At 44.2% G+C, this 137,747-nt stretch overlaps 2 protein-coding genes across 2 annotated transcripts; one reads left to right on the top strand and one right to left on the bottom strand.

The window, feature by feature from the left end:
• The first annotated feature begins 16,858 nt into the window (after positions 1-16,858).
• Positions 16,859-107,292, top strand: LOC147428531 (putative glycosyltransferase). Its single transcript, XM_086496401.1, has 16 exons — positions 16,859-17,043; positions 50,512-50,622; positions 53,261-53,313; positions 53,402-53,544; positions 53,710-53,907; positions 89,161-89,360; positions 89,483-89,582; positions 89,663-90,145; positions 90,310-90,432; positions 90,534-90,617; positions 104,865-105,181; positions 105,253-105,510; positions 105,584-105,659; positions 105,767-105,956; positions 106,046-106,208; positions 106,899-107,292. The coding sequence occupies exons 1-16, from the start codon at positions 16,916-16,918 to the stop codon at positions 107,047-107,049; spliced, it is 2,778 nt and encodes a 925-aa protein (XP_086352527.1). The 5' UTR covers positions 16,859-16,915; the 3' UTR covers positions 107,050-107,292.
• A 1,814-nt stretch (positions 107,293-109,106) lies between these two features.
• On the bottom strand, positions 109,107-116,464 carry LOC147428530 (GDSL esterase/lipase At5g33370-like). The gene is made up of 5 exons (XM_086497058.1): positions 116,070-116,464; positions 114,381-114,499; positions 114,037-114,285; positions 110,134-110,392; positions 109,107-109,685 (listed from the first exon to the last, which is right to left on the bottom strand). The coding sequence occupies exons 1-5, from the start codon at positions 116,368-116,370 to the stop codon at positions 109,462-109,464; spliced, it is 1,152 nt and encodes a 383-aa protein (XP_086353184.1). The 5' UTR covers positions 116,371-116,464; the 3' UTR covers positions 109,107-109,461.
• Between the last annotated feature and the right edge of the window lie 21,283 nt (positions 116,465-137,747).

Genomic DNA, 137,747 nt, shown 5'->3' with positions numbered 1-137,747 from the left:
AAGCTATTGAGTTGAAGCTCGTTGGTCGAGGTGGAAGAGCATTTGAGATGAATGTCCTTAGCCTTCTTCAGTCACTGCAAAATCAAACAACATTGCACAGTAATTGCATTCTCATAAGTGATTAAAAAGCATATGCAATTTTAGGCAGACAATTGATTGGTAACAGAATTTTAAACAATTTGTCAGCAATAAGCATTAAATTGCAATGTAATCAAATGCATAAACAGATGTAAAGGTAAAAAATTAAACAAGTCTGGGGTCGCTAATTTAACGGTCGAAAGGCACTAGAGATCGACTATTAATACCATGGGTAAGCTTCTTAATTTTCTCTAGTTAATTAAGTTGTTTAATCGCGAGAGCCAAGTATTTCATGTTCGAGGGCTGACTAGAGGCTATACCTAGAGGACCTTGTAGTTAAGCTACGATAAAAGGAATTTCTCATGAAATCATCGCCTAATTGATTACCTTTGCTTTGACCCCCCAAAGTCTTTTCACAGTGATTCAATTTTGATGTGTGTGCTTATTTTGTATGCCTTGGGTTTTTTGCTTTTCAAGGAAAAGCGCCCACACTGGGAACCTCTAGGGCTCTAGTACCATAGGCAATACATGTGAGTGAAGTACCAAATCAAGCTGAGATTTCTCTTCCAGCTTAAGATTTTACATTGTGGCACTTTGATTTTTTGTTTGTTCATTTTCAGCATTTTTATTTTGTAACTTTGGGGGGTCATATAACACTGATACACCTCCCCAGGCTCATCACACTAGTAAACTCCCTTTATAATACTTAAGCTAAAGGTCAATAGGGTCAAGCCCACTAGAAAGCCCTAGTACATTTCACACAATGCTGCCTAAATCGGATTAAGAACCTAAGTAACCATTGATTATTAGGAAGGCATTCCCCATGGTATTAAGAGAAGATCTCTAACACCTAACTTGGTCAAACTATCTTAGTCGGACTGGTTGATTTTTAAACCTAGACAAGTGATTATGACAAAAAATTACATCGAATTAAATGTTTGTTACTAAGCAAATGTGCTGGATATTATCCTACCAATCACGATCAAAGCAGACAATCATAGATGCAAAAAAGATAAGGGGCAATGCTAATGGACAAGAAACACCTGTTTGTGTCTATGGTCGCGCTTGATTTGAAGAGTGAGTCGAGATAAAGATTCCATGAAGGTCCAAATCCTATCAATACTAACACGCTCCTGTACACACTAGGAAACAAAAGGAATACCTCCAGGAGGCACATTAGTGGGAAAAGGTACCAACACTTATTGAACACAACAAAAAACATAAGGAACCCTAACCTAATTATTTGCACTCCCCCTAGAGAGTCAAGGGAATAGGATATTGTAGAGGTTAGGGGGAAACTCTAAGGCTAAACCCCTATCCTCGTCGTCGAGATAAACAAAGTCATCATCCACGAGACCATATGTGCCATCCGTGTAGTCCTGTAAATTTTCTTCTTCATCATAGGTGCCCATGTTTACTAAGAAGGTCACTACACGCCTATAGTCATCTTGGTCAAAAGGGTAGGCTTGTGCAATGGGAGAAACGCTCTCTACTAAGTATGGATCAGACGTGGTCAAGAGACGTACCAGCCATTCTAACTCCTCAAAATTCCTCTCACATGCTAGCGTACCTATCAAATCCCATTCACATGCAAGCACTGGAAAGACCATGTGAAATATTTGTGAAAAGTAACAAGGGTACCTCTCACCCAAGGCAGGAGTGGATGACTCTAGCGTACTAGCCATATCTGTACACGCAAATAGATGATGGTTAGAGTGCAAATATTACAAGGGTCGTGTTCTTGTGCATAATTTGTTTTAATGATTTTGTGTTATGGCTCTTGCTCTTTTACTTTTTTATCTTGTTTTTGTGAGTATAAGGCTTTATATATACATTCCCTAAGATTGGAGATTAAGGGTCAGGGAGAAAGGTTGAGAGGGAAGCAAGTGAATAATGGATGTCCACAAACACTCCCCCCTTCCTTGGGTAGATCATACCGTTTGAAATGATGTCGTCACCCTTTGAAACCAGTTGTTCCAAGTTGTTATAGGTGAAGATTTTTGCCAGTAGTTTTCTATTACCTTAGGTACCTCGTCGAGTTGCAAGGGTGGTAAGGTACTCTCCCAGGATCAAACTTGAAGTGGTTCATCAGGTGATTCTTGAACACTGGAAGGTGTGGATTCCTTTGTAGGTTCATGGAGGTCCACTATTGTAGGTGGAGGCTGTGTAGAAGCTTTTACCTCTATGGATGTATTACATGAGGAGCTAGAAGCTTCATGGAACTCCCCCCTTCCTGAGCTAGGTGGAATAAATTGGTTTTGCCTTGGAGCCCAAACTAGCTATCGACTAGGTGTGTAGCATTCTGTGATCTTTCCCTTCCCACGGTCTGCCATTGGCTTTAGCGTTACACTGTTTGACTCATATGGGTTTGTTGTCGATAGGGAAGGACACATTTTACGTTTAGGTACCCAAATTTGCTCATTTCCATCATAGTAGCCTTGGGCTTCTAATAGTCATTTTGGAATCCATCGTGATTTGGTCTTGACTCTCCTAGAGCGCGCTCTTGGTTTTCCAAGGAAATTTTTTCTTGGAATGGATGGGAGGGTTGAGGTAGTTGGAAGTAAGGCCTTGGGGACCCATTGATATGTACTCTTAGGTCGTGCAAGTTGAGTACTTGCAATATTACTGCTTGCTGCAACTACAAGTGTTGAAGTGCTAGGGTCATGGGTAGCCGGCAAAGACGAGTTAACCACCTTGGCTTGTGAATGTTGGCTATCCTTCAACTTTGCTAGAGTTTGCAACGTAGGTGACTTTGCTTGAATGATAGGGGTAAGAGTCGGTGGTCGCGTCGTGACACTACCAATATCCCAATCAATAGTGCATTTGGTTGCCAACATCCACGTGCATCCCACGTTTACGTTGCCTTCCATAGCTCCAGCGGGCATGACTAGAAACCTCTGCACTATGCTTCCATTGTCATAGACAACAGGGGTCTGAAGGACTCCAAGAATAGCAGTTTTCTTTTTATTAATGCCCTTGACTTGCATCGTACTCGGGGATAGGGTCGGTTTCCCTAATTGACACCAAACTCCATAGGATAACAAATTGTGTTTAGCTCCCGTATCTAATAAGGCATTGTATAGTACTTTCCTATAAGGGCTATTTAGCTCAATTGGGTATCGTAGGGGTGGCTCAGATTCTAATGAGTCGTCATCTGTGTCCTCGAAAAATGCTTGCGTGATTCCCAGATTAGCCTCTCGTTGGCGTCTAAGACGTTGTTGTCATTCTCGAGCCTCAACTCTTGCTTGGATTTTTCTAAGCTCTGCTTGTTCCTTGGCAGCCTTCTTTTGATGGATGGCTTACAACTCTTCCTGGCTTAGAGGATCATAATATCTTTTGAATTTACTCCCATTAAAGAATCCAATGGTTTCAACTCCATCTAGAGTCTCCACACGAATGGTACCTTGCGGGGTAATTTCACACACTCGATATGGTCCCTTATCAGCGTATTTCAATTTCTTCTTTTCATTACGTACCCCGTACATAAGAACTTTATCACCAACCTTGATGTCTTTATCCTTTAAATGGCTATCAAACCACTTCTTTCTCCTATCCTTCTCCACTAGAGCATTTCGCACAGCTAATTGCCTTTCTTCATCTAGCCTTTCCAGGATATATAATCGCTCCTCTAAGGGGTTACCATCCCAACCTTCTTGAGAAGCTACTCGAAGACTAGGAATGACAAACTCCCATGGCATAACTGCTTCTTGGCCATACACCATCTTAAACGGTGTGCAATTAATAGCAACTTTATACGCAGTACGATAAGCCCATAAAGCTGATGTAAGCTTTAGGTCCCAATCAGTGCGATGAGCCTCCACTGTCTTTGTCAAAATGGAGATGAGAGTTTTGTTGGTACTCTCAGCTTGGCCATTTGCTTGGGGATAATAGGGTGTAGACTTGTGGTGAGATATCATGAAGTTTGATGTGAGTTCTTTTATTACTTCATTTATAAAATGAGTTCCATTGTCACTCACAAGTTCAAAGGGGCATCCAAAACGTGTGATAATGTTCTCAAAGAGGAACTTAGCTGTTGTTTTTGCATGCGCCTTTCGTGCGACTTTTGCTTCAGCCCATTTGGTTACATAGTCGGTAGCCACAATGATATATCGTGATTGTGTGTTACGTGCAGCCGGACTAATCGGTCCTACAAAGTCTAAGCCCCACTTTTCAAATGGTTGGGTTACCTTGATAGGATGTAGAGGCATCCTATCCCTTCTTTGTGGCTTCTTGAAGCGTTGGAATTCATCACATCCCTTTGCAAAAAGTGATGCATCCTTAAACAGAGTGGGCCACCAATAGCCTGACTATAAGATCTTTCGGGCAGTCAACTTTCCTGAAAAGTGACCACCAGCTACGCCCATGTGTGCCTCTTGTAGAATATATAAATACTCATCCTCGCGAGCACAACGTCTAAGAACATCATCTTTTCCTCTCTTATAGAGAGTTCCAGCCAGTAAGCAATAGGGTTCGCATTCCTTGATTAATTTTTGAGCTATATCTTTTCGCAGCTCTTTGGGTGGAAAACCATTAACTAAGAAGTTAACAATCTTTTCACTCCATTCAGGCATTGTCTCAACAATGAACAAAGGAGTATCAGGCAATTCATCATCAACCCCCATAGGAGCTTCGCCATTAGGGATACGAGATAAATGATCCGCCATGACATGTTTCCTCCCAGGCCTCACAACAACGGTGAAGTCAAACTCAAGAAGAATTAACAACCATCGTGTAATTCGACCTGTGGAACACGGCTTGTTTACCAAATATAGCAATGCTTGATGATCAACATAAAACACAAACTTGGTAGCAAGAAGGTAATAGCGAAATTTCTTTACTGCGTAAATCATAGCTAGACCTTCGCGCTCTGTAGTAGTGTAGTTCATCTCCGCATCATTTAATTGGCGACTTGTAAAGCTAATAGGGTAGTCCAATTTATGTTCTCCTGGTTGAGTTAGAACACGCCCAATAGCAAAGTTTGATGCATCAATATGCACATGAAAAGGTACATTCCAATCAGGTGTTCGCATGATTGGAGCATTTGTTAGGGCCTTCTTTAATAACTCATAAGATTGATGACATTCTTCCGTCCAATGAAACTCGATAAGAAGCTTGTACAATGGACGCGCTATCTCGGCAAAGTCTTGGAACTGTAAGTAGACGTGGTTTTTGGACCAGTCATGCACCATTTTTTCTTCCCTCATGAATGGACGTCCTAAGATCATCTCAAATGACATAGGATGCTTGGAAAAATCCATAACAATGAAAGTCTGCCTTACCTTGTGTCCCAAGACCTTCATCCTGAGATCCTTTAGCATTCCAATAGGCGTAACAATAGATCCATTAGCCATTTTTACCACTACGCTTGTGGCTTCAAGGTGAGGTCTCCCCATAGACTCCCAACAACTCTTTGTCACCATGGTGACTCCCACACCACCGTCAAGGACCCCCTTTACAGTTAATCCTTTAGTAGTGATTGGTAGAGTAGCATTAGATTCATCACCTTCAAAGTATTGCCCCAACTTGTTAACGGGTATTTCAATTACAGATTCATGTCCCACTAGGTCAGATGGTGGTGCTAAATGTTCCTCATCATTCATTACCGAGTCAGGTTTGTTCATATGTGCAAACTGTGGTAATCCAGCCTGTAATTCTCCATTGAGGAAGGCTCGAAGAGCTGAGACTAGCTCGGGGTCTTTATATAGTTTGGACATGATGGTGGTTCTAACTTTTGAAGACATGAAATCCATCAATTTGGCAATGTTTAACGGCACCTTTTGGCCTTGAGTCCCTTGAAGTGGGGAAGATGGGATCTCCATTTCTTCGATAGGATCAGGTAGTCCCTCTGTAAACATTCTTTCCATCAAGAAGTGAGTACGCCCACTTTCCCATGACTTTAAGTCACTTTCTTCTTGGATGACACTAGGTATGTCCAAGGGTCTATGGACTTGGTGAGGTTGTTGTTGTGTAGGGAACACGGTGTCTGTAATCTGGATCTTCCTAGGTGCTGGTTCTAGATCCCTTTGGGTATCTTCTACCAAACTCCTTAAATGCTTGACTCGCTCAATCTCCTCTGTAGGGTTTGGGTAAGTTCCTATCTTCTTTTTGGATCCTGGCCATTGTGGCTCATGAAGATCTTCCTTGTTGGTTTCTATGTTAGTGGTCGTTTTGGTCTCCATGGTTTCACCTGAATCAGAATCTTCTTCAGCGTCGTTCATATATACAGGGTCATCACCAGTCCCTATGTTGGTCTTTGAGCTGGGGTCTGACTTCGCTGCTTTTTGCGATCTCTTTCTTCGTGTTTTCTTCTTTTTCTGAGATTGGGCAATTGATATCGTGTCTCTTTCCTCAAGAATATAATTTTGTTTTTGGAGCATCGATCATGTGAGTGCGTTTACTGGTACTATGTTTAGAGTTGGTGGTGTCCCATCAACAATCTCTATTAAGTTTAATGGTGTGATTTTCGGTGTGTTTGGATTGTTAGGACACTGTGCGATCAAATGATCTATGCCACAACGATTACAAGTGAGTATTGGCATTGCCAATGCACTCCCTTGACTTGTTTGCATTAGTGCAACATTCTTTTGCATTCTAATGGGGCACTCAGCTACTCGATGTGGTCCACCACATTCGTAGCACTGAAGAGGTGGTCTCCTGGCAAAAATATTAATGTTTTGGCCTCTTGATGCTAGCGCAGTAGCTTGATATACCGGTTTGATTTGTCCCCAATGGTCTTCCATATAGTACATGGGACACTCCTCAAGCATGTCGACTCCATAGGTGATACTAGAGTCTATGTCCTCTTCGCAATCTACATAAGTACTAGATGACTCGCAACCTATTTGGTTCATAGGTGTAACTCTTGGATGAGGGGGTTGCGGTCCTAGCACTGGAGGTGGAAACGGTGTGGTTTGGACCACATTTTGGGTTCTAGGGACCATGTGCTGTAATGGCAAGTGTTGCTCCATGGGTGGGGTAGGCATCAATACAGGAACTCGAGGTGAGTCTGCCCAAGCTATAGGCGTCTATTTTCCATGATGCGTTTAAGCATTAGGCAATCCTTCGCTTGATGGCCATACCTACCACACGCGTTACAAGTCCCATTAAACTTTACTCTGAAAGTAGGGTATTCACTCGTAGTATGTGGGCCCAAGCAAATTGAGCACCATTGTTGCTCCCTTCTTGGATACATATGAGTGTTTTGTGGAGCACAATTACCCCTAAGGCTTTCTTGGATGGCCTTGGTGAGATCTGCCAAAGTCATCTCAGATATTGTTTGCTCTTTCACGATTGGCTTTATCTTCATTGGCTCATGCCCTGACGCTTGCGAGCTACTAGACTTCGGCTCGGCAGACACTCTTTCTCCTGCAATCATTAAATTATCCTCCAATTGGATTGCATTCATGGTGACTGCTTCCCAAGTAGTGATACCTCTAATGACTAGGCCATTATAGATACTTTCATGTCGTAGTCCCCTAATGAATCTATCGAGCAATTGGTTGTTGTTGAATCGCTCGTTTGGATTGCATCGAGAATTCAAATTCTTTAGGCGACTAATGAAGTCTCTCACGGATTCACCTTCTTCTCGTTGGGCTTTCTGGAGCTGAGAGGCTACACCCCAAAGTACTCCCTCTCGTATGTGCTCTTTCAAGAACAATCTCCTAAGAGTAGAGTAGATCGTTTTCTCTTCTACTCTTAAGGTTCTATACCAATCTCCAGCCTTTCCGCTTAGGGTCAAACTCAAAGCCTTACACTTATGTAGCTCATTGTGCTCTTCCAAGGAATCGCACACATGTTCAAAGACTTCCATATGATTTCTAGCATCTTCGTCTCCACTGAATTTCTGTGTGAGCTTAGCTACTTGAACTGCCTTGCTCCTAGGCTCTCTATCAGGTGCACTACGCATGTTTTCCGCAATAGAGCGACCGATAGTTTGAGCAAATGCTGCCAAATCTCCTATTTGAGCAGGTATAATGGGTGTATGTGCTCCTGGAACCACATGTGAGATGGGAGTTGGCCTTGGCCTTAGCATACGCGCGGCTCTTGGGTCCCATATTTCGTATGGTGGTGTACCAGACGGTGGTCCAAAGTTTACAGGCGTGGCCCTAGGCATAGGGGGTGCCTGATATGGCATGTTATTATTAAATGGCATGGCTCCACTTGTATAAGAGCTTGGATAATGCCATTGTGAATTGTAAGCTCTTGGAATAATCGGAGGTGTAGGAGCTACATGAGGCTGAGGTACGACAGGTGCACATGATTGATACATACATGTAGGTATAGTTGGGGGCACTGTGCTACTAGGCATCGGCGCAGTATTAACAAATGAACTCCATGGTGTACTTCTTGTCATGCTCACCACTGGGATATGCATGGTAGCCGTAGTGTCATTAAGAGAAAGATGAGCTAGATCTGGGAAGGTAAAGCTACCACTTGTGGGCTCAGATTGTAATGAGGCTCCTGGCGAAACAACATATGGAGGATCAATGGGGCTCACTGAGGGAGTCTCCATTTGTGATAGGGTTGATTGGTTGGCCTTTCCCGTATCCAAGAATCTCATTAGGCCTGTTGAAGGCATGTTGATCCCTGTGTTCTGTCTTTCTAACTCGACAATCCTATGGAGGACATCACAGACTTTCTGTTGTTGCTCATCTATGCTAGTAGCACCCGATGTGGATTGTAGAACATCTAACCAACCCACATGATAGGTGTGTCTTGTGTACCGATCAGTTAAAGCTTTTGCTTGTAGGTCATACTCCCAATTTTCGTTTAGGAATATCCCATCTAGGCCTGGCGTGCTGGAGGTTTCCCTCGAAGTGGAAGCATTATTGCTCCCCATCGCTTGCCCCTGCGTGACTGCTACCTTGGGAGCACTCGGTTGCTCGGCTGGCATGATTGTTGTCATAGGAGCCTTTTTTTCAGGTCTCGACTTTGTTCTAGCCTTCGTAGGTTCTCAATTTTCCTGTCCCTTGTTGCTTGCATATAGCGTTCAATCTCTTGTACTTCGGCAAGACTCCTACCATCGGGTAGTAAAACCTCAGAGGGAGATAGTCCTAAAGGATCAGGAGGTGCAATGGATGGAACATTCACATGCACACTCTCAAGAAGCATAGGGTCTATTTTTGGCATGAATGACGAATTTACTTCCCCACTCCCTTCATTTATTTCATTAACCGCATGTTCGAAGCGAGTAGCTCTACTAAGGGTCTCTTTTAAGCGGCTAAACACGCTGGACCCGGGCCGTGGGCCCATGGCATGCATGTCTTGACTTGAACTATCAGGGTTTGGTGTAGGATACCCCTCCATGACTTCGTAGTCAGAGGAAGAATCACTAGAGGCGATATGAGGATCTTGGGTCGCGCTACCTTGAGTCCCGGTCGTGAGTCCCGGTCGAAGGCCCAGAACCTAGGGTGGAGGAATAATGGGTGCCCGCGTAAATGGAGGCACTACCAATATGCTCGTGCTCTAACACTCGTCCAGAGCGTAGGTTCATATGACTTGGATCCCCTAGAAGTGTCAATGAGTGCCCGTGAAGGCTGCTCACCTAGTATTTTTGGGTGTTTTGCAACCCAAGTCTTTTATTTTTATTTTTTTTGATTTTTTGGTCCTTTTTTTCTGACCCAGCTATAGAATAGAACGTATGATAGCTCAAAACGAGCGTCTCGGTCAGAGGGACATGCCGTGCTTTACAGCCCTCCGTTTGGTCACTTTATGCCATCGGAATCCCTAAAACCGTCAATTTCTAGTAGGGAACTAGGTGTGCGAGCCACAGACGGCTCCAAGCACACAACTAGCTTAACTAGTAAGCTCAAAAGAGGGCAATGGTGTGTCACTCACCGCTCTATGCTCCTGTCGTGGAGGATTCCTCGCCGCGAAGAAGAAGGAGACGCCGCTACGTCGCGCTCAACCGCTTCACCGCCGTCATGCCGTCGCAATGCTCGATCGCACTCTCTCTCTCTCTCTCTCTCACACACACACACACACACACACACACACACACACAAGGAGGCGAAGAAGAATATGGAGATGGAGATGGAGCAAGAGCACTCTTCTATTGCACAAATGAGAGAATGAGTGAATTTTAGGTTTAGTTGACTTTTATATGAGCTCACCCCATTCACACTTGGGCGCCCATGCTTAGCCAACTAATCCCTTGAATGTCCCAGTTAGAGTGCGCCTCTCATCGGCGATCACTCTTACCCTTTTCCTATTGGACCGACAAGCCCGGTACCTGACTCTACCAAATAAATAATACAATGTCCACTGTAGGTTACAACGTCCGTCTCGTAGGTGATAGGGTGTCCGTGAGCCATGAGGGTTAACAGAAGTCGATGCAAAGGGCTACGTTGTGTCTTACGCATGTACTCCACAACCCTTTGCATGCCCAAGACCTCAATGGGAAGCGATCCGGACTCAAGAAGTAAGAGCATGTAGGGTGTTTGTGTCTTGACTTGGAGAAAGTTGGTGAGAAAATGCTTTTGAACATTCTCAAACTCTTTCCAAGTAGACTTCCCGATGCTTCCACCCCACACCTCCACTCCATAAAGAAGCACCAGTGTCACCAATGTGTCAAAGAGGTACTTTTTGAGAGCCCGACACTTGATCTCTCTAGCATTGCACATGTTCTCAAATGCATAATAAGCCCTCTTTCCAGCTTCCAAGCGACGCATTGCACAATCCTTCCATTTATGATTGGATGGAACCTCAAGGCCAAGGTACTTGAAGTGATCTATCACTTCAAGTTGCTCATTGTTGTATACAATGCATGGATTTTTGTCATTGAGGGTCTTTACAAGCATAACCATGGTTTTGGATCCATTCACGATCAGCCCGCTATGTAGGCAAAAGCGTTCCAAGACGCTCATAAGATTTTGTGCATCTTCTAAGGTATGTGCGAAGAGCACTACATCATCGGCATAAAGCAAAAGCATGATCACCGCATTTCCGATCTTAACCTCTTCTATGCCTTCTTGCTGCATAAAATCAAGAACCATGCATTCCAATTCATTAATGAGTAGCCCAAAGAGGGTTGGGGAAAGTGGGCATCCTTGTTTGACACCAATGGTGCTTGCAAAAAAATTTGAAATTCCATCTCCCATACGTAATCGACATATCACTTTTTGGTAGATGCGAAAGACTGCATGCATAAATTCGCTCGGCACTTGAAGGCTTTGCATACGTCTCCAAAGATTTCCTGGTGGTACCATGTCAAAAGCTTTCTTGAAATCCACAAAGCAACAATACAACTTTTTTCCTTTCAATCGAGACACTTCCATAAGAACTCGAAGAGTGACAAGGTGATCAATAGTGCTATGATGCTTTCGATAACCTACTTGGCCAAGCGCACGCTTGCCATTCTTTTCAGCCCATTCACTTATCTTCATCTCCATGATACATCCAAATAACTTTGCCATCAAAGAACCAACCATTATAGTGCGATAGTTGTTCACATTGTTTACATCTCCTCCTTTGTGCAAATGTTTGATCCAATTTGCACTCCAATCATGAGGCATGCCATATTGAAGTGCAAGGTTAAACATATCGCATATCCAATATCGTGTTTTCTTGCTTGTCCATTTAATCATTTCAGCCTTGACACCTTGAAGGTCACTTGCCTTGCGAGTAGCAAGTTTCTCAAGCGCGCGGCATACATCTTCAATGGTAAAGAAGGGAGACATAAACAGAAGGGAGCTACAACACTCCATCTTATCAACATTGGGTTGCTCATAGAGGTTCTTGCAATGCATATACATATCCTCAAGAGTCAAGTCACCAAAGCTCTCAACGCTCTTGCCTTTTAGATTTTGCCAAAACTTGCCACATGCATGTGATTTCTCTTGTGCTAAAAGAAGTTGTTTTTTGACTTCCCACCTTCTCCTCTTCTTTTGAACAAGTTCTTTGTATGTGTGTGAACATTCCAAGTAAACTTCCTTGTCTTTGATTGCATCCAATCTTAGCAAGTGTTTTCAGGCTTGACTACATTCCATGTCAAACCATTTCTTCTTGGTGCTACCCTTCTTAGACCTTTTGCAAGACATGTGTTTCACTGAAAAGCATTCCTTCGCACAAGAGCAAATTACTTCTTTGAAAACTTTCCACTTGCATTCTAACATTGGGCTCTCTTGATGCTCTATCATGCTTAACATTTGGTCCACCATATCAGCATATATAAGTGCTCGTTTGAAGTGTAGACGTAGGTACAAATGATTCACATCATGATTGGAGGCTACATGCTCGGGCCATTTACCACACTTGAGGTCAATACATAACATCCTATGATCCGATTCTGGATTCCATCCACCAAGTGTAAAGCTTTGTATGCATTCTAGAGTGGCTTCCGAGAACAACATGTAGTTAATCACGCTATTACCATTGTGCTTTCTACATGTAAAGTCATTGGTGCCTTGCCATAGAGATACACCATTTGCAATGAGCATTCCAGTACTATTGCACATATATAGAAGTGACTTTTCATAGTGATCCAGTTCTTTTGCATCATTAGAACTTCGATTATACATGTATGAGTCATCCATTCTTCTTGAGACATGTGGCATGTCGACTTGTTGTGTGTCGTGTTGTAACATATTTGTGCAAGCATTCATGTCTCCAAAAACAATGACTTCACCTTGATCCTTATAATGAGAAATGTCTTCCTTTAGTTCAACAAAGCGCTGATCTCTATCCATATTCAAGAGAGCATAAAAGTTGGAGTCATAGTGAGGAATGTAGCAACCAGCCACAAACATGACTTGACCATTTGGTGGGATGATTTCCAGCCATAAGTAGTGTTTATACTTATCTTCTTTGACAATGGAAACATCTTTCAAACCCTTTTTGGTCATACATGCTACGCCTCCTTGGCCTCTTCATTGCTTTGCATTTTTGGCCCACATCAAAGAATGCACATCGTATTTGTCAAATCCAAGAATTCGTTGCGCATAATGCTCCCATGTTTCGACAAGAAGTATCTCATCGGAGTCATTGGTAAGCTCATCAATGCCAATTTCCGCATTCCATGGATACCCGTTACAATTCCAAAAGCTTATTCGCAAGCGTGAGTTGGTCTCATAGATCATGTGTCCCTATTTGTTGGGTGGACTTGCATCCTCCTCTAGTGGCTTTTCTTCTTGAGATGATACCTTAACCTTCTTGCTTCTTTCCTCATATGCTTTGCGACATACATTTTGTTGCATAAGAGTGCGATCCTCATATACATTACAACCCGTTCCTTTGAGGTAGATCCAACCATTGTCAAGGATGATCTTTCTCTTTACCTCATCAGCCATGGTACATACAATAGATCTTTCTCCCGAGCGAGGGACTCCTTGTTTTCCAACTCAATGTGCACCATAAGCCATGATTCCTGACATGCCAAAGTGTGTAGCAAAAAACTCTTCAATAGCAACCGCAAAAGATTGGGGTGTTTCCATGCTTTCCTCCTTGATTCCACGAATGACGATGTTCTTTGAGCATTTTTTTCATTCTTGCAATTCTTGAGTGTCCACATTCTCTACATTCTTTGCTTGGACAACGACTTGTGTGATAGGAGATGTAGAAACCACATTATCCTTACATATATCAGCCCATGATTTGGATGCATTTCTCATCTCACATACATCATGTCGTATTGTATCTATCGTTTCCTCTTTCAATACATGATCACTCTCAACTTTGCTCAAGCGCTCTTTCAATACATTGATGTCAACAAGAGAGCGTTTACATTCTTGAACTTCATTCTCAAGATGCATCAAGCGTGTTGTTTGCATTTCAAGAACTTTCTTGAGGTGCTCATTCTCCACAACAAGAACTCTTAAAGTGCCATTCTCCGTTGTAAGTGCGCGTAACTCTTCACCTTGTTTGTTGACGGTTTCTTGTAATGAGATCAAGTAAGCCATGATCATTGCTTCCGTTGTTGTAGATGATGTGGTTGGATTAGCATCCAAATTCCTTGGAGATTTTGCATCATTCTCCATGGCGAGTGTGGATTTTTCACCCTTGCGAGTTTTGTCTGACATTGCCTTCAAGTCGACAACAAAAACGAAAAGTTTTGACAGTTTTTTCAGTTTTGAGATGCTGTTACAAAAAAGCATTCCATTACACAAAAAAATTATGTCTTTACATCAATGCGTAGAGGGCTTTGTGCTCTTCGATTGAGGCTATAGATTACCTAAATCGGAGTTCGAATGAGCAAGTTATGGTCAAAAGAGTGAACTGTTGTTTAGTAGGTCAAAAAACGGCTGTGTGTGTGTGTGTGTGTGTGTGTGTGTGTGAGAGAGAGAGAGAGAGAGAGAGAGAGAGAGAGATGCTTCTCCTGAGGTGTCCGTGCTGATTCCGTTACAGACTAGAATTTGACTATTAAGTAGGCTCTCGAGATTAATTGCTTTCATTATTTTTAGACATAATATTCACTCTTTTTTGCATTCTAAGCACTCAAAACCGGATCTTAATTGTCAATAAAAAAAGGAATATATATATATATATATATATATATATATATATATATATATATATATATATATATATATAGAGAGAGAGAGAGAGAGAGAGAAGAGAGAGAGAGAGAGAGAGAGAGAGAGTGTCGTCGCCTATTGGCATGTGGCCTTTGTAGCCTCATTCAACCAGCGTGGCCTGAGTGAAACTATACAATCATAGTGCCCACGTGCTGCAGAACCACCTTCAACGGGCTGAGTGCTGAGACTAATGAGAGAGAGAGAGAGAGAGAGAGAGAGAGAGAGAGAGAGAGAGAGAGAGAGAGAGAGAGAGAGAGAGAGAGAGAGAGAGAGACTCAAGTCTCTAGCCCTGCCAGTGTTCGGGAAAAATCATTTTTCCAAACATACAAAATTTCTTTCCTTGAATTTGCCAAGAGGAAATTTAAAAAAATTAGGTTTATTTTTCGGGGTTTCAAACTATTTTTCTCTTTTACGAGGTGGGGTTTCTCCTTTTTCCCTTGCCCTCAAGTGGCATTTTTGAAATTGAAAACGGCTCAGATTTTGGAAGTTGATTGACGTTGTCGGGTGTGATTGAGAGAGAGAGAGAGAGAGCGAGAGAGAGAGAGAGAGAGAGAGAGAGAGAGAGAGAGAGAGAGAGAGAGAGAGAGAGAGAGAGAGAGAGAGAGAGAGAGAGAGAGATTGAATCATCGTCCGCAGAGGTCAGATATGACCCATGGGACCGAAATCAAAACATTACAAAAGAGTTCTTCTAAGCAGGAGGATCGTGAGATACATCTTAGTTAAGGATTGAGGGTCCAAAGAGGTGTCAAAAGGAAAGTTAAAATAAACAAAACTAAGAAGGGGAAGGTGAGGAGGGAGCCGGCTTGGGAGTTCGAAACTCTTGGATGATGGCTTTACCTCCTCGATAGACTGCCCATTTCCCTGTTGTGTGTGCTTCTCGCATCTTCTAGAGTTCTGCCTTTTTTTGTTTGAGTTGGGCGGGTGTGAGATCTTCTTCAAACCAAATTTTAGTATCTTTGAGAAGCCTTGATTGCTCAAGGAGTTCGATTCGATCCGCCTTGGTCTTGAAAGTGAGGATTGCATGATTGGTGCGATGCTCATGTGTAAGAAAGGTGATTGTTGTTGGATCCCATTGTACCAAGGGGGTTACTGCTTGGATACGGGCAAAGCACTAGTGAAACTTGTGATCTCCCTCCCCTTTCCAATCACTTGGGAGCCCGCCGATACGAACATTGAGGGAGATGTCCTGTTGTCGTTGTCGCTTGTGTAGCGTGAATGCCACACGGTCTTCGACTTTGTTGGAGATAACCTCTTGCACTTGATTCTTGATCGCCTTTGTAAGGGTCTTCTATCTCTGCCGTTGTTTTGTTGAGTTTGGCTTCCATATGCTCTATCTCCTCTTTCTTGCCGTTTTCCATTGTGTTGAGTTGAGTTTCGATGGCAGCGATTCTCTGTTTCAGCTCGTCGTTCTCTTTGCGAAGTCTTTCGACTTCATTTTGGAGACGGGCAGTGCTGTCCATTTTTTGGGGGTGTTGCCACGACCCCGGCGAAAGTGAGTTTGCCACGGGACGAAGCCCTTATAGCCATGCTTGTGTGTTTTTTTCCTGTGGTGGGAAAAGAAAAGCCAATCGATTGGGGTTGTTGAGAGTAGAAGCGAGCAAGTCGAAGGCAAGTAAGCCAGTCGACTGGTCGCTCTAAGTCACCACCGAGCAGGTTGACGGGGTGTGTGTGTGTGTGTGTGTGTGAGAGAGAGAGAGAGAGAGAGAGAGAGAGAGAGAGAGAGAGAGAGAGAGAGAGAGAGAGAGAGAGTTGCAGATAGAAAGTGCACCAGACAGGCTACACACACACACACACACACACACACACACACACAGAGAGAGAGAGAGAGAGAGAGAGAGAGAGAGAGAGAGAGAGAGAGAGAGAGAGAGAGAGAGAGGGAGAGCGAGACAACGAGCTAGAGAGAGAGAGAGAGAGAGAGAGAGAGAGAGAGAGAGAGAGAGAGAGAGAGAGAGAAACAAAGCCCGAAGGTGGGGAGGAATTCCGGTCCCTCCCTTGACCACGTGTTGGAAACAACTTGATATGGTCAGATGCCTCAAATAGTTTGATCCGGTTGTGTTTCCTGTAGCCTAGGTGACAAGCGGATAGCGCATGCACACACAGAGAGAGAGAGAGAGAGAGAGAGAGAGAGAGAGAGAGAGAGAGAGGCTGCCGAAGGCGACCAACCATACTAGTAAAAATAAAGTAATCGATAACTATGCCTCGCGTGACCGTTGCTTGAGATAATGCATCATGGTTCCCATGTAAAAGGTTGACCCACGTCCTACCCATTTTTGTTGGAATATAGCGCATTTCTTTGACCGCAGGCCTCCGCTCTCAGCAGCGTCGCAATGGAACGGATAGAGGATTGCAGGGCTGCAGGTTTGGGCAGTTTTGATGTGCTTTCGGATGAGCTCATTTGCCGTCTCCTGGAGCTTCTCGCAGCTGAAGACCTTGCAAAGCTTTCCTCTGTCAGCAGGTTGGAAATCTGTATTTGTCATTTCCATCGTCTTCTCTATGCGTAGATTGGAATCTCTCCTTGCTTTGATTTATTACATTGTGTGTGTATGTGTGTGTGTGTGTGAGAGAGAGAGAGAGAGAGAGAGAGAGAGAGAGAGAGAGAGAGAGAGAGAGCATGCACCTGCCGCTTTCGAATGTAGCGCTGCACACTGCCCCCCTTCTACAGTCGCCCATGCTGCCACCTTCCTTGCACTCTGCCCTATCCCATGCCATCGTTCTTCGTTATCGGACATATAATTCCTTAGTAGCCTCGGTTGTGCCATTCTTTGGACAGCTTGGAGATTTTGGCATGTGGTATATGAGCGGAGGTGTAGATTTCCGACTCTTTCCTCGAGGGTGGAGCACTTCAGAGTTGGGAAATGATCCGGATACGCGCAATTTATGCCTTTATTCTCAGTATTGATGCATTCTCTTGGAGGGGTCAGCAGCAGTACCTTTTGTAGATGCTGATTGTGCGACTTGTGAGTCGGTTGGCTAGAGGAGATTCTTGATAGAGCTGGATTTACTTTCGACGGACAACATGTTACTTCTCGGTCTTTCGGGGGTAGTGGTTGGATGATACTATGGTGCCTTGTATTGTTCAACCTGGGAGTTTTATAACAGATATCTTCGTCCACGAAACCCTCTCTTCACAGTTGCAAATTGCTCACTCTAGCTTCCTTGTCCAACTTCCTCTGCAGGAGTTGAGAGGGGGTGTTAGAGTTTAGGCATCTCTCTTGGTTCGTTCAGTCGGTCCCAGTTTCTCCCAGGGGCAAGTGCTAGGGAGTGAGGATTGTTTTGTGGCTGTGCCCGGCTAGTGTGAGGTAGGTTTTTCATGTCGGGTTGTGTCTAGCCATGTTTAGCCTTGGGTTTTGGCTTGGTTCCATGGCCATTTGTGCTCCTGCAGGCTGGGAATACTATTCCCTTGCCTTGTCGTATTTTTTCCCTTGTGCCCTTCTTAGGCATCTCGTGCCCCTTTCCACTGTTTTCCTATTTTCCCCATTTATTCAGGGTCATGGTTGGTGGACTGTAACAAATTTGGACACTCCAAGTTAAGATTCTACCGCGACACAACAGAGATTCACTTCAAAACAGTTCACAATTCACACTTGATTGGACATGGCCTAGCGTAGTTCCGTGCCTAGAGATATTGGCCCCAAAGATTGGCACCCCTTTCGGTATTTCTTTTTGTATGAATCTGTGCTCAAAGTACAAGAGAATGGGAGGGTGCTCACTCTCAGACTCTGCGTCTAGATGCTCTGAGAAGTGAGGGCCCTGCCCACTTATTTATAGGTTACAAGGGATACCTAAAAGTATAGCGCCAAAAGCACTAATCAAAAGCTTCTAAAATTAAAGCATCAAGTTCCAAAAGCTACTAAACGTCAAAATCTGCAAAAAGCCATCAACGCAATTTCAGGCAATTCTGTACGGCAGTCAGCGCGTTTTGCGAAGATCCGTATAGCCAGCGTGATCTGCGGAAATCCATACGCCAGCCACATCAGCATTTTCTTTATTTTAATTTCTTGTGTCCCCGGGGTCCCCTCGTCACTTGGCCATAAGTGGGACAACTTATAGGGTTGCCATGTCACCGGTTCCCCCTCTTGAAAGTATTGTAATCGCCCTCGATTACGCCTGCAAAACAGATAGAAGCTATAAACTGTCTTAGCAGACACTGATTGTTAGTACCAACGCACTAGGAACAACACATCTAGCACATGTACCAATCAACAGTCACATCACAGGACATCACATGACAAATCACATTCAAAATATGATTCCAAATCTCAGACCATGATTAATCGGCAACGTATTTAGCAATCGCATCTAGATCCAATCGGGACCTCACAGATGCCCGATTAACTAATCCATATTGCAATCATGTCTATAGAGATTTATGAGACCGAAATGCTGCAGTCATTTCGTCTATCAGTTCCTGCACTCAAACAAGTCAAGTACAAATCAATCAGTATCATTTTCATTATTGGGAATCCTAGTTAATAAGTCATGTATCAGAATACTGTCAGCTCAGCAGTATCTCTGAAACCCGAAGGGACATCAATGACTCTATATAAAATCAAAGTATCGAGGCAATCTGTCGACAAAGGAGTGGAGTGACTCCCCTCTTGTGCATACCCGCTGCACTAGATTCGCCCATGCTGAAATTGGGGTTCCATCGGAGCTGACTATGCTAAACCGAATGCTTCAAGGTAAAGTTTCACAATCTGAGGAGTATCTGCTAGGTCCTCCTCCTCCATCCACTTCGCATCCAATGTGGGATAGTTCTTGAATTTAATCAAGAACCGCCTTATCACTTTACCTTTAGTCTTTCTATCTTTATGTGCCAGTATCTGTTCTGGAACGAGTATCTCCTCGCTTTCCTCCACTTCGGGTTGCTCATCTGGCTCCCCATCATCGGGCGCATCGCCTTTAAAAGGCTTTAAGAGACTCACATGAAAAGCATTGTGAATTCTCCGAGTATAGGGCAGCTTCAGTCTAAAGGAGACATCATTTATCTTTTCTTTTATATGGAAAGGTCCATAGTATCTCATGCTAAGCTTGGGAAAAAGCCGCTCCTTTGCCTTTTTCTTTCTTAGGCGTGCCTTCTCAAAACGTAAGAGCACCCAATCGTCTTCCTTTAATTTCAAATGGCGACGGTGTCGATCTGCTGCCTTCTTGTGTCTTTCCTGAGATTTCTTTAAAGCCTCTCGGACTTGGCAAAAGCAGTGTCCAAGTCCCTCGTGTATTGGTCGGCTTCAAAAATCTAATCTTTTGTGCTTAGGAAGGGCGGAACCTTCTGAGAAACTTCAATAATCTCAAATGGCGCCCTGTCGAAGAGTGAATCGTGTTATTGTAGGCAAATTCCACCAAAGGCAAAAACTTTTCCCATTGAGTCTTTTGATCCGAAATGTAAGACTTCAATAAATCCAGTACGATTGAATTTGCAATCTCAGATTGCCCATCTGTGTGCGGGTGGAAAGATGACGAGAACTGCAACCGAGTGCCAATGTTTTCCCAAATAGCCTTTCAAAACAAACTCGTGAATCGGGGATCTCTGTCAGAGACATTGTCTCTGGCATGCCATGTAATCTGAATATCTGGGCAATGAATAGTCTCGCTAAATGATCTGGCCTGACTATTTTCTTCACTGGAATGAAACGAGCTTGCTTGCTAATCTGTCAATAACAGTCCAGATACCATCGTGTCCACTTTGTGTCTTCAGGAGATCAAAAATGAAATCCATAGCAATACTTTCCCAGGGGCCGGTGGGAATGGGTAAAGGCTGTAACAATCCTTGTGCTTTATGTGTAACAGACTTGGACACTCCAAGTCAAGAATCAACCGCGACAGCACCAAATAACCACTTCAAAACAGTTGACACTGGCCCGACGGAGTTCCGTGCCTAGAGATATTGGCCCCAAAGACTGGCGCCCCTTTCGGTATTTCTTTTTGTATTAATCAAAGTTAAGTACAAGAGTGGTTGGGTCTCACTCTCAGACTCTGCGTCCAGATGCTCCGCAGAGTGGGAGCCCAAATCACTTATTTATTTGTTTACAAGGGATGCCAAAAGCAGAGCCCCAAAAGCTCAAAATTAAAAGCCTAAAAATAAAGCAGAGGCTCTTTCTCTCTCACAAGCTCTCTCTTGAGCTTTATTCAAAAATAAAGCAAAAGACTCTCTCTCTCTCTCTCTCTCTCTCTCTCTCTCTCTCTCTCTCTTTGCTTAGAAAAAGCATCAGCGTAAATCACGCCGCAAAAAGCGGGATTCTGCCGTACGGTGCCACGTCATCATGTCTCCGCAGAGTTCAGGATCTCCCCTGTTTCCATTAGGGTTAGGGTTAGGGTTTCTACAGTGTTAGGGTTTTTGGCAGGTTTTAGGGTTTCCACAGTTAGGGTTTCTGCTCTCGGTCAACCACGTCATCACTTTGTGACATACCTCTCTCCTGAAAGCATTGTAATCGCCCTCGATTACGCCTGCAAAACAGACAGAGGCCATAAACCGTCGTAGCAGACACTGATTGTTAGTACCTACGCACTAGGAACAGACATCTAGCACATGTACCAATCGACAGTCACATCACACGACATCACAGGACATCTCACAGGACATCACATGACATTCAACATTCATTCGGATCTTAGACCATGATTTATCGGCAATATAGCTAGCAATCGCATCTAGATCCAGTTGGGACCTCATCGATGTCCAATTGACTAACCCCTATTGGAACCATGTCTATTTGAGATCAAGTAGACCAAAATGGTGCAGTCATTTCATCTATCAGTTCTTGCCCTTAAAAAAAAGTCAAGAACAAATCAGTATCATATTCAGGAATTCCATTTTATAAAGTCATACAGTAGAATATTGTCAGCTCTCAGTATCTCTGAAGCTCAAAGAGACATCAGTGACTCTAGTATCAAAATCGAGGCATCTGTTGACAAAGGAGCGGAGTAACTCCCCTCTTGTGCATCCCACTGCACCAGATCTCCGGCCAAGCTTAATTCTGGGTTCCATTTGGAGTAGACTATGCTAAACCAAAAGCCTCGAGGTAAAGTTTCACAATCTGAGGAGTATCTGCTAGGTCCTCCTCCTCCATCCACTTCGCATCCAATGCTGGATAGTTCTTGAACTTAACCAAGAACCGCCTTCGGACTTTACCTTTATTCTTCGTATCCTTATGTGCCAAAATCTGTTCAAGAACAAGGATCTCCTCGTTTTCTTCCATTTCGGGTTGCTCATCAGGCTCCCCATCGTCAGGCACATCACCTTTAAAAGGTTTCAAGAGACTCACATGAAATGCATTGTGAATCCTCCAAGTATCAGGCAGTTTCAGTCGGAAGGAGACATCATTTATCTTTTCAGAGATCAGGAAAGGTCCGTAGTATCACATACTAATCTTTGGAAAAAGCCTCTCCTTTCCCTTTTTCTTTCTCAGGCGTGCCTTCTCAAAACGTAAGAGCACTTAATTATCCTTTTTCAATTTCAAGTCGCAACGATGGCGATCCGCTGCCTTTTTTTTGTCGTTCTTGAGATTTCTGCAAAGCCTCCTGAACCTTGGCAAAAGCCGTGTCTAAGTCTTGCGTATACTCATCCGCTTCAAGAATCTTATCTTTCGTGCTTAGGAAGGGTGGAACCTTCGCAACACCTTCAACAATCTCAAATGGCGCCTTCCCTATCGAAGAGTGTCTCGTGTTATTGTAGGCAAATTCCACCAAGGGTAGGTACTTTTCCCATTGAGTCTTCTGATCCGAGATATAAGACTTCAATAAATCTAGAACCACTGAATTGGCAATCTCAGATTGCCTGTCAGTCTGCGGGTGGAACGATGACGAGAACTGCAACCGTGTGCCAATGTTCTCCCAAATTGCCTTCCAAAACAAACTCGTAAATGTGGGGTCCCTGTTGGAGACAATCGTCTCAGGCATGCCATGTAATCTGAAGATCTGGGCCACAAACAGTCTCGCTAAGTGATCCGGCTTGATTGTTTTCTTCACTGGAATGAAATGAGCCTGTTTGTTAAATCTGTCAATAACAGTCCAGATACCATCGTGACCACTCTGTGTTCTCGGGAGATAAAAAATGAAATCCATTGCAATACTTTCTCCAGGGGCGGGTGGGTATGAGTAAAGGCTGTAACAATCCGTGTGCTTTAGACCTATCAAACTTGACCTTCTGGCATACTAAGCAACTGCGCACAAACTCTTCCACATCCTTCTTGAGTCTCGGCCAAAAGAAGTATTTCTCTACCCCTTTCATGGTGGTAGCAATGCCGCGGTGACCCGTAAAAGGTGGACAGTGGCATTCAGTCATAACCTTTTCCCTCAACGGCTGTATAACGCACATGGTTTTTCTCATCAAGTAGCCATTCCGAATGGAATATTCCGCTACTGTCTCCCCATCCCGTATCCGTGTGAAAACGTCTGCAAAATCTGTATCTGTGGCATACTGGTCGACCATATCCTCGAAGCTCCTATGATGTATCGCGGAAATAGCCAGAACCAACGGCTTCTGAGTCAAAGCATCTGCCACCACATCCCTGCACATGGACAATCTGGAAGTGAACTGTGACAAGATGTTTGCCCACCGCATCTGCTTTTCCGAAAGCTGCTGCCGTGACAAGAAGTAGCGCAAACTCTGATGGTCTGTAAAGACAGTAAAATCCGCTCCGAGTCGGTAAGGCCGCCACTGAGTAAGAGCATGGATAACTGCCAAAAGCTCTTTCTCATAAATCTGTGCTGTCATTTCCGGCCTTGAGAACAATCGGCTCTCGTAAGCAATGACATGGCCTTCTTGCATTAAGACCGCACCCAGACTACGACCACAAGCATCACAATATACTTCAAATGACATCTGCAAGTTTGACAAAGTCAAAATTGGTCCCATAGTCAATTTCTCTTTCAATGTCTGAAAGGCAGTCACCTATGTGGGTCCCCACGAGAAAGGGACTGCTTTCTGTGTCAAGATATGCAAAGGGGAAGCAACCTCTGCAAACTTTCGAATGAACCGCCTGTAGTACGAACACAATCCCAAGAAGCTTCTAACTTCATGGACATTCTTCAAATCGGGCCAATCACGGATAGTCTCTATCTTGGCCGGATCCATTTGCACTCCCGCTGCTGAGACAATGTGTCCCAAAAAGTGTATCTCTGGTAGGAAAAATTCACTTTTCTTTGCATTAATCACTAACTTGTGATCTCGTAATGCCTGAAATACCCTGAAGCAGATGATCTCTGTGTTCTGCCTCATTCTTGGAGAAAACAATGATATCGTCAAAGAATGTGCCAACAAATAGCCTGTACTCTCGAAATGTCCTGTCCGTCATTCGGTTAAATGTCGCAGGAGCATTGGTTAAGCCAAAAGGCATCACCAAAAACTCAAATAACCCAAAAGTTGTCCGAAAAACTGTCTTGTAGACGTCTCCCGGCGCGATTGTGATATGATGATATCCACTCTTCAAATCAATCCTGCTAAAGCACGAGGATCCCTGTAATCTGTCGAGTATATCATCGATCCTAGGAATCGGAAATCTGTTCTTGATGGTGATTTTGTTGAGAGCTCTATAATCGATGCACATTCTCCGAGATCTGTCTTTCTTCAAAACCAACAACACTGGAGAGCAATACGGTGAAGTACTAGGCTGGACAAGACCCTTTTCCAAGAGGTCTTTCACTTGGTTCATAATCTCTTCGTTCTGTGCTCGGCTCACGCGGTAAGGTGGCCGGTTCGGTGGTGTGCTTCCAGGTATCAGATCAATGGTATGATCTTCAGGACGAGCAGGTGGTAGCTCGCCTGGTAGGCCCTCTAAGAAGCAGTCGGCGTGAGAGTGGAGAAAATCTTGGCATTCTTTATCAAGTTTAGACATATTTGTCCTATCCTTATCACTCAATTCTTTCATAAAGATCGAGTAAACAAACAGACTGGATTTCATTAATTAAGAATGGCCGAAGCCGATACAATAGGGATAGACTCGCCTTTCAGTTTAATGTGAAGTACAATGGTTTTGCCCTTCTCTGTAGTCAATGTCGCTTGCCTCGCCCGATAATCGACCACGGCGTTGTTCTTGTGGTACCAAGGAATCCCTAAGGGAACATCACAACCTTCCAAAGGCATTATGAAAAAGTCCTCATGCCCCAAATAACCTTGACAATGCAACCGAAGTTTGCCAATGACAGGTGTAATGGCTACGTCCCTGCCGGGTGCCGCTAGAACAGCCTCCGTAAGTGGTCCCATCCGATCGGGAGTGATCTCGAGCCGCGCCGCCAATTCTGGTGAAATGAAGTTGGCCTTGGCTCCTCCATCAAAGAAGATCAGAGCCTCTTGGTCTTTCACTTTGCCCCAAGCTCGGCAAAGTTATGTACTCTCGTCCATGGTGTTGGGATCGGTACCCACACAATCTGGAACTAGTCCTGTTTTCATCTTGCCTTTTCTTCCACGTTCCTCAGCTGCTCTCGAACTCTCAGGCCTTTCGTCATCCTTGTGATTCTGTTCTTTCTGTGCCTTTTTAGGGCACTTCGCGGAGATATGTCCATGTTTCCCGCATCCAAAGCACTTTCCCTCTCTGATGAAACGAGCTCTCTCCTGAGGAGTAAGCTTGGGTCCTGCATCCTTCTTTTCTGGGTTGCTCTTTCTCTTTCTACTTTCATTCGCTAAAGTTTGTTCAGCTCGTTGTGTCATGACCTCATCGGTGGGGTAGGTCAGACTGCCAGAGTGAATGGCAAAACCCCGCTTCGCATGACTCATCAACTCTTGAATAGAAGCTGACTTCTGTTCCAAGCAGTGATCTCGGATCTCTGTAGGTAGACCCAAGGTAAACTGCTCAATCTATTCTCTGAACGAGATCTTCTTGAATGAAGAGGCGGGTAGAAAAGAGCTCCAGAATCTCTCGCAATAAGCATCCACTGTATCTCTCTTGGTCATCCGAAGATGGTTCCAAGCAGCTCGTATATCGCGTTCATACTCTTGAGTCAGCCAAGAAGAAATAAAAAGCTTCTTAAATTTCAGCCATTTAATTGGCGCAGTCTTGTTTAAAAGAAGCGTGGACCACCAAGTTCGAGCATTCCCCTTAAAATAAGAGGCAGCTCTCCGAATCTTGGAGTGCTCTGAGTAGCGTCCTCCCGCAAAAGCGATATCAAACTGCTGTGTAAAAGACAAAGCCTTCGAAGCATCTTTATATCCTGAAAAAGTGTCAAATTTGATTGACTGTCCACCTTCCTTAAACTCTCGGACTTTCTTGCTTTTATCTTCCAGAAAGTCATACTAGTTGGCTTTATAAAAATTCTTCTTGTTCGCATAAAAGTCGTCGTCGTCAGAGTTTGAACTGTTTGTAGACGAGTCCTCTGTAGAACTGTCACTCATTGGGCGAGATTTAGACTTCTTTGCCTTTTTCTTACCCTTTCCGAAGCGTTGTTTCTTGCTTCGCTTTTTGCCTTTTTTGTCTCCTTCGCTCGAGTCAGAAGAGCTAGAAGAACTGTCAGAAGAAGAAGAAGAAGAAGAAGAAGAACTGGGTACTCCTTCAAATCGAACACTCTTCTTCTGTTTATTTGCCTTATCAAATGTTGACTGACGACCCAAATATCCCGGGAAGTCAGTGCCCTTCTTCTGCTTTCTGCCGTGCTTTTTAGCTTTGTTTTGCGCGTCAAAAAGCTGAGCAATCCATGCATCAACCACCTCTTCTAATTCCTTCTCTGAATATTTCTTGTGAATAGAAGGTGTCTTGAGAGCGAGTTTCGGGGGTGGTTGTGGTTTTCTGCCACTGCTCGTGCTGTCACGTGACACATCCAACCCTGTGTCCGTGGACAAGCTACAACACGATAAGGGTTCAGTCAGTCCAGTCAGTCTAGATTTAGAAGTGATCTGGCACTTTTGTGAGTCTGTTCGCAGACCGTGCATGATCAGTCACTTAGTGTATATGCGTATCCTCTGGTTGCACACAGCATGATCATAAGCAGTCCCATTAGAATCCATCAGAATCCATCAGGGGATCTTTCCAGTGCATTTAGCCTATTTTCCCTATTTTTGACATTTTTCACTTATTATTTATTAAGCGACTTTTGTTGGAAAGTAGGTAGGGCAAATTGAGTAAGTTTGTATATAAGCAAACCTAGGCTAGCACTAAATGGCAGAAGAGGCAACAGGAGCCAAGCTCAGCAGGCAACTTCTCAAGCAAGAACTTGGTGGTCTCCCCTCCAAGCAAGGACTCAGCACCTAGCGTTTCCTCATCAGCATCCACCATTGGCTTTTTCTCGAGCAAGTAGTCTTCGCCATCCAGTCCTTGCCCTAGCGTTTTGCATCAGCAACCCATTGGCAACTTCATGCCTAGCGTTTTTGATCCTTGCCATTGCTAGCAGGCTCTCAAGCCTAGCGTTTTCAGCAGCCTGCAAACACCAGCTTTTTCAGCCCTTGCCATCGCCAGCAGATCCCCCATGCCTAGCATTTTTGGTCCTTGCAAGAATAGCCTCAGATTTCAGCCTTTGGACCATTGCGGCAGGTGATTTTCAGCCATAAAAGACCATCAGTTCTCAGCCTTAAGACCTACAGAATTTCAGCGACAAAGATCAGCAGAATCAGCCCCAAAACCAGCATTTTTGGATTTTTAGCAGATTTCAGCCCATAGCGTTTTTGGACAGTAGATAAAAGACTGCAGATTTCAGCCCTTAGGTCGGTGTCGTCATCCCCGTCGTCAACATAGCCTAGACTTGCATCAGTCACATGCATTCACTTTGTACCAGATTGTGCAATCAATAGTAGACCACTCTCGCCGATGAGAGTGGGGCCTTCGGAGGAGGGTTTTACAACGTCTCGGGTGTCGTATCTCTCTTCTCTCTCTATCTCTCAGTCTCATACACTTGCACGCACAGTGTCCATCCACTTTGTTATGATCATTGCACTCTCTCATTAAGAACGGAAGGCTTTCCCTTCCATAAGAACAAAAAGGAACCTTGAGCACAGTTCGGAGCACTCATCATGAGCAATGCGCAAACATTCATTCGGCTGCACCTTACACGTGCACTTCAAGTCTCGCTCGTATATTTTGCAAATTTTGGGTCTTTCACAAAATTGAGCATCATCTTTGTTGCATCGCCGATCAATTGACGACGCTCCATCTCTCGTCGCTCCGCCTGAGTAGGCTGAGGCGGGCTATACTCCTTGCCGGAATCCTCGTTGTGATCCCTTCTCACATCTCCGGATGTAGAGGGAGTCGATTGATCCTTGCCTGCAGCCATGGGTGCCGCGGAAAAAAAAATTGGGATCGGATTTCCCGTAGAAGAGAAATCGGCCGTGCTCTGATACCACTGTAATAGACTTGGACACTCCAAGTTAAGAATCAATCGCGACAGCACCAAATAACCACTTCAAAACAGTTCACATTTCACAATAGATTGACACTGGCCCGGTGGAGTTCCGTGCCTAGAGATATTGGCCCCAAAGACTAGCGCCCCTTTCCGTATTTCTTTTTGTATTAATCAAAGTTCAAGTACAATAGTGGTTGGGTCTCACTCTTAGACTCTGCGTCCAGATGATCTGCAGAGTGGGAGCCCAAATCACTTATTTATTTGTTTACAAGGGATGCCAAAAGCAGAGCCCTGAAAGCTCAAAATCAAAAGCCTAAAAATAAAGCAGAGGCTCTTTCTCTCTCACAAGCTCGCTCTTGAGCTTTATTCCAAAATAAAAGCAAAAGATTCTCTCTCTCTCTCTCTCTCTCTCTCTCTCTCTCTCTCTCTCTCTCTCTCTCTCTCTCTCTCTCTCTCTCTCTCTTTTTGCGTAGAAAAAGCATCAGCGTAAATCACGCCGCAAAAAGCGGGATTCTGCCGTACGGTGCCGTACGGTGCCACGTCATCATGTCTCCGCAGATTCTGGGATCTCCCCTGCTGCCATTAAGGTTAGGGTTAGGGTTTCTGCAGTTTTAGGGTTTTTGGCAGATTTTAGGGTTTGCAGGTTTTAGGGTTAGGGTTTCCACAGTTAGGGTTTCTGCTCTCGGGCAGCCACGTCATCACTTTGTGACATTATGCCTGTCAAACTTGACCTTCTGACATACCAAGCAACTATGTACAAAATTGTCAACGTCCTTCTTGAGTCTTGACCAAAAGAAGTATCGCTCCACACCTTTCAAGGTGGTGTCAATGCCGTGGTGACCCTTAAATGGTGGACAATGGCATTCGGTTAGAACCTTTTCCCTCAATGGTTGTGTAACGCATAACATCGTTTTCTTCATCAAGTAGTCATCACAAATGGAATATCCCACTACTACCTCCCCATTCTGTATTCGACCGAATACATCTGCAAAATCTGGATCTATGGCGTACTGATCGACCATATCCTGGAAGCTTCTATTATGTATCGCGGAAATAGCGAAGACCAACGGCTTGCGGGACAAAGCATCTGCCACCAAGTTCTTCTGTCCTTGCACATGAACAATCTGGAAGTGAAACTGTGACAAGATGTTCGCCCACCGCATCTGCTTTTCTGATAGCTACTTCTGTGACAAAGAAGTTGCGTTAACTCTGGTGATCTGTGAAGACCGTAAAATCGGCTCCGAGTAGGTAATGTTGCCACTGAGTAAGAGCATGGATAACCGCCAAAAGCTCTTTCTTATATATCTGTGCTGTCAATTCTGGCCTTGAAAACAATCGGCTCTAATAGGCAATGACATGGCCTTCTTGCATTAAGACCGCACCCAGACTACGACCACAAGCATCACAATATACTTTGAAAGACTTCTGCAAATCCGGCAAAGTCAAAACTGGTCCTGTAGCCAATTTCTCTTTCAATGTCTGAAAGGCAGTCACCTTTGTGGGTCCCCACGACTCCTTTCTGTGTCAAAATATGCAAAGGGGAAGCAACCTATGTAAACTTTCTAATGAACCGCCGGTAGTAAGAACATAAGCCTAAGAAGCTTCTAACTTCATGGACATTTTTCAAATCGGGCCAATCGCGTATAGTCTCAATCTTGGCCGGGTCCATCTGCACTCCTGCTGTTGAGACGATGTGTCCCAAAAAGTGTATCTCTGATAAGAAAAATTCACTCTTCTTTGCATTGATCACCAACTTGTGATCCCGCAATGCCTGAAAGACCTGTAGCAGATGTTCTCTATGTTTTGCTTCATCCTTGGAGAAGACAATAATGTCATCAAAGAAAGTGCCAACAAAAGATCTGTACTCTCTGATAGTCCTGTCCATCATTTGGTTAAAGGTCGCTGGAGCATTGGTAAGGCCAAAAGGCATCACCAAAAATTCAAATAAACCGAAGGTCGTCCGAAAAGCTGTCTTGTAGACATCTCCCGGCGCGATTCGGATTTGATGATATCCGCTCTTCAAATCGATTCTGTTGAAACTAGAAGATCCCTGTAGTCGGTCAAGAATATCATCGATCCTGGGAATCGGAAATCTGGTCTTGATGGTGATTTTGTTGAGAGCTCTATAATCAATGCACATTCTCCAAGATCCGTCTTTCTTCAAAACCAACAACACCGGAGAGCAGTAAGGTGAAGTACTCAGCTAGATAAGACCCGTTTCCAGAAGGTCTTTCACTTGGTTCATAATCTCTTCATTCTGGGCTCGGCTCACACGGTAAGGTGGCCGGGTCGGTGGTCTGCTTCCAGGTATCATATCAATGGTATGATCCTCAAGACGAGCTGGTGGTAACTGGCTTGGCAGGCCCTCAGAAAAGCAATCGGGATGAGTGTGGAAAAAATCTTGGCGTTCTTTATCAAGTTCAGACATATTTGTCCTATGTTCATCATTTAACTCTTTCAAAAAGATCGAGTAAACAAACAAACTGGATTTCATGAATTTCGAAACAGCCGAAGCCGATACAATAGGGACAGACTCGCCCTTCAATTTCACATCAAGTACAATGTTTCGGCCGTTTTCAGTAGTCAATGTCGCTTTCTTTGCGCGATAATCGACCATGGCGTTGTTCTTATGGTACCAAGGGACTCGTAGGAGGACATCACAACCTTCCAAGGGCATTATGTAGAAGTCCTCGTGCCCCAAATACCCCTGACAATGCAACCGAAGTTTGCCAATGACAGGTGTAATGGCCACGTCCTTGCCGGGTGCCACTAGAACTGCCTCTGCTTGTGGTCGCATCCGATCGGGTGTAATCTCGAGTCGTGTCGCCAATTCAGGTGAAATGAAGTTGGCCTTGGCTCCTCCATCAAAGAAAATTAGGGCTTCTTGATCTCACTTTGCCCCAAGCTCGACAAAGTTCTGTACTTTCATCAATCGTGCTGGGTCAGTACCCATGCATTCTGGAACTAGTCCTGCTTTCATCTTGCCTTTTCGTCCACGTTCCTCAGCTGCTTTCGAACTCTCTGGCCTTTCTTCATTCTGTTCGTGCTGTGCCTTTTTAGGGCACTTCACGGAGATGTGCCCATGTTCCCCGCATCCAAAACACTCCTCCTCTTTGATGTAGTTGGCCCTCTCTCGAAGAGTGAGCCGGGGTCGTGAATCCTTATCTTTCTTTTCTTGGGGGCTCTTCTTCTTTCTACTTTCATTATTAGAAGTCTGTTCGGTTCTCTGAGTCATGGCCTCATATGTGGGGTAAGTCAGATTGCCTGAATGTATGGCAAAACCCCCATTCGCATGACCCATCAATTCTTGAATAGAATCTGACTTTTGTTCTAAGCAGTGATCTCGGATCTCTGCAGGAAGTCCGCAGCAAAACCGCTCAATCTGTTCTTTAAACGAAATCTCTTAAATGAAGAAGTTGGTAGAAAAGAGTTCCAAAATCTCTCGCAATACGCATCTAGAGAATCTCTCTTGGTCATCCAAAGATGATTCCAAGCAGTTCGTAAATCTCGTTCATACTCCCGAGTCAGTCAAGAAGAAATAAAAAACCTTTTGAATTTCAGCCATTTAACTGGCGCTTCCTTGTTCATTAGAAGGGTGGACCACCATGTTCGAGCATTTCCCTTGAAGAAAGAGAGCCCTCCGAATCTTGGAGTACTTTGAGTAATGCCCTCCAGAGAAAGCTATGTCAAACTGCATCTCGGAATCCAAAAAAAGTGTCAAACTTAATTGACTGTCCACCTTCTTTAAATTCTCTAACTTTCTTGCTTTTATCCTCGAGGAAGTCATACTGGTTGGCTTTATAGAAATGCTTTTTCTTTGTATAAAATCTGCGATCGTCGGAGTCCGAACTATCTGAGGATGAGTCCTCTGTAGAACTGTCAAAAACTGGGCGAGACTTAGGCTTCTTTGCCTTTTTCTTGCCTTTTCCGAAGCTTTGCTGTCACGTGACACATCTATAACCCTATGTGATCGTGGAGAAGCTACTTCATGACAAGGGTTCAGTTTAGTCAGTTAGCCTAGATTAGGAAGTGATCTTGCACTTTTGTGAGTCTGTTCGCAGACCATGCATGTCAAGACACTTAGATTAGGTGCATATCCTCTGGTTCGTAGACCGTGCATGTCCAGACACTTAGATTAGGTGCATATCCTCTGATTGCACACAGCATGATCATCAGATTTCCATCAGAACCCATCAGGAGCATTCTTACAGTGCATAGACCTATTTTCCCTATTTTTGACATTTTTCACTTATTATTTTTAAGTGACTTTTGTTGGAAACTGGGTAGGGCAAATTCACTAAGCAAGTACATAAAGAAACCTAGCGCTAGCACTTTCTGGAAGAAGAGGCAGCAGGAACTCAGTTCAAGAGGCACCTTCTCAGCAGGACCCCTAGCAGGTCTAGCGTTTTGTGCATCAGCAAGAGACCCTAGCGTTTTTGCCATCCACAGACAACCTTGGTGTTTTTGCACTTGCAGATTCCCGACGACATTAGAACAGCAGATCAGCCTAGCGTTTTGCATTGCAAGACAACCGGCAGCAGCAGAAGACAGAATTCAGCCAGCGTTTTTGCATCAACTTGACACCCTCAGCATTTTTGCAGATCTTCGCGACAGAATCAGCCCATAGACCAGCGTTTTCAGTTTTCAGCAGTTAGAACTCGCAGGAGAAGTCCCGAACTTCGTAGATCTCACCTTCCCACAGCAGATCCTCGCCGCACGGCCAGATCTAGCGAAGTTTGCAGTTTCAGCCCGGAAAACGTAGATTTCAGCATCTGTCTTTTCAGCGCGTCGTCATCGCATCATCGCCATCGACATAGAATCAGAATTCAACAGATAAAGATTTGCAGATTTCAGCCATTAGCATTTTCAGATTTCAGCCCGTCTTGTCGTCGTCCTCATCGTTGTCGACATCGTCGGCAAGTCCAAGCATTGTTGAGATTTGTGCAATCATAAGTAGACCACTCTCGCCATAGAGAGTGGGGCCTTCGGAGGAGGGTTTTGACAACATTCTGGTGTCATATTCTTCTCTCTCTATCTCTCATCCTAATCGTGTTTTTGAAGAGTGACAAGAAACCAAAGAAAGAAGGGCTTGTCCAGCCCCCCCTTGTGCCTCTTTTCACTCATTGAGAGCGGACCGTGTACTTAGCGGCCGGCCAATCGACGTGAGGTGGGAAAAAGCAACCTTGGTGTGAGCGCAAGCCCGGCAAGGGGTGCGCCCGTAGGAAAGAGAAGAGCTTGGGTGAAGAGAAGATCCTTCTCTAACACATATTGCAAGCGAAAGAAGAACCTCAAGACCCTCAAGAACCTCAAGAACTCAAGAACCGAAGAACCCAAGACCCACAAGAACCCAAGTTCCTCATGAACTTAAGAACCCAAGACTTCAGTGGATGGTCATCACCCGAAGCGGAATGGATACTTCGCATGAAGGTGGTGAGCATGGGAGTGGCGAAGAAGAGTTTTCCCCACCAAGAGGTTTTTCCGACCCTCCCCCTTCCCCATCTACGCCAAGGGTTGCACTAACTCCTATGGAAGCTTTTGACAAGATGATGATGGATAGGAAGTTAGAACGCGAAGCACGAAAAGTAGAAAGAAAGGCCGACTTTGAGCGTGAGCGCGAGCAAGCGCGCTTGGAGGCCGCAGAAAGAAAAGCAAAAATACAACGTGAACACGAAGAACGAATGGCAGCCATAGAGTATGAGCACAACGAAAGGAAAGCCGCCTTGTTCCGATTCTTTTCTCAAGTGCAGACACAGATGCAAGAGATTCGGGAAAAGGAGGCTCTCTCAGTCTCTTCTTCTCCAAAGCATGACACACAGGATAAGCATGATGGTTTGCTTGATAATGATAAGCATGATGATTTGCATGATCAAGATGTGGGTTTTCACAAGCATGATGATTTGCAGGATAAGGATGTGATTGTTCACAAGGATGATGATTTAGTTGATACTTTTTCTAGCGAAGCTAACCTCGTTGTAGATTCGATAAGTCACGAAGAACTGATCTTGGCTCTCGAGTCGAGGTCCAAAGAACCCCCTTAGGAAGAACCGATCTTGGCTGTCGAGCCTAGGTCCAAAGAACCCCCACAGGAAGTATTATGTGTTCGAATGATTAGTCAGCACGCATTGTTCGAGTGTTTCATTCGTGATGCTTTCCTGGGTTTTAGTCACCGTCCTTATGTGATCCCTTTTTATAGGCATGATATATTGTACGATGAACACGATTCACTCATGAATGAGCACGAATGTATGCGGATTACTCATGAAAAGATGAAATGTTTGCATTCAAGGAATTCACATTCAATGTCTCTTCCTTGGCATGCCACAATATCCGAAAGAGCACAAGAAGGATTGAGCATCAAGCATCAGCATTTCCATTGTGATTTGCCACAGTTGATTGGTTTAGATCAGAAAGACAAGTTTCGATTCCATTTTTTGCGTGTGTTTGATGAATGGTTTGGCACTCCGTCTCTATGTTCATCTACATTGCATGCATAGTCTCTAAAGAAGACTAGAATTTTTCCAGTCACTTTACATGGAAAGGGTATGTTCATGTTTTTGTGTTGGAAGTGGTTTCACGAATTTTCAGCCTTGGAGATTCTTAAAGAAGGTAGACGCATGACTATAGACGAAGTTGAAGCATTGAAGGAGCCACATATGACTTTGTGTCGCTTTCGGTGAGGCCCAAAGAAGCAAGCGTTGCAGACCTTTATGAAGTTCAAGTATCGCATGACCCACGCATCAGAGTGGGCCGGCGAAGAGTCCTTTCCAGGATTTCAGACCCTGTTGGCGATCTCCCTCGATGCCATACAGTTCGGTACCAATACCTCACTTTGAAAAGGAGGGGATGTCACGTGCACATAAGGACAAGTTACTTCATGACAAGGGTTCAGTTCAGTCAGTTAGCCTATATTAGGAAGTGATCTGGCACTATTGTGAGTCTGCTCGCAGACCGTGGATGTCCAGACACTTAGATTAGGTGCATATCCTCTGGTTGCACACAACATGATCATCAAATTTCCATCAGAACCCATCAGGAGCATTTTTACAATGTATAGACCTATTTTCCCTATTTTTGACATTTTTTCACTTATTATTTTTAAGTGACTTTTGTTGGAAACTGGGTAGGGCAAATTCACTAAGCAAGTACATAAAGAAACCTAGCGCTAGCACTTTCTGGCAGAAGAGGCAGCAGGAACTCAGTTCAACAGGCACCTTCTCAGCAGGACCCCAGTAGGCCCAGTGTTTTCTGCATCAGCAAGAGACCCTAGCATTTTTGCATCCACAGACCAGCCTTGGCGTTTTTGCACTTGCAAATTCCCGACGACATTAGAACAGAAGATCAGCCTAGCGTTTTGCATTGCAAGACAACCGGCAGCAGGGCAGAAGACAGAATTCAGCCCAACGTTCTTGCATCAGCCTGACACCCTCAACGTTTTTGCAGATCTTCGCGACAGAATCAGCGAATAGACCAGCGTTTTCAGTTTTCAGCAGTTAGAACTCGCAGAAGAAGTCTCGAACCTCATAGATCTCACCTTCCCGCAACAGATCCTCGCCGCACGGCCAGATCTAGCGAAGTTTGCAGTTTCAGCTCGGGAAACGCAGATTTCAGCATCTGCGTTTTCAGCGCATCGTCATCGCATCGTCGCCATCGACATCGTCATCGACATAGAATCAGAATTCAACAGATAAAGATTTGCAGATTTCAGCCATTAGCATTTTCAGATTTCAGCCCGTCTCGTCGTCATCCTCATTGTCGTCGACATCGTCGGCAAGTCCAAGCATTGTAGAGATTTGTGCAATCATAAGTAGACCACTCTCGCCATAGAGAGTGGGGCCTTCGGAGAAGGGTTTTGACAACATTCTGGTGTCGTATTCTTCTCTCTCTATCTCTCAGTCTCATGCACCTTCATTCACAGTGTTCACCACTTTGTTTGTGTCCATTGCACTCTCTCACTAAAGGAACGGAAGGCTCTCCCTTCCGTAAGTAAAAGGAACCTTGAGCACAGTTCGGAGCACTCATCTTGAGCAAAGTTCAACATTCACTTCCGCTGCACCTTACATTTGTTTTTTGCTTCGCTTTTTCCCTTTCTTGTCTTCTTCGCTCGAATCACAAGAGCTAGAAGAACCATCAGAAGAAGAAGAAGAAGAGGAAGAATTGGATACTCCTTCAAATGGCACACGCTTCTTCTGCTTTCTTGCCGATGCAAAGGTAGATTGACGACCCAAATAACCCGAGAAGTCTGTTCCTTTCTTCTGCTTTTTGTCGTGCTTTTTGGCTGTGTCGTTCGCGTCAAAAAGCTGACTAATCTGTGCATCAACCACCTCTTCCAATTCTTGTTATGTAAACATCCTCAGAGCAGAAGGTTTCTTGAGTGCTAGTTTGATGGGTGGCTCTGTGGCCTTTTGCCACTGGGTGTGCATTTCTTCGAAGGATGTCTGAGTCAAAAATTTTGCAAATTTCGGATCCTTCACAATGTTGATCATCATCTTTGTTGCGTCGTCAACCAATTGTCGACGTTCCATCTCTTCAATCTCTGTCAAAGTAGGCCGAGGTGGGCCGTACTCTTCGTGAGAATCTTCTTCGTGATCTCTTCCCGCATCCCCAGATGCAGAAGAAGTCGATTGTTCTCTGTTGGAATCCACAAGTGTCGCGAGAAAAGGATCGGATTTTCCGGTAGAAGAGAAATCGGCCGCGCTCTGATACCACTGTAACAAACTTGGACACTCCAAGTCAAGATTCTATCGCGATACAACAGAGATTCACTTCAAAACAGTTTTCAATCCACACTTGATTCGACACGGCCCGACGTAGTTCCGTGCCTAGAGATATTGGCCCTGAAGACTGGCGCCCCTTTCGGTATTTCTTTTTGTATTAATCTGTGTTCAAAGTACAAGAGAGTGGGAGGGTGCTCACTCTCAGACTCTGCGTCCAGATGCTCTAAGAAGTGAGGACCTTGCCCACTTATTTATAGGTTACAAGGGATGCCCAAAGCAGAGCCCCAAAAGAAGTAATCAAAAGCTTCTAGAATTAAAGCATCAAGTTCCAAAAGCTACTAGACGTCAAAATCTGCAAAAAGCTGTCAGCGCAATTTCCGGCAGTTCCATACGGCAGTCAGCTCGTTTGGGGGGGTCCATACAGCCAGTGTGATCTGCGGAAATCCGTACGCCAGCCACGTCAGCATTTGCTTTATTTTAATTTCTTGTGTCCCTGGGGTCCCCTCGTCACTTGGCCATAAGTTGGGACATCCTATAGGGTTGCCATGTCACCGGTTTGTGACATGGACAGCTAGCCGATCTATAGAGTTGGGCCTATGTCACCAGAAGGTGTATTTTTCCTGTTGCCTTCTCTAAATATGTACTACATATTTTTGTTTATTTTATTTTTGCTTGTTTTCCCTGAAACCCTTGAAAAGGTGCAAGTGGACATTGCATGGCGAGTGTGAAACGGCTACGGCCGAACAGATTTCTCACATCGGGAGTCTAGGTCGGTCGGTCTGGGACTTGTTTTCGGGCAAGCTAGCACTGAATTCTGATGAGTATGGAAGCTTGTGTGCACCAAAAGGAAATTTGGGCCACTCGGCAAGTCACTTACAACTTTATAAGTTGGTGGGAACTAGGGAATTTAACCAAAGGGGCAAATTGGACACTTGGTAGTAGGAGAGCAACGTGCAGGTCAACATTGAGTCAATCCCAGTTGGGGGTGCCCAAAAGTGAGAGAGGAGGTTGATTTTGGTTCATTGTGACTTACAGTGTGTGTGTGAGTAGTGGGTGCAGATTGACAGCTTTAATGGAAAGCTTGCCTTCTCCTTTGTCTCATGTAGCGCGATGATTTTCCCTTGTGTATCTCTCTCCCCTTTGCACATATGGTAATGCCCTACTAGTTGGGCTACTCAGATGATTATGTACACTTTTGAGGGTTTTATGCGCGTTTGCCAAGGCAAGTCTTCTGAGCAGGAACCGGATTAGCTAATTGTTAATCCCCCACAGGACGCACAATTCCATTGCGAAAGATTGCAAATTTGGAGAGTTTTCTTGCGTGAAAACTCGTCCAATTTACAGGGGAACTGGCCCATTGCTTGCGGGAGCCCTTGGACACACGTAGACGTGTTCGCGCCGCTAAAAACGATCCAAAACAGAAAATTACAGCCTGCTGTGTTTTTCTGTAGGTTTAGGGTTTCGCTCCTAAACTGCAAGAGAACGCTAGGGGAGCCCCAGGAAAGCCTTGGGATGTGTGTACAAGGTTTTGGGCACCTAACAGTGGCAAACAAAGGCACGCTGAAATTCTGTTACAGCTCACGAGAAAGCGTCCTAGAGAGGTACTTTTTGACCTACAGGGGTTCTGGCGTCGTTAGGTTGCGGAAATGAGGTCGGAAACATCTGTTTTCAGCCCTCGCGAGGTTTGGACAGCTGTGTGAGAGTTTGATCTAAGTGTTCGGATCGTCTACTTTCAATTGAATAAAGAAATACTGAAAGGGGTGCTAGTCTTACAGGCTCCTACACAAGATTTACATGCTCCGATACAGGGTTTTCAGGCTCCGACACAGGACATGATTGAGCCGTTGCAGGAAAAGGAGATTTCCAATGCACAGAGGACTCGTGATGCTCGAGGGAAAGCCCATGTGGTTGAGCAACCAGCGGTGTCCATTAATCCCAAGAAATTTGCTTTAGTTGGACAAGAACAGTTTGTGCCACAAGAAAGGGTCCCAGGGTAAACAGCTGCAGCAAAGCCTTCTGTACCTCCCACAAAGAAATCCTCCATTGATGAAGCTGACACGTCCAAGAAGCAGTCTAGATCTACTTTTGGGCGAGGACAAGAATAGAAAAGGCATTTTTTTGGCACATCTTTTGAAGAAAGGAAAGCCCTAAGAGAGGCAAAGAAATGCTACATTTGTGAAGAGGAGGGACATTTTGCTAATGAATGCCTATCACAAACTGGTGACGTGGCATGACCCGACACACTCCCAAAATGGGGCAGCAGAACCGGTGCAGCAGGACAGCCCCGTGAAACGCGGAAATTTTGTTGACGTGGCACTACCGTACGAACCTCTGTGATTTACTGCGCAGAAAGCGGAAAACTAGCCACGTAGCAGTTGTACGGACTTCTGCAATTTGCGGCAGCTTTTGGACATTGCTTTGTTGCTTTATTTACGCAAGGAGATAGAAAGAGAGAGAGCGCTCCTTTGCTTTATTTTGGGGGGCTCAAGAGAGCATGTGAGAGAAAGCTTTTGCTTTAATTTAAAGCTTTTGATTTGACTAGCTTTTGAGGCTCTGCTTTTGGCATCCCTTGTACTCTTTAAATAAGTAGGCAGGGCCTCGTAACTTAGAGCATCTGGACGCAGAGTTTGAGCGTGAGCGCCTGCCCGGACTCTTGTACTTTGAACACAGAATTAATACATATAGAAATACCGAAAGGGGCGCCAATCTTAGGGGCCAATATCTCTAGGCACGGAACTCCGCCGGGCTAGTGTCGAATCAATTGTGAAGTGTGAACTGTTTTGAAGTGGTTATTTGTGCTGTCGTGGTAGAATTCTTGACTTGGAGTGTCCAAGTCTGTTACAGTGGTATCAGAGCACGACCGATTTCTCTTCTACGAGAAATCCGATCCCTAAATTTTTTCCGTGGCACCTATGGCTTCAGGCAAAGATCAGTCGACTCCCTCTGCATCTGGAGATGCGGGAAGGGATCACAATGAAGATTCAGGCAAGGATATGGTCCGCCTCGGCCTACTCAGGCGGAGCGACGAGAGATGGAGCGTCACCGATTGATCGGCGTCGCAACAAAGATGATGCTCAATTTTGCGAAGGATCCAAAATTTGCAAAATATATGAGCGAGACTTCTTTCGAGGAGGTGCACACGCAGTGGTAGAAGACCACAAAACCACTCCAAAAACCCGCTCTCAAGAAACCTCCTACTCCCAAGAAGTATACAGAGAAGGAATTAGAAGAGGTGGTTGATGCACGAATTGCTCAGCTTTTTGACGCGCAAAACAAAGCTAAAAAGCATGACAAAAAGCAGAAGAAAGGCACTGACTTCCCGGGTTATTTGGATCGTCAGTCGACATTTGAAAAGGCTTCTTCTTCTTCTTCTTCTTCTTCTGATAGTTCTTCTAGCTCTTCTGACTCGAGCAAAGAAGATAGAAAAGGCAAAAAGCGAAGCAAAAAGCAACGCTTCGGAAAGGGCAAGAAAAAGGCAAAGAAGTCTAAATCTCGCCCCGTGATTGACAGTTCTACAGAGGACTCGTCTACAGACAGTTCGGACTCCGATGATAGCAACTTTTATGCAAAGAAGAAGAATTTTTACAAAGCCAACTAGTATGACTTTCTGGAAGATAAAAGCAAGAAAGTCCGAGAGTTTAAGGAAGGTGGATAGTCAATCAAATTTGACACGTTTTCTGGATATAGAGATGCTTCGAAGGCTTTGTCTTTTGTACAATAGTTTTGACATCGCTTTCGCGGGAGGGCGTTACTCAGAGCACTCTAAGATTCGGAGAGTTGCCTCTTACTTTAAGGGCAATGCTCAAACTTGGTGGTCCACGCTTCTATTAAACAAGACTGCGCCAGTTAAATGGCTGAAATTCAAGAGGCTTTTTATTTCTTCTTGGCTGACTCGAGAGTATGAATGTGATATACGAACTGCTTGGAACCATCTTCGGATGACCAAGAAGGATACAGTGGACGCTTATTGCGAGAATCTAGTGGATGCTTATTGCGAGAGATTCTGGAGCTCTTTTCTACCCGCCTCTTCATTTAAGAAGATCTCGTTCAAGGAACAGATTGAGCGGTTTACCTTGGGTCTACCTACAGAGATCCGAGATCACTGCTTGGAACAAAAGTCAGCTTCCATTCAGGAGTTGATGAGTCATGCGAAACGGGGTTTTGCCATTCACTCTGGCAGTTTGACCTACCCCATAGATGAGATCATGACGCAAAGAGCCGAACAGACTTCGACAAATGAAAGTAGAAAGAGGAAGAGCAACCGAGAAAAGAAAGATGCACAACCCAAGCTCACTCCTCAGGAGAGAGCTCGCTACATCAGGGAAGGGAAGTGCTTTGGATGCGGGGAAACTGGACATATCCCCGCGAAGTGCCGTAAAAAGGCACAGAAAGAACAGAACGAGAAGGACGACGAAAGGCCTGAGAGTTCGAGAGCAGCTGAGGAACGTGGAAGAAAAGGCAAGATGAAAACAGGACTAGTTCCAGATTGCGTGGGTACCGATCCCAGCACGTTGGACGAGAGTAGAGAACTTTGGCGAGCTTGGGGCAAAGTGAGAGACCAAGAAGCCTTGATCTTCTTTGATGGAGGAGCGAAGGCCAACTTTATTTCATTGGAATTGGCGGCGCGGCTCGAGATCACTCCCGATCGGATGGGACCACTTGCAGAGGCAGTTCTAGCGGCACTTGGCAGGGACGTAGCCATTATACCTGTCATTGGCAAACTTCGGTTGCATTGTCAAGGGTATTTGGGGCATGAGGACTTTTACATAATGCCTTTGGAAGGTTGTGATGTCCTCTTGGGAATTCCCTGGTACCACAAGAACAACGCAGTGGTCGACTATCGGGCGAGGAAAGCGACTTTGACCACAGAGAAGGGCAGAACCATTGTACTTGATATTAAACTTTAGAGCGAGTCTGTCCCTATTGTATTGGCTTTGACCATTACCAAATTAATGAAATCCAGTCTGTTTGTTTACTCGATCTTTTTGAAAGAGTTGAGTGATGAGGATAGGACAAATATGTCTGAACTTGATAAGCCAAGATTTTCTCCACTCTCATGCCGATTGCTTCTCAGAGGGCCTGCCAGACGAGTTACCACCCGCTTGTCCTGAAGATCATACCATTGATCTGATACCTGGAAGCACACCACCGAACCGGCCACCTTATCGTGTGAACCGAGCCCAGAACGAAGAGATTATGAACCAAGTAAAAGACCTCTTGGAAAAGGGTCTTGTCCAGCCTAGTACTTCACCGTATTGCTCTCCAGTGTTGTTGGTTTTGAAGAAAGACGGATCTTGGAGAATGTGCATCGATTATAGAGCTCTCAACAAAATCACCATCAAGAATAGATTTCCGATTCCTAGGATCGATGATATACTTGATAGATTACAAGGATCCTCGTGTTTTTAGCAGGATTGATTTGAAGAGTGGATATCATTAAATCCGAATCGTGCCGGGAGACATCTACAAGACAGTCTTTCGGACGGCTTTTGGGTTATTTGAGTTTTTGGTGATGCCTTTTGGCCTAACCAATTCGCTTGCAACATTTAACCGGATGATGGATAGGATTTTTCGAGAGTACTGGCTATTTGTTGGTACTTTCTTTGACGATATCATTGTTTCTCCAAGAATGAGGCAGAACAAAGAGATCATCTGCTTCAGGTCTTTCAGGCATTACGAGATCACAAGTTAGTGATTAATGCGAAGAAAAGTGAATTTTTCCTACCAGAGATACACTTTTTGGGACACATTTTCCCTCTGCTATGAGATTTTGGGAAGCTCTCAGAAACGAGAGTCTATCTTCCACAAAACTCAACGGAAGCTCTCGAAATGAGAGTTTACCTTCCGCTAACTGTGTCCCTTTATGCATAATCATTTGTAAGGTGCAGCGGAATGAATGTTGAACTTTGCTCAAGACGAGTGCTCCGAACTGTGCTCAAGGGTTCCTTTTACTTACGGAAGGGAGAGCCTTCCGTTCCTTTAGTGAGAGAGTGCAATGGACACAAACAAAGTGAATAGACACTGTGAATGAAGGTGCTGAGACTGAGAGATAGAGAGAGAAGAGAATACGACACCAGAAAGTTGTCAAACCCTCCTCCGAAGGCCCCACTCTCTATGGCGAGAGCGGTCTACTATTGATTGCACAAATCTGTACAATGCTTGGACTTGCCGACGATGTTGACGACGATGAGGATGACGACGAGACGGGCTGAAATCTGAGAAAGCTAAGGGCTGAAATCTGCAAATCTTTATCTGCTGAATTCTGACTCTATGTCGGTGACGATGTCGATGGCGACGATGCGACGACGATGCGCTGAAAACGCAGATGCTGAAATCTGCGTTTTCCGGGCTGAAACTGTAAACTTTGCTGGATCTGACCGTGCGGCGAGGATCTGCTGCGGGAAGGTGAGATCTGCGAGGTTCGGGGGTTCTACTGCGGGTACTGACTGCTGAAAACTGAAAACGCTGATGCAAACTGAGGTCTTGTCGCGAAGATCTGCAAAAACGCTGATGGTCTCAGGTAGATGCAAAAACGCTAGGGGTGCTTGTCATCCTGCGGTGTGAATCTGCTAACGTTGGGGCTGATCAGCTGTGATTCTGTCGCCAGGCTGATGCAGATGCGAAAACATTGGCTGATCTGGGTTCTTGATCCAAAAACGCTAGCCCATCTGCTATGGTGCGAAAACGCTAGAGATCTTGGGGTCCTGCTAAGAAGTTGCCTATGAGCAAGCGCTCCTGCTAAGAAGTTGCTTGTGAGCAAGCGCTCCTGCTGCCTCTTCTGCCAGAAAGTGCTAGCTGTAGGTTTTCTTATATACAAACTTAGCAAAATTGCCCTATCTACTTTCCAATAAAAGTCACTTAAAAATAAAAAGTGAAAAATGTCAAAAAATAGGTTTTAATGCACTGGACAATTCCCCTGATGGATTCTGATGGGAAGGTTGATGATCATGCTGTGTGCAACCGGAGGATATGCATCTAATCTAAGTGACTGGTCATGCACGGTCTGCGAACAGACTCACAAAAGTGCCAGATCACTTCCTATTCTAGACTAACTTGACTGACTGAACCCTGACCGTGCTGTAGCTTGTCCACGGACACATAGGGTTGGATGTGTCACGTGACATCCCCTCCTTTTCAAAGTGAGGTACTGGTACCGAACTCTATGGCGTCGAGGGAGATTGCCAATAGCATCCGGAATCCTCGAAAAGACTCTTCGCCGGCCCACTCTGATGTGTGGGGTGTGCGATACTTGAACTTCATAAAGGTCTGCAAAGTCTTCTTCTTTGGGCCGCGCCGAAAGCGACACAAAGTCATCTGAGTCTTCTTCAATGCTTCAACTTCGTCTATAGTCATGCGTCTACCTTCTTCAAGAATCTCTGAGGCTGAAAATTCCTGAAACCACTTCCAACACAAAAACATGAACATACCCATTCCATGTAAAGTGACTGGAAAAATTCTAGTCTTCTTTAAAGACTGTGCATGCAATGTAGATGAACGTATAGACGGAGTGCCAAACTGTTCATCAAACACACGCAAACAATGGGGTCGAATCTTGACTTTCTGATCTAAATCAATCAACTGTGGCATATCAGAATGGTAATGCCGATGCTTGATGCTCAATCTTTCTTGGATGGGAGAGAGCTTTTTGCAACTCTGCCACCTGCTGTCGAAGGAGAGAGAACTCTATCTCGAGTCTTGTCAAGAGTCGTCAATCCCTTAAGAAAGAGAGATGACCTTGCTTTGATACCACTGTCACAAAAATACGGAAGCGTAAACTGACTTTTAATTGTATTTCAAATATTCAAGAGAATTAGAGAGAGAGAGAAAGGAAAAGCTTGACACTTCATTGGGGACCAGAAGCTGGGCTGGTCTCCCCCCATAAAGAGATTATCTTTATTACTAAGGAAGAATCTTTACAAGCACAGAATGGGGCAATAGCCCGTCCTCTATTCTTTCTTTTCTGCTTATGACTGAGAGTACGAAAGCTACTCTCTACTGAGAGAGTGCGAAAGCTACTCTCTGAATACTGAGAGGATTTTCCCTCTGCTATGAGATTTTGGGAAGCTCTCGAAAATGAGAGTCTATCTTCCACAAAACTCAATGGAAGCTCTCGAAAATGAGAGTCTACCTTCCGCTAACTGTGTCCCTTTATGCATAATCATTCTTGCAACAAAAACAAGGGAGAAACACGCAAAATGCACGCACACATGCTTGTTGTAATTTTCTGTACATAACCTGAAAATGTTACTTGAGCACCTTCCAAAGCCGAAATAGAGACCTTTTTCGCGATGGAATCGCACCAAATTGTGTACGCATAGTGTAGGTAGAGAAGAACTAGATTCTATGTGTATTTTGCTGAAATTCACCCTAAAAGAGATGATTAGGGGTTGAAAACAGAGAATTTACAGCCACCACACTCTATGAAGAGAGTGCCTGCCTGCAACTTCTCGCGAAGAAACTTCCCCAAAAGCTGGCTATGGCTATGAGAACCCTTGTTCTAGACAATGGGAGCACGAGACCACCACATATGTCACAAGGGGCTGCTCTCAAGCTTCCATGGAGGGCTCCAATGCGAAGAGCATACTCATAATAGGGGGGGTAGGAGCACTGCCAACACTGAGAAATGGGGGAGGGGGGGCTCTTATCAAGCCAGGAGGAAGAGGGGGCGCTAGGAAGAGAGAGGGTGAGAGTGTGAGTGAGAGGGTTAGTTTGCATTGGTAAGTGTGCCACTTGGCACACTTACTTAATAACTTAAAAACCCTTCAACTTTCACTTTTAAAAGTTCACAAACTATTATTGAAATGTGCAAATTGAACCACAACTGCACACATAGATGCAATCAATGAAAATGTTAGCTGCTCCCTAGCGCAATGCCGTACCAGCACTGCTCTGGCATTACCTGTTCGTACTTGTCCAACCATTTAGTCCGGCATAATCAATTTAAAAATACTTTAACTGACTTATCCTAAGGCCGTAAAAATAATCCGGGCCTTAGGGTTACTGTTGTTCTAAGGACTACATCTCATTCCTGTGCTCGTACTGACGCACGTATGTTTCTGAGCCTGAAATCTAAGGCTACTATTTACCCCTTCATTGAAGACCCGATTTCCCAATCACTAGGGCTTCATGGTATTTTCTGCTAGGGTCTCCTTGAGGTGCTCTTGGCCCAAACTTGGGCGCACATGAGGCCCCAAAACTACTAGATCTATTTTGATGTGCACACAACTAATTAGATAATTCTTTTCTCGTTTACGAAGTCTGACATGGTCTGACATAGCTACAACTACCTACTCGGAGCGGATTTTACTGTCTTTACAGACCATTAGAGTTTACGCTACTTCTTGTCACAGAAGCAGCTATCGGAAAAGCAGATGCGGTGGGCGAACATCTTGTCACAGTTTCACTTCCAGATTGTCCATGTTCAGGGACAGTAGAATTTGGTGGCAGATGCTTTGTCTTGGAAGCTGTTGGTTCTGGCTATTTCCACGATACATCATAGGAGCTTCGAGGATATGGTCGACCAGTATGCCACAGATCCGGATTTTGCAGACGTTTTCACACGGATACGGGATGGGGAGACAATAGCGGGATATTCCATTCGGGATGGCTACTTGATGAGGAAAACCATGTTGTGCGTTACACAGCCGTTGAGGGAAAAGGTGTAAGGTGCAGCGGAATGAATGTTGTATTTTCTCAAGATTAGTGATCTTTATTGCTCAAGGTTCCTTTTAGTTCTTAGGGAAGGAGAGAGCCTTCCGTCTTGTAGAGTGCTATGATCACGAACAACGTGAGTGGATATTGTGCGTGCAAGTGAATGAGACTAAGAGAAGGAGAGAGAAGAGATACGACACCCGAGAGGTTGTAAAACCCTCCTCCGAAGGCCCCACTCTCATCGGCGAGAGTGGTCTACTTTGATTGCACAAAGGTGTACAATGCGAATGCAATGGGACTATGCCGATGACGACGATGGTGGTGACGACGACGACTTGATGGCTGAAATCTGAGATCTTCTAATTGCTGAATTTCGGGACTGTTTCGGTGGCTGAAAATGACTGTTTTGGCTGTGTTTTTATGGCTGAAAAGGGGGGAACATCTGCAACCATCTTGGGGCTGATCTGCTACTGTCCATAGGGCTGAAGTCGCTATGTAGCTGCTGTAGATGAAGGCTGAAAACAAAAACGCTGACCTGCTGCAAAAATGCTAGCAAAACGCTAGGGCTGATCTAGGAAAAAACGTTGGCAATGCTGGATCTGCTGCAGTTCCCTAGCGTTAGTAAAAACGCTATGGTTGGGCTGATTCTGTCGCGGGAAAAACGCCAAGCAAGAGGTTGTATGGCGATGGCTTGCTATGGAGGAAACGCCAAAGGAAAGGAGTGGATGGCGAGGCTAAGTGCTGGGGGGGGGGGGGGGGTACTGCTGAGAAGTTGCTTGTTGAGCGGGAAGCTCCTGCTGCCTCTTCTGCCAGAAAGTGCTAACTTGGGTTTGCTTATATATTAACTTAGCAAAATTGCCCTACCTACTTTTGTTGGAAAGTCACTTAAAAATAATAAGTGAAAATAACCAAAAATAGGAAAATAGGCTAAATGCACTGGAAAATTCCCCTAACTGACTGATGCTAATGGATTTTGATGGGAATTCTGATGATCGTGCTGTGTGCAACCGGAGGATATGCATCTATGCTAAGTGACTGGGCATACACGGTCTACGAATAGACTCACAAAAGTGCCAGATCACTGCTAATCTAAACTGACTTGACTGACTGAACCCTGCTGTGGTGTAGCTTGTCCACGGACACATAGGGTTGGGATGTGTCACGTGACAAAAGGTTATGATTGAATGCCACTGTCCGCCTTTTACGGGTCACCGTGGCATTGCTACCACCATGAAAGGGGTAGAGAGATACTTCTTTTGGCCGAGACTCAAGAAGGATGTGGATGAATTTGTGCGTAGTTGCTTGGTATGCCAGAAGGTCAAGTTTGACAGGCATAAAGCACAGGGATTGTTATAGCCTTTGCCCATAACCACCTGACCCTGGGAAAGTATTGCAATGGATTTCATTTTTGATATCCGAAGAACACAGAGTGGTCATGATGGTATCTAGACTGTTATTGACAAATTTAACAAGTAGACTCATTTCATGCCAGTGAAGAAAACAGTCAAGCCGGATCACTTAGCGAGACTGTTTGTGGCCCAGATTTTGAGATTACATGGCATGCCCGAGACGATTGTCTCCGACAGGGACTCCAGATTTATGAGTTTGTTTTGGAAGGCAATCTGGGAGAACATTGGCATGCGGTTGTAGTTCTTGTCATCTTTCCACCCGCAGATTGTGACGGGCAATCTGAGATTGCAAATTCAGTGGTTTTAGATTTATTGAAGTCTTATATCCCGGATCAGAAGCCTCAATGGGAAAAGTATCTACCTTTGGTGGAATTTACCTACAACCAACACGATACACTCTTCGATGGGGAAGGCGCCATTTGAGATTATTGAAGGTGCTGCGAAGGTTTTGCCCTTCCTAAGCACAAAAGATAAGATTTCTGAAGCTGATGAGTATACGCGCGACTTAGACATGGCTTTTGCCAAGGTCCGCGAGGCTTTGCAAAAATCTCAGGAAAGACAGAAAAAGGCAGCGGATCGCCATCGTCGCGATTTGAAATTGAAGGAGGATGATTGGGTGCTCTTATGTTTTGAGAAGGCACGCCTGAGAAAAAAAAAGGGAAAGGAGAGGCTTTTTCCAAAGCTTAGTATGCGATACTACGGACCTTTTCAGATCTCTGAAAAGATCAATGATGTCTCCTTTCGACTGAAACTGCCTGACACTTGGAGGATTCACAATGCATTTCATGTGAGTCTCTTGAAACCTTTCAAAGGTGATGTGCCTGAAGATGGAGAGCCCGATGAGCAACTCGAAGTGGAGGAAAACGAGGAGATTCTTGTTCCTGAACAAATTTTGGCACATAAGGACACAAAGAATAAGGGTAAAGTAAGAAGGCGGTTCTTGGTTAAATTCAAGAACTATCCTGCATTGGATGCGAAGTGGATGGAGGAGGAGGACCTAGCAGATACTCCTCAGATTGTGAACCTTTACCTTGAAGCTTTTGGTTTAGCATAGTCTATTCCAAATGGAACCCAGAATTCAGCTTGGCCGCAGATCTGGTGCAGTGGGATGCACAAGAGGGGAGTTACTCCGCTCCTTTGTCAACAAATGCCTCGAAATTTTGAATACTAGAGTCACTGATGTCTCTTTGAGCTTCAGGGATACTGAGAGCTGACAGTATTCTGCTGTACGACTTTATGAAATGGAATTCCTGAATATCAAACTGATTTGTTCTTGACTTGTTTTTAAGTGCAGGAATTGATAGACGAAATGACTGCAGCATTTTGGTCTAAATGATCTCGAATAGACATGGTTGCAATAGGGGTTAGTCAATCGGGCATCTATGAGGTCCTGAGTGGATCTAGATGCGATTACTAACTGCATTGCCGATAAATCATGGTCTAAGATCTGAATGAATGTTGAATGTCTAGTGATGTGACTGTCGATTGGTACATGCGCCAGATGTGTGTTCCTAGTGCGTTGGTACTAACAGTCAGTGTCTGCTAAGGCAGTTTATGGCTTCTGTCTGTTTTGCAGGCGTAATCGAGGTCGATTACAGTGCTTTCAAGAGGGGGGTATGTCACAAACTGGTGACGTGGCATGACCCGACACACTCCCAAAATGGGGCAGCAGAACTGGTGCAGCAGGATAGCCCCGTGAAACGCGGAAATTTTGCTGACGTGGCACTGTCGTACGGATCTCCGTGATTTACGATGCAGAAAGCAGAAAACCATCCACGTAGCAGCTGTACGGACTTCCACAATTTGCGGTAGCTTTTGGACATTGCTTTGCTGCTTTATTTACGCAAGGAGATAGAGATAGAGAGAGAGAGCTCCTTTGCTTTATTTTTGGGGGCTCAAGAGAGCTTGTGAGAGAAAGCTTTTGCTTTATTTTAAAAGCTTTTGATTTGACCAGCTTTTGGGGCTTTGCTTTTGGCATCCCTTGTACTCTTTAAATAAGTAGGCAGGGCCTCATAACTCAGAGCATCTGGACGCAGAGTCTGAGTTTGAGCGCCTGTCCGCACTCTTGTACTTTGAACACATAATTAATACAGAAAGGGGCACCAGTCTTTGGGGCCAATATCTCTAGGCGCGGAACTCCGCCGGGCCAATGTCGAATCAATTGTGAACTGTGAACTGTGAACTATTTTGAAATGGTTATTTGTGCTGTCGCGGTAGAATTCTTGACTTGGAGTGTCCAAGTCTGTTACAATGCCCACAGAAGTCACATGATAATCCAAACAGTTAGCTTTACAGGGGGGCACATCATGCTTCCGGATACATGGCTTCAGCATGGACATAAGTCCATCACAGTTTACTAAGGCATAAACAAGTTTAAATCCTCACAAGAACAGAGCCCTTGGGGTTGGGGCTGTCATCGTTTTCCGGAAGTATTGCAAAATGGTGCAAAAGAGTTCTTGTTCTGAGTACATGCTTCAGCTGTTTGATTAAAATTTGTCGTCAATAGTTATATTATCTTTCCTTCTTGCCCATGTTTAATACTTGAATTTTGGGGATCTTATTGGTTAGATGAGTAGTATTGTGTTTGGGATTAATAAAATGAAGCCAATTCTTAGTTCACTGCAGCAGGTTTGTATTTATATCTCAAATGTTTTACGTTCTTGATGTTGTGATGGAAAGAGAATGCAACCTTTTTAATGCCGATAAATAAGTGTAGTAAGATCTTTTATAATGTCATGAACAGCCATAGATCCATCTTTTATTCCAGATGAATCCATGTCTTTGCAACAAGGTTTCTGAAGTACTTCGTTAGTGGAGGAGTACAATTTTGTCTAAAGCAATGCAAATACCTTTAAAGAAGAATTGCTTTTCATTGTGGTTTTGCAGAGTTTTCTACATATTTTGCAATGAAGAGCCATTATGGATGAAGCTATGTTCGAACAATGTGGATGGTTTGCTCAAGTACGCTGGCACTTGGAGGAAAACTGTTTTGGAGAGGTAGTTCAAGCATTAAGATTTTTTTCTTTATCACAACAGCTAAGTGCCAATTGAAAAATTAGCCTTGCAATTTGTTTGTTACCTTTTTTGAAATTTGTTTGTTATGTTTAGTTAGATTGTAAATAATTGTTTTTCATTATTGTATTGCATATGCTGGGGGTTTTAGGATTTTTCTCAATTTTATTGAACTTTATACAAACCTGCACCTACTCTTGGGCATTGATGATGTGAGGAGGGATGTCATAGCTGTTGTCCAGGCTATGCATGATAAAGGTTATAATCTTATTCTTCCTATTTGGACAAGAAGCGAAGTTAGCATATTCTCAGGTTTTGAACTTTGTACTGCTGTGGTTATGTTTGCCTCTTCTAGGTAGGCTCGTAGTAGTATTCATTTCTTGTATTTAACTTATATTAAGATTTGAGGATTTGTTCCTTTAGACGTTGTTGTGTGGAGTCTGATCTTTGAGTTGTCTTATCCTTGTTAGCTTAAAGTTGAGTACTTGTCTCAAGTTTTAGCCAAGTTTGTTTCTTTAACTTATTTTGCTTATGCCTTCTCTAAAAGCATTTGTAAGTGATCAATGGTTTGTTTCATCTAGTTTTGTTTAGTAACAAATAAAGCAATTTTGTTTTTCCTTTTTCTGTTTTCTTGTGTGTTTTATCCCCTCTTCTAATTCCTAAGTTCATAGACCTTATGAAGGTATTTCTCTCAGTTTTATTGGTTTTCTAACTGCCACATCAATTGTAGGATTGTGCCCCGTGTGTGTGTGTGTGCGTGCGTGCGTATGTGTGTGTGTGTGTGTGTGTCTTTGGGGGGGGGGGGGGGGGGGCGCTCGTGCTAGTGGCTAATGTTCTTCTGAAGGCCTTGTGCAATCGGTTCATCTAGTTTGGAGGGGTGTTCTTTAGCAACCCTCTGTGTCTCACACATAGATACACATGACAATATGGAACTTTGAGGGTCTTTATGGAGACAGCCACAAAGATTGGAGGTGGTGATGGAGGGACAGGACAGTCTTCCTGTCAAGTAATCTTGCAACTCCGCATTATGAATAGACCTCAAATGCTTCAAAAATTTGTCCAATGTTTCATCAAGAGTGTCATCTGCATGAAAACTCTTTGCAACATCCTTCTCTGGTGCCATGATGAAGCCATTCCTGTGTCATAAGAGATTTCTCTGTAAGAAGGCACAAACTGGACTCAAGGGTGCAAGAAACCTCCTGTGAGAAGAGTCTCCAACCTCCTCAACAAGGACATGGCCGAGCTGACAGGTCTAAAAACAACCCCCTCTACTGCACAAAATAATTCTACTGGCTGGCTGAAAATCAGCAAAGGTACCGGGCTGGGTATGGGTACGAACTGCCGCACACAAGCCCCCCTCTTGCCTCCAAAATGCCGCCGCAAGCTCGTCCAGCTCCTTGTTGAAAAACAGCAGCACTCTTTCGTCGTCTACTGGCTGGAAAATGTAGGTTCTCAAGGGTTCTTCATGAGGCAAAGCACCATCTCCCTCCTCTCAATGTAAAAGTGCAGTTTCTTTTTTTCGGTTGTTGGGGGCAAGGGGTGGGGTGGGATGTGTGTGTGTGTGTGTGGGGGGGGGGGTGTGCATCCAGAAGTCACCCTCCTGGTGGCTGAAAATCTGCTGTCCACATAGCCCCTACACGCGCTCCTGATAATAAGGCGGGCGTCTTCAAGCTGTGGCTATAATACTGTGTGTGAGTGCAGTGGAAGGTGTGGTGACACGGGAGCACGACGGGGAGAGGAGTGGAGAGGAGAGGGAAAAACACAAGAGAGAGGAGAGAGAGTGAGATAGACAAGCCCTGCGGGCAATCTTTGCTACATGAGGTGGATACAGAGCACGTGCCAATCTGACCTAAAGGCTGGTAGAGGCTCCCCCCCTCCCTCATATAGGGCCTCACCAAGGCTGCCTGACCCCACATATGTAAAAACTGGGGCTACTCTACAAATGGCCTTTATATTTGGCCAAGCTGCACACAAACTCGGCACTGTCTCAGTCCTCTACACACAGGAAGAGCCCCAGCAGACCGGACACGGCCACAAAGAAGCTCTTTGGCCAAGCTGCACAGAAACTCGGCACTATCTCAGTACTCCACACACAGGAAGAGCCCTACCAGACTGGGCACGGCCACAAAGAAGTCCTTTCTCCACAGGAAACCCAGGAGTTGACCCTCAAAAGTCTTCAACACTTGTATGCACAAATAGACAATAAAACGTGCGACTAGCGGGGGTGTCATCCATGCATAGTGACACTAGTCTTCCACCACATATGCACACTTTATACATGCATACAGATGGGACTCAAGAAACATTACATATATGCTCCCAAACATCAATGTGTGGTCCTCATCATCATCCAAAAACCCATCTATTGGTGATGACGGGTGTATACAGGAACACAAAGCTACATACATTGGATATAATGCATGTCCTCCTAAGGAGAATTCTGATGCGTGTCAACTAAAGTTTTGCCAAAGGAGTGAGCCAGAGTCCTTTGCTGAAGGCACTGTGTCTGCTCTGTTTGAGTAGGTGAATGGCCCAGGAGAAGCCATTTAGTATTGTCTAACACCATGAATTTACTGTGTTTTGATGTTGCCTTATTTGAAATTAAGATGCCGTTTTTGTCCAGACTTGGCAAGAAAAGCAATCATGGATCTAGCAATGCAAAGCTCCATGTTCATGGTATTGTTATTTAAATTGCAAGTTAAAAGAACATTTGATTGTCTCCTGTCCACTACAATTGCTGACCTTCTGGATGTTGACCACACAGGCTTCTCATCTCTCTTTCTGTATAGACGCTGGTATAGGTGCAATGTGAATCTATCATCTTTTGAGATTAACGGCCACATGATAGATCGAAGACATGGCCTTCCATTGGAGGAGTTTGCAGAAAGTTACGATGTGAAGCAGCCGGTGCATTTTTTAACCACATATAGCCTTCTATCTTTGAGTTTAAATGTTTTTTTTTTCATCTCCTGTATGCTGAAGATCTAAATCAGCCATGAAACATTTGTCCAACATTATCCATAATTTGGATGTCTATTCTTTCTCTTGCTGACTATGTATTTTGCATTTCAGCTTCTGTTGTGTGGCTTGGCAGAAAGATGGCCAGCAATGCAGAACTGGAGCATAGACTATCTGGTGGAGCATTATGGGAAGTGTGTGTTCAAAGTTGGACAGAACAGCAACAAAAAAATTCTCATGTGCTTTGAAGATTATGCTTATTACATGAAGCAACAACATGATGAGGAGCCCTTGTATATATTTGATCCAAAGGCAGGTAGACATGAATTTTTGGTATATGCTAACTTCATACATGTGTTGTGTGCGCAGGCACTTGCACACATGCCCCAAACCAATCTATATATTACACCCAAATCACAAAACTACTTTCTAGAGAGAGAGAGAGAGAGAGAGAGAGAGAGAGAGAGAGAGAGAGAGAGAGAGAGAGAGAGAGAGAGAGAGAGAGAGAATGAAATGAAATTAACGTCTTCAAAAGGCCAAAGTGACCTATGAGACCTAAAAGTTACAATGTGGTGGACCTGATACAAAGTCAGAGTAACAAAAGTAACAAAATGGAATGAAAATGACAATATGACAAAATGACAAAATGACTACTATGGAATCCTAAACTGCAAGGTGTGAACTAATCAGTTAGCTGGGATAGCTAAAATCACAAGAGATCCAGCATCGGTCGCTGGCGGATCTCATCAATCTCCTCCATGGTCAATAGTCTGACCGGGCGTCGTGCATGTCGGGCCAAAGTGATCCGAATCCTCTGATGCAGCCTCCATCGGTGCTGTGTAGTCCTCCGTAGTCGCGGGCATCTGGATCTCCCCAGCTCGGTCGCCCGGTCGATCAGTGTGCCTCTGGCGTGAGGCGACGAGCTCTGGTGTGGTAGTAACTCCTCCGGGTGTCCAGTGTCTGCTCTAAAGAAGTCTGTGATCTGTCTCTGAGACTGGCTAGCCTCTCCTCTCATCAGGCTCTCTCTGTGTCTGCGCAGCTCGAGCAAAAACAAACCCAAGCATCTTTGATCCTCGTACCGCATGACTTTGGAGAGTGGTCCAAAGCCCTCTCTGAACAAGTAGTGGAAGCGGCCTCGTATCTCGTAGTAGACGGGGCAGTGGCATGTGTAGTGCAACTCTGTCTCAGGCTCTATGTCACATAGGGGGCATGTCCTGGCCTCTGCTGGTACTCCGCTGTATCTCCCGGTCTCGATCCGCAACTGAGAGAGAGAGAGAGAGAGAGAGAGAGAGAGAGAGAGAGAGAGAGAGAGAGAGAGAGAGAGAGAGAGAGAGAGAGATTTTATTATCGTCCTCGGAGGTCAAATATGACCTATGGGACCAAAGTTACATGTGATGTAGTATGTGTATGGCTGATGAGTGACTCTCGATGCTCCAAAATTGTAGTGATGAGAGTCGCAATGGAGAGCCCACACTTTGGCTGGGAGAGGAAAGTGTGTAGGTCTAAGTTATGGCTGAAAATGTGAGAGAAGCAAGTTCAGATGTGATCAAAAGCTGAGCACTCTAGTAGTGTGTGGTACTCAGACTCTCGAACTTGCAGTGAGCATAATGTGCACAATCGATTTGACTCTTCTCCATGGCCCCAACGCCCTATCTCGCATCGAAGGAAATGGGAGCTAAGCCGAATTGCTGCGATAGTGCGTATCGCGGACAAGGGAATAGGCTCAAGCATGTAAGTGTGAGTACGGTTTCCTCTCTCAGCAAAGAACATGGTTTTGTAGTTGGGGGCAATATAGGTGGTGTAATGTATGAAGCGTGACCCACCAGATTTCTCCCAAGCCGTAATACATTGGCGTTGTAGAAAAGCTTCATTCACTTGAGAGTCAATTGAAGCATCATGTAGCAAGTGTAATGCATCCCATCTCCCAAACCACTTCTTTATGTCTTGCATCCATCCCGTGCTCAAGATCTTGCTTTTATGAGTCTTTTGAACTTTTTTGCTTGCTTCCCATGCAATTGTAGGAAGTCGATGTGAGGGGTTTTGATGCATCTTTATCATGTACTCCACAACCCTTTCCATGCCCATAACCTCAATTGGAAGAGATCCTGACTCAAGAAGTAGGAGCATATATGGTGTTTGTGTCTTAACTTGGAGAAAGTTTGTAAGAAAACGCTTTTGGACATTCTCAAACTCTTTCCAAGTAGACTTTGAGATGCTCCCACCCCACACTTCAACTCCATAAAGAAGAACTGGTGTCACCAATGCATCAAAAAGATACTTCTTGAGAACCCAACACTTGATGTTTCCCGCATTACACATGTTCTCAAATGCATAATATGCTCTCTTTCCCGCTTCCAAACGACGCATAGCACATTCATGCCACTTGTGATTGGATGGAACCTCAAGGCCAAGGTACTTAAAGCTCTCAACAACTTCAAGTGTCTCGTTGTTGTACACAATGCATGGCTTCTCCTTATGGTTGGTTTTCACAAGCATAACCTTTGTTTTGGATTCATTTACAATCAGCCCACTATGCAAGCAAAAGTTCTCAAGGACAACCATAAGCTTTTGTGCATCTTCTAAAGTGTGTGCTAGAAGCACTACATCATCCGCATACAACAAAAGCATGATTACCGCATTGCAAATAGTGACCTCTTCAATGCCTTCTTCTTGCATAAAGTCAAGTACCATTTGTTCCAATTGATCGATGCATAGACCAAAGAGAGTTGGTGACAATGGACATCCTTGTTTAACCCCAATAGTGCTTACAAAAATTTCTGAAATTTCTCTTCCCATGCGCAATTGACAAATCACCTTCTCATAGATTCGAGAAACCGCAAGCATAAACTCACTTGGCACTTGGAGTTCTTCCATCCTTCTCCACAAATTGTTACGTGGAATCATATCAAAGGCTTTCTTAAAGTCCACAAAACAACAATACAATCGCTTGCCTTTCAACCGACTTTCCTCCATGAGAACACGAAGAGTGACAAGATGATCAATGGTGCTATGGCATCGACGAAAACCCGCTTGTCCCTTTGCACGCTTGTCATTCTCTTCAGCCCAATCACTCAATTTCATCTCCATTATGTACCCAAACAACTTTGCCATAAGAGACCCAATCATTATAGTCCGGTAGTTGCTTACATTCTTTACATCCCCTCCTTTATGCAAAGGCTTAACCCAATTAGTACTCCAATCATAAGGCATACCATGTTGAAGTGCAAGGTTGAACATATCACACATCCACTCATGGGTAAAATCTCCCGTCCATTTGATCATCTCCGGCTTGATACCTTGAAGATCTCCCGCTTTGCGAGTGGCCAACTTTTCAAGCCCACCGAATACATCCTCAATAGTAAAAAAAGACGGCATACATGGGAGTGAACATAAAATGGCATTTTTTCAGTATTTTCTTGCTCATATAATTGCCTACAATGTGTGTACATATCCACTAGACTCAAGTTACCAAAATTCTCAACCCGCTTGCCTCTCAAGTTTCTCTAAAATCTTCCACATGCATGTGCCTTTTCTTGGACTTGAAATTCTTGTTGCTTTACTTCCCATCTTCTTCTCTTCTTTTGAATCAATGCCTTGTATGTATGCAAATGATTTTGATAGCTTTCTTTGTCCATAGTTGCATCAAGCTTTATCAAGGACTTTCGAGCATCTTGACATTCTTTATCAAACCACCTTTTGCGTGATCTATCTTTGTTGATACCATGGAGATGCTTTATGGCAAAGCATTCTTCCGCACAAGAACAAATAGCTTTCTTGAAAGCTTCCCATTTAGTTTCCAATGGTGCATCACATTGAAGCTTTGTCACCCATAATTTTTGCTCAACCATTTCAATGTACATTGGTGCCCGTTTGAAATCCATACATAGTGATAACTTCTCTTTCCTTTGGCTGAGATTATCATGCTTAGTTGCTTCTCCACATGAAAGGTCAATACATAAGGTGCGATGGTCGGATTCCGGGGTCCATTGACCAAACATAAAACTCTTTATGCGATACATGATGGCTTCAGAGAGTAGCATATAGTCAATCACACTATCCCCATTATGTTTTCTACATGTAAATCCATTGGTTCCACTCCACAAAGATACACCATTGGCAATGAGCATACCCGTGCTATTACACATGTGTAAAAGTAACTTTCCATAGTGATCCGGCTCTTTCTCATCCATTGAAGTACGATCATACAAGTGAACTTCCTCCAACTCCCTTGAAATGTATGACATATCAAATTGTTGAGTATCATGTTGCAATGTTTTTGTGCGAGCATTCATATCCCCAAATACAATAACATCACCTTCACCTTTGAAATAAGCAATGTCCTCTTCCAAATCAGAAAATGGTTGATCTCTATCCATGCAAGCATAAAAGGGAGAATCATGATGAGGAATGTAGCAACCGGCTACAAAAATGGGTGCTCTTTTTGGTGTCATAATTTTCAGCCATACATAACGTTTGTACTTGTCATCTTTCACAATTGATACAAAATCTTCCAATCCTTTCTTAACCATACATGCCAAACCTCTTTGTCCTCTTCGTTGCTTGAGATTCTTTGACCACATCAATGAATGTACATTGTAATCCTCCAAGCCGTTAATCCTTTGTGTATCATGCTCCCAAGTTTCAACAAGAAGTACAACATCGGCTTTGCTTGTTAGTTCATCAATGCCAACCCCCGCATTCCATGGGTATCCATTACAATTCCAAAAGCATATTTTCAATTGTAACTCGGTCTCATAGGTCACGCATCCCTATTTGCTTGAGAGACTTGCCTCCTCCTTGGGCACATTTTCTTTATGAGAGATTTCCTTGTTTTTATTATTCTTTTCCTCATATGCCTTGCGACGCATATTTTGTTGCTTAATAGTGCGATCTTCACATACAAAAAATTTTGTATCCCTCAAATAGATCCAACTATTATCAAGGATAATCTTTCGCTTGGTCTCATCCGGCATGGTGCATACAATTGGCCGTTCTCCCGAGCGAGGAGCTCCTTGCTTCCCCACTCTATGTGCTCCATAGACCATAACTCCGGACATGCCAAAGTGGGTTTTGAAGAAATCTTCAATAACAATGGAAAGAGAAGGAGGTGTCTCTAACTTCTCTTCGGGAATTTCACGAATAACAATGTTCTTGGAACGTAACTCCCGTTCCTTCAACTCCTCCACATCCACATTCTCAACATTCTTTGTTTGAACCATAGCTTGCATGAGTGAGGAATTAGAAACCACATTGCTACCACATACATCAGCCCAAGACTTGTTTGTGCATACATTTTTCATGTCGCATACATCCCGGCTCATAGTGTCAAATTTCTCCTCTTTCAATACATGGTCATGCTCTACTTTGCTCATCCGCTCCTTCAAAGCATTCAAGTCCACAAGAGAGCGTTTACATTCCTTGACTTCCTCTTCAAGTTGCATCAAACGTGTTGTTTGCATCTCAAGTGTCCTCTTGAGATTCTCATTCTCAACCACAAGTACCCTTAGTGTGCCATTCTCCATTGCAAGTGCTCGTAAGTCTTCGCCTTGTTTGTTTACGGTCTCTTGCAATGATACCAAGTACGCCATGATCATGGTTTCCGATGTCGTTGGTTGGGTGGTTGTGTTGCTATCTCCACACTTAGGAGATTTTGGATCATTTTCCACAATGGTTGTGGACCTTGTTGAAGAAGAAGAACCCTTGCGAGTGCCGGAAGACATTGTATGTAAAATAGGAGATGAGAATCAATTTTGTTGAACCTGTTCACTTCGGAAATGCTGCTACAGAAACGCCTTCCATAGCTCTGAAAATTTATGTCTTTACATCAATGCGTAGAGGACTTCGTGCTCTTCGATTGAGGCTATAGATCACCCAAATCGGAGTTCGGATGAAGAAGTTATGATCAAAAGAGTGGACTGCTGTCTACTAGGTCAAAAAACGGCTGCACTGAGAGAGAGAGAGAGAGAGAGAGAGAGAGAGAGAGAGAATTGAATTGAAATGAAATGTTATATTAACGTCTTCGAAAGGGCAAGGTGACCTATGAGACCAAAACGTTACAATTGGTCAATCTGATATCATGTCCGAGTACGGAAATTACAAAGAACTAACACTAAAAAACTGAGGAAAAAGGAAATAGGAAATGAATGTGAATCTGAAGCTGATTCGGAATTGAGACGAGATATAGGGGGGGGGGAATGGTGGGTTGAAATGAAATCCCTCATCGGTTGCTGTCGAATCTCATCAACCTCCTCCATGGTCAGTACTCTCGTTGGGCGTCGTGCATGTCGAGCTAGAGTGATCTGTATCTTCTGCTGCAGCCTTCGTCGATAGTGGGAGACCCCCCGAGGTCGCGGGTGTCTAGATCTGCCTAGCTCAGTGGCTCGGTCAAGCAACGTACCTCTAGCGTGGGTGGGCTCTGAGATCTGTTGTGATGACTGCTCCTCTGGCTCTCCCCTGGCTGGTGTAAAGAAATCGTCTTTCCCCTGCTGTCCTCAACAAGCTCTCCCTAAGTCTGCGCAGCTCTAGCAGGAACAATCCTAGACATCTCTGATCCTTGTATCTCATGACTCTAGAAAATGGTCCGAAACCTTCTCTAAACAGGCAGTGGAAGCGGCCACGTATCTCATAGTACGCCGGGCAATGACATGTGTAGTGCAGCTCCGTCTCTGGCGCTAAGTTACATAGGTGACATATCCTGGCCCCTGTTGGCACCCCTCGAAATCGGCCAATCTCGATCTGGAGCTGATGTGAGGATGTGCGTATCTGCCCAATAGCGCATCGTATCCCATGAGATAAGTGTGTATCCATGTATGTAGGCCTAGTCACAAAACCGTCCTCCGTGAGTTGGAGAGATGCTCTTTGTAGAAGGCCATCTTGTGTGCCCAACTCTTCTGTTGACTGTATCCATGTGCTCCTGGTATCTAGCTAAATCAGATCTTGGCGTATGAGTCTGGTGATCTCTGTCCGTGTGAGAGACAGGGAGGGTGCATCCAGGGAGTATTGAAACGGCGGCAATCTATCCATGTTGAAACCACGTGACTGAAACCATGTTGTCATCTGTCCATACCAACATGCTGTATCGCTTTGTAGCGCTAGTTGTCGAGATGACTCCAGGGCAAGCCGAGCGTATCTGTCCTTGGAGAGATCCCATAAACCGTGTATAAAGGATACTGATCTAGTCAATGCCTCCACGAGGGGAGGGGAGGGGGGGGGGGGGCAGCTCGGCTCGGATAATCTCATGCGGCACTGAGGCCTTAGCCCGAATCATCCGAGCGATCATAGGGACCAGAGGCCTCTCCATACATCTCCATCCATCTGTGTTGCCAGATCTCCCATGGTGGTCTACTGGGGGTCCCCATACCTGAACTCCATAGAGCATAGCTGAAGTCACTAGAGTATCAAAAAGCCAGAGCTTTGTTTGCAGTTCTTGAAACTGAACCTGCGAACACATCCTCTCCAGTCCTCCCAAGGCTGCATATGCTCTCGTCAATTTAGTCTCTGATGGTCTCCCTAATGAAAACACTGGTCCACCGAAGACTACCCCAAGATAAGTATATGCATCTGTGTACTCCACAGTCTCCTGGCCATACATAAATGTGGGTGCTGACCTTCTGACCCACTGTGGTGTGGTGTTGAACACCATAACCTTGGTTTTCCCTAGGTTGACAGACAAGCCGCTGTCATGAGCAAATGTATGCAAAGCATCTAAATGGCGCTGCATCCCCTCTGGAGAGTCAAAAATCAACAACACAATATCATCAGCATATAGTAACAACGGAATCCATGTTCCTGCTAGCTGAGCCCCTCTGTCTCCCTGACGCTCTACATAGTCCGAAAACTCATCCACATACATCCCAAAAAGAGTCGGAGATAGGGGGCATCCCTGCTTTACTCCAATAGTGGAGTGGACCATGTCAGACATTCCCTCAATAGTGTGTACCTGCCCCATCACTGTCCTATATAAAGCCAGAATACCCCATATCAGCTCTTTAGGCACACCCATGTCCTGTAGTCTGCGTATAAGTCTGGCTCTCGGTATTGTGTCAAAAGCTTTGCGGAAATCCACAAAGCTACAATAGATCCTCTTGCCATGGTGTCTACCCTCCTCAATAATAGCTCTAAGTGTCAGAATCTGGTCAAGAGTGGAGAAACCTCTCCTGAATCCTGCTTGCCCTGGTGCTCGTATGCCCTCTCGCTCTGCCCATCTACTCAGCTCCTGCTCAAGAACGGATGCATACAGCCTAGCTAATGTGTGACCAACCATGATGGTGCGATAACTCCCGGGAATCATGGGATCTCCAGACTTGAAAATAGGCACAATCGTAGACATACTCCAAGTCTCAAGGAAGCCTTCATACATGGCTCGATTAAACATCATAGCAAGGAGCTCTGCAAGCATATCTCTGGCATGGATGAAGTGCTCTGCTACCAGACCATCATGATCATGTGCTCTCCTTGTCTTCATCCTGTCAATGGCTTTCCTTACCCTCTCGGCAGTAAAGAAAGAACATGTCTCCGGGCATGTCTCTAGTGGGTCCGGCAAAGGTGCTTGCCCTGATGTTGTTTAGAGAGATTTGGCATATTCCCCCCATGTCTCTGTGGAGGTGACCGTTGGTGGTGGTGAATGCTCGTGGAGTAGCCTCCATGCTTCGCCCGAGTCTCGACTCATAAATAGCTGATACAAATCCCGCTCTAGCTGAGATAGATAAGCCCTTTTCTTTCGTTGCACTAGGCGGTGAAAGATAATCCGTGATTGTCTATGTGTGGTAATACCCATGAGCACTTCCCTCTGTAATTTGATCCTCGTCTCTACACTCCTCATCATACCACCTGTTCTTGGGCATGCTCCCAGATCGTCTCCGTGTAGGCTGGCTGTGGGGGTATGCCTCTGATGCTGCATCATGGAGCGTCTCTGTCAGTATCTGAATGAGTTCAGCTAGTGGCCGTCCCGGCTCCTGAGTGCATAGCTGCCTGTATATCTCATCCATATACACAGAATCCATCTCCCTCATGAAGGTATACCGAGTGTGCGTGGGGGACCTCTCCTAATGGAGCTGTGCTGAACTGAAACGTCAGGGTGAAAGGCAAGATAACATGATCAACTGCTACTCCAACTGGCCTAATGCCCACCATGAAATCCTGAAAGAATGGAATGAGACCTGGCTGGGCCATAACATAATCCACTGTGCTAGCACCATGTCGGTGTGGAAAGCAAGTAAAACCTCTAGCCGTCGAAAATCTTTGTAGGCCATTCAAAATGGCCAATCTATGTGCAGTTCCCATATCTATCAAGTATCTGCCATACTCTTTGTAACGTCCAGCTCCCTAAACATCTCCTTGGAAGTATCATGAAATATTGTCTAGTGATGGGCAGTCCTAGCATTGAAGTACCCTAGTATGATAATGTCACCATCCTTGGAAAACTCCCATGTCATTATTGTCACAAGACGAGCACCACGTGCCGACAGAAAAGAACAAACTGAACAGACTTTAGCACTTCATTAACAATTGAATTGAGAGAGAGAGACGACACACGACACGGAGTGGCGGAATTCCACCCCAGAGAGTATTGGCCCCAAACCTTGGCGCCCCTTTCGGTATTTCTTTATATTGCATCAACATAGTACAAGCCGGTACTCCAGACTCTGCACCTTCTCTAGGAAGCATGCCATAGAATGAGTCCTAGCCTCATATTTAAAGGCCCTTGGCCTGAAAAGCAGTTACAGTAAAAAGCTTTTAAAACTCAAAAGCTTCTAGTCCAAAAAGCAATGCCAAAAGCTGCTAGCGTAATTTACGAAAATGCGTACAGCCTGCCACGTCATCAGCCAGCGCAAAACGCGGAAATCCGTACAGCTTGCCACGTCATCATACCAACGCAAAACGTGGAAATCCGTACAGCCTGCCACATCATCATGCCAACGCAAATTTTGAAAATCTGCCACGTCATCAGTTTTTGGCGTGTGTCCAAATCCTGCTTTATTTTCTTCCTTTATGTCACTTGGGGCCCCATCGAACGGGGTCCCCATAAGTTGATAGGACTTCTTCTGTTACTTGTTCTTCTTATTTTTTAGGCCCCTCTGCCACATCTGTAAGTTGGCTCCATTCTTTAGGCTTTGACATGTCAGCAGTTTGTTACAATTATCCAAAATAGCAAAGGGGGACTGTCCTCTAGGTGATGCATATACTGACGTACTAGGAGGAAAGTAACAAGAGGTATCTGCCCGTCTATGCCTTGAGCCTCACCCACATGTACCTAGCTTGTTCATCCTTGCGCGCTATATATATCAATGGCTACAACTCCTCCCTTAATAGAACTGCCACTCCCCCTGAACCCCGTCCTCGATGCTCCGATCTGGTCTCTTGTCTGCAGGCTGCCTCCCATCTATATCCGCTCACCTGAGGCATGGATTGCCCAGGGGCTTGATGCGTCTTAGAGTAGAAAATGATCTCTCCCTGTGAAACTATCCTCAAAGGCACCTACATCAAGGCGGAGTGACCCATTACAATTCCAGGTTGCCATCTTTAGTGTGGTCCCATAGGTCTCACATCGTCATGCGGAGCGTCGCTCCAATATCACCACCCTTCCACCCTTGTAAAAAGCAATCTTCCCTTTCTCCCTTGCTGAGAGAGAGAGAGAGAGAGAGAGAGAGAGAGAGAGAGAGAGAGAGAGAGAGAGAGAGAGAGAGAGAGAGAGAGAGAGAGAGAGAGAGAGAGAGAGAGAGAGAGAGAGAGAGAGAGAGAGAGAGAGAGAGAGAGAGATGAAATGAAATGATATATTCACGTCTTCAAAAGGCCAAAATGACCTATGAGACCAAGCTGTTACAACATAGTGAATCTCATACCATGTCCGGAATCAAAAAGGATTGAAACAAAAATACAACTACTACAAACTGGGACTGTATGGATGTGCCAGCTAATACAAAAGGTGCCCAGTACACTGTGTAGTACAATGAGAGAAGGGGGGGGGGGGGGGGGGGGGGGAGAGAGAGAGAGAGATATGGTAGAGATCCATCCTCATCTGCACTCTGGACGTCGAGAAAGTATGGCTCAAATCCTCTGTTGTAGTCTCCGTGTATCCAGTGTAGCTCCTCTCCTCAATCGTGGTCTTCTAGATCTCCCTAGCTCCAATGCTTGGTCTATGAGAATGCCAGTAGTGGTAGTATGAGTGCGCGCAGAGCTCTGCAATGGTGGATGCTCCTCTGGGTGTCCAATATCTAGTGTAAAGAAATCTGTAATTTGTCTTTGGGACGGTCTCTCTCCAGCTCTCCTCAATAAAGTGTCTCTATGCCTGTGTAACTCAAGTAGATACAGTCCAAGACATCTCTGACATAGTTACCAGGAACAGGAAATTGGAACGGGGAACGCGGAACGGCAACTGCCACAAAATGCCATTCTCTGTTATGGGTACTCACGTTCGAAACACGGAACGGGGATTCAGAACGGGAACTTAGAATGGAAACGGGGAATGGAGACCTGAAAACGGCCATTCCCTGTTACTATGATATCTGATCCTCATAACTCATGACCCTAGATAGAGGCCCAAAACCTTCTCTGAATAGACAATGGAAACGGCCTCGTATCTCATGGTACACTGTGCAATGACATGTAACTCTGTCTCTGGCTCTAGATGACATAAGCGACATCCTGCTATCTGTTGGCATCCCTCTGAATCTGCCAGTCTCAATTTCGAGCTGATGTGAGGATGTGCGTATCTGGCCAATGGCACAACGCAAACCATGAGAAAGATGTGTGTCCATATAGCTAGGTCGAATCACAAACCCATCCTCTGTGAGGTGGAGAAGATGCTCTCTATAGAAAGCCATCTTCGTGTCCAACTCCTGTACTGGCTCTATCCATGTCCTCGTCGTGGCCAGCTGGATCAGATCGTGACGAATGAGTCTAGTAATCTCCATCCGTGTCAATGACATCAAGGATGCCTGTAGAGAGTACTGAAAAGGAGGCAGCCTGTCCATGGTGAAGCCATGTGTCTGAAACCATGATGTCATTTGTGCATACCAGCATGATGTATCCCCCTGTAGAGCTAACTGTCTGGAGGACTCTAGGGCCAACCTGGCATATCTATCTCTAGTAGTATCCCATAGGCTGTGTACAAAGGAGACTGATCTAGTAAGCGCCTCAATCTCCATAGGGGGGGGCAGCTAAACTCCGCTCAAATGATATCATGCGGTACGGAGGCCTTGGCTCTAGTCAGCCGAGAGATCATAGATACCAAGGGCCTCTCCACATTTCTCCAGCCTTCCTGGCCTACAGAAGGTCCCCAAACTTGCACCCGATATAGCATAGTAGAGGCAACCAAAGTATCAAAGAGCCATAACTTTGTCCTAGGTTCCTGGAATTGAACTTGCGAACACATCCTCTCCAATCCTCCCAAAGCTGCATAAGCTCTAGTCAGTCTAGTCCTACTGCTCTTCTCAAAGAAAATCTCGGCCCAATAAAGACTACCCCCAGGTAAGTGTATGCATCTGTATACTCTACAATCTCTTGACCATACGTGAAAGTAGGTGCTGATCTCCTGATCCACTGTGGTGTGGTGTTAAACACCATAACCTTGGTTTTACCAAGGTTTACACACAATCCACTATCCTCTGCAAAACTGTAGTGCATCCAAATGTCGCTGCATACCCTCTGGTGAGTCAGATATCAACACAATATCATCAGCATATAACAACAACGGGATCCACGTCCGTGCCAACTGGGCACCTCTGTCACCCTCTCTGTCAATGTAATCAGACACCTCATCAACATACATACCAAATAGAGTAGGAGACAATGGGCAGCCCTGTTTCACCCCAATAGTAGAGTGAACTAAATCAGATATCCCTTCCGTAGTGCGTACATGTCCCATCACTGATCTGTACAAAGTCATAATCCCCCAAATCAACTCTATGGGCTCCCCCATCTTCTGCAGTCTGCGCATCAATCGAGCTCTCGTTACCATGTCAAATGCTTTGCGGAAATCCACAAAGCTACAATAAATCTGCCTCCCATGTGACCTGCCCTCCTCAATGATGGCTCTGAGTGTCAGAATATGATCAAGAGTGGAGAAACCCCTCTTGAAACCTGCTTGACCCTTTGCTCGTACACCCTCACCCTCTGCCCAATCACTCTAAGTGCTGCTCAAGAATGGATGCATACAACCGTGCCAATGTGTGTCCAACCCATAATAGTGCGGTAGTTCCTAGGCTCTGTAGGATCACCTGCCTTGAAGATAGGCACAATAGTAGACAACCTCCAAGTCTCAAGTAACCTCTCACACATGGCACGATTGAACAACACTGCAAGAACCTCCATCAACATATCCCTAGCATGTATGAAGTGCTCCGCTACTAGACCGTCATGATCATATGCCCTCCCGATCCTCATCCTGTCAATGGCCCTCTGTACCATCCGAGTGGTAAAGAAGGTGCTCGTAGATGGGCATGGCTCTGTAGGGTCTGGAAGGGGTTCCGGTCCAGGAACCGTATATAACGATGTCACATATTGGCCCCACACATTAGGTGAAGTAATCCCTAGGGGAGGGGAGTGCTCATGAAAGAGTCGCCATGCCTCTCCTGAGTCCCTACTCAAGAATATCTGATATAAGTCTCGCTCCATTTGATCCAAGTAAGCTCGCTTCTTCCGTCGCACAAGGCACCGGGAAGCAATCCGAGACTGTCTGTAAGTGATGACTCCTAAAAGAAGATCCCTCTGAAGCTGGGATCTCTTCTCTCTGCACTCTTCATCATACCAACTATTATGGGGCATGCTCCCAGAATGTCGTCTCCTGTCCGACTGAGTGTGTGGGTATGCCACTGATGCAGCACCACGCAGTGTGTTAGTCAGAAGAGTGGTGCACTCCTCCACTTAGAGTCTTGTACGAGCTGTGCCTTCCCATAGACGGTCCCATATCTCTCTATAAACGTAATCAGTCTTTGGTGTTAATGTATAACGGGTATGTGACTTGCCTCCTGATATCTGGGTTGTACTATACTGAAATGAAACGGACAGTGTTAAGAGAGCATGATCCACTGCTACGCCCACTGGCTTGGCTCCCACTGTGAAATCGTGAATGCAAGGGACAAAGCTTGGCTGTGTCATAACATAGTCCACTCTACTGGCCCCATGTCTCTGTGAAAAGCATGTGAAACCGGCTGCTCCAGGGAATCGCTGTAAGCCATTAAGTATGGCTAACCCATGTGTAGTCGTCATCTCCATGAGGTATCTTCCATACTCCGTCTGCTCTCTGTCATGTGAGCATCTGTCAAGCCCCAATTCACCTACATCCAACTATCTAAGCATCTCATCTAAAGTGTCGTAGAAGACTGTCTGAGAGTTGCCCGTTCGGGCATTGAAGTCCCCTAGGAGAATGATATCACCATCCCTAGAAAACTCCCATATGTCATCGTCTAGTATAGAGAAAGGGGACTGCCCTTTGGATGTAGCATATACTGATGTATTGCGAGGAAAGTAACATATGGCAATGTATAGAAATTGACCTGTGTCAGCTCTCAGTCTCTGACCCACATGTATCTAGCATACTCATCTCTCCGTACAATATGTAGTGGTGGCTGTAGCTCCTCTCTAAATAGCACTGCTACTCCTCTTGAACCTCTACTTTTATGCCCAGATCTCGTAGCTGTCTCCCATCTATATCCCACCACATGTGGCATCACCTGTTCAGGGGCCTGGTGAGTCTCTGAGAAGAATACAATGTCCCTGTCTCTGAAACTGTCGTCAAATGCACCAAACATCCAACCTCATAGACCGATTACAATTCCAAGTAGCAATCTTTAGAGTGGTCCCATAGGTCTCGCACTGCTCTACAATCACCACTCAACCATATCTGTAGAAGGCTATCTTTCCCTTCTCCCTTGCCGCTGTAATCTCTGGCATTGCCTCTCTCATATGTGGAGCTTTGAGAGAGTAAGGTCATCGCCGAGGAAAATACCTGTCTTCTTGAGAGTAGGCCTCTTCCTCAAGAATTCCTTCTTTTCTTCCAAGGAGGGGAAGCGAAGTATGAGAGCTCTCTCCTTTGAAGACTCTCCCGGGCCATCACTTTTCTTGCCTACTCTCCATGCCTTTGTGTGCAAAGGCTTCTCCACCCCCATCATGGATGTGAGGCTTGTGACCTCTTTCTCCACATTATTTATGTCCTTGAGGCCGGTCACCCTCACATGTAGAGCCCGCATCCCCCTTCTTTGTTTCTCTTCGAGGGTCATGTTATATTAACTTCTTCAAAAGGCGAAGATGACCTATGAGACCAAAAGGTTACATCCATGTGTGACTCTAGTACAGTGTCAAAGACAAAAATAAATGAGGGTACCTAGAGTGGATAGGTATGTAAGCCTAACCTACATCCTCATCATCATCAATGTCCTCATCTCATGAGCTCTCTCATGGGTCTCTGTAGTATGGCCTCGACTGTCACGAGGACGTGGCAACTGTTAACTATGTCACGAGGACGTGGCAATTGCTAACCTTAATTGTTGGTATCTTTCCAATGATTTTTGTTTTATTTTTGAGACCCTCTTTTTGAAGTTGCAAATGGTCGGACATTGTATGGCCAATGTGAACGGTAGTTTCACCCGCAGCTGGGAAGGTGGTCGGCATTGGAATTCGTATAGTAAGAGGATGTCTAGGCTCAGTCCAAGATCATGTGGGTCCCCCCGTCGCACTTAGCAAGTTGGTGGATACTAGGAAGTGAACTCAATAAAGGCATAAAGTCAAGGTGGGATCACCAATAGAAAGTATCCGGCAGTTGGGCCACATTGCACTTTTGGATGCGGTCCCAATGAGGATAGATGGTCAGAAGACCAGTGGGAGCCCAACGAAAGCATCTCCTAAAAATTAGGGAACTACTATTTTGGGCCGTGAAATGTGTTCGCGTCATTACCTTCAGAATGACAAGGGAACATTTTACAACTGTGCCGCGAAGTCAACTGGGCAACCGGTCGGGAGATTTTTTGGCGGCAGCCCCGAAATGGGAAAATGCATGTAATTGTGCTGAGTGGCGCATTTTAGTGTACTTTCCTTATGCAATGAAGAGGTAGCGCTGAATATTAAGCTGGGAGGCCTCATTTTTCATACTGTCACAAGTTAAGAGCTAGTGCTTCTTTTCCACTCTATGTATAGTGTGGTGCTAGGAGTGATGCCTTGAACACTACACACTACTCTCTCTCTCCCCTATGTGCGATGCCCCACAAGAGGGCTCTTCATTTGACTAATGTACAATTATGTGGGTTCATTCGTGATTGCCGAGGCAAGAGCCTCTTGCAGAGGTACTGGATTAGCTAGTTGCTAATCCCCCGTAGGTACAGATGAATTCGGAGAGGTTTTATGTGAGAAATCTCGTCCTATTCGAAGAGCAAGTAGCCCTACAGGTGCGGGAGCTCGAGGACTTGCTACGGATGCGACCGGCTCGCGAAACAGAGCCCAAAACAGGGAATTACAGCCTGCTGTATATTTTTGCAGGTTTAGGGTTTCGGCCCTAAACGGTCCCTAATACCCCTAGGACGTCCGGAGACACGAGGGGACCGCTATAGAGGTGATTTGGCGCATTTTTGGGGCAGAAAACTGAGAATTCAGCGTGCTGCAGACTCTCGCCAGGTTTTGCAAAGTGTTTGTATGCATAGGGAAAGTCATCTATTGCGTGGGGATATTGTCTGTGAAGCGTCCTAGTCAGTTATGTTGCTGAAATCGGGCCAGAACAGGTGGATTTCAGCCCCGATTATGCGGGACAGCTCGTAGGAAATCACAAGTTTTATTCCCTTTGTTAAAGTATAAAGAAATACCGAAAGGGGCGCCAATTTTGGGGCCTACAAGTTGTCGGCGTCTGTTCGGAGCATTCTAGCTTCCGAGCCGTGTGTGCGCTTATGTGTTAATTCCCGTCACAGTTTTCCTTTGCACGTTCTCTCTGTGTGTGTCTAAAGTAAAGAATTTCGGGTGAAAGCCAAAGCCTACCGCCCCACGGGCCGGTTTCATGGTTCCGTTGCCGGGACATCAATCACTTTTTCCTCAAAGAGTGAGCCTCGGTTGTTTTGGGTAAAGACATAGTGTACATGAACGCGGGATTACACTATGGTTGACAAAGGGAAGGGCATTATGGAAGAGGGTTCCTCTCCGAAGGACATGCAGGAAACTCCTGTGGTCTTTGAGATTGACGAGAGCTCACGGCCACGTCAGACTATACCTCCTGTTGATGTAAATGTCCCTCCAGTAGTACAAGGCTTTATGACTGGGCAACTTGAGGATGATGCGTTCAGGACTCAGTTAGTTGCCGCGGTAAACGTCTTTTCGCAATTGGTGCAAAATCCAAGGTTTATGGAGTTCTTCCAAGCGCCATCAGTGCAACAACAAAATAGGCAACCTACACTGCGAACGGAGCTTGTTGAGGCTCAAGCCCAAGTACTTCATGCGTCTCAGCAGGATAGGGAACACTCGCATGTTGTGGAGTCAGGGGCTCCAAAACAGGTTCCTCCCGTCCTTGAACAGGTGGCTAGAATGCCTATTTCATAGGCTATGCCAGTTCAGCCCGCCACCTTTCAGAGCCCACATGCTGTCTTGAATGGACAGGGAACTGGATACCAGGCAATGTACCCAGTTTTTCCACCACCCACGGTACATCCTGGGTATTTCGGGGATGGATCAGTGTTCCAAAATTATGGTTGGTTATGCGCCTGGAACTTGGAAGTCAGCCGTACATGCCAGGAACAGTGTTTGGGGGTATGCAAGGCATGATGCCAAACCCCATGTATGGTACCATCAACATGCAGCAGGGTTTTCAGTGCAACTAGGGCCAGTATGGGGTGCCACAAGGTCATTTTGACATGGCTGGTTTTTCTAGACAGCACCCAGATATCGCACCTCTGACGCAAAATGTTAATGGCCAAGATGTGCCGATCATGCCTACTACAGTGCCCATGTTGCAGACCATTCCTTATGACAACTTGGGGGCACTGGAAAAGCCGAAAGCTTACAAAGAAGGTGGTGTAGCTGTAAAGTTCAACACTTTTAGTGGCTTCGAGGATAAAGTAAAGGCTCTCACTTTCCTCCAACTGTTTGATACAGCTTATGCAGGAGGGAATTTTACAGAGGCCTCTAAAGTAAGAAAAGCTGCCACTTTCTTAAAGGACAATGCGCTTACATGGTGGACGACACTGTTAATGCAAGGACAGGTACTCGCCACTGGGGTCTACTTCAAGCAAATGTTTGCATCTGTCAAATGAATTTGAAGCCGATGTCATGACAGATTGGCACCAGCTTACTTCGGCTACATGCAAGAGCTTGCTGGAGTACAATCGGAGGTTTTCTAGAGTGTTACTCTCAGTGACCTCCTACAGATTTGTGCCATTGACAGAGCATGTCACAAACTGCTAACGTATCAAAGCCTTGAAGAAGGAAGTCAACTTGCAGATGTCGGCCGAGGGGCCTAAACCCTAAGAAGAACAAGTAACAGAAGAAGAAGTTCTACCAACTTATGGGGACCCCGTCCGATGGGGCCTAGTGACATAAAGGGATTAAAATAAAGCAGGACTCACACACATACACTCATTCAAAGCTGATGACGTGGTAGTGGTACGGAAGTTTTGGAAATTACGCTGGCTGATGACGTGGCAGGCTGTACGGATTTTCGTAAATTACGCTGGCAGCTTTTAGCATTGCGTTTGGGACCAGAAGCTTTTGAGTTTTGAAGGCGTTTCAGTGTAACTGCTTTTCAGGCCAAGGGCCTTTAAATATGAGGTTAGGGCTCATTCTCTGGCATGCTTCCTGGAGAAGGTGCAGAGTTTGGAGTACCGGCTTGTACTGTGTTGATACAATATAAAGAAATACCGAAAGGGGCGCCAATGTTTGGGGCCAATACTCTCTGGGGTGGAATTTCGCCACTCCGTGTTGCGTGTCGTCTCTCTCTCTCTCTCTCTCTCTCTCTCTCTCTCTCTCTCTCTCTCTCTCAATTTTGTTTTTATTGAAGTGCTAAAAGTCTGTTCAGTCTGTTCTTTTCTATTGGCACGTGGTGCCCGTCTTGTGACAGAGCAGGTAGAGAAGTACTGTTGTGGGCTGCCTAAAGGGCTTTGCGATTACTGTACCAAGAACAGAGTGGCTACCCTCACTCAGCTTACGGAAGTTGCTAACACTGGTCTTGCCTTGTTGAAAGGAGACGACAGTGGGTTTCCGACCAACGAGAAAGGAGGGCAGCAAAAGAAAAATTCAGCGAAGAAGTCCTTTGTGAAAACGGCTCATGAAGCGTCACATGGGTCAGAAAAGGCCACCAAAGATAAGGATTCAGCTGGAGCGCAGGCAAAGAAATAGAAAAGGAAGCCTTTTGTGCGCAAGTCGCTCGAGGAAAAGAAGGTCCTAATGGCTGAAAATAAATGCTTTATATGCGAGCAGCCTGGTCACTTTGCTACCAATTGTCCACAAAGGAAAAGACCAGCCAACTTAGATGATAAAGAGGACCAGAAAGGCAAGAAACCTAAACCCACGGCAGGTTTGGTTCCAGATATGGTGGGTGATAGGCCCAATACAGATGCCTGTGAGTTATGCAGGGCATGGGGTAAAGTTAGGGATGAGACGGCACTCATCTTCTTTGATCCAGGTGCCAAAGCAAACTTTATCTCACCAGAACTAGCTATGAAGTTGGGCATCAGAGCTCAAGAAATGGGATACACAGCACAATCAGGGTTGGCATGTCCAGGCAACTCAGAGTGTGTTACTCCCATTATTGGAAAGCTGCATCTGCATATTCAGTCATATAAAGACACAAAAGAATTTTATATCATGCCATTGGAAGGGTGCGATGCGCTACTTGGAATTCCGTGGATGTTCAGAGTGCATGGCGTGCTGGATGCCTTCCGACAAGACGATCACCCTTCAGCATAGGGGCAAAACTCATGTTTTGGATGTAAAGCTCAAAGGGAAGTCTGTCCTTATTGTATCTGCTTCTGCTATCACTTCTGTAATAAAAAATCATCTTTCTGTGTACTTGATTTTTGCACGTGATGTCTCAAATAATTATTAGTCAAATTTATCTTTGCTAGATAAAGAAAGGTCAGTATTTTTGCGAGAGTTTAGTGACTGTTTCTCTGATTCATTACCGTCGCAATTGCCGCCAGTGAGACCTGAGGATCATCGGATAGAGTTGGTGCCAGGGTGTAGCCCACCAAATAGACCTCCCTACAGGGTTAGGGCGGCGCAGCAGAAAGAGATTATGGGCTAGGTTGAGGAGTTATTAGAGAAGGGGCTGATTCGGCCTAGTTCTTCACCCTTTTGCTCCCCAGTGCTCCTAGTGCAGAAGAAGGATGGCTCATGGCGCATGCGTATTGATTACCGCGCGTTGAATAAGAATACCATCAAGAATAGGTTTCCTATAGGGTGTAGCCCACCAAATAGACCTCCCTACAGGGTTAGGGCGGCGCAGCAGAAAGAGATTATGGGCTAGGTTGAGGAGTTATTGGAGAAGAGGCTGATTCGGCCTAGTTCTTCACCCTTTTGCTCCCCAGTGCTCCTAGTGCAGAAGAAGGATGGCTCATGGCGCATGCGTATTGATTACCGCGCGTTGAATAAGAATACCATCAAGAATAGGTTTCCTATTCCTAGAATTGATGATATTCTCAATCGTTTAGAGGGTGTTGCAATTTTCAACAGGATAGACCTTAAGAGTGGCTACCATCAGATTCGTATAAGGCCAGAGGATGTGCACAAGAATGTGTTTAGAACGACATTTTGTCTTTATGAGTTTCTAGTGATGCGGTTTGGTCTAACAAATGCTTCTGCCACGTTCAACAGAACGATGGACCGAATTTTCGGCTCGCATCAACAGTTTGCTGGGACGTTCTTCGATGACATGATAGTCTATTTGAAGAATGAAGAGGAGCATAGGCGTCACTTGACCATTGTGTTCGAAGAGCTGCGCAGTCACAGGCTACTTGTCAATCCTAAGAAAAGTGAATTCTTCCTGGAAGATCCACTTTCTTGGCCACATAGTCTCAAAGGATGGTGTCAGAATGGATCCCGCAAAGGTCGAAGCTATTAAGACATGGCCAGACTTGAAGACGGTGCACGATGTCAGAAGCTTCTTGGGATTGTGTTTCTACTATAGAAGGTTTATATGGAATTTTGCAAAGATAGCATCACCTCTTCATGCTTTGCAAAAGAAAGAGGTCACCTTCAGATGGACCCAAAAAGAGATTTCAACTTTTAGTCTCTTAAAGGAAAAGTTGACTTCAGATCTAGTAATTGTTTTGCAGATCTCAGGAAGTCATTTATGGTCCAGTGTGACGCGTGTGGCAGTAGCATCGGAGCAGTGCTAATGCAAGACGGACGGGTAGTAGCTTATGAAAGCCGAATTTTGCAAGGGCCAGAGAAGACTATGCAAGTCTATGAGAAAGAGCTCTTGGCCGTAATTCATGCGCTTTCTAGCTGGAAGCACTACCTCTTAGGTGCTGATTTTGTTGTCCAAACAGACCATCAGACCTTGCGATACTTCTTGACACAGTCAAGTTACCCGAAAAGCATATGCGATGGGCAAACATTCTTTCTATGTTCCACTTCCAGATTATGCATGTGGAAGGCAAGAAGAATGTTGTGGCTGATGCGTTATCAAGGAAGCCACAAATTTCAGCTGTCAATTCCTTATCATCATGAGTTGGATGACATGAAGGAACAGTATGCTACTGATGAAGATTTTGCAAGGATATTTGAACAGTTGCAAGATGTGCAACATCATGAGCACTACCTCCTCAGAGATGGTTTTATGATGATGCATGGCAGACTTTGTGTCACTAGGCCATTGCGACATAAGGTCATGTCCCACCGTATGCAGGGCATCATGGTATTGATGCGACAGCTAAAGCGGTAGAGACATTCTTCTATTGGCCTACCTTGAGGAGAGATGTGGATGCCTTTGTGCGAGCATGCGTGATTTGCCAAAAGGTCAAGTTTGACAGGCAAAAGGCACCAAGGCTGTTACAACCACTGTCCATGGTATGCCACAATCGATTGTCAGTGATCGTGATCCTCACATGACCAGTTTGTTCTGGAGAGGATTGTTTGAGAACATGGGCACTACGCTCAAGTTCTCGTCTTCGTTTCATCCACAAACTGATGGGCAGTCAGAAGAGGCTAATTCTACTGTCTTAGATCTGTTGAAATGCTATATGTCAGATAATAAAGGCAAGTGGGAACAGTATTTGCCTATGCTTGAGTATGCGTATAATAATATGGTGCATTCGTCAACTGGCAAAGCACCTTTCGAGATTGTTGAAGGCGGCAAAAAAGTTCCTCCCATTTTGCATACAAAGGACAAGATCTTTGAGGCAGATCGATATGTTGAGAATATGGATGAAATGTATAAGAAAATTAAAGTTGCCTTGGAGAAGACTCGGGCAAAGTAGAAAAAGGCTGCTGATCGTCATCGTCGTGAATTGTTGTTACCACCTGGTGATTGGGTTCTGTTAAGGTTCGAAAAGGCAAGGTTAAAGAAGATGAAGGGCAAGGAACGACTGTTTCCTAAGCTCAGTGTGCGTTACTATGGGCCTTTCCAAGTGCTTGACAAGATCAGTGATGTGGCTTACAGGCTGAAATTGCCTGATGCGTAGAAGATTCATAATGCGTTTCATGTGAGTCTTCTAAGACCCTTCGTGGGTGATGTGCCAGAAGATATGCCAGATGAGGATCAGCGAGAAGTTGAGGAACTTGATGAGATCCTCGTACCTGATCAAGTTTTGGCACATAAGGATAGAAAAGTTAAAGGACAGGTTGCAAGACGCTACTTGGTGAAGTTCAAGAACTATCCGCCTATGGACGCAAAGTGGATGGAAGAGCATGAACTATCAAAGTCACCAAATGTATTGGAGCTTTACCTTGAAGCCTTGGATTACAACCTACTTATGCCCCAACCCAACGTGTGCAAAGGAGGGGTAATGATAGGGCTACCACATCAAATGTACATATGAATTCAGTGTAATAGATGGAAATGACAAAAGTATGAAGGTCTCATTAAGTCATTTGTATCTATGTGTTACGACCTTTCTTGCGTATACATGCGATGATAAAAGAGTGCTAACAACACAAGATCATCAGTGGCGTGTATTTATGGTATGCAATCGAGGCGTTTGCGATTTCAAGAGGGGGGTATGTCACGAGGACGTGGCAATTGCTAACCTTAGTTGTTGGTTTCTTTCCAATGATTTTTGTTTTATTTTTGAGACCCTCTTTTTGAAGTTGCAAATGGTCGGACATTGTATGGCCAATGTGAACAGTAGTTTCACCCGCAGACGGGAAGGTGGTTGTCAGTGGAATTCGTATAGTAAGAGGATGTCTAGGCTCAGTCCAAGATCATGTAGGTCCCCCCGTGGCACTTAGCAAGTTGGTGGACACTAGGAAGTGAACTCAATAAAGGCATAAAGTCAAGGTGGGATCACCAGCAAAAAGTATCCGACAGTTGGGCCACATTGCACTTTTGGATGCTGTCCCACTGAGGATAGATGGTCAGAAGACCAGTGGGAGCCCAACGGAAGCATCTCCTAAAAATCAGGGAACTGCTGTTTTGGGCCGTGAAATGTGTTCGCGTCATTACCTTCAGAATGACAAGGGAACATTTTACAACTGTGCCGCGAGTCAACTGGGCAACCGATCGGGAGATTTTTTAGGCGGCAGCCCCGAAATGGGAAAATGCATGTAATTGTGCAGAGTGGCACATTTTAGTGTACTTATGCAATGAAGAGGTAGCGCTGAATATTAAGCTGGGAGGCCTCATTTTTCATACTGTCACAGGTTAAGAGCTATGGAGTGCTTCCTTTCCACTCTATGTATAGTGTGGTGCTAGGAGTGATGCCTTGAACACTACACACTACTCTCTCTCTCCCCTATGTGTGATGCCCCACAAGAGGGCTCTTCATTTGACTAATGTACAATTATGTGGGTTCATTCGCGATTGCCGAGGCAAGAGCCTCTTGCAGAGGTAGTGGATTAGCTAGTTGCTAATCTCGCGCAGGTACAGATGAATTCGGAGAGGTTTCACGTGAGAAATCTCGTCCGATTCAAAGGGCAAGTAGCCCTACAGGTGCGGGAGCTCGAGGACTTGCTACGGATGCGACGGGCTTGCGAAATGGAGCCCAAAATAGGGAATTACAGCCTGCTATGTATTTTTGCAGTTTAGGGTTTCGGCCCTAAACAGTCCCTAATACTCCTAGGACGTCCGGGGACGCGGAGGGACTGTTGTAGAGGTGATCTGGCGCATTTTCGGGGCAGAAAACAGACAATTCAGCGTGCTGCAGATTCTCGCCAGGTGTTTGCGAAGTGTTTGTATGCGTCGGGAAAGTCATCTATTGCGTGGGGATACTGTCTGTGAAGTGTCCTAGTACAGTTATGCTACCGAAATTGGGCCAGAACAGGTGGATTTCAGCCCAGATTATGCGGGACAGCTCATAGGAAATCACAGGTTTTATTCCCTCTGTTAAAGTATAAAGAAATACCAAAAGGGGCGCCAATTTTGGGGCCTACGGGTTGTCGGCGTCTGCTCGGAGCATTCTAGCTTCCGAGCTATGTGTGTGCTTATGTGTTAATTCCCGTCACAGGTTTCCTTTGCACGTTCTCTCTGTGTGTGTGTCTAAAGTAAAGAATTTTAGGTGAAAGCCAAAGCCTACTGCCCCACGGGCCGGTTTCATCGACCCATCCGCTTTTCTATGCATCGAGCTTCTTCTCAATGCTCCTTGTGATCTTCTTGGTGATCTCTTCTTTGATGGATTCCTTGTCGGTGAGCATCTCCCTCTCTTCTTTTGTCATAAGGGTAACAATGGTGCCTTCCAGAAGAGAGATTCTCTTTTCGAGACTTTCTTTCTCCTCTTTCCATCTTCTCTCCCTCTCCTCTTGCTTCAGAGAAAAACTATTTTTGCTTCTCTCCATTCTTCTTCCATCTACTTCCTCCAAGCTTTTATTTCTATCTCCAATGTTGAAATGCGCTTGTTCGTGAGCGCATTTCGCCTTGCTAGCCATTGGTGTGAGTAGGGAAGACATTCTCCTTTCTCGGTTGAGAGAGAGAGAGAGAGAGAGAGAGAGAGAGAGAGAGAGAGAGATATGAAATGAAATGTTATATTAACGTCTTCAAAAGGCCAAAACGACCTATGAGACCAAAAAGTTACAATGTGGTGAATCTGATACAATGTCTGAGTACCAAAAGGTACTGAAACAAGGGCGTACTATAGAATCCGAAACTGCTAGATGCGGACTAAGCAGGAGATGAGAAGGCGGGGGGGAGTAACGGCTAATACAACACAATGTGGGTGTATCCTCGAATACAGCTAAATCATAGGAGATCCATCATCAGTCGCTAGCGGATCTCATCAATCTCCTCCATGGTCAGTAGTCTGACCGGGCGTCCTGCATGTCGAGCCAAGTGATCCGAGTCCTTAATGCAACCTCGGTCGGTGCTGTGTATTCCTTCGCAACAGAGAGAGAGAGAGAGAGAGAGAGAGAGAGAGAGAGAGAGAGAGAGAGAGAGAGAGAGAGAGAGAGAGAGAGAGAGAGAGAGAGAGAGAGAGAGAGAGAGAGAGAGATGAAATGTTATATTAAAGGATCTAATCCAATGTCTGGGTACAAAAATAAAATGAAGTAAAGTGAAAGACTAAATTAAAAGACTAAAATCATCAAACTAAAATCATCATCATTATCATCCATGCCCGAGGATACCCGGCATTGGACGTTGTCCGAGAAAGTATTGCATCGGTCGCTGAAGAGCTTCGTCAATGTCCACCTCTGTAAATAGTCTTACTGGGTGTCTCCCATGTCATGCTAGAATAGTCTTGATTCTCTGATGGAGCCTTTGTCGATGTCGTGGTCGCCCCCCTAGACGTGGGTGTCTAGCTCTCTCGAGCTCAGTGGATCTGTCCACTAATACCTTTGGTAGAAGTTGGCTCTGAAGTTTGCTGTGAAGCATGCTCATCTAGCTGCTGAGTCCCTACTCTAAAGAAGTCAGTGATCTCCCTCTGTGAATGTCTCCCATTGCTTGGTCTCCTCAAGAGACTCTCCCTGTGTCTGCGCAGCTCTAGCAAAAACAACCCGAGGCATCTTTGATCCTGATATCTCATGACTCTAGCCAACGTTCCAAAGCCCTATCTGAATAGACAGTGAAAGCGGCCTTGTATCTCATAGTATACCGGACAATGAAAAATGTGATGTAACTTTGTCTCTGGCTCTATATGACACAACTGGCATATCCTGACTTCTGTTGGTACTCTCCTAAATCTGCCAGTCTCAATCTCTAGCTGATGCGATGATGTGCGCATCTGACCAATAGCACATCGTATCCCATAGGATAAATGAGTGTCCTCTTGTACGGGCTGTATCCATGTGCTTTTGGTATCTAATTGAATGAAATTTTGACGTATAAGTCTAGTGATCTCTGTCCGTGTGAGAGAAAGGGAAGGTGTATCCAAGGAGTATTGGAATGGAGGCAGTCTATCCATGCTGAAGCCATGTCATTGAAACCATGATGTGATTTGCCCATACCAACATGTTGTGTCCCCTTGTAGTGCTAGCTGTCCGGATGACTTGAGGGCTAGCCGAGCATATCTATCTCTGGGGAGGTCCCATAAAGTATGCCTGAAGGAAACTGATCTAGTAAGGGACTCAACTATGAGAGGGGGGGCAACTAGCTCAGCTCAAATGATCTCATGTGGCACTGAGGCCTTAGCTTGATCATCCGAGAGATCATAGAGACTAGAGGCCTCTCCATACATCTCCATCCATCAGTGCTACCGGATCTGCCCTGGTGGTCCATTGAGGGTCCCCAAATCTGAACCCCATAGAGCATAGCTGAAGCCACTAGAGTGTCAAAAAGCAACAACTTTGTTCGAGGTTCTTGAAACTGAACCTGCCAACACATCTTCTCCAATCCTCCCAAGGCTGCATAAGCTCTCGTCAATCTAGTCTCTGCTGCTCTCCTCAATGAAAACACGAGTACACTGAAGACTACCCCAAGATAGGTGTATGCATCTGTATACTCCACCGTGTCCTGGCCATATGTAAAAGTGGGTGCTGACCTCCTGACCCACTGTAGTGTGGTGTTAAACACCATAACCTTGATTTTCCCCAGGTTAACAGACAATCCACTATCGTGGGCAAATGTGGACAAAGCATCTAAATGATGTTGCATCCCCTTCGGGGAGTCAGAAATCAACACAATATCATCAGCATATGACAATAGTGGGATCCATGTCCCTGCCAACTGTGCTCCTCTATCACCATCTCTCTCAATGTAGTCAACAACCTCATCCACATACATACCAAATAGTGTAGGAAATAGCGGACAACTCTGTTTCACCTCAATAGTGGAGTGAACCAAATCAGAAATCCCCTATGGAGTGCGTACATGCCCCATTATTGACTTGTATAGAGCCATGATCCCCCATATCGACTCTTTGGGTACCCCCATCTCGTATAGTCTGTGCATCAATCTAGCTCTGGGCACTATTTTGAAGGCTTTGCGAAAGTCCACAAAGCAACAATAGAGCTGTTTCCCACGTGATCTCCCCTCCTCAATAACGGTTCTGAGTGTCAGAATATGATCAAGAGTAGAGAAACCTCTCGTGAAACCTGCCTGCCCTGCTGCCCGTAGACTGCCCATCTACTCAACTGTTGCTCAAGGATGGATGCGTACAACCCAATGTGTGTCCAATCATGATAGTGCGGTAGTTCCTAGGCTCCATAGGGTCCCTTGACTTGAAGATAGGTATGATCGTGGACAAACTCCAACTATCACGTAGGCCCTCGCACATGGCACGGTTGAACATCACTGTTAGAAGCTCTGCAAGAAAATCTCTGGCATGTATAAAATGCTCTGCTACCAGGCCATCGTGATCACTAGCCTTCATCCTGTCAATGGCTTTCTTTACCATCTCGGCGGTAAAGAAAGCACATGTGTGTGGGCATGGCTCTAGCGGATCTGGAAGAGGTGGCTGCCCCGAGACTGTGTAGAGAGATGATGCATACTGACCCCATACCTCCGTAGAAGTAACCAGTGGGGGGGAGTTCTCATGGAAGAGTCGTCATCCCTCGCCTGAATCCTGGCTCAAAAACAACTGATATAAATCTTGCTCTCGCCGAGCTAGAAATGCCCTCTTCTTCAGTTGTACCAAACGCTAAGAAGCAATCCGTGACTACCTGTGAGTAATGACCATAGCTACCCGGAACGGGAACGGGGAACGGGAATGGGAGGGTTCGGAACGGGACGGGAAAGGGGAGGAGGAGGGGGACCCGGAACGGGAACGGGGTTGAACGGTCGACTAAAGTAGGGCTTGAAATACCTCCATTCAGCTTAGTCCCAAATCAACTCCAAAATTGCCCCCAAACCTGCCCTCAAACTGCCCCAAATATGTCTCCCAAATAGCCCCAAATATGCCCCCAAATGCCTACTTTTTTACCCCAAACGCCTACTTTTTCCCGTTCCGTCGCGTTCTCTGGGTTTCGGAACGGTGTTCCGCTCCGACTCCGTTTTGAGAACGGGACTCTCCGGAACGCCGTTTCGGAACGTTTGGGCTGTGTTCCGCCTGTTCCTTGTTACACTGGTAATAACTCCTAGAAGTATGTCACGTGACACATCTGACCCTATGTGTCCGTGGACAAGCTACAACTCGACAAGGGTTCAGTTCAATCACTGGCACTTTTGTGAGTCTGTTCGCAGACCGTGCATGTCCAAACACTTAATATAGATGCATATCCTCTGGTTGCACACAGCATGATCATCAGCATTCCCATCAGAATCCATCAGGGGAATTTTCCAGTGCATTTAACCTATTTTCCCTATTTTGACATTTTTCACTTATTTATTAAGTGTTTTTTGTTGGGAACTAGGTAGGGCAAGTTTGCTAAGATAATATACAAGCAAACCAAAGCTAGCACTTTCTGGCAAAAGAGGCAGCAGGAGCACCTTGCTCAACAGACAACTTCTCAGCAGAACCCCACAGAGGCCTAGCGTTTTGCAAGAGACTGCAACACCTAGCGTTTTTGGATCAGAGCAGCTAGCATTTTTGCTTATGCATCATCGTGGCGACAGAACCCCATCAGATCAGCCTAGCGTTTTGCATTGCAAACCATCGGCAGTAGCAGAAGACAAAGATCAGCCCTAGCGTTTTTGCATCTGCATCACATTTCAGCGTTTTGCAGATTCATCGTGACGGAACCTCATTAAGCACCAGCGTTTTCAGTTTTCAGCAGTCAGACATCGCAGTAGAACCCCCGAACCTCGCAGATCTCACCTTCCCGCAGCAGATCCTCGCCGCACGACCAGATCCCGCGAAGTTTGCAGATTCAGCCCGGAAAACGCAGATTTCAGCATCTGCGTTTTCAGTGCGTCGTCGTCGCATCGTCGCCATCGACATCGTCACCGACATAGAGTCAATCAGCAAATAAAGATTTGCAGATTTCAGCCCTTACCATTTCAGATTTCAGCCGTCTCGTCGTCGTCCTCATCGTCGTCGACATCGTCGGCAAGTCTAAGCATTGTAGAGATTTGTGCAATCATAAGTAGACCGCTCTCGCCATAGAGAGTGGGGCCCTTGGAGGAAGGTTTGACAGCATCTTTGGTGTCGTATTCTCTTCTCTCTCTATCTCTCAGTCTCATCACTTGCATTCACAGTGTTTACCACTTTGTTGTGATCATTTTCTTTCTCTCACTAAAGGAACGGAAGGCTCTCCCTTCCGTAAGTAAAAGGAACCTTGAACACAGTTCGGAGCACTCATCTTGAGCAAAGTTCAACATTCATTCCGCTACACCTTACAAAGTACCTCCCTCTGAAGTCGGGCTCTGGTCTCTGCACTCCTTATCATACCATCTATTTTGGGGTGTGCTCCCAAAACGTTGTCGCTGCCCAGGCTCAGTGTGTGGGTATGCCTCTGCTGCTGCATCCTGTAATGTCTCTATCAATATATAAGTGAGCTCCCCTAAAGGTCTCCTCGGATCCTGTGTGCATGAGCGTCTGTAAATACCATCTATGTAGACAAAATCAGTCTTTGAAGTAAAAGTGTATCAAATATGCGTGGGTATCTGTGCCAGTCGAGCTGTGTTGAACTGGAATGAGACGGTAAACGTGAGGAGAGCATGATCTACTGCTACCCCAATAGGCTCGGGCCCGACTGTAAAGTCCTGAATAGAGGGTATAAAACTGGGCTGAGCCAAAACATAACCCACTGTGCTGGCCCCTGTCTATGAGGAAAACAAGTGAACCCACTCGACGCTGGAAAGCTGTGGAGGCCATTCAAGATCGCAAGTCCATGTGCAGTCCCCAAATCTGTCAGATATCCCCCATATCCAGTGTGCTCTTCATCTTGCGAACACCTGGCCAGTTCCATATCACTGACGTCCAATTCTCTCAACATTTCCTCTGAGGTATCATAGAAAGCTGTCTGAGACTGGCCCGTCTTGGCTTTGAAGTCTCCCAAAAGAATGACATCTCCATCCCTAGAGAACTCCCATATGTCCTCATCCAATATCATGTAGGGTGACTCCCCCTTGGGCGATGCATAATGAGATGTGCTGGAGGCAAAATAGCATATTGCAACGTAGAGTGGCCTCCCTGTCTTTGCTCTCACTTTGACCCACATATATCTGGCTTGCTCATCCCTCCGAACAATACGAATGAGGGGTTGCAACTCCTCCTTGAATAGGACTGCCACACCTCCTGACCCTCGCCCTCTATGCGTTGATCTCACTTCCTGCCTACAAGTAGTCTCCCAATGGTATCCCGTCACTCTAGGTAATGTGCCGCCAGCAGTCTGATGCGCTTCCGAGTAAAAAATAATGTCTCTTCACTTAAAGCTATCCTCAAATGCGCCTACATCTAGCTTCAGTGATCCGTTAAAATTCCATGCTGTGATTTTTCTACAGGGGAGGGAGAGTAGTGGTATTGGAAAAACGCACCACAACAATTTTCCCTTTCTCCCTCACCGCCTTGATCTCTGGCATCAACTCTTGCATGTGTGCTACCTGTGTTAGAGGGAGGTCATCACCCAAAAATATCCCAGTTTGCTTGAGTGTTGATCTCTTCTGCAGGAATTCCTTCCTAGCTTCCAGTGTAGGGAAACGTATAATGAGTGCTCTTTCCTGGGCCTTCTTTTCTCATCACTTCCCTTCTCGCTAACTCTCCAAGCACCTGTGTGTGTGGGTTCAGAAATACCCATGTGCTTCAAGAGCTCTTGTACTTCTTCTACTTTTCCAATGTCTTTGAGACCTGTAACACGCACATGAAGGGCTCTAGTCTTTTTCTTTTGCTCCTCCTCAATTGTCATATTGATGATAGTGGATGTCGGTGTGGCTTCAGGCATCTTATCTTTTCCTTTCTTTGCATCCTCGATCCACTTTTCAGTTTTGTCAACCTTCTCTTGTGTTTTGAATAGGTGCTTTGCCCATGAAGAGGTTGTTCGTGCCTTCTGCTCTGCCTCTTCTCGTAGGGTTTTCACCTGCTCCTTAATGCTTTCGAGCTCCTTTATCATTGAGGGTTGATTTTCTTCCTCATTTGTGGGGGTATTTTTGCAAGCTGCGAGGTCTCCCTTAAGTGCTTCGATCAGTGCATCCTTTTCATTCAGGCGTTCTTCCATTTTTGATTTCCAGGATTCAAACGCAGCAAGTTCATCCTCTAGTTTTTTCTACATCATACATTCCATTACATTCACTTCTGTCCTCACAATTGCCTGCATTTCGGTCTTCAATGATGTGTACATCTTGTCACATTTACTAAGCATCTCTTTGTCCAATTCTTTCCTCATATCTGCATACATAGCGTTTTTGTAAGTTTCCGCATTTGCAAACATCTCTTTTTCAATGTCACCCCTCAAAAGGCTCACGTCCGCCTTAATCATTACTTGTACCTTCTTATACATTAAGTCATCTTTGACTCTAGAAAGTTTTTTTGCTCTCATAGAACCTGGTGATAGTGGGCTCTCTCGAAACCTCCACCTGAATGTCGCTTTCGATCATAAATAGTGTCATCCCCGGCATCGCTGTTTTGCAGCCTCCGGGCTAAAGCCTCCTTGAATTTGCTGTTGCTCGGGCTTGATTTGGGCTAAGTGGCCGGGCTGCAACCTATGCGCCATTGGCCCACTCCCCCTTGGCTGTATTGCCAGTGTGTGTGATGGCACTGCCCGCTTGATACCGAGCTAAGTGCTGCTGGCAGACGGGCTGTATCTCTGGCTGGAGCGCTGCTCCCAACTGCAGCGGGGCTGACCATGCTGGCCTGTGGTGCCCTCCCGCCCCTATGATGTTGGGTTGCTGGTACTTGTGCCCTTGCCGGCTGGTAACCTGCATGCTGCCTCTTGCTGCTCGAAACCCTAACGCGCAGGCAACGCTGTCCCGTGGATCTCTTGCTGCCCAAAACCCTAACGCACAGGTAGAATCTCCCTGCGCGCTGTCTCCTAGAGAGAAATGAAATGAAATGTTATATTAAACGTCTTCAAAAGGCCAGAATGACCTATGAGACCAAATTGATACAAAAAGTGGTGAATCTGTTACAATGTCTGGGTACCTTAGTACTAAAGTACTAAGTGTGAAAAATGTGAAAATAAATGTGAAAAACTAAATACAAAGTAGTAAATAGACTTCTTAGGAGCATTCTAGGTGTCTGGCTAGAATGCTTCTAATCCTTTGTTGTAGTCTCCTCCGATGGAGTGTGCTTTTGCATCTTGGTTGTGGTCGTCTCGATTTCCTAAGCTCAGTCGCTCTGTCAATTAGGGTGCCTTTGGTATGAATATTGGTACTCCTTTGTGCTGGCTGTTGGCCTCTTGTTTCTCCGTCGACTCCTGCTTCTCTCGATCCGAAGAAATCTGTGATCTGCCTCTGAGGCTGTAGTGCTCTTTGTCTTCTCATTAGATTATCCCTGTGCTGATGTAGTTCCCGTAGGTACAAGCCTAAGCATCTTTGATCTTGGTATTGCATGATTCTATCTAGAGGTCCAAAGCCTTCTTTAAAGAGGCAATGAAAATGCCCCCGTATCTCATAGTATACTGTGCAATGGCATATATAGTGTAATTCTGTCTCCGGCTCCATCCGGCACAACTTGCAAATTCTGCTCTCAGGTGGGATTCCCCTAAATCTGCCAAATTCAATTTCCAATTGGTGTGAGGATTTGCGAATCTGACCAATAGCACATCTCAAACCATGAGACAGGTGGGTATCCATGTCATAGTCACAAGGGACGCATTCCGGGACGGGGGAACGGGGGACGGGGCTGAAATGGATTTTTAGTGTAAAAAAGAGAGCGGGACGGCAAGTGGGGACGGAAAAGTGGGGACGGGAAGCCCGAAAAAGGGCGTCCCCTGTTACTATGATCCATGTAACTCGGGCGAATCACAAATCCATCTTCAGATAGTTGTAGGAAGTTTTCTTTGTATTCGGCCATCTTCGTGCCTAGTTCTTGTGTAGGGTCTACCCATGTCCTCTTAGTATCCAACTGTATTAGATCCTGTTGGATGATTTTATTAATCTCTGTTCGTGTAATTGCCAGTGATGGAGCCTCAAGAGAGTATTGGAAGGGGGGTAATCTTTCCATACTGAACCCATGTCTCTGAAACCACGAGGACAGTTGCGCATACCAGCATGATGTATCCCCTTTCATTGCTAATTGTCGAGAGGATTCGAGGGCCAGTTTAGTATATCGGCAATTATTTGTATCCCACAAACCATGTATAAAGGACATTGATCTGGTAAGAGCTTCAATTTCTAACGGAGGGGCCGCTAGTTCCGCTCGGGTAATCGCGTGTGGTACGAAGACCTTGGCTCTAATCATTCGGGAAATCATAGATACCAGAGGTCTCTCCATTGACTTCCAATTATCCTGATCCACAGATGGTCCCCAAATCTGGACCCCATAAAGCATAGCCGAAGCCACCACAGTATCAAAAAGCCAAAGTTTTGTTCGGTGTTTCTGAGACTGCACTTGTGAACACATCCTCTCCAACCCTCCCAAGGCCGCAGAGGCTCTGGATAATCTAGCATCCGCTGCTTTCTTAAGAGTAAACTTCGGTCCTGCAAATACCACCCCAAGGTATGTGTATGCATCTGTGTACTCTACTGTATCCTGGCCATATGTAAGTGTAGGTGCCGATCTCCTAACCCACTGCGGTGTGGTGTTAAACACCATAACTTTGGTTTTACCCAAGTTTACCGACAGTCCACTGTCCTCCGCAAATTTATGTAATGCATTTAGTTGCCTTTGCATTCCATCTGGTGATTCTGCTATCAATACAATATCATCTGCATACAACAACAAAGGGATCCATGACCCTGCAAGTTGAGCCCCTCTGTCACCCTCTCTATCAATGTAATCTGATACCTCATCTATGTACATACCAAATAAAGTAGGGGACAGTCGGCATCCCTGCTTTACTCCAACGGTGGAATGAACAATGTCGGAATCCCCTTCTGGAGTACGTACATACCCCATTACTGACCCGTATAAAGCCATGATCCCCCATATAATCTCTTTGGGGACTCCTAACTCTTGCATCCTGCGCATCAATCTGGCCCTTGGTACTGTATCAAAAGCTTTCCGAAAATCCACAAAGCAACAATACATCCTTCTCCCGTTTGCTCTTCCTTCCTCAATAATGGCTCTGAGCGTAAGAATATGATCTAAAGTGGAATAACCCTTTCTGAATCCAGCTTGTCCTGTTGATCTTATGCCCTCATTCTCCGCCCATCTACTCAATTTTTGTTCAAGAATGGATGCGTACAATTGGGTCAAAGTGTGACCTACCATAATGGTACAGTAGTTCCCGGGTATCATAGGATCCCCTTACTTGAAAATAGGTATGATAGTAGATAATTTCCAAGATTCAGGTAATCCTTCACACATGACCCGATTAAACAGACGAGCAAGGACTTCTGAAAGTAGATCCCTGGCATGGATCAGATGTTCTGCTACTAAACCATCATGATCATATGCTCTTCTTGTCTTCATCTTATCAATGGCTTTTTCCACCATTTCCGTAGTAAAGAAAGTACTAGTAGTAGGGCATGGCTCTAGCGGATCTGGTAATGGAGGCTGTCCAGATACCATATATAATGATGTTACATATTGACCCCAGATCTCAGGAGAAGTAATCGTCGGAGGCGGTGAGTGCTCTCGAAATAAGCGCCATGCTTCATGTGAGTCCTGACTCAAGAAGAGCTGATATAAATCCTTCTCCAGTTTGGCTAAAAATGCCCTTTTCTTGCGACGTATAAAAACATCAAAAGAACGCAAGCGAACCCCTAAAAAACAGCAAAAAAACAATTCTGAAACGCTGAAAACCAGTTTCCAAATCCTAAAAAACTGCCAAAAAATACAGTTTCGAAACCCTAAGGAACAACAAAAACCAGTTTCAAAACCCTATAAAGCAGCAAGAAATAGTGGTGCAATGCTAAAAACAACAAAAAAGCAGTGATGAAACTCTTTAAAAAAGTAGAGAGAGGTTGAAAACTTGGAATCAAGGGATAGGGTGTCTTTTGGGGGTGCCCCAATTTTGGGTTCCCTTTTTTCATTCAAGCATGCCAGAGCTAGCCTAGTCTTCTGCTAACGTTGTGGTCAGTATTTGGTGCAGTTTGGTGAGGTTGCTCCAAGCTTGGTTCAAGATTATGAAGTGCCAGGTCTATTCAAGGAAGATCTTTTTGATTTTATGGACAAGGAAGATCGTCCCCCTTTTAGGTGGTTGGTCATTGGGCCTGCTCGATCTGGTGCATCATGGCATGTTGATCCTGCTTTGACAAGTGCATGGAATACATTGATTAGAGGGCGGAAAAGGTCAATTTCTACCCATTACAAACTCATTGTCGAAAGTGTAGAGGCCTATGTTATGGAACACAGAATGTCGTAGAATTGTGTGTGCTCTAAATTCAAACCTGCTGTTTCCAATTTCTATGTAGATGGGCTTTGTATCCTCCTGGACGAGTTCCTCCATCAGTGATTGTACATGCAGATGAAGATGAAGGGGAAGTGGATATTGATTCCCCTACATCCTTACAGGTACATGCAGTTCTCAAGTCTTCTTTTTTTCTTGTAGGTAGCACATCTGGTCACTTTTTTGCTTTTTTGTCTCAATGCAGTGGTGGTTGGATGTATATCCTGCCTTGAAGGATGAAGATAAGCCTTTGGAGTGTATTCAGTTTCCTGGAGAAACTATTTTTGTTCCCAGTGGTTGGTGGCATTGTGTTCTGAACCTCGACAATTCTTTGGCTGTGACACAAAATTTTGTGAATACAGCAAACTTTGAGCTTGTTTGTTTGGATTTGAGTCCTGGCTTTCATCACAAAGCAGTTGCTCGTGCTGGAAGGCTTGCTATGCAAGATCATGCTTCTGTAGTTGCTAATGGTCCTGTTCTTGAAGATGCTAACAAGAAGGTCCATTTGGGCCCCCAACAGCCAGATTGGAGCTTCAATCTTGATTTCCTGGCATCATTGGTGAATCATCACAAACGTCACCTTGTCTCAAATTCGGTGAGAAGTGACTTTTTTCTGTCGCAATCATTGCGCAAATGGTTGCTGAAACTATGGCATTCGAGACTGGACTTAAGGAAACAGATTTGGAAGGTATAGTTACAAAATGCAAATAATGTTTTTAAACTTCAGCTTGCATGAAAGCAAAGTGAACTATGCATATCAATTGTTGACCAAATTTATTCTTGAACTCCTAAGGATTTTGTTTGGCTGGGGTTCTGATGATCTATTGTGTTTCTAATCTGTTTTGATATTAGAGTGCCTGCGTTGCATTCGATGCCAAATGCCTGCTTGAAAGAGTCTTATCAATCTGCAATATGCATAACCTTCCTCAGCCTACCGAAACTGAACAGCTACCATTGGGAAATGGAAGCAATCCAGTAAGTCACCTGTCGAATTTGAACGATGCACATTTTTTTATTGCTGCTACTTGCATACCGTGCTCCTCCTTCTAACAATGTGTGTGATGGATGTTGTGTAGGTCTTCCTCGTTGGATCTTATGTAGTCAAATTATGTTTAGATGAAGCCCTTGAAGACAAAGCTCTTGATGCTGTGGCTTCAGAGGTAATGCCTTGCCCTTGATTTCCTGTCGGTGACTTACTGTTGCTTTAGGGAAATAAGATCTAGCTTACATGAATTTTTCAGGAAGGGCATAGATTCATCCTGTATACACATACGATACATCTACTCTTAAGGGTGTGCTTTTTAAGCTTCTTGGGGCAGTTAGTGGAAGAAACAAAGATGATATTAACATTCTTATAATGCAGATATGATAAATAGGACTAGGTCAAATACATACAAGTCTAGTGATCTCTGTCCATGTGAGAGATAGGGAGGGTGCATCCAAGGAGTACTGGAACGGAGGTAGTCTATCCATGGTGAAGCCATGTGACTGAAACCATGATGTCATCTGCCCATACCAGCATGTTGTGCCCCCCTGTAGCGGTAGCTGTCGAGATGACTCAAGGGCTAGCCGAGCATATCTCTCTTTGGGAAGGTCCCATAAATTATGCATGAAGGATACTGACCTAGTAAGGGCCTCGACCACGAGAGGGGGTACCTAGCTCAACTCGAATAATCTCATGTGGCACTGAGGCCTTAGCCCAAAACATCCGAGAGATCATAGAGACTAGAGGTCTCTTCATACATCTCCATCCATCAGTGCTACCAGATCTGCCATGGTGGTCCACCGAGGGTCCCCAAATCTGAACCCCATAGAGCATAGCTGAAGCCACTAGAGTGTCAAAAAGCCACAGCTTTGTTCAAGGTTTGTGAAAGTGAAGATCGTGCCACTTTTTATGCCAGTCAGTATCGGCAACCCCGCGAACTCCAGGAGGGCATGTGGGTCTACCTTAGGGTATTGAAGGATTCTTGCCAATGCTCGAAATTGTCTTTAGATCACAAAGAAGATAAGTGGGGTTTCTTATAAGTTGGACCTGCCTTTAGGCATTGTTATTCATCCCGTGTTCCACGTGAGCCGTCTAAAAGAATGGCTGGGGCAGGATGACTTAGTAATTTCTCTTGAGCAAGTCCGAACTAACAAGACACCACTCGTTATATTCCACTTGAACCCAAATCGGTTCTAGATCAAAGGGTCTGCAACTCTCGCAAGTCTTCGTACCCCGAATATTTGATCAAGTGGAAGCATCATTCTGAGTCCCAAGCTACTTGGGAGTAAGTTAGATCGTTAAGGATTCGTTTCCCCGGTCCTATAACCGAGGATATTGTTGAGGACAACAATTAAAAAATAAGAGGGGAAGTGTTACGTCCCCAAACATCAGGATGGGTGCCTGCAGTTATGTCTGACTAGTGTGAACATGGCCCTTTGGTTATGAAGTCCTATAAATAGGATTTGAGTCTCATTTATGAGACATCTTGTGTGATCACCACACTTGGACTCTTGGCCCTTGGTAGCTTTGCCCGCACATCCGTACTGGTGTGGGTTCGGTGGTATGGGACACCGGCTCTTGTAGCAGAGGCTAGCTCGCTTGGTTGCAAGCTCCCAAGCTCGGGGGTGAGCCCGTATTGGCTCTATAGCTAAGAGGTGAGACTGATGTCCGTTCACTACGTGTGTCTAGGTGTGCGTTTGGCTTGCGTCATGTCATGTGTGCAGGATGGATCCGGCAAGGGACTAACATCTGGCATGAGGCGGGACCCCTGTTCCTAGGGTTTCCCGGGGTCAGAGTCTCGAGTCTTTTGTAGTTGTGCTACTAAATATGTGTGTCAGGTCACTTTTAGTGAGTTTACATATTTATTAGCATTTATTAGGCCATTTACGGATAGTAGGGTTTTGCTGCAGGCAAGGCAAATCAGAGATTTGCCTATATATGCACCACAACACCCCCCTCCCCCCCCCCCCCCCCCCCCCCCCCCCCCCCCCCCCCCCTCCCCCCATATATACCTCTGGTAGAAGTGGGCTCTGAAGTGTGCTACGAAGCATGCTCATCCGACTGATGAATCTGTGCTCTAAAGAAGTAATTGATCTCCCTCTGTGAATGTCCCCCACTACTTGGTCTCCTCAAGAGACTTTCCTTGTGTCTACACAGCTCTAGCAAAAACAACTCCAGGCAAAAACAAGAGAGAGAGAGAGAGAGAGAGAGAGAGAGAGAGAGAGAGAGAGAAGAGAGAGAGAGAGAGAGAGAGAGAGAGAGAGAGAGAGAGAGAGAGGTATCCCATGTCGTGCTAGAAGAGTCTTGTTCTTTGGTGGAGCCTCCATCGATGTCGTGGTTGCCCTCGTAGACGTGGGCGTCTAGCTCTCCCGAGCTCAGTGGCTCTGTCCACTAATATACCTCTGGTAGAAGTGGGCTTTGAAGTCTGCTGCGAAGCATGCTCATCTGGCTGCTGAGTCCCTGCTCTAAAGAGGTTAGTGATCTCCCTTTGTGAATGTCTCCCACTACCTGGCCTCCAAGAGACTTTCCCTGTGTCTGTATCTGTGTCTGCGCAGAGAGGTCAGTGATCTCCCATTGTGAATGTCTCCCACTACCTGGCCTCCAAGAGACTTTCCCTGTGTCTGTATCTGTGTCTGCGCAGCTCTAGCAAAAACAACCCGAGGAGAGAGAGAGAGAGAGAGAGAGAGAGAGAGAGAGAGAGAGAGAGAGAGAGAGAGAGAGAGAGATGAAATGATATACTAATGTCTTCAAAAGGCCAAAATGACCTATGAGACCAATCTGTTACAAACTGGTGAATGTGACACCATGTCTGGGTACAAAAAAGAGATGCTAAAATTAATCTAGAAGTGCTACTAGCTAGAGAGAGCAGTGGAGTTCTGTTGCCAGATGCATTGGCCCCAAAGTCTGGGGCCCCTTTGGTATTTCTTTTTTATTGATAATAAAAAAGGTACAACGGTGGGGGGCGCTCTTCTATAGTTGCTGCCATAGCTAATCTGCCAGACAAAGCCCCCTAGGCACACTTATAAAGGATTACATGGATGATGGGCCCCTCTATAGTTGCTGCCATAGCTAATCTGCCAGACAAAGCCCCCTAGGCACACTTATAAAGGATTACATGGGCCCCTAAAAGAGGGCACCCCAGATGCTTTTCACTAGCTAAGAACGGAGCCCAAAAGCCGCCACGCGAAAAGCTCTCCCAGATTGACCGTACAACTATGCCATGTGAGCAGTGCGATTTGCGATGCGTTTTATGGTAGTCACGTCAGCCCTCTTTGCATAAACCGTTTTAGTGTTAGTTTTTGTTTGGCCTCCTCTTTACTTGAGTAGCCCCTTTAGGGAACCATTAGGTCATGCCATGGAATCTCACTTGTGACATACCCCCCTCTTGAAAGAAGAGTAATCGCCATCGATTACGCTTGAAAAGAGACAAAGGACAAAAAAACTAGCTCAATAAACATTGACTCTAGGCACTCATGCACCAGACCACACATCCAGCACTTGCACAAAGAGGGCATTGATTGAACAGTTCCATCACATTCACATCATTATCCTCGTCGAGATCTTAAATGCGAATCATGATAATTGTAACTTATTTTGCAATGACATCTAGACCGTGCTGATCTTTTCACGGATGTTGTGACCTAAGAAATCTCATTACTATCACATTTACATCACTCGTTCATCCCGTTCATCCTCAAACAATACACACATGAAAGAGCACATGTAATCATTTTAGGAATTTTCATTCCAATGTACATCTTTTCATAAAGTCATTTCTCAGAATATTGTCAGGCCTTCAACACCCCTTAAATCTCATGGAGACTTTATTCCATCTATGCAATCTGTGACAAAGGAGTGGAGTGGCTCCCCTCTTGTGTAGCACGCAATGCACCAAATTCACCCCGCTGATTGGACGTGCACTTGAAGAATAGACAATGCTGAACCAAATGCCTCAAGGTACAACTCTAGTAATCGAGAAGAACCTGCAAAGTCCTCCATCCACAATGCATCAGAGCTGGATACTAGATAGTTCCTGAACTTGACCAAAGGACCTGCTTACCCTTCACTTGTGTGCTAGGACCTCTTCTGGAATGAGAATTTCTCATCCACTGCTGGTTGCTATTCTAGGTTCCTGTTCTGTTGCACCTCACATTTGAAAGGTCTTAAGAGACTCACATGAAAAGCATTGTGAATCTTTCAAGTATCTAGCAACTCTAGTCGAAAGGATACATCATTGATCTTTTCGTGAATCTAGAAGGGCCCAGATTATCACATACTTAGCTTTGGGAAAAGCCTCTCCTTACCACCCAAGCAAGAAATCAATAGCAACACGTGAACAACATTGCAACATGTGAACTTGAAGAGAGAGAGAGAGAGAGAGAGAGAGAGAGAGAGAGAGAGAGAGAGAGAGAGAGAGAGAGAGAGAGAAATGAAATGATATATTAACGTCTTCAAAAGGCCAAAATGACCTATGAGACCATCAGATACAAAGTGGTGAATCTAATACAATGTCTGAAGTACAAGTACAAAAAGTACTGAAAGTAAAAATAAAAATGAAAACTGAAATGAAGTGTGAAATGTGAAAATGTAGAATAGGCCCTCAATGACAATCTGGGTGTCGTGCTAGAATGCCTCTGATCCTCTGCTGGAGTCTTCGTCGATGTAGTGTGCTCCTGTGTCTCGGTTGTGGTCGTCTCGATCTCCCGAGCTCAATCGCCCTGTCAATGAGGGTGCCTCTGGTATGAATGTGGGTACAACCCTGTGTTGGTGGTTGGTCTCTTGGCTCCCTCGATCCAAAGAAATCTGTGATCTGTCTCTGCGACTGTCGTACTCCATGTCTCCCCAACAGACTGTCTCTATGTTGGTGTAGCTCAAGTAGATATAAGCAAAGGCATCTCTGGTCCTGATATGTCATGACTCTATCTAGGGGTCCAAAACCCTCCCTGAATAAGCAATGGAAGCGCCCTCGTATCTCATAATACATAGTGCAGTGGCATATGTAGTGTAGCTCTGTCTCTGGCTCTCTACCGCATAGTTGACATATCCTAGACTCTGGTGGTATCCCTCTGAATCTACCCGTCTCAATCTCTAGCTGGTGTGAGGATGTGCAAATCTGACCAATAGCACATCGTAGACCATGAGATAAATGAGTGTCCATGTAGTTCGGACGAGTCACAAACCCATCCCCTGAAAGTTGGAGAAGGTGCTCTTTGTAGAAAGCCATCTTCGTGCCCAACTCCTGTATCGGCTCTACCCATGTCCTCCTGGTGTCCAACTGTATAAGATCCTGACGAATGAGTCTAGTGATCTCTGTCCGTGTGACTGGCAGGGAGGGTGCGTCCAGGGAATACTGAAAGGGAGGCAATCTATCCATGCTGAAACCATGTCTCTGAAATCATGAGGTCATCTGTGCATACCAGCATGATGCATCTCCCTGCATCGCTAACTGTCTAGAGGACTCAAGAGCCAGTCTAGTATATTTGACTCTATGTGTATCCCATAGACTGTGCATAAAGGACATTGATCTGGTAAGAGCCTCAATCTCTATAGGAGGGGCGGCTACCTCCGCTTGAATAATCGCATGTGGTACAGAAGCCTTGGCTCTAATTATCCGGGATATCATAAATACCAAGGGTCTCTCCATGTTCTTCCAACTCTCATGATTCACAGATGGTCCCCAAACTTGGACCCCATAAAGCATAGCTGAAGCAACCAAAGTATCAAAGAGCCATAGTTTTGTTCGTGGTCTTAAAACTGAACCTGCGAACACATCCTCTCTAGCCCTCCTAATACCGCATAGGCTCTGGATAGTCTAGTCTCTGCTGCTCTCCTCAGGGTAAACCTCGGTCCCGTGAATACCACCCCCAGATATGTATATTCATCTGTGTACTCCACAGTGTCCTGGCCATATACGAGTGTAGGTGCCGATCTCTTGACCCACTGTGGTGTGGTGTTAAACACCATAACCTTGGTTTTACCAAGGTTCAAAGACAGTCCACTATCCTCTGCAAAGTTGTGCAATGCATCCAAATGTCTTTGCATGCCCTCTGGCGACTCTGACATTAACACAATATCATCCGCATATAATAATAAAGGGATCCATGTCCCTGCTAGCTGAGCGTCTCTGTCACCCTCTCTGTCAATGTAGTCAGAGACCTCATCTACATACATACCAAAAAGTGTAGGGGACAAAGGACACCCTGTTTCACTCCAATAGTGGAATGAACAATGTCAGAAATCCCCTCAAGAGTGCGTACTTGGCTAGTCACTGAGCCGTATAAAGCCATGATCCCCCATATGATCTCTGTGGGTACTCCCAACTTCAGTAGCCTGTGCATCAATCTGGCCCTCGGCACTGTGTCAAATGCCTTGCGGAAGTCCACAAAGCAACAATACATGTGCCCGACCCTCCTCAATAATGGCTCTGAGTGTAAGAATATGGTCCAAAGTGGAGAAACCCCTCCTGAACCCAGCCTGTCCTGTTGCTCGTATGCCCTCATTTTCTGCCCATTTACTCAGTTGCTGTTCAAGAATGGATGCATACAACCGTGCCAATGTGTGCCCTATCATAATAGTACGGTAGTTCCCTGGTACCGTGGCCCGTGGGGTCCCCTGCCTTGAAAAGAGGTACAATAGTAGATAATCTCCAGGACTCGGGTAGTCCCTCACACATGACACGGTTAAACAACCGCGCAAGAACCTCTGACAGTAAATCTCTAGCATGTATCAAGTGCTTTGCCACCAAACCATCATGATCATATGCTCTCCTAGTCCTCATCCTGTCAATGGCGTTCTTCACCATCTCAGTGGTAAAGAAGGTACTAGTGGCTGGACATGGCTCTAGAGGGTCTGGTAATGGTGGTTGCCCAGGTACTGTATATAATGATGCTGCATATTGACCCCAAATCTCGGGAGAGGTAATCACTAGAGGAGGTGAGTGCTCATGGAAGAGACGCCAAGCCTCACCTGAATCTCGGCTCAAAAAGAGCTGATACAAATCACGTTCCATCTGGGCTAAAAAGGCCCGCTTCTTCCGTCGCACTAAACCCAGAAGGGCAATCCGAGACTGTCTATATGTAATGACTCCAAGTATAAGCTCGCTCTGAATCTGAACTCTCATCTCTCTGCACTCCTCATCATACCAACTATTTTGAGGCATGTTCCTAGAACGTCTTCTCTGATCTGGTTGAGAGAGAGAGAGAGAGAGAGAGAGAGAGAGAGAGAGAGAGAGAGAGAGAGAGAGAGAGAGAGAGAGAGAGAGAGAGAGAGAGAGAGATGAGGAAATGAAATGTATATTAACGTCTTCAAAAGGCCAAAGTGACCTTTGAGACCAGAAAGTTACAATGTGGTGGATCTGATACAAAGTCTGAGTAACAAAAATAAGAATATTATGGAATCCTAAGCTGCTAGATGTGAACTAAGCAGCTAGTTGGGTTAGCTAAATCACAGGAGATCCAACATTGGTCGCTGGCGGATCTCATCAATCTCCTCCATGGTTAGTAGTTTGACAGGGCGTCGTGCATGTCAGGCCAAAGTGATCCGGAGAGAGAGAGAGAGAGAGAGAGAGAGAGAGAGAGAGAGAGAGAGAGAGAGAGAGAGAGAGAGAGAGAGAGAGTTCTGCTTCTAGATGCATTGGCCCCAAAGTGTGGTGCCCCTTTCGGTATTTCTTTCTTATTGATGGCCACAAAGGTATAACGGCTGGGGGTGCCCTTCTACAGTTGTTGCCATAGCTAATGTGTCAGACAGAGCCCCTAAGGCACACTTATAAAGGATTACATGGGGGCTTTAGGGGCCCATCAGGTCATGCCATGTTATCTCGCTTGAGAGAGAGAGAGAGAGAGAGAGAGAGAGAGAGAGAGAGAGAGAGAGAGAGAGATGAAAAGAAATGAAATGTTGTATTAAACGTCTTCAAAAGGCCAAAATGACCTATGACACCAAACTGATGATCTAATCCAATGTCTAGGTACAAAAATAAAATGAAGTAAAGTGAGACTAAAATTGATAGCCTCAAAAACATCATCATCATCACCCATGCCTGAGGATGCTCGTCAGCGTGAAAAACATTATCAGGTCATGCCATGTCATCTCGCTTGAGAGAGAGAGAGAGAGAGAGAGAGAGAGAGAGAGAGAGAGAGAGAGAGAGAGAGAGAGAGAGATAGATTTTATTATCGTCCTCGGAGGTCAAATATGACCTATGGGACCAAAGTTACATGTGATGTAGTATGTGTATGGCTGATGAGTGACTCTCGATGCTCCAAAATTGTTGTGATGAGAGTCGCAATGGAGAGCCCACACTTTGGCTGGGAGAGGAAAGTGTGTAGGTCTAAGTTATGGCTGAAAATGTGAGAGAAGCAAGTTCAGATGTGATCAAAAGCTGAGCACTCTAGTAGTGTGTGGTACTCAGACTCTCGAACTTGCAGTGAGCATAATGTGCACAATCGATTTGACTCTCTCTCCATTGCCCCAACGCCCTATCTCGCATCGAAGGAAATGGGAGCTAAGCCGAATTGCTGCGATAGTGCGTATCGCGGACAAGGAATAGGCTCAAGCATGTAAGTGTGAGTACGGTTTCCTCTCTCAGCGAAGAACATGGTTTTGTAGTTGGGGGCAATATAGGTGGTGTAATGTCTGAAGCGTGACCCACCGGATTTCTCCCAAGCCGTAATACATTGGCGTTGTAGAAAAGCTTCATTCACTTGAGAGTCAATTGAAGCATCATGTAGCAAGTGTAATGCATCCCATGTTATCTCGCTTGAGAGAGAGAGAGAGAGAGAGAGAGAGAGAGAGAGAGAGAGAGAGAGAGAGAGAGAGAGAGAGAGAGAGAGAGAGAGAGATGAAATGAGATGAGATGAGATGTTATATTACCGTCTTCAAAAGGCCAAAATGACCCATGAGACCGAAAGGTTCATCCACGTGTGAGTCTAGTACAATGTCTGGAGAACATAAAGCTAAAAATATATGAGGGTACCTAGAGTGGGTAGGTATGCAAGCCTACCCTACATCCTCATCATCATCATCATCACATAGTATATCATCTCAAAACATATAAGGAGGGATAAAATCACATGAGGGCTAATGAGGTGTACAATGGAGAAAGTATACAAGAGTGATCATCCCATGAACTCTCATGGGTCTCTGAAGTATGGCCTCAATTTCCTCCATAGTCAGCTCTCTTGGAGGGCGTGCTCGATGTCGCTCAACGATGCTCCGTGGCCTTTGATGTAGACCTCGTTTGCGATGTGAAGACTCTTGAATCCTCGGGTGTCGTGAGTGGCCAAGCTAGATGGCTTGATCAAGAAGGATGCCCCAATGAGGGTGTGTTTAGGTAACTTGTGGTGGGCCATCTTGAGTAGTCCCTCTATAAAAAGTAGTGATCTTCCACCAAATGGATCCTCTATGTGTAGGTCCTCTGCTCTTAAGGGTAGTCTCTCTGAGTCTACGGATCTCTAGCAAGAAGAGACCTAGGCAGCTCTGATCATAGTAGTCCACGATGCGGGATAAGGAGCCAAAAGCCCTCTCTGAACAAGCAATGAAAATGCCCGTGGATCTCATAGTATGCTGTGCATTGGCAGATATAATAGTGCTCTGTCTTTGGCTCCCTCTGGCAAACCTAGCATAATCTCTTCTCTAGGGGTAAACCTCTGTATCATGGAGGGAGTTTATGTCTCTGTGTTCTGAGCTTGCATCTGTAATTATCAGTGTTGCATTGTAATTTGTGAAGCCTATACTTCCAACTTGGGGTGAGATTGCCTAGATATGCGATCTTAGTGCATCGTGACATTCCTTTAAAGATCAGGGCGATCTGGGTGTGATAGCTACCTTTGCTACGCCGGAATATCAAGAGCTCCAATATAGAACGAGATGACTGAATGACCCTCGAATTGACCCTTGGATTTCGGAACTAAACAATCTAATTGAGTTTTGCAGGTTTAATCACGGATGTGGTGTACTCTGAACTTGAAGGGGCTGCTAGGATTTTGGGGCTAGTGCACTCTGGGAGTGAAACTCCGCCACTCCGTGTCTCTTGCGTGGATTCTCTCTCTCTCTCTCTCTCTCTCTCTCTCTCTCTCTCTAGATTCATTTTAGTATCTCTTTTTTTGTACCCAGACAGGGTATAAGATTCACCAGTTTGTAATGGGTTGGTCTCATAGGTCCTTTTGGCCTTTTTAAGACGATAATATACTCCGCCAGGCCCTTGTCTTGATCTGGTCTCGTGTCTACATACCGGCTCTCATCTATAACCACTACACTAACATGTGGTAAACTCTGTCTAGGTGTCTGATGTGTCTTTGAGTAAAATACAATGTCCCTCCCAGTGAAGCTATCCTCAAAGGCTCCTACATCCAGTCTTACAGTGTAACAAACTGCTGACGTGTCAAAGCCTAAAGAATGGAGCCAACTTACAGATGCCGGGCGAGGGGCCTAAACCCTAAGAAGAACAAGTAACAGAAGAAGTCCTCCCAACTTATGGAGACCCCGTCTGACGGGGCCCCAAGTGACATAAAGGATTAAAATAAAGCAGGACCCGCACACACGCAAAAACTGATTGACATGGCAGATTTTCGAAAATTGCACTGGCATGATGACGTGGCAGGCTGTACGGATTTCCGTGTTTTGCGTTGGCTGATGACGTGGCAGTTGTACGGATTTCCGTGATTTATGCTGGGCTTTTTGGCTTTGCTTTTGAACTAGATGCTTTTGAGTTTGAAGGCTTTTTACTGTAAACAGCTTTTGGGGCCTAGGGCCTTTAAATATGAGGTTAGGGCTCATTCTCTGGCATGCTTCCTGGAGAAGGTGCAGAGTCTGGAGTACCGGCTTGTACTGTGTTGATGCAATATAAAGAAATACCGAAAGGGGCGCCAAGGTTTGGGGCCAATACTCTCTGGGGTGGAATTCCGCCACTCCGTGTCGCGTGTCGTATCTCTCTCTCTCTCTCTCTCTCTCTCTCTCTCTCAGTTCAATTATTAATGAAGTGCTAAAAGTCTGTTCATTTCTATCGGCATGTGGTGCCCGTCTTGTGACAGTGGTATCAGAGCATCAGGTGTGTGCTTTTCTGAAAGCATACCGGTCCTACACAAGAGCAGATAGAGCTATTGGTTTTTTATTTGAGGTATCTTCGCCCTCCGCCCTCCAACCCGGGCTTATTAGCCACTCCCACCCTTACTTCATCACGCATTGGGCGCGCTCTCGTCTTACCGCTCATTCTTATAATGCATAAGCCATTAAGATCACTTGCAAGAGAAGGATCCAAGATTTGTTTCGCGCTGCTGTTTTTCTCTGAGACAGTACCATGCAGATGTCTATAGCTACCAAGCCGCACACTTCCAAGGACTTGGCAAGCTTTCAAGAAAAAAAAAAAAAATCTACCCAAAGATATATGGTTTCTGACATCTTCCTTCAGAGTGCAACTTCTGGGAGAGTGGGGTATCTTGAAATGCTTGCCATGGAAACTCTAGCGGATTATATCTTGAAATTTCTCGACATCTCTCAGTAGATGTCTCTTCTCGAGTTGATAACCTTGGAGGTCCAGTGCGATTGCTATCTTGGGACTACCATCGCCGCCAAAGAAACACTGTCAAGAGCCGATGGACCATGCTGTGCTCGGCTACAACCTTATGGAATGAACCTAACCCTAATTTTTGGTGCAGGTTCCAAGATGGAAAGCCAGTCGATTTTTCGAGCTTGACTGATGTCGAGATTGCTTTTTAAGTCTGAAATTTGTTTGAGAGCTTGTTTGGTGATCCTGTTGGCATTTGTTTGAAATGGATGGTATTTGTTTTGAACGTGTTTTGGTGCCGATTTGAAATGTTTGACTCCGGTTTTAATACTGGTTTCATTGATTGGTGATTTTACTCCCGGGTGTAGTGAGAAATGATGTTTGAGAATGCTTGTTCATACTCATGGCCCGGACCCTTGTGGTTATTTGCGGTGGGAGTATTGAATGATTGAAAAGTGCTGTTTTTTTTCTAACTCATGGCCCGGACCCTTGTGGTTATTTATGGGGGGAGTATTGTTGTTGTGACTCCCGGCCTGGACCTGGATGGTTATGCGGGAGGAGTATTAAGAAGTCTGAGTAGTGGTTACTCTTAGCACCTCCAAACGACGTAGGCTACGGTCTGGGGGGCGTTTGGTTGTAAAAGGCCTCTATGTCTCCTGGTCCGGACCTTTTTAGGTTATTTGCGGGAGGAGTGATGAGGGAGTCGTTGAACAGCTCATGGCCTGAACCTTTTTAGGTTATTTGCGGGGGGAGTGTTCATCGGCGGCTTTATGTTTCTATGTCTTGTAACATGCATATGTAAGCATTTGTGTTGCATTGTGATGTGCCAACTACTGAATATTCCTAATTGGATGAGATTGCATGGGTATGTAATTTTAGTGTATCAAGACACCCGTGGAAGATCGATACGATCTGGGTGTGATGGCTAAGTTTACTATGCCGGAATATCAAGAGTTCCAATGTGGACGAAAGGAGAAGCTAACTCCTTGATCAAAAGAGCATAAAGGAGAAGCTAACTCCTTGATCAAAAGAGCATAAAGGAGAAGCTAACTCCTTGATCAAAAGAGCCGAAAGGAGAAGCTAACTCCTTGATCAAAAGAGCAGAAAGGAGAAGCTAACTTCTTAATAAAAAGAGCAAATTGAATGACCCTCGGAAATTTTTGAGCTAACTTGAGTTGTTTTGCAGATATGCTGTAATCGCAGACGATTACTCTCTTTCAAGAAGGGGAGATGTAACAAACTGCTGACGTGTCAAAGCCTAAAGAATGGAGCCAACTTACAGATGCCGGCCAAGGGGCCTAAACCCTAAGAAGAACAAGTAACAAAAGAAGTCCTCCCAACTTATGGGGACCCCGTCCAATGGGGCCCCAAGTGACATAAAGGATTAAAATAAAGCAGGACCTACACACACACAAAAATTGATTGACATGGCAGATTTTCAAAAATTGCGCTGGCATGATGACGTGGCAGGCTGTACGGATTTCCGTGTTTTGCGCTGGCTGATGACGTGGTAGTTGTACGGATTTCCGTGATTTATGCTGGCAGCTTTTTGGCTTTGCTTTTGAACCAGATGCTTTTGAGTTTGAAGGCTTTTTACTGTAAACAGCTTTTGGGGCCTTGGGCCTTTAAATATGAGGTTAGAGCTCATTCTCTGGCATGCTTCCTGGAGAAGGTGCAGAGTCTGGAGTACCGGCTTGTATTGTGTTGATGCAATATAAAGAAATACCGAAAGGGACGCCAAGGTTTGGGGCCAATACTCTCTGGGGTGGAATTCCGCCACTCCGTGTCGCGTGTCGTCTCTCTCTCTCTCTCTCTCTCTCTCTCCCTCTCAGTTCAGTTGTTAATGAAGTGCTAAAAGTCTGTTCAGTCTGTTCTTTTCTATTGGCACGTGGTGCCCGTCTTGTGACATACAAACCCATTACAGTTCCAAGTAGCAATGTTGAGTTCGGTCCCATAGACCTCACACCGTCATGTGGTATGCCTCTCCATAATCACAATACGGTCGTCTCTGTAGAAAGCCACCTTTCCCTTCTCCCTTGCCACCTTGATCTGTGGCATGACCACCATCATGTATGCTAGCTATGCCAAGGTAAGATCGTCTCCTAAGAAGACACTTGTCTTCTTTAAAGTTGGCCTCTTTTTCAAGATCTCCTTTGCTTCCATTGAGGGGAAGCACAAAATTAGTGCCTTCTCTTTGACTGAAGATATGCCTGTATCTGCCTTCTTTTTCCCCACCCTCCATGCTTTGTTATGTGTGGGTATTGTCATCTTCATCATTGTCATAAGCTCCTCAACTTCCTCATCCATATTATCATGGTCTTAAATACTGGATATGTGTACATGCATGGATCGTGTCCTCCTTTGTTCTTCTGCCAATGTCATATTAATGATAGTTGTGGGTGTACGCTCCTTGGTCTTCTCTTTCTTGGCCACTTCAATCCACTCCTCTCTTGCTTCTTGCTTGAGACTCTTCTTGACAGTTTCAACCGATACGTTCTTCTATGCATTGAGCTTCTTCTCAATGTTCCTTGCGATCCCCTTGGTGATCTCGTCTTTGATGGCTTTCTTGTCGGTGATTATCTCCCTCTCTTCTTTTTTCATAAGGGTAGCAACAGTGCCTTCCAGAAGAGAGATTCTCTCTTGGAGACTTTCTTTCTCGTCTTTCCATCTTCTCTCCCTCTCCCCATGCTCACAGAGAAAAACTATTTTGGCTTCTCTCCATCCTACTTCCATCTCCTTCCTCCAAGCTTTCATTTCTATCTTCAATGTCGAAATGCGCTTGTTCGTGAGCGTGAATTTCACCTTGGTAGCCATTGGTGTGAGTGGGGAAGACATTCTCCTTTCCCGGTTGAGAGAGAGAGAGAGAGAGAGAGAGAGAGAGAGAGAGAGAGAGAGAGAGAGATTCTGATTTAGCACAATGCACAGCTCCAATTTTATTCAGTAGTCAAGAAAAGTGGGTCACCTTTGAGGCATGTGATCCCAGAAATAGTCGCAAGTGGCATTGTTTATCTTGAGAAGGGGTCGTACAAAGCAGTTGCATGGGATGGACAAAATGAGCCCAATTATGAAATTCAAAAGAAAAATAGCTTTAGATCTGGTGAATTTCATCGTGCACGTTGGAATCAAGCAGTGCTGAACCCATCATATACAGATTGGTCCGAGGAGGATGTGCCAGAGGGAAGAAACACACAATGTCCTTATATTGTCACCAGTAAATGTGACGGTCAGGACTTAGCACACAGGTGAGTCGAAGTTTATAAAGATTCAATGTCATGGTTATGCCGGACCTAATGAATGTTTTGAATTTTTACAGTCGTGAGAGTATGCAAGAAGAAGATATCCTATCCTTGGCAGATATTCTTGGAAAGCATCTGTACAACTTGCATAACCTGCCTCTGCCTCCCATGTGTTGCTCTAGTGCAACAGGAGAGAAACAAGCGAAGCCTCAACGCAAAGTAAAGCCCGTTGAGTTTCGAAAAGACAGCATGTACAAACCACCAGAGGAATGGACGCTCTTCATGTGCATGATGCGAAGGCAGCGCGAGCATTCCATAGCTCGGTTAGAGGAATGGTAATGGTCTTACATGTTTATTGTATCAGTGATGATTTCAAGAACGCAAAATTCTTAGGTGTCAGGCTTGTAGGGAATGTGTTCCACCTCATCTGATCAGACAAGTTGAGGAGTATCTACCGGCCGATCCCGTAGCATTGGTGGCAAGAGTAAGCAAGCTAATCTTCAATTATCTTTGTGGGCTGTTTGTATGTCTGAAGGGACAAACTCAGCTTGCCACATTCATATTTATTTAAGCAGTAAACTCCTCTTGCAGATAAATGGAGGAGTGCCAAAACTATCCCAGCCTGCCTGGCTGCACATGGATATAACTGATGAGAATCTTCAGGTTGTGCTTGATCCACCAGCCGGAAATGCGCAAGAAATGCAGCATGTTCTGTCCAAGGAAGAAGTTAATGGTTCTGTAAAGACTTGTCACGTCCTAGATTTTGGGGATGTTTGTCTTGGTGAGCATATTTGAAGTCATCATGTTTGTGGTACTCTTTTTACTGTGTTGAAGACTGCAGCTAATGAGTTCTTTGGATGTTGATCGCAGGAGATCCTCTCTATGATCTGGTTGGTGTGTATCTAGATGTGTTTAAGGGAAACCCAGACTTCCTGAAGTGCTTCCTAGCAAGCTACCATCATTCTTTCACCTTGAACTGCACAGAAAGCTGGCAGAGCGGATGCCATCCACTTGAGCTCCCATACCGGGCAATGTAATGTTTGCCTTGCTTTTTTGTTTAAATTCAAGAGTAATGTGTGCCTTCTATAAGTGAGCATTTAAGTTGACTGTAGGGCATTAAAGTGACCTTGATTTGGTTGATTTTAGTTCATTTTTGCTTGTCGTGACAAGAGATTTCTCAAATTATTGGTCTCTTGTCTAATGTCATCTAGATAGGTCCCACAATCAGAGGATAATAGAAAAACTTTTGCTTAGAAATGCCTTCACGGTTGTCTCAAAGCTCTTTGATTCCTTGCTCATACTGCATAGCAGCCTGATACTTGTACATAGAAAAGGAAATTGGTCACTATCCTCCACCATTTCTCCTTATTTTGAGTAGATGTCGTAGTATTTAGTCAATACTATGCATGATGGAGCTGATGGTTATAATGTCTTGTGGGTGGCTAACATGAGTCTATACCTTGCACTTTCTTAAGGGGGAATCTGGGCTTATCCTGGATTCATTGAGGTGTATGTTTTGAGCAGATGAAAAGGATTTATTTGTGAACTCATATATATATATATATATATATACACACACATATTATATATATACATCTATATAATATATATATATATACCACATATTATATATATATATATATACACACACATATATTTCCTTGAAATGGATTGATTACATTACTTGGTATGAATTTCATGATTTCTTCTGCTTTCAATTCAGGTGCTACACAATTCTGCATGAGGAGAACGCTCTTGGTGCTGTTTTTGGCATCTGGAAGGACTTGAGAACAGCTTGCACATGGAAGGAAGTGGAGGAGAAAGTGTGGGGTTTCCTGGTAGATTATGAGAATGTTTGGAACCAAATACATTGATTCAAGCTCAGAGAGAACCTGCAGATTTACAAGTATGCTTTTGTGTTAACATATCCAATTGGATAAAGTATTTGGGGATCTACAATCCTCTTTAAAGTCTCCTGGAACATTCAGCTATTATTTGTAAAGTTTGTTTGTCCCTCTGCCGAAAGGAGGGGCGTTTGCTGAGGGAATTTCAGCCCCTGTACTGCAGAGCACCCTTCAAATTTTTCTGCCTCTTTAATCTCTCTCTCTCTCTCTCTCTCTCTCTCTCACACACACACACACACACACACACACACACACACACAAGCAGTGCCAGCGTCTGTCGTTGCTAGTATTGCTAAGGCTGTCCAAATGGTTGTATTTCCAAGGAAACATGCTTTACTAGGGTTTAAGGTATGCCACTTAATATCTAGTTTTCTTTTGGAAAAGTTCCCAAACTAGCCCTATAGTTTGTGAAAACTTCCAATAAACCCCCCCCCCCCCCCCCCCCCCCCCCCCCCCCCCCCCCCCCGGGAAACCTCCAAAATTCCCAGAAATGATGGATTGCTTCAATTCTTAGATAGTCTTTTTGATATTAAAGATCTACTGTAAAGTGTCTTAGACAAGACACTATACACCAAACTTGAGGGTCCACAATAAAGATTTACACAATCTAATGCCTTGAGCGATGTTCAGGAGATAGATGAAAGGTTATTTTGGGAAGTTGGGTAAGATTTAATGGATCTTGAATAGTTTTGGTGAAATTTGCAGGTTTGAGTGGTGTTTTGGGAGCTTCCTCAAAATTTAAGGAGGTTCATTTCATGGTTGGTCTTTTTTGGGCTTTTTAAGATTGAGAGAGAGAGAAGAAGAAGAAGAAGAAGAAGAAGGAAGAAGAAGAAGAAGAAGAGAAGAGAGATTTTTATGTTCTATGAACAATCCCAGGGGGCCTCCAAGATATATCCGATGAGTCTTGAATTCAAGGCTTGAGGCTCCAGGGGGAGCTGGGATAACCAATCTACCACACTTGGGTGATAGAAAGATTATTTGTGTTCTCTCTCTCTCTCTCTCTCTCTCTCTCTCTCTCTCTCTCTCTCTCTCTCACACACACACACACACACACACACACACACACACACACACACACACACATTTGAGGAGAGATTTTTTCGGCATAGTAACAATCTATACAGATCGCAAAGATCTATCCTCGAGTCTTTGAACTCCTAACTTGATAAGAGAGAGGGAGAGAATCAATGAATGGCCATCATGAAAGCTTGTTGCATTGCCTGGCTAACAATAAAATGGTGCAAATGTTTCAAGCTCAAAGAGAATTTGCACATCTGCAAGTTTTCTTTTGTACTAACATATCCAATTGGATAGTGTACCGGAGATCTACAAGGCTCTTAACTTTCAGTGACATTCATGTATCATATAATATAAGTCTCCTCTTTTGCAGAGGCCGTCTTGAGTGCTTGTCTTTCTAAGGAAAATATAGTTTGCTCCATCCTACACAGGATAGAATTGAGCTTTGTAAGGATAGATAGCTCCATCCTACACATTAGCAATCTTCTTGTGGTCATTGATGTACCACTTTCATCATTCGATGTTGATAATACTAATCTTCATGCCAAGAGACACTTGTGCATGGATCATGCATAAAAGATTAGTCACACACACACACACACACACACACACACACACACACACACACACACACACACACACACACACACACACACACACACACACACACACACACACACACACACACACACGTACGCGCACATATATAGGATAAAAGGCTCAATAACATGTAGGTCCTTGTCCAAAGACAAACTTTGAGGAGCAGGTCACAAGTAAGAGAGGTGTGATAGCTAGTAATTGCACCATTTATTTGACATGTGCAATATTGGAAGGAGTCACCCTAGCTCAAATCTCGATCGAGGCTATGTTTCACAACACTCAATTGTGTCTGTTGCTCTACAAGTATATGACGTTAAAGTCGAAAACATTTTTCCAAACTTGCTAGCATGATTGGATGATGAGATATAACATTCCAAAAATCTATCATGATCCAAAGTATGGAAAGAAAGTAGAAATAGGCTTTAACAAGAGCATGAATTACATTTCTCTTTTGCAAATAATGTTTGTGGTTTATATTACACAACCAAGGAAACTTATTGGCTTTTCCTTTCCTTTTGGCCATTTCCAAATTTTATTTCCATTTCTACCCCCTATGCTATCTCATGGAGGCATGTAATAAGAATGTGGGGTGCTATCGTTCTTTTGATTGAGATCATAAAAGAGTGTCTTCAAGTATCTCGGTTATCTCGTTTTATCTTGTGAGAGATCACTGTGATTGAATTGTACAAACTTCAGTATGGTGGTACATTACCACACAACTATGTAGCTTTTGTCAATGCTTTAGCTAATGTTGGTTTTGGTCTTTTAGAGAGCTGACAGTTGTTGCAAATTAAATGGTTGTACATCAGGTGGTGATCCTTGTAGAAACCAATTTGCTGCCAAAGAGAATGCACTTTCAGTAGGGTGTGCAAAATCCCAATATACATATTGGGAGGCATCATCGCAAATTGAGTTGATACTTGTGGAGCATATGGGCACACCTCCATAAGGCCCGAGTGCACAACACGGGTGTAAGGAATCCTTGAAGCCTGTCAATGATGACAACATCAAATGTCATTGACATCATCTAGGAACATAGAGAGACCTTGACATTCCCCTTTGCAAATTTTCTACATAGTCATTTTTGGACAAATTTTATAAGTTTGAGGTTATATCATAAAAGTTTCTTACCAAGTCAATCAAGAACATAGTTGGAAATTCTTGAGCTACATTGGTGATCTAATTTTGGGAATTAAATCATCAAAGCTTGAAACATGAAGAGAGAGATTTGATATCTTGTAATGCAAAATGTGGTAAGAAATATTTTTTTTGAGATGCTTTTTTGGTCTTCTATATAATAGGTAAAGGCCACTTTTTGGTTCCCTCTTTATTTGTAGTCATTATCATCACCTTTGGCAAACAATAACTTTACACACACAAACATAAATCAAACAATCTTCACCATATGCTTGAGTGATTAAAGTTGAATATACGTACCAAAAGCCTTTGGATCTTGAATGAATTTTAGCGAGTGATCATAAGCATCGAGGTAGGTAAATTGTGCACTTGGATATGCACCTTGGAGTTCTTTAGACATCTTTAAAAGAAGCGCATTATAGTTTTTGACCTCCTCATTTACGACATCGATGCAAGTCGTACTATCACTCCTCGAAAAAAGAAGCAATATAACTGGAGTGCAACCAATTGGTGGAAGTGACACCAATGCAAATTTACGAGCTCCCATACCATATAACCTCTAGGAGAAAATACTGGTTATTCTACTTTTCATGTAGTCTCTCTCTCTCTCTCTCTCTCTCTCTCTCTCACACACACACACACACACACACACACACACACACACACAGCAATTAAAAGAAAAATTTGGGAATTCTATAGATATAATTCTTCTAAAGCCTACATAGCCTCTTAATTTTTCTATGAAAAGTTAGATTTTTCATGCTAGTAAAGTCTATGTTAGGAATCACTAGTTATACCTCAATTAATCAATGAAGTACAAGATCCACCAAAAATTAATTAAAAAAACATTCAAACGTTCAATTATCAAAATGTATATAATTGGATGGCAAAGAGGGGGATAACTATGGTCAAAAGAAGAAACTTTTTAAAGTAGAGGTCAATGGTCAAGGATTGGTGTATCTAATTTGGTTGAAAAGGCTATTTTCTTTCATGAAGATTTTCAATTTGGGTTTGTGTAAGTGTGATTATGTAGTCCACTATGCCTCATCCATACTAATGTCACTCTGTGTGTGTGTGTGTGTGTGTGTGTGTGTGAGAGAGAGAGAGAGAGAGAGAGAGAGAGAGAGAGAGAGAGAGAGAGAGAGAGAGAGAGAGAGACATGTGTGTGTGTGTGTGTGTGTGTGAGAGAGAGAGAGAGAGAGAGAGAGAGAGAGAGAGAGAGAGAGAGAGAAAAGTTAGAAGGGTCCCCCCCCCCCCCCCTCTCTCTCTCTCTCTCACACACACACACACACACACACACACACACACACACATGTATATGTCTCTCTCTCTCTCACTCTCTCTCTCTCTCTCTCTCTCTCTCTCACACACACACACACACACACACACACACACACACACACACACACACACACACACACATATACATGTGTGTGTGTGTGTGTGTGTGTGTGTGAGAGAGAGAGAGAGAGAGAGAGAGAGAGAGAGAGAGAGAGAGAGAGAGAGAGAGAGAGAGGGGAGGGGACCCTTCTAACTTTTCTTATTCAGGTCCAAGTCCCTATTGGCATCAATAAGTTTGGTGGATTAGCTAATTGGCATAATAGATACACCAATCCTTGACCATTGACCTCTACTTCCTTCACATAGAACATGGTATGTGATAGTATGGACATATGCTTTTAGTCATGAGGGGCTTGTCACAAGCATCGTGTGCATGGTAGAGATATGTTGGCATTACATTTAGTTACCCATTACATAACTATGATTGTGATGTGGTAACTTGTGACCTATTAGTGGTGCATAACTACAAGGGTTGCACAAATTCGCTAGACAGAAGGTCCCTAATACCTTAAGATTTTGGGGTCTCAATGATTAGACCAATTAGTGGAAACCCCAAAGTTAAGCACGTATGCACAAAAATAGTATTGGAATGGGTGACCTCTTGGGAAAGTGATGCCCCCATGCCATATCAACTGGCATCAGAGCCATGATTGGGAGTAAATAAAAAACTCAAGATGTAGTTGCTATGCTGATCTTCATCTTATAGGCTCTTTGTGGTAGTGCCGAGTTATGATGTAACGTATGAAGCTCCATCCACCTCTATAGAAGAGGACCTTTGCATTTGGTTTTTATTAGCAAAATGTCTTAGGTTCTCATATAATTGTCTCCACTATCTATTATTGTTCTCCTACATCATGAATTCAACCCCAAGATACTCCTCATGAAGTCCAACGAGTGGTATCAAAGCCTACCCAAAGGCATAAAGCCTAAAGACGCATTCCTAATCCCATCTTACTTAAGCTTTATACCTCATAATCATTACACATCAATAGGTTTCAACGAGTTATCTTAGAATTTTTTATTTGTAGCAAGGGACAATCCTTGTGCGATCAATTGGGGATAGGTGCAATCTCGAGGCACATGGTCTTGTCGCACTTATTATGCCAATTAGCAAGCCACACAATCAATTTATGCTAATTACCCCTCACTACCCATTTTTAGTCCTGGCAAGCAATGCACTGTAAGACCAGAGGGGAGACCGACATGCGAATAACCATCCAGCCGCACTATATATAGGCCAGTGGCCCTCTGGCTCTTAGCTATATATAGACCCATGTATTGTATGTGTGTTCGGCACTTTGCCCGGGCCATGCCCGCCTATGGAATCCCATGCAAGGATGCTTGAGATCCACGACCTTTCCCCCTATCCAAGGCTCGAAACCGCTCTGATACCAGTGTAAGACCAGAGGGGAAACCAACATGCAAATAACCACCCAACCGCACTATGTATAGGCCACTGGCCCTCTGGCTCTTAGCTATATATAGGCTCACAACACTTTTCTCGGGCCATGTCTGCCTAGTCCTACCCTTGGCATGACACACACAATTATTATCTCCACACAACCACAGTGATGAACTTCCTTGTAGCCTCAATGTCACCCCTAAGGCTTCAATCAATTCCCAGTACAAAAGAATGTGAGGCCTCTTATTAAGTATTCCAAGCTCACCATTGGTAGGTGGTCTATTCATTACAAAATACCAAAGAGAGCTACAAGGCTTCATCAAAACTCACCCTACATGCAATGAATGCCATTCTGGAGATGAAGTGATTATGGTATGCCATAAAGGAGTTGAAAACTAAAATATTTTGATATCATCCTTCTCTTATAAATATCATGTACACCATTTGTAATGTAAAACAAATCTAGGGCAATTGACATCCATACTTGACAAACCAATGTTAAAGGTAAAGGATGAAGAAGACTCTGTGTAATGTTGTCCACCCATCCATCACCTCAAGCACTTCCAACAACATCAAATCAAATGTCCAACCATCTACCAAAGGATTGGTTCAATGCCAACCCATGAAACCATTGTGGAAAGAAGAATTATCCAAATGACTAAGTGCCAATGCAATAGAAGAAGATGGTTCATGTTACTTTTGCTACTCAAATGATGATAGGTTGTAAGTTTGAGTCGACAAGTCAATGTACCCCACTTCCCATGGGAGTATAGTAGCTGAATATCCTAAGTGTCAAATAAGTTGGCTTCTTCTTGTGTACACCCATCAACTCAATGGGAGGGAAATAAGTTTTAGATCTCAATCCTTAGGTCAAAGATTAAGAGGAGGAGTGGGAGGGTAAGCTTTTCCCATGGTATGCATCTCATCTTGCTAGTCATGATTGAGTCATAGTCCATATCCACTTACAGCCCATGATTTAGTACCCCATTTACTCCCATAGATCAAACTAATTAACTACTTGAGTCAACAAGACATGTTTGTCAAATATGATTTAAGCCTATGAGGCTCCATCCATATCTATATAAGAGGACCTTTGTACTGAATTTTGATTAGTGCAAATTTAGGAAAAGTGTTTTAGATTTTTATCTCATTTTTTCCACTCTCTTTTCTTGCTACATCACATCATGAATGCAACCCTAAGTATTCCCCTTAATCCACGACGAAGCACAATGCTTATCAAAAGAAGGACGAGAAGGAGAACCTAGTCGTGTCTAATGGCATAGTCCATGGATTTTAGTAGTTTATGCAATCTTAATAGCACACATCTTGAACTTCTAGAATCACCTCCACAAATCACAACCATAGTTGAAGAGATTTAATTATCTATGTTTTCTGTGTGTGAGAACACCAAGATGTTTTGTTAAAAATTGCATTTGAGCATAAGGGAAGAAGGCTCTTACCACTATTTGCTGTCTATACAAGGATATAAGAGTCTCCCTAAACTCAATGGCAGTGTATCTCTTTTGTGCAAAACCTTGTCCAAAAGGATTACTATAATAGTTTACCAAGTAGTCATTTGACCCAATCCATATTAGAAATAGAGACTTTAAGATGAGTTCACTAGCTCCATCTTCACCCATACTTGTTGAGAGTTCTTCTTGAAAATCCTTGAAGTAGCTGACTTCATTATAAAAATCAATCCTTGGGGTCTGCAATGAGATTAAAAGCTTAGTCTTTTACTCATGGATAGTGACAAAAACACACAAAGGCAAACTGACTTGAAATTTCACAAAGGCAAACTGACTTGAAATTTCCGTCTTATGTTGAATATTACAGCCCCGCCAAAAGCGAAGCTTGTGCCTTTTGTAAAGTTGTCTTTTTTGGATAGGTATGGAGGAGGGTATGGCAAATCCATATGCCTAGCTATACACACAAGTGAAAAATATATTATTGTTCCTTTTATAGCTTCCATCATTAGTTTATAAAATTAGGTGTTGCTCACTCCCACTCTCCCTAGAAATTTATCCAAATTCAAGCATCCGAAAAACGTGTTTAAATATGTGTGACAAGATATTTTCTTTAACAATATAGATGCATGCATTTCATGTTCCCACATTGGGTAGTACAAATATGTACATGGTATCCACGCGCGTATACATACATACATACATACATACATATAAATAGCACACATGTGTGTGCACATGTGTTTGTATGTGTGTGTATGAAAGTGTCGCATTTTACACACATATAGGTAAAGACGTGGAAAAAAATGTGTAAAAAAACTAATGGACAAAGATTGTGAGTACCACACAATCTTGATAGACTTACATTCACAAGATTATGTATGATACAATTTGACTGAGAGTTCTCTAGTTGTTTGTTGGTTTTGAGTGTCACACTAGGACTACTTGTTTTTTCCCTCGGGGAAAAGCTAAGCAATACTCCCATATGCACACTATTTGCGGCTAAGCCACAAGTTTATAGGCTATATCCGAGGTGGAAAACTCATGGTATACTGATGGTAGATTTAGTTCACTGACGAACAAGGTGGATAGTTTTAATGGACTACATAAGATGTCGGGAGTGTGTGTGGTCCCGGAATTAATGCCTCCTCTTAAACATTAAAGAGATGATGAGAGAGTGTATGTTTGGTCCCCTAATTGGTAATGCCTCACTTAAGCATTTGATAGAAAAATAAGGAAAAATCATTGACTTTGTCATGTGGCCCTCTTAGAGTGCTTGATAGATGGTCCAAAATTGTTCACAACAAGCTTCATCCAATGGTCCACAATTGCTTCAAAGAGTTCCAAGAGTCAACTACGGTAGTGGTGACGTGATGCATAGTTATAAGATACTTTTTGAAATAGCTGTGCTCCGAGCATGGTCACAAGTGACTAAGTATTTGTCTTAAAAGAAACAATGCAAGGCCTTTTGTAACTAACTATGCCCCACAAGGGATTCACTAAGGGTTATCGTATGGTATCACGTGAGTGTACAATAGGGAGGTTTTCTAAAACCAAATGGATAGATTTTACAATAGGAGGGTCCCGTATGTAGAGGTTAAAAATGCAATTTTGTTACACGCAGGTTGTGTCCCCCTATTACTACTAGTGAATCCCTCGAGCTATGCCCCGAGCATGGTCACAAGTGACCAAGTATTTGTCTTAAAAGCAACAATGCAAGGCCCTTTGTAACTATGTGGATGCTGGCATAGTTGCATCAGTATCATGTAAAATACTTGGTCACAAGTGACCAAGTATTTGTCTTGAAAGCAACAATGCAAGGCCTTTTGTAACTATGCGGATGCTGGCATAGTTGCATCAGTATCATGTAAAATACTTGGTCACAAGTGACCAAGTATTTGTCTTGAAAGCAACAATGCAAGGCCTTTTGTAACTATGCGGATGCTGGCATAGTTGCATCAGTATCATGTTAAAGCTACCACTATTGTGGCAAAAGGATAACACTTTGTGCATGAGCAAGGGCTTACCAAGAATGTCTGAGAGCAAGAGGCCATTGGAATAGCGACCAGTGGGGAGGTGAGATGGGAGATCTCGGCCATAAGGGGGGTGGTTGGGGCTGGAGAGGAAGCGGGGAAGAGCGGAGGAGGCAGAGGCAAGGAGGACGTTGTTACCGGGGTCGAGGAGAGAGTCACCGAACACAAACATGGCAGGGAAGAGTGGATTTGAAGAGGCTGCTGCATCCGCTACCATATCCTTCATGGGCTCTTTCATGTTGGCGGTGATCAGCAGTAAAATAGTAGGCAGCACTATTAGCTTCTGAGTCTCCATTTGGCAGCAACGAAACGCGAGAGAGAGAGAGAGAGAGAGAGAGAGAGAGAGAGAGAGAGAGAGACTGTCAGCTGTGGCTCTGCTCGTGAGTTATATAAGTGCCACAGAGAAGTGTTTTCATCACTTCCGTTAAATGAAAGGACCGTCTGAGGTGATGAGTTCAACTACCTCCCCATGTGGCACTCTAACTTGCAGCCCTCCCTTTCCTATCACAAAAACTCTAATTGGAGGAGGAGGAGGAGAAGAAGAGAAATTTTCACCCAGTAGGAACGAGCCCAAGAGATCTCAAGCGATCTATCCAACGAGCCTTGAACGCAAGACCTGTAGAGAGAGAGAGAGAGAGAGAGAGAGAGAGAGAGATCATACTAGAACATTTTAACACCACATCAACAATTAACATTGTAGAAACAATACCAACAATCCAAATTGGTGTAGATAGTAGTGGGTCTTGAATTAAAGACCTTGTACTCTATGAAGCAATGGGACAATCTACCTCACTTGAGTGATAGGTTTTTGTGTGTGTGTGTGTGTGTGTGTGTGTGTGTGAGAGAGAGAGAGAGAGAGAGAGAACTAACTTATCAAAGACAAAAAAGGACTCTCAACTTCTTTTGTGTCAATATAAAGTTGTCAAAATGGAGGTATGGTTGAACAAAACTCTTAATCAAGTAATTGTAGCATTGCAAGGAGAAGAAATTTTGCTCTCTTTTAGTTGTAAGAACACTATGTCACCTACTTGAATTAAATTAGAGAGACTATTTGAAAGGCTAAATAGTCCTTCTAATATATGGCCTTGGACCTAACAAGAAAGATCCACTTTAGTTGGTGAATGCCCCTTAGCAAAGTTAAGGTTTCTTTAGGTGTAGAGAAAAGCCATACTGAAGAATCCACTCTTGTTTTGGGGGGAACCCGCCCCCCCCCCCCCCCCCCCCCTTCTCTTCCTCTTTGTCTCTTCTCCTACCTTCCCCTTTCTTCAAAAATAAACAAGTGATAAATTCACAAAGCTTGTCTTGAAAAATGGAGGAAATTAGGGTAAACGCTTGAATTTAAGCACACTAAGACCCATCTAATTTTAGAGTAATACTCTACAATTTAAGGGGGGTATACGCGACATTGTATGTGCCGCGTATTCTAATTGGCACTTTTACACTAGGTAGCAATATAAATTGCAAACATTGCAAAACAAGGGTCACGTTGGCATTCTAAAACAAATAGTTGAGATACTGATTTTTGGCATGGTGACGGCCTTAGCTTAAAAGTGAAAAAGGGACTTCTAAAATACGGGAGTGGCACATGGAGGACAGGGAACGGAAGAGAGGGGGAGATTATCTCTCTATTTGATCAGAGGCAATGGACAAACGACCGTGTCAACCAAGGGGGGAGGGGGGGAGGATGCCAACCCCGCCAGATACACTGCTTTGGGGTAGGTCGGGCTACGCACCCATTTGGCGCTATAGGTAAAAAGATTCGGCTTGCAGCACACAAGGGCGAGAAGAGACAGATGGTGTCTCTTAGCTTGCATCCGAAGAGAAGAGAGAGATTTACTATTTGCGTGCGTGCGCGCGCACACACACACACACAGAGACAGAGAGAGAGAGTGGTTCTATCTGGGCGCAATGCGGAGAAGGATAGAGATAGGTGCAGAGAGAGTGCATCTGAGCGCAACGAGAGGGATGGGGAGCTTGCGGAGGTCTATGCAAGGGGCATCATGCCAACGACAGCAATGGTCTTCCATTTTGCTTTGAAATGAAATTTTTTTTGCCATCTTGAGAACTAATTAATGGGTTTTGTGATTTCAAGTGACTAATGAAAAAAACGTTGGGACCACCTACTAGGGTCATATGGACACTAAAGCGAGCATCCAGCTCAAAACCATAGTCCACAATGGCACTCCTCCCTCACAATGCCCTAAAAAAAATTCTCTCTCTCTCTCTCGTCCACGTGTCATTGTGCCACCCGGCTGGCATGCAACTGTTCCCTTACGAAGTATTGAGTTTTTCACAAACAATCAAACAAACGTTTAAGTTAATCAAAAGCTCCAGCTTGACCTGGATAAGGCTTATGATAGAATAACATGGATATATATAGAAGCAGTCATGGAAGCTCTGGGATTTGGGCCTCGCCTTTGTCATCTTATTCATGCACTAGGGGCTGGTAGCCAGTCAGAGCTCCTATTCAACGATAGAATAGTGGGCTCTTTTGAGGCCAAAAGGTCTATTAAGCAGGGATGCCCTCTGGCCCCCCTGCTTTTCGCCATAGGTTCACATCCTTTAATCACGACGCTCGAAGCTAGTGCTGAGCGTGGGGAGTTGCAAGGCCTGGCTCTCTCAGGAAACAACCAACTACTTACAAAAATGTTTGCAGGCGATTCTCTCCTCTTCTTGAGGGCGCGTCCCCAGGTCGTAAGGAAAGCTTTGGAGATTGTACAAATGTTCTCTATAGCTTCGGGGTCCCAGTGCAATATAGAGAAGTCAAGGCTGATCTCCTTGTCGAAAAATGACTCATTTGACCTTTTCGACTGGTCGGGGGAGATTGTTACAAAAGGGAATATTTTCAGACATGTGGGGGCCCCCTTGGGGGTGGACGTAACCCACAAACAAAGATGTCAGTGGGTCCTGGAAAAATTCAGAACAAAAATGAGTAGGTGGGAGTATGTTCTTCTCCCATTCCCAAGCCGGATAAAAGTGATTAATGCCTTTATGCTCCCGTATATTGCCTTCACTAGCCCGCTTCTCAAGATGGCTAAATGTCACTAGAAAGAGTTCTTAAAACCGGTAAAAAGGTTTTTATGGAAAAATAACACAAAATCCTCCAAGCCATGGCAATGGGCCTGTTGGGAGTCAGTCGCTCGGCTAGTGAATCAAGGAGGCCTTGGAATTCTCAACCTTGTGGCCCATGCAGAAGCTTGCTGTGCCAAATTTGCAGTCTCCTTGGCTAAACAAGACCAGGCTTGGGCTATCATGATCAGAGATATGCTAGAAGCAGCTAAACTTGGTTCAAAAGAAGGAAAGTGGAGAGGGGTAGAGGTTCATGAAAAACTTTTAGCCCCGACGTGGGCTACACTAAGTCTGGGGGGCAGCTCAGGGAAATTGGTAAGGAAATGCAACAGAGCAGCGGGAGTCCTAAAGTGGGGGAAAGAAACCAGATACTTCAAGAACTCCATTCTGCATTGGTCCCCCTGGCTTTCCAAAGTTGTAGATCTACCACAAAATCCCTATTGGATAGAAGCAGCCAAGAAACTGAATAATAAGGATCTGAACCGACTGGGGCACTTCTGGGATAGTAACAGCAAGAGCTGGAAAACCACTGAACTTCTAGTAACCCAATTCCAACTTAATAGCTTGGAGGTTTTGCTAGTCAACAAAGTGATGAAAGAGCTTGACAGTGCAATGATGCCAATCTGTGACTCAGAGTTTGACTGGAATGCCTAGAAATGGCCCGGAAGCAGCCTCTTATGGAAACCCTATTCTAAACGCATTTTGTAATCAAAATGGCCTATGAACTCTGAGAATAGCGGAATTAAGAAATTAGGTGAAGCAGTTTTGAGAGATTACTTTGTGAGCATAGTGGGTGAACTTAATTGATGGTAGCAACATAAACATGGTACCTAGTTAACTTGGCATGAACATTACTTTTGCAAGAGAGAGAGAGTTTAGAGAACATGACAATAGTTGAAGACCGGATTCATATGGAGCCGGTCCCCCCTCCAATAGCCATTTGTATTATAGTTTCTCCCATCAAGAGAGACTTGGTACAATACAATCTTTGTGTTCCTTGTAACCTAGGTGATGCAATGAAGATGGAAAGTTTCATGCATCACAAGCATAACATAAACTTAAAGAAAGCATTAACTATCCCAAGCCTCAGTCCCAAGGCCTCAAAAACCTTCGAAGGTGGAGAGAGCTAGTGGGGAATGAGGATAGGGAAGAGGAAGAAGAAACATTCCGTAGGAGAAAGAAATAGTTCCTCACTTATCATTACTCTTCTTGCTAGCATATATAATAGCATAGTAATGAAGATGGAGAAGATGGAAAGCTTTAGAATTGAATCATAGCTCTTGGTTGGATTTGCATTCCATAGCCAAGAGTGTTGGTGTAGGCTTTCACTCTCACAAGCTTGGAGAAGAAGGTGGTGTTCCTCAACTTTCACCAAGTGAGAATAGCCTTGCAAATGAGTGTGTGTGTGTGTGTGGAGTATATCTCCCTAGCACCCCCCTTTCTTGCTTTGGGCAAAAATTCTACTTGCTACAAGCTCATTGGACCCCTCTCCCCTTAGCCAATCACATCCAGCATGTAGTCAAGCATATGGGTAGTCTTTTGACAAGTGTCCTCCTTACCCCTTAGAGAGAGAGAGCTTGAAAAATTCTAGATATTTGTTAGATAAAAGTGGAATCTCATTGGACCCCTCTTTAGTCCAACCAAATAGCATTCAAGCACACCATGTGGTTAAGCTTAATGAGAGTCTGACATGTGTCCCATGTGCTCTTTTAGAATTCCTCTAACTTTGAGATTTTTATGCATAGGAAGTTTCTCAAGCAACTTCCTCATTAAAATATTAGGTTCTCTTTTTGACTCAAGCATCTTACCCCCCATGCATAGGAAGCTTTTCAAGCAACTTCCTCATTAAATGTGACAAGTACCTTAAGTACCTTAGTCATCAAGCATGACAAGCACCTTAGGTGGGGTTCCCACCTCAACCACAACCTTAGCTTGCTAAAGTTTAGGTCGGGTTCCCACATCAAGCACATCCCTAGCTTGCTTAAGTTTAGGTCGAGTTCCCACCTCAAGCACAACCCTAGCTTGCTTAAGGTTCCCACCTCAAGCACAACCCTAGCTCGCTAAAGGTTCCCACCTCAAGCACAGCCCTAGCTTGCTTAAGTTTAGGTCGGGTTCCCACCTCAAGCTCAACCCTAACTTGCTTAAGGTCAAAGGACTTTTAACACTAACCATTGGAGGTCTTTAATGAAGCTAACCCTAAGGTCTTTTAAGCTTTAATAGTTGCACATTTCTCTTTGATAGACTACCTCCTTTTGGACCCCTATTGAGGTGCAAGCATCTCTCCTCTTGGTCCCCTGCTGAGGTAAGTCTAGAAGCACTTATTGCACATTGCTCTTTGATAGACCATCTCCTTTTGGACCCCTATTGAGATGCAACCATCTCTCCTTTTGGTCCCGTTGGAGAGGGGGAATGGGGAATACACCCGACACACAAAAAACTGCCCCTATATAGCTCAGGGTATTCACAACACCCTTGTCCTCTCGAAAACACCTTCAAAAAAGACGATTCACACTAGCAGGGCCTCGCCTGCACTCTACCCGATGCACCTACCGCCAACAAGATCACCCACCCACTCGCGCACACCACTGCTATTGATCTCGACCCTCTCAATCCACACGCCTCCACTTACTCACTCTCTCCGTGCACACACATGTCGTGGGTTCGGGGGGACACACACACTTCCACACTGCGGACACCGCACGACATAAGCGAGAGCCAGAGAAACAGAAAAGGGGAGGGGGAAATCAACACCGCACGAGGCAAAACGGGTGCAATCTTGACTCAAAAAAGACCCTTACAACCTTCAAAACGTTATGACCTTGGCTACTCCCAGGGAAGAGGAAAAACATTCTTTCACTATCCAGCACAACCCTCTATGTGGGGGGCTCCCAAAGAAACTCGCCGCTATTAGACAGACGCTTCTCTCGATTCAAAACCACCAATCGACTTTTCAACGGCAATCATCCTTCTTCATTCGCCCCTGCGAGGAATCACCTTGGCGGACTTTTTTGGCTATTTCACTTCCAAACCGCTACGCGGTGCTTCACCACCTGATGAGCTTCGACGATTCCCCTTGTGCCGCTTTGACCACGGCTTGCACGGATCACTTCCTCTTGGTAGCCTTTGTCGGCTCCCTTTACTGCAAAGCACTCGCCCCTACGAGTCGTTTCACAGACGATGCTCCACCTTTTGCATGCCCGCTTCGATCATCGAGGGCACAAAAGAAACACCTTCTCCTTTTCTTCCTCTTTCTCCCCCAACCCCAAGAGCCCAAGAGAAAAAAACCTCTTTTCGAAAACTCTGTCCCTTCCCTTTCTTTTTTTTTTCCCTCATCCTAAATTAAGCTTCTCTAGCAATAGCGCCCGGCGCTATTGCTCTTTGTAGCTCCTCATAGATTTTTTCTTTTAACTTTTGTGACTTTGCAAAGGGTTTTGAAGCTTAACCTTCCTTTTTTAAACTCCAGGCAATCTTTTTCCTTTGCATTTATAGCCAAGGGGGCTTTTAGTGGCCGTTTCCTACATTCGGCGCTTTTATCCGTAGATGTTTGTCAACTACCCGTCCGATCGTACCAATTCCAAACATCGGTTGACTTGAGGCTCTTGGATCTCCACTGCATTCCAACCCCTACACGCCTTCGAAGGACACTTCCGAACCTGGCAACAGATCACATGTTCTCGCCTGTCCGACCAGTGATCCGAACTTCAATCCCCTATATCTCGCTACCTAAGATCTCGATTGACAAACCATTAAGTCCAGCCATCTCATGCTCTTGAAAAGCACACTAAAAAAACGGGAAAAGCCATATGAGGATCTCTTTCTGCCGTTCTTGCTTATCGACTTGAGCTGTGCCTGTATTGACGCCTATGACTCATATTGGTCATCCGCAAATTTTGGCTGGACTCCCATGTTGCATGCGATTTTTCAAGACCTGAGCGAGCTCAAAAATATCTTTCTCAGCACGCCTATCTACGTGGCCCGATGAACACGTACCCGACCCTCGGCAAATATTCCACAGGCCATAACTTGCCCGTCTGAGCTCCGAACGGCAAACCGAAAAGACCGGCATGCTCCACAACTTGAGCACTACACGTGTATCATTTCACACCCACCTTGATCAACCACCTGTGCCCGCCCAATCCGGCGAGGATCTGCAAACACATCCCACTTCAACTTGCCATATCTCGCACATCCGGGCTCCGTTTGACGAGACGTCTAGACTAGCTTCTAGAGCACATCAAGCATCACATTTCGGCACACAAAACCATCACTTCGGACACATGAGGCCACCATCCAATTTAGCACCTGGCAGCATACCCTTGGTTAGGAAAACCATCATATGCATACATTTCCCAATCCACCTAATCACAGTGGCACTTCACAGCTGCATTATCACCCGGGCCTGCATCTGCTCGACCCCATAGCCCCGCTTGTGCCCATTTCTATCGTCGACATCATTTGGCTGCACCACTGTGTTGAGACAGGTTTAGAAGCACATGTCTCTATTCTAACTCTTGTTCCCGTTTATTCTCCCACATTAAATGATTAGTTTAATATGAGAAGATCATTTATTAAAGTAATATATTTTATTTTATGACATTACCTCTCTCTTGAAATCATATTCGTCCTCGACTATGAGGCAGAGAAGATAAAGCCTAGTCATTAGTCCATGTTTCTTAGCGGGTAGAGGATCCCTTTTTACCCTACGACATCATTCCAAGATGGATGACTAGTCCATTTGGTGCTTGGGAGACGTAGCTACCGCAAGCATGTCTACTCTTTAGCCCATATCATACTTGCAAAGTAGAGTGACAAGTTCTACTTGGTGTTTGGGAGACATCATCACCACAAACATGTTTCTAAGCATGCATACTTTTAAATTTGTGCACAATCAAAAGAGAACTAGTCTTATAAGACAAAAACTTTTTCCATTTAAAATGAATTTTCATATGCTTACTCTAATGCAACATTGTAAGCATTGACAAGGTTCATATTATCTTTAAGCTAGGTTCTTTGCATTCATCTAGCATCTTTAAAAGAATAATTCTTAAACTTAATAAGATATCGTCAGATAATCTTACCGTTTCTTAATACCTTGTCTTCATGTCATAGGATGGACTCAGGTTGAAGTACTTCTTCGATTTTTGGAGGGTCTGCAACAACTATTGCTTCTTTTGATGGCGCTCCTTTGTAAGGCTTATGTAGGTTCTCATGGAAAACATGGTGCATGAGCCAATGGTTGGGCAACTTCAATTGATAAGCCATATCATTGACTGGCTTAAGGATTTTAAGGACCATAGTATCTTTTTGCTAGTTTAGCATCATACTCTTGGTGGTTCGTAGGACTCTTGCCCGTAGTATGCCTCAGATGAGCCTTGAGAAACTTTAGCAAGATCCAATCATTTTCCTTAAAGGCTAAGACTCTTCTATGCTTATTAACAACAACCCTTTTTGCCTTTCCTTTGAGATGGATATAGCCTGTTTAATCTTTAGCAAAAGATTCTTTTAGGTCTCGGCTATATTCATTAGTAACAAAGATCTTCCCATGTACTTTAAGTAGTAAGGGACTTTTGGATCTTCCTTCTTTAACCTCAAAAGGTAATTTCCCCATAGAAGTATGTACAATATCATTGCACGCATACTCTATAAGAGGTAAGTACTTCTATCATTGAGAACATTGATCTACTTCCATGACATAGGCTTTTAGTAGATAAAAAATTGTTAGATTAGTTTTTTCACTTTGGTCATCCGTTTGTGGATGATAGGCCGAAAGAGAAAATTAATCTACTTCCTAGATTCTCAAAGAGACCCTTCTAGAAATTACTGGTCATTCTAGGATCTTTGTCCAACACTATGGGTGTTGGAAATCCATGATGCTTGAAAATTTGAGATCTGAAGAGGGTTGCCATTTGATGTGCCTCAATAGTCTTTTTGACAGGCATAGAGTGTGTTTTCTTGTTAAGCCTGTCGACTGAAACAATCCAAGTTGCTTTCCTCGATCAAATTTCAACTTTTGGTATACCACGCATTTTGAAACATACTCTTGTATGTTTACTTTTCATGGTAGACCAACAGAAACACATTTCTACTCCTCGAAAAGTAGATTATAGAATCCCTCTTTGCCCCACATAAGGAGAAGTATGGGATTCATACATGACTTTCGTATTGTATGGGTGATTCACACATAGCCTATTGCCGTTTGGAAGATAACCATCCTTCAAGGTGAGTGGTTCTTTTTTTCTTCCCTATTGCAAAGGCTATAATTATGTACTTAAAATTTCAGTCAGTAGCATACTCATCTATCATAAAAGATAGATCATTGTGAGTTGCTATAGACACCACATTTACCCTTGGTCGTTGTGAAAGTGCATTGACCAGTTGATTGTGCTTGCTAGCAATGTGAGCAATATGAAATTTAAATTGAAAAAGAAAAATTTCCTACCTCATTTTTTTGTTGGAGATCTTGGTTTGCGTCATGAAGTTCTTGAGGCTTTGTGATCCATTCGTAGGATGAATGGAGTCCCCAAGAGATAGTGTTTCCACGTGTTTAGGGCATATAGAATAGCTAGTAGCCTTTTGTATTTGCCCAATTCTCACTTATCGAAGTTGAGTCTTTGACTCTCATATACTATGGCATGCCCTTATTGAAGCAAAATAGCTCCAAGGCAACTACCACAAGCATCACATTGGACCTCAAGTGGCTTTGAGAGATCTAGTAGTGTGAGCACACATTGAGAGATAAGATTCTCCTTAAGCTTCTCAAAAGATTCTTGCACTTTTGCAGTCCATAAATCCTTAACGTTTCTTTTTGTTAAGTCATGTAATGGGCCTGCTATTAGCGAGATTTTTTTTTTTTAATGAAGCATCTATAGTATGCACTCATACCTATGAAGCTTCGTACCTCATGTAGATTCCTTGGATTAGGCCATCCTGTTATTATCTCTAACTTTGCTGGATCCCTACGGGTGCCATCCTTAGAGATAATGTGACCTAACTATTGAATCTCTTGTAGAAAAAAATCACTTTTCTTTTGATTAATGATTTTTTATGAAGCATCTATAGTATGCACTCATACCTATGAAGCTTCGTACCTCATGTAGATTCCTTGGATTAGGCCATCCTCTTATTATCTCTAACTTTGTTGGATGCTTACGGGTGCCATCCTTAGAGATAATGTGACCTAACTATTGAATCTCTTGTAGAAAAAAATCACGTTTCTTTTGATTAATGAAAAGCTTATTCTCTCTCACAACTTGAAAGGTTACCTGGAGATGTTGCTTGTACTCTTCAAGAGAATTTGGATGGCCTGAAGATTTTTGTCCATCATGAGTTTGAATGCATCTGGAGCATTTGTCATGCCAAAACTTGTAAATTTATCAAATAGATTTTCTACCTGTGGCACAGGAAATCTATTTTTGATAGTGATCTTATTTAGTGCTCTATAGTTGACACACATGTGATATCTGTCGTCTTTCTTTTGCACTAAAAGCAATGGTGAACAAAATGGAGAGGAGCTAGACCTCACCATCCCCTTTGTCTACCAATTGATGCACTTGCCTCATGATCTCCTCTTGTTGAGCTTGTGAAACTCAATAAGGAGGCTTGTTAGGCAGTGAGATTCCTGGTAGAAGCTCAATTGCATGGTCATCATCCCTCATTTTAGAGGTAGCTCATTAGGGATGCCATCAATGAAAACATCTTGGGATCCATTTAGGAAATTAGACAACTCTAATTCCTCTTGATTCCCTTTATTGCAAGGGTATTGTGTTCCCCAACTCATTAACATCTATGTATATGCTCTTTTCCCTGTAGGTGAAGTAGATTCTTCTTTCAAGGAAATTCACGTTGGAAGCCATGCAGTTAAATCATGGTGCCCCTACGATTAACATTCTCATGTTTGAGAGGGGAGATGAAGAAATCCTCTTTGTACAAATATCTTTGGATATGAAGCCTTAATTTTTCAATGAAACAAGTAATTGAGACATCTTGCTCCTTCATTTCCATTGGCTTTCAATGCATCTCCCATCTTGTGGGCTTGTATGCCTAGCTTAGTGGTCAACTCTGTGGATATGAAGTTGTGAGTTGAACTAGGGTCAAACAAAATAAAGGCATCATGCTCTTGCATCTTTCCCAAGCATAGGAAAGGAGAAATCCTTGGCAATGAGCATCCTCTTTTGGAGCTTCAAACATAGAGGCTCTAGGAGTCTCATCGCGGGCAATTTTGTTGGGGTAAGGACGATAACCATGGCCTTGCTCTCCACACTTAAAACTTTTGTGGTCCTTACTAAAATCTTCTAGGTCGTTAGGAGAGTTTATATTTACCTTTGTAAACTCCCTTCTCCTTGGACCAATTGTTGTTGTTGTTGGAATAACCTTGGTAAGAATTTTGGGCATTGGTTTTCCCCTTGGCATCATTTTTGTCTTTATTTTCCATGGGCTTGACATTCCATCTAGCCCCTTGTTGGAAATTGATGCGTGAAGCAAACATGGTGTGGTGGATTACCTTGGTGATAGAACCAGGCCGTTGAGAGTTGACATACTCGGCCATCTCTTTGGGTAATCCCACACAAAATTGTTGCTTTTGCTCAACAAAGTCTATCTTTTGAAAGATAGTAGCCTTGAGATGTAAATACCAAAACTTGTCCACCTATTTGTGGATAGACTCATGAGAGAGAAGCTTTAAACTTCACCATTTGGTAAGCACTTTGTCCTTTGCATCACTTGCAAGGAATTGCTTCATGATGGAAACTCGTAGAGTTTTCCATGTCTTTGGGGCTTCGCCATTGCCACGATGTCTAGCCCACCAGTGACGAGCCAATTTTTGGAAGTGCATAGCTACATGGTGTAGCTTGGAGGACTCCGTGAAGCCCTCGTCTCCAAAGGCCGCATCAAATTGTTGGATGAAGGCCAATACTTTGTCGGTAGCACCGAAGCAGCCATCATAGGTGAGAAAAGAGATACTCTTTCCTCCCTCTTTGAACTTCTTTAACTTTTGTGACCTTCGCCATGTAGGGTAAGATTTGTGATGTCCTCCCCTCTTGTATTCTCTAGGAGAATAGCCATAGCTTTCATCGGTAGAGGAGGAAGGTGAAGAAGAAGGAGAAGAGGGTGACCTCTTTCTTGCCCTTTTCTTCCTTTGTTTCCTCTCTTCCCTTTTAGAGTGACGAGGAGAAGGACTATGGGTTAACCATTTCCTCTTGGGAGGAGTTGACGATTGTCTAGACCGCCATCTTCATGGAGCCACATCTTTTGAGGAACCTAGGGAGTCATTACTTTCTCGTTCTTTGGATTCCTCCTCTCATATGGGAGAGAGTCATCTTTTGGGGGTCTCACCAAGAGGCCTCCTAAGCTCTCTCTCCTCTTTGAGAGGAAAGAAAATCCCATAAGTACGAAGTTGTTGAGTAACTTCGGCTTGCAAAGAGGGGTTGCCCATAGCTTGTTGCAACCTAGTAACAAGATAATTAACAAACATGGGGGCATCATCATTAGCACCTTCATGTGCAGAATCAAAGTTATCAATGTTCATTCTACTCTCTTGGTTATTGTCAGCCATGTTAATTGATCTTATGTGATTACTTAGTGTATGCTTTGGCAATTCAAAACCTTAGTTGCTACTTCTCTTAGCCTTTGAAAAATAGGCACTTAAGTATCTACACCCACGGCTCGAATTGGTTAATCATAAGGAGTAGTGGAGTGAGTCTAACATAGCGAAGTTGCCGAGGGATAGCTCCTTTCAGACTTCTTATGGCTCAATAATGGTAAAGCCGTAGGAAAGTCTAAAAAGACTCCATTATTAAGACCAAAGCTCCCGAGGTGTGCACCATATCTCACATAGTGGGCTCAACAAAACCGATAATAGATCCCACTCCCACTTACCCTAATATAATTAACAAAATCAACCATTAATAGGCTACTTAAGGATCTCTCATCTTAAGCAAGAAAAAAGAAACCTAATGCTCTGATACCAATGTAATGAAAATGGCCTATGAACTTTGAGAATAGCGGAATTAAGAAATTAGGTGAAGCAGTTTTGAGAGATTAATTTGTGAGCATAGCGGGTGAACTTAATTGATGGTAGCAACATAAACATGGTACCTAGTTAACTTGGCATGAACATTACTTTTGCAAGAAAGAGAGTTTAAAGAACATGACAATAGTTGAGGACCGGATTCATATGGAGCCGGTCCCCCCTCCAATAGGCATTTGTATTATAGTTTCTCCCATCAAGAGAGACTTGGTACAATACAATCTTTGTGTTCCTTGTAACCTAGGTGATGCAATGAAGATGGAAAGCTTCATGCATCACAAGCATAACATAAACTTGAAGAAAGAATTAAATATCCCAAGCCTCAGTCCCAAGGCCTCAAACACCTTCGAAGGTGGACAGAGCTAGCGGGAAATGAGGATAGAGAAGAGGAAGAAGAAACATTCCATAGGAGAAAGAAATAGTTTCTCACTTATCATTACTCTTATTTCTAGCATATATAATAGCATAGTAATGAAGATGGAGAAGATGGCAAGCTTAAGCATTGAAGCATAGCTCTTGGTTGGATTTGCATTCCATAGCCAAGAGTGTTGGTGTAGGCTTTCACTCTCACAAGGTTGGAGAAGGAGGTGGTGTTCCTCAACTTCCACCAAGTGAGAATAGCCTTGCAAATGAGTGTGTGTGTGGAGTATATCCCCCTAGCACCCCCCTTTCTTGCTTTGGGAAAAACTTCTACTCGCTACAAGCTCATTGGACCCCTCTCCCCTTAGCCAATCACATCCAACATGCAGTCAAGCATATGGGTAGTCTTTTGACAAGTGTCCTCCTTACCCCTTAGAGAGAGAGAGCTTGAAAAATTCTAGATATTTGTTAGATGAAAGTAGAATCTCATTGGACCCCTCTTTAGCCCAACCAATAGAATTCAAGCACACCATGTGGTTAAGCTTAAGGAGAGTCTGACATGTGTCCCATGTGCTCTTTTAGAATTCCCCTAACTTTGAGATTTTTATGCATAGGAAGTTTCTCAAGCAACTTCCTCATTAAAATATTAGGTTCTCTTTTTGACTCAAGCATCTTACCCCCCATGCATAGGAAGCTTCTCAAGCAACTTCCTCATTAAATGTGACAAGTACCTCAAGTACCTTAGTCATCAAGCATAACAAGCACCTTAGGTGGGGTTCCCACCTTAAGCACAGCCTTAGCTTGCTAAAGTTTAGGTCGGGTTCCCACATCAAGCACAACCCTAGCTTGCTTAAGTTTAGGTCGAGTTCCCACCTCAAGCACAACCCTAGCTTGCTTAAGGTTCCCACCTCAAGCACAACCCTAGCTCGCTTAAGGTTCCCACCTCAAGCATAGCCCTAGCTTGCTTAAGTTTAGGTCGGGTTCCCACCTCAAGCTCAACCCTAGCTTGTTTAAGGTTAAAGGACTTTTAAAACTAACCATTGGAGGTCTTTAATGAAGCTAACCCTAAGGTCTTTTAAGCTTCATTAGTTGCACATTGCTCTTTGATAGACTACCTCCTTTTGGACCCCTATTGAGATGCAACCATCTCTCCTTTTGGTCCCGTGTTGAGACAGGTCTAGAAGCACATGTCTCTATTCTAACTCTTGTTCCCGTTTATTCTCCCACATTAAATGATCAGTTTAATATGAGAAAATCATTTGGTAAAGTTAGATATTATATTTTATGACACATTTACCATACAATGATGCCAAAGAAGAATTGGTCTATCCCTCTTAACAAGAGGGTGATATCATTTAACGAGTGAAGAAAATCGAGCGAGGGACCAAAACCGAGCAAATAAAAGTAAAGCATAAGGCATTGAACCAAGGTTTCTTGAAACTCCATGTCTTTGATATCCTTGGCCGCTACCTAAAAGAAATTATGCTTCCTCGTATGCTATATATTTATGTAGGAAAATATTTTACATATTTTCTTTCCTCATATGTTCCTGGTACATGGTCACTACATATGTTATATCTATATGTAAGAAAATATTTTGAATATTTTCTTTCCTTATATCTTAATTGCATCCTATAAGACCGTTTTGCACATAGAGGACTAAGGGGGACTAGGTTAACCAAATGTGTTCATTCTATCATAATATCACTATTGTTCTTGTAAACTACTTAGCCATCATTTTGAAATTGATTAATGCTTGAATGCATCAATGGGCATACCTATGTATATTAAATGAGCACAAAAATATGATATCACACATTATCTAACTAACGTGAGAACATATAGTATATCCCCACAATTTCACAATCACTAACTTTGCGTACTTGCTCTACATATTGCAAAGGAGATCTTAAATTAAAACTAGAGATGAGACACTTCTTTCTTATGAAATAATTCAATCTATAGACAATGAACTTAATTTTTTACAAACATCAACATTAACATCCCATAATTTCTTTAGTAATATTGCTAGATTATGATAATGATAACAAGAGAGGAGAGAGATCTTGTTTTAGATCTAAAATATTCTAGACAGCTAGATACTATTTAGCACAGATTTATCAAAGTAGAAGCCAAGACCCACATGAGAATGTGCACATTAATCATGTTGATGCCCTCTTTCTACAAGAATATAATTGTGATTCTTGAATCCATCATCTACAATCACACAACCATCATCCCTCTTACTATGTCAATTGCCAATTTACAAAATGTGTGTGTGTGTGTGTGTGTGTGTGAGAGAGAGAGAGAGAGAGAGAGAGAGAGAGAGAGCTTGTCTTATATCTAAAATATACCATCTAGAGTAGATTTATCAAAGTAGGATCCAAGACACACATGAGAATATACACATCAAGCATATTCATGCCCTCTTTCTAGAAACAAATCATTGTGATTCTTTAATGCATTGTCTATACTCACACAACCATAATCCCTCTTACTATGTCAATCATGATCGTGAAACTCGCTAACATCCATGCTCATGATTATGCACATGGATTTCTATTCGGCCAAAGTCTTTTAGCATTTTTACAATATGTGTATAAAGTATTTCCGTGAGTGGATAGCCTTGTTGATAATATTACTTGACAAATGCATCTTAGCAAGTCATTTTTCTAGTGGAAAAAAACAAACAAATCATCTATTCTATGGGAGAATAAGAAGATTTTGTGGTCAATTTTGGCATGGCGTTGTTGTATAAGGTTAAAACCTGTACACTGGGATAACCTAGCTTAGTTGTCATACACCGACAAACATGAATTCACGTTCCACTCAAATTGGTTAATCTTGATGTTGATTTTGGGGAACGTAAAGTACAATAATAATGAAGCTTCCACAGCTCTTGAGTATGTTAGCAAGTCAAGTGTACTTCATGGCTTTTCGTGGCGTTCTCAAATCCAACTCAAAAGAGCACGTGGGAACAAAGCATTCTAATCTCTATCCCAATTAGGCTATGGTCACGCGAGGCTTATTTTCCTCTGAGCAGCTTTCCACCGGCAAAGGTTTTGTAACTATGCCAAAAAAGGCATAGTTACAAAACTATTCCCGTCCATTACCAGTCATCGCCATGAATCTCTCTCTTGTATTTCCTTTGCTTTCCCTCTTTCTACCTACTGCTCACGATGACGCGCTCAACTCCTGTCAGACGATATCGCAGGCCTACAAATAACTAAGCATCGTGTGACCATAGCCTTAGCTTGCTGCTAAAAATTGAATCTTGGCTAGGTTTCACGCTTTTCTTGAGACAAGAGGGTAAATCTTATATCATCTACCTATTGTAAAAAATAAAATTTCCTTTTGATCATTTATAGTGAAGATCAAAAGAATTTCATCTACACTTGATGAGGATGATACCACTCCTAGATTGAATCGTGGTCCTTCGATCATTCCAGCTTGCATTTAAAAATGCAAGCTAGAAGGGACTTCTGAAGAAAAATTGAGAACACTAGCACACCCAACTTGCATTTTCGAACACAAAAAATAGGGCTGGTGAACAAGGTTCAAGGCATGTAAGGATGGCCATGGATAACGATAAGAACCAATTGCACAAGAGCTATGTTGTAAATCAAAGCCATATCATCGTATGCCAATATGGTCAATATGAAGATTCCATTTGCAGGTATGCCTTGTTTGTGCCCATCAATTTTGTAGTTCGAATACTACTTACAAAAAATTACTGGATATGCGATCACTTATGTGGCATAATGCAAGATGATGCAACTATAGCTTGACTCCATGAGGTAATTTGTGTTTGCTAGGAGAGGAAGAGCAATGAGCGGAGAAGATGTTGGTTAAATTTTGAGCACTTTAATCGTTGTTCATTTGAAAAACTTTGAACTTTTTATTGGCAACGGCTACTGCCACATTAGAAGTAGCGCTTGAAATTTATATATGATCCGGTTGGAGTGGGTGATAAAGGTTTTCGTCGGTTGTAGAGCTCATACACTGACCGGTGAACTGAGGCCGTGAGAGGAAGCAAGTCACCGGGCCCTTTCAACTTGCGTTTGGAAACGCAAGTTGAAAATGCCTGGTGAAAGGAACAAGTATTTTCTCATCCATCAAGTCTCTTCAGCACGAGCTGGCAGTAGGAGGGAGCAGGAGGTTGGCTCACCGAGCCCTTTCAAGTTGTGTTTGGAAACGCAAGTTGAAAGTGCCTTGTGCAAGACAAAAGCATTTTCTCTTCAGCACGAGGTTGGCATGTAGGGGATGATTAGCGGCAGGTCATTCAAGTCCAAGGCGCAAGAGCAGGGTAGGGGTGATGAGGGCCGGCCCGGTGGGCTTAGGTCTTCTCGTTGAATTAGAGCCTTTGCATCACATTCACAACCTCCATGCTCGACCTCTACTTCCCCGCCTCTCTGCTATGCAATCTAATTCAAGCAACCGTTTTCACGCTGTCTTTGTATTAAGTGAAAGCGAGAAAGTCTTTTCGTGAGCATAACAACTCATAGACCTATTAGCCCTAATTACAAAAAGATGAATTGTACTGCGATTGCTCTTGTTTTAGGGTCAATGGGTGATATGTCGGATCTTTGAGAAAAGCGAGACTGTGAAGAAACCCCTTTGCAGATGCGTATTATTAATTGCCCCTCACCATAGCCTATCAACAGACATTGCGGGCGAGTCATCTATGGCTTCTAGAGGGTCCCATTAAGGTGCTCAATTGACCTATTGAGATATTTTGCATGCTGATCGGGGGCATTATAGAGAGCAATGCGAGCCCCGGCTGTTTGGTCTTCACTAATGTTGCACTTGGAAATAATCGTGATAACTTATACGTCAGTCCTCATCATGTAAACATGCAGGTCGATACCAATTATGACCTTCATTGGAGCTCTTAAAGCAACGGCTGATCAACAGCTGGTACTTTGCAGGGAGTTATGTTATACCTATAACAATGTGATTAGAAGCTTGAATATCTTCAATTTAATATGCCGACAGCCCCAAGCTGAGCTCCTAGTTACTAACGTAGTCTTGCTGAAGGCGTTAATTATGGAGGCGGAGGTGGTGCAACGTGCAGTTTCACGTAGAAAATGTGGCAGACAATGCTAATTTTCTGCATTTCACTCGCAAGTCCAATATAAAGGTCATGCGCATCCATCCTATATAATTTTTGTCTGGGTTCCTCTTGTGCAAATGAGCCAGCAACGCCTTAAGTAATGTCCCCCACCTCGCATCCCCACCTGTCCTCTTGCAGGGTCCGCGCTTCAACCTCTTGCATTTGCGCATGGTGTGTGGGTCTCTATCCGCCCACGAGCTCCTTAACTACATTACACAATTCCCTCTACAGATCTTTCCAAGTGGGCAAGGTGCTTTATATGCCACCTGCTATAAGTTGTGACAGTGGTGGAGGGTAAATGCTGAAAGCCATGTCTAAATATTGAAAGAAAAGTAAAAGCATCACCCTCACTATCAAGTCCCTCATGAGTCATTACAACTATACAAAGTTGATATAGGTGTCTAACTCTCTCTCTCTCTCTCTCTCTCAAAATCCCATAGATTTAAAGAAGAGAGAGATAAGTTTTGAAGTGTTAGAAACAATGCCAAGAGACTTAAACATTGTTTGGACAAATCTAGCTGGCGTTCAAATCAAGTCCTAAATGTAATCAAGCAGAAAGATATAAGTTTTAAAGTGGTACGAACAATTTCAAGAGGCCTTAAAGATCGTTTGGACAAATCTAGTCGGCGTTCGACTCAATTCCTAAACGTACTCAACCAAAATGGAATGATTAATCTTCCATATTTGAACTTAAAATTAATTGGTATGAGGGGAGGGGGATAATTCATAAGGCATATATTAGTGACATAAATACCCTTCCAATCTCACTATCTTAGAGAGAGAGAGAGAGAGAGCGCTCTTAAGCTTTCAAAAGCCTTGTGCATAGGTTAGCATGGTTTCAAAAACGTTAGGCATAGGTTAATAAGTAGGGCTAATAAAGGATAAGGATGTATTTATGAAAATTTTATTGAGAATTGAATGCTTTCCTATATAATTAATGAAAGCTCTTGCATTGGTAGTAAAGTATAGTTACTACTAGTTTGTTTGCCATGCTTCTTTCGCATGTCTAAAGATAGTGATGCCGATCTCTATTGAGAGACTCTTAAGAATTCCATGGACGGAGATAAAAAGTATTCTCCACAAACAATGAGCTCATAAGATAAGTTTGGCTTAGTATTAGCGAGATTCACTTTTTTGGAAAAGTCTTGTAATGGAGTGATTTAGCAAGCACTCTACACGAGTCAAGCACCAATCACTACCTTTTTATCTTACAGAGGAACATTTGTGATAAAGACCTCGTTTGAAATATTTATCCTTTCTTATCTATCAAAGCATATTTCTCTTCAATTCTAGATAGCTTCATGGAAGTTAAGAATATGGTTAAGCATAGGTTCAAGTACATGCCTTTACCATGGTTTTGGCTAGTCCTTTTTATCACTATTGACAAGGCATTTTTGTAACCTCTAATACATTTTATCATTTATCGATCTACTTGGAGTTCCATCTTATAGCTTTAGCTACTATAAATATTTAGAGTTAGTGGCCTCGCTCGCTTTGAGTTGCTCGTTCTTTGCTCGTTAAATGATAACACCCTTAACAAAGATATGAAAAAAGCAACGATCGAAGGAAAGGTGGGAGCAAGTAATGGAGAACATCTGGGCACCAAAGGTTATGTATCACATGAAGATATTTCTATGGAAAGTAAGTAGGGGTGCTCTTCCGACGGGGGTGAAGATTCAAGAGAGAGGGATAGGGACAGATCGATGCCTGGGGTGCAAGATGGCTAGTGAGGATCTGACCCACCGTGTTATGGAATGCCCAGCTATCAGAGGCCTTACAGGAAAAAATTGCAAGTGGGTCCAAAGAACATGGAAAATTGGTTTCTTCAAGATTGATTTACTCCTTGGAGGTAAGAGCTTGGGTAGCCCTGCCATCCTCATCTGCACTCAAATTATCAGGTTTTGTTTTTTACATAATGTATGGCAAACAAGGAACCGCCGTGTGTTCGAAAGAGTTCCTGAGGTGGCAAGCTTCACATAAATTATACAAGAAAGCAAAGTGCTAATATGGACGCTCGGGCGCAAGCAAAACTCGGATGATTGGTCTAGGGTTACTTGTGCCTTGGTGTCAGCGGAATGCTTAGGTAAGGGGAAAATAATGAAACCAGAAGATTATTGAAGAACATGATAATGAACCTGGTGTATCAAGGGCATGGGGACAGGTCGTTCGGGGTGGCTCCCTAGATAGCTGATGTAAGTTTGGTCTCTGGATGGTGTCATGACTCGGCGCGAGCATGGCAAGTTCTTGTAATTTTTTGAGATGATCAAGATAATTCACTCACAATTGTGAGTTTTGCCAAAAAAAAAAAAAAAAAAAGTTAATCAAAAGCGAAAGTATTCAATTTCAACTTTACCACTAGATTCACGTTGCAAATCTAAATTCTGCCTCTAATTTGATATCCAAGAGAAACTTCCAAGGCAAGTTTAACTCTCTCTCTCTCTCTCTCTCTCTCTCTCTCTCTCTCACTCGCTCGCTCGTGTCAGTTCCACGTTTTTTTCCTCGAAGGCATGGCACGATCTCCCCTTGATTCCCTTTGATAAACCCCAAATCCAAACCTTGGCATGCCTACTGGGGTAGTTTAATTCTAATTGTTTTTTTTTTGCAGTACTCACATTTGTGAGTTGATTTATATATTAAGCATAAACAAAAAAATTACAACCTTTGCCTAGCTCGTAATCTCAAGCCAGTGTTCCAAAAGATACAACCACCACATCCAAAAACAACCAGAATTATGAGTCCAGACAAAAACATCAAGATGTACCAATGCAACAAAGCATCATGAGGTTGCTACAGAAAATCGCCATAGGATGATCCATTACAACAGACAGAGAGCCGAGCAGGACGAGCAATGCATGGAGCTAAACATACCATAGACCTACCAGTAAAAAATTCATAAAGGGGGAGGCATGATCCTCCATCACCTCGCAGATCAAACCACCAGAAGACACGACAATCAGCCGCAACCATCAAAACTCCGGAGACCACACCATGATCAAATTATTAAGGTGAGCCTCGCACCTTCCATCAAGGGGGAAGCGAGCCACTGGATGCCACAAAGCGACGCGATTGCTGCCACCAACAAGCATCCCCTCCACTGGCACCGCAA

This window comes from Adiantum capillus-veneris, chromosome 23, assembly GCF_014529385.1.
Source record: "Adiantum capillus-veneris isolate H3 chromosome 23, ASM1452938v2, whole genome shotgun sequence".
Lineage (NCBI taxonomy): Eukaryota > Viridiplantae > Streptophyta > Polypodiopsida > Polypodiales > Pteridaceae > Adiantum > Adiantum capillus-veneris.
Note: the sequence above shows the minus strand (reverse complement) of the source record. Positions and strands in the feature narration are given on the sequence as shown.

Bases quoted from the DNA above. Each gene is read 5' to 3' on its own strand.
- LOC147428531 (XM_086496401.1), top strand. From the start codon at position 16,916: ATGGAACGGATAGAGGATTGCAGGGCTGCAGGTTTGGGCAGTTTTGAT. The intron at 90,433-90,533 runs GTAAGTCACCTG...GATGTTGTGTAG, and splicing joins TGGGAAATGGAAGCAATCCA to GTCTTCCTCGTTGGATCTTA. The intron at 105,182-105,252 runs GTGAGTCGAAGT...GAATTTTTACAG, and splicing joins GGTCAGGACTTAGCACACAG to TCGTGAGAGTATGCAAGAAG.
- LOC147428530 (XM_086497058.1), bottom strand. From the start codon at position 116,370: ATGGAGACTCAGAAGCTAATAGTGCTGCCTACTATTTTACTGCTGATC. The intron at 114,500-116,069 runs GTAAGCCCTTGC...TTGTGTGTATAG, and splicing joins CTTGCTCTCAGACATTCTTG to CTAGGCATATGGATTTGCCA. The intron at 109,686-110,133 runs GTACGTATATTC...CATCATTGACAG, and splicing joins TCAAGATCCAAAGGCTTTTG to GCTTCAAGGATTCCTTACAC.